At 43.9% G+C, this 144,179-nt stretch overlaps 1 protein-coding gene and 1 pseudogene across 7 annotated transcripts; both read left to right on the forward strand.

The window, feature by feature from the left end:
* Window positions 1-4,632: 4,632 nt before the first annotated feature.
* On the forward strand, window positions 4,633-109,826 carry LOC147890477 (protein MEI2-like 5). 7 transcript variants are annotated; one of them, XM_087390346.1, is made up of 14 exons: window positions 4,633-5,082; window positions 26,774-27,209; window positions 45,579-46,012; window positions 46,587-46,745; window positions 56,445-56,561; window positions 56,685-56,836; window positions 56,947-57,038; window positions 63,154-63,426; window positions 63,553-64,231; window positions 64,339-64,423; window positions 88,003-88,071; window positions 103,990-104,169; window positions 104,425-104,509; window positions 109,727-109,826. In XM_087390346.1, exons 2-14 carry the CDS (start codon window positions 26,831-26,833, stop codon window positions 109,756-109,758), a joined length of 2,736 nt encoding a protein of 911 aa, XP_087246472.1. In that variant the 5' UTR covers window positions 4,633-5,082; window positions 26,774-26,830; the 3' UTR covers window positions 109,759-109,826. The 7 variants fall into 7 exon arrangements, with proteins under 7 accessions (XP_087246472.1, XP_087246469.1, XP_087246470.1 ...); XM_087390343.1 differs by lacking the exon at window positions 109,727-109,826 and adding an exon at window positions 5,317-5,477 and having other exon boundaries at window positions 104,425-105,380; XM_087390344.1 differs by lacking the exon at window positions 109,727-109,826 and adding an exon at window positions 104,812-105,380 and having other exon boundaries at window positions 104,425-104,623.
* Window positions 8,827-10,087, forward strand: LOC147890478 (uncharacterized; annotated as a pseudogene).
* Window positions 109,827-144,179: the final 34,353 nt, after the last annotated feature.

Raw genomic sequence — 144,179 nt, forward strand, 5'->3', positions numbered from 1 at the left:
AAATCCAAACAGAGGAGGAGTACAAACACGCATATGAGCATGGAGTGCAAGCTCTCTTCAAGAAATTGGATTGATGGAGTATTGCATGGCAATGATGATTGCCATATAAATCTCTGATCCTCCTTGTTCTTGATCATATTGACCTCTCTATTTTTACAATCAAGCTTAGTTATATTTTCTAAATTGTTTCACACAACATTCTTAAGGCATGACCAAATTGAACGATGACATAGGTTAGGACGTCGAGGGAGGAGACGAGACCGAAGGTATAGGAAGCAAGGGAGGAGGCAAGATCGGAGATCGACATGATTTGGAAGAGGACGAGGATAAGGATGATGATCAATAGTTTTGCTTAGATTTAGCCATTTTGTACCTCTCATTCATTTTTGTACTATACCCTCTTTAGAAGGGAGCTTTTGTAATAATACATTATGTGTGAGACTTTTCAGGAAATTTTGCAGTTTTGTAGCTTGCATGACATGTATTCATTTTTGTATTACCTTTTAATAAAAGATATATAGTGGGGTAGAATGGGGTTGAAACAAGCCCCATTCCAGTCCACTTTTTTTTTGGGGGAAACACAATGTCAGGGCCTGCTAGCCATACTGATGTTGCCAAATACTATTTGATTTTGTTGGGACCCAATGCCAATATGATGCATAATTTGTAATGGACATATTGACAAACATACCTACATTTTTCCCAGCAGCAACCCCAAAAAAAATCCCAACGTAAATATGTGTCAAAAATCTTCCAATATCTTGCATTGTTTGAGATTTTCAATAAATAGTGCTCAATTAAAAAAGTTAAAAGAAAGTTTCTTTGTGTACTTGACATGGTTTTGACCTTATCAAACAACATTGCTCAAAAAATAAATGTAAAATCAATGTTGCTTTGAGCCCCACCACCTTTATGCATGTGAAGTTAATATTCTTTTGAATATAATTTTGGTAAACCCTTCCTCCATGCCTTCAAGGGCATTTGGTAATAAACTTTTCCTCCTTACCTTGAAGGCTTTTGACCCTAAAGTTTTCATTGGTAAGTTTTTTAGCATTGCCTCATTAGAGGAGTGCATTAATATCCACTGGGAAATTACTTAGTGCACTTTTCCACGAGTTTTTTTGTGTTTCCTTCTGTTAAGGATAATGTAGATTGCACTATTCTAGAGACGACTATAAGGGCATACTACATTTAATGTACATACTCATCGTTATGTACAAATAGAAATCTCTTGTACACTCCACTCCAATCATATCATGCTCTATTTTTCGCGTGTGAATGCAAGCCCTTACTTCCATTAAGGCAACAAGCCTCTCCTTGAGGCATCTTCATCCTTCTTAATAACCATCTTGTAGAGATCCTTTTTTATCATTCAGACCTTCACTTGTGTTCAATTGAGTATTGGACTTCATGGATGCTCTTCTGGGTTTTGTACCATTCATTCCACTTGACAAGACGAATCGAAAAGAGATATAAGAATATATTCTTAGCTTCATGCATTGGCAAATGATTCAAGCTCCTCCAAGCCTACTCTTTTCTTTTGAGATTAGGATCAATGAGCCACTATTTAGTTCAAGGAAGTGGGAGCTAGCCTGTCTATAGCATGGGATTCCATAAAGCCTTTGGCTCATCCATAAGATAGTGTAAATTAGTTGAGGGTTCATCTACAATAGAGCAAAGGCAAAACACAACATCGATACAATCTACTTTACACACTCTGACAACTATGGCAAAGACTCAACAACAAGCAGCAAATACCTTGCAAGAAAGCTAATAGATGCTTAGACATGGCAACAACTAAGCAACACATGTTGCATAACAACAACAAAGTGCAACAAGCACAACAAGCAAGCTAAAATGACCATCCAACAATGACTCTACACAAGTAGAGGTGACCAAGCAAAACACAAGTGACGTTAACAATTCTCTGAATGTGACTACAACTCAACAACAACACAGGACTCTAGCAAAGTGACTCAAGTGACACTTGAGCAATACACATAGACATGCCTACAGTGACACAAAGAGCATGATAGCAAACAACAACACACCAATGCAATGCAAGGAGCAACGACACACACGTAACAAAAGCAAGTCAATGTAGTAGAACAAGAAAGCAACAAAGGATACAACGAACAACAAAGTGAGCATTAAGCAAGCCAAGGCACACAACAAGGACATGAATAGGCGCATAATAAAAGTGAGTCAATGTAGTAGAACAATAAAGCAATAAAGGACACAACGCACAACAAAGTGAACATCAAGCAAGTCGAGGCACACAACAACGACATAACTAGATGCAAGACATCATCTATTAAATGACCTCCCTAAGCACGACAAGAAAGAGCTACAACAAGGAGCTACTCATGGCCATATACAATTAGTAATGTGACACAATAGATAGGTACAGGACATAAACAATATCTACAAGGATACAAAGCGCCAAGTACACACAGGCAGCAATGCAAACACATACTTTAACACCTACAATAGCTCAAAGCAAAAGAAAGAATAGCCAAGCAATAAAAAAATAGACAATAGGAGGAGGTGTGAACACGCCATAATGATAGCCACACAATGATGACCAACTGTGACCAAAACCGAGCTCCACCTTCCTCCTCTCTATCTTCTTGAGCACCATTGTTGACCCCCTTCATTGTCTTCATCCAGCCTTTCTTCCCCATAGCTTCCGTGAAACAACACAAAAGCCACTTTACTAGCTCAATAGACTCCCCTTACATCATGTTGTGATGTCAATAACCATGTAAGCAATGCCACATCAATTCCACTGGTGTCAGCCCATTTGGATCTATCATCGATGTTCACATTCATACATTTGACATATACCACCTCAATACTTTAGTGGTGGGCAATTCATCACATCGGTGATAAAGATCTTCCTTTGGATTTAAGACAATTCCACACATATTTGCACTTCACATGCCACTAACATAAAGTCACTTTTGTTGACTATTCTTAGGCATCGAATCTTATACGCATACATTAGCCTTATGCAGCTTTGCCTTGGCTATTCTAGACACATTGTTGTCATTCTCTTATTATGGGCTTGATCTTTGGCACACATTGTTCTATCACAACTTGGTTCATAAATTTCTAGTGTACTCTCGTATTGGTCACACATTTTTCTATTCACACATTTCCAATGTACTCTCATATCCACGCAGGTTGGATCATGGTTTACAAAACGATTTGCTTTGAGAGGGACTATTATAGATTAATTGATTGAGTAGAAGCCCCATAGCCATAGCTCATAGCATAAGCTCCACAATACAATGTCCTCATACGTACGCACTTATTCCATTTGTGGGCGTTTGTGCCTCCAAAAGTGAAATGACTAGAAAGGATGGGTTTATGACTACTATTTGAGGATTATTCAAGTGCATGATTACGAAGAAACCAATCAATAACGAGTTAACATTCGTTGTCTTCCATTACCGTTAGCGTTATGCCCTCTCATAGGAGTGTGACATCTATTGACTTTGGTACTAGTGTGGAGTAAGAGTGGAATCCACTAGAGGCTTGTGCATAGAAGGTCCTCGTGTAGTATATACATGCAATGGAACTGAAGGCATTATGGCTCACTAGAGGTAGAACACGCTCTCAAAACCCTACTTCATGGGTAAAAAGCATGGTGATGACGCTTCTTATATAATGCTTGAGATTAATTGTCAATTTACAAAGAAAGCAGCTTGTAAATATACATTGCTATGCTTACTTGGTCATGTGCACTTGTGTTTGTGAAAATGGTAGTAGCTTCTTCTTGGTGAGCCCTGGTTGCATAATAGTGCACAAAAACACAGCTCTAAGTCCTGGCTAGTAAGTAAGTGGGTGCTAGAGAAAAGGCACAAGCCTTCCCTTCCAACTTGCCTTGCTTGTTGCCGTCTGTCGAAACTATTGCTCTGAGGAGCTAGAGATCTTTCAATGAAGACCCCATTGAAAGACAAAAATGCTACAGTGGTGGTTAACACATCGATGTTGCAATACCACCCCTAGGTGAGTAGAGGGGGTTGCATGTGATGAAAATTTTGGGATTCGATCATGCTATCGCTTAGTTTGTGTGACAATGATTTTTCTTCCTTGGCCCCTACATACGCCCGCTTACACATTGATGATGGCCAACTAAGAGGAGCCAATGGCTCGTGACCTACGTTGTTGTTGGGGTTTAGAATACGGGTAGCGAGCTCAGGTGGGCGAACAGTTGAGCTGTCACCACTGCCCGACGTGAAGAAATACGAGGTGATGAGAAAAATTAGGCTGGCCGGCCATCCTCCAAAAAGGCTTGGATCCTAGTTGGCCCGATAAGAGAGATGGGCTCGGGCACTGACATAAGAGTTGTGTTCGGCCCAATAAGGCGAGCAAATGCAATGCCAACTTCCTCCTCGAACGATTACATGATTGGCCCATTCCAAGTCTTCCACCAATCACAAGGAGGGTGTGAACCACGACAAGCGGCGACCATCTCCGAGGTGGGGGGGAGAGTGTATTGGCATGGTTAAACAAAGGTCTCAATAAAAGCAAGTCAAAGTAGGGAGGCCTGAGGCAGGCAGGTCAAATCTAGCGACGTTGAGTGCCGGATATCTGGGCCTCCTCTTTCTGTCGTCTTCTTTAAAATCTAACATCTACCTTTACCTTCCCTCTTCATTGCACACATAATTCCAAACCAAATTTTGGGAGCGCAACTTCTACAAGAAGACCAGTTCGACCACCAAAAGCTTTGAGGATTAGCAGGAAGTGGAACACTCGGCGGATGGAGACTAGGTCGACGCATTCGCATCCTCTTTCCTTATCCCTTTTGTTCTCAGTTGTCACTCCTCTCAAACTCCCCTTGCCCGAGCACATACCTTTACAAGCTTTGCAACCACTGCCTCGCCAACAGAATTTTGGTCCGTTATGAATTTGGACCCCCTTCATTGATGGCTTTCGGAAACGTGCACGCTCGGAGTGGCATAGGTGAGACCTATGATGTCAAGGGGACTAAATTGCTTCCGAGCTCTTCCCCGTTTCCTAAGGATTAGTTATTCAAACTCGTCATGCGAAGATCACACCACTGTGCCCTCGGAGGTGTGCACCTGAAACCTACTATATTATGTTCAACTTAGTGCCTGGCACACTTTCATGTTCTTTGCGTTTCGATATCATTCACCTCTGTGTTTGGCTCAGTTTGTCTCTTACTTCGTCTTGCAAACCTCGAGTTGCTTCACTATCTGGCATGGCTCATTGGTACGTATCTGGTATGGCTCGTGCCACTAGAATTTGGAGCATGCTCCAACTTATTGATGCTTGCGTCTGTTGAAGTGACGGATAGGTCTAAGGTTGGTCGACATTGATCATCTCAGCCCGTTCGCATATCATTCATTCTTGCCCAATGGATATGGATCAATGAAGTCCTGCTTACGCCACCCTCCTGAAGTGCTTCCCTCTTATTTCGCAAAGCAATATGATTGCTGTTGTCCTCAGTGAGTATTTCTGACAAGTCTGTGGACAGTTCTTTTTTGTGTGACATTATTCTAGGGAGTGTCCAATTCGAGGAGAAACAATTCTCCTTTTTTTGAGACACAAGTTATAAGTGTGTTTTTTTCGGAGAGAACGTCCAAATGTATAATTTATTGAAAACATTCAAATGTCGTAGTTCTGATCAGAGATCTTGTCTCTGGCGTAAGGGAATGTCACGAATTTGTCGTCAACTTAGTCTAGTTGTGTGTGTTACATATGGGATATTACTTTATTTCAACAAAGCTTGTTGTGACTTATCAGTTTTGATATGTTCTGAACACCAAGACAGATTGATAAATGACATATTTTCAACATAGAAATACTGAAAAGGTGCTTTCAATCATATTCTCAGGTTTTGCCTGTTTCAGTTTTGCCCTGGGTGGCAGATAACTAGGCTAAGCTAAAAATCTTTTAGGGCCAAGCTAACTGTCATATTGCATTGTTGCCATACTAGATGAAATATAGTCACAATGTTTTGAAACATATGTCGTCAAAGCCTTTCACAAATCCCCTGAAGCTTCAAAACCTGGCCTTGTACTTGGGTGCAGCAACCTCATTTATGGTAGGTCACAACACCAAAAGACTAGCCAAAAACATGGCTTGCAGGTTTGAAGTTGAAACTCAAGTGTGCGTTTAAATCCATTTGGCCCACAGAGGCCAATTAACCTATTTGCAAGCATATTTTAATTTCTTGAACATATTTTGGGTTTTGAAATTTACATGACTTTGTTTTTCCAAGAGTATGTTAATCTTTGAACTTATGGTTTAAAGTTCTCTAGGGGCGCATATTGAGCTATTTATAAATTCACATTACTTTGCTCTCATGTTGAGGGGGGAAGATGGGGGAGGGCTACAGATTAATTGTCCAAAAGGAGGAGGCTCTGCTCAATAAAAGATTCGAACTTACTATGAACTGTTACAGATATGAGAGCCTTTGCCACATAGATATGGAGCATTATGTTATGCCTAAAGGAACAAACAGTTTATAATTATATCCACCGCTTGCCCCCTCCTTTATTAATATTGCTCTACCCACTTCGCCGTCACACTTCATATTTCACCTATCCCTTCAGTGTACTATGTCCCCCCTTCGTTCATGTCTCTTGTTAGGTTAATTGCCCGCTTCCTTCTCTACTCCCACTTCCCACTAATCAAACAGAGAAACAATTTTTTGTTGAGTAGGGGGACCCGGGGACACACTCGAGCTTCAATAATGGGACCAATCGTCCAAAGTAAACTTGGAAGGCCCACATTCCAATATAGCGCATGTGGGCTAAAATAGGATTGAGTGCATTGTGTATTCAATCCCAAAGTCATTTTATGACTTCAAATTGAGAAGTGTGATGAAAGCAACAAAAAGTAACCAAAATGTGTACCCACAAAATGATACTAACTGCCCATGTTAATTTGCAGATACTAAATATAAATTGCCTTGATATGAGAAACCAAATAATGAAGTCCAAAAATTTTTAGAAACGAGAGTTTACAGCTATGATACATCATCAATCTCAATCACTCATGCTAATAAAGAACCCAATACAAAGCATTAGAAAAACTCGAATTCTTTTTTGGGACCGAGGCCCATGTGTCAACACATACAAAAGGTTTCAAATGTGTGCACATGTAACATGCAATGGTTAATGATCGTGTAATCGCAGGGAGACCTTCTTTAAACCTTATTGCTTGTAGATACTAAATATAAATTGCCTTGATATGAGAAACCAAATAATGAAGTCCAAATTCCTTAGAAACTAGAGTTTATAGCTATGATACATCATCAACCTCAATCACTCATGCACAAAAAGAACCCAATACAAAGCATTAGAAAAACTCAAATTCTTTTTTGGGACCAAGGCCCATATGTCAATGCATACAAAAGGTTTCAAAAGTGTGCACATGTAACATGCAACGGTTAATGTTCGTGTAATCGTAGGGAGACCTTCTATAAACCTTATTGCGAGGCGTATGTGTATGCTCCACATAGAGGAAGAGAGAGATAGAGATTAGGGTTAGGTAAATGGAGTTGACAACTGATTGGGTCCCTCTACCCAGCGAGGGCCCCCTCCCCCAATGTAGGGGAGAATTTGCTTTAAACTTGGAGAACTTGAAAATACAAAAGACACTTCTCACGAGTGCACGGAGATGCAACTCTGGAGATGACACCTTGAACACGGAGAGCTGACCCATAGATGCGTGAGAAACAGATCAGCCACAACCAAGGTCCCAATGCTGCCCGCATTGACAATGTAGACCACTGTGCGAGGCTATCGAAGAGGCTTGTGCTGTCCACGGGCATGCAGTAGAACTGTGTGAGTGAGAGAGGTGAACGGATGTGAAATTAAGGATGGAAAGAGCTGAGGTATGGAGCTGAGAGGCTGAGAGATGAACTGAGTGAAAGCTGGGAGACGAGACCCACATGTCAGCCCATGTGCTACCCATGTGGCAGCCCCATGCCTACTCCTATCAATCTATGGTCCACCCCCCGATGCACTCCACATATGGGGGCCACAGGTGTCACGGGGACGTGAAGTTATGAGGTGCACACACTAGGCCTACTTGCTAGGGGCAAGGCAAGGTTTAGAGGGGTCTTAAAGTTAGGCCCAAGGAAACCAATGTTTCACTGGTTTGCAAGGGTTAGAGCATTAATGAGGGGGCCACGTGGCAGCCCCTCATGCACACCTACCCTCTTCCTCTCCTTCCAAGGCAAAAAGCGAGATTTTGGATGTTGGTTTTCTCTCTCTTCTTTTTCACGCATCCCAAGGTGAAGAGGGCATGCCATACGAAGTCCAAGGAAGGCTTGACTCCTTGCATTTTTGGCCTGCACGCATCTCGAGGCAGTCCGTACGGCTGTACAGACTGCAAGAACTGCATTTAAGGTGTCCGTACCAGCTGTACAGTGCTTTCAATGCTGATGTACGGATTGCTAGCCTGCTGTACGGACAGAACTTTTGATTGGCATGTGAGCCAAGGTGGCTGAATTGCATCAATTGCTGGCTGTACGGAAGAGGTACGCACCCCAAGGCTGATTATACGGAGCATTTATCGCTGCTGTACGGGGTGTTTCACGACTCCCAAGGCAGGTTGTACGGACATTAATCTGCTGGCAGAGGAGCTTGATCCCAATGCCCTTTTTCAGTTACAAATGCAAAGTGCAGTGGGAGCCCTATCACAGCTGCAACAGACTTTCATGGAGATTATGCAAGCTTCTCCTGGTAGTAATGCTCCCCCTGGAAGCAAAAGACAGCTGAGAAGAAGCAGACAACGCATAAGAAGACTCAGAGGCATGTATCTTTCAGTAGACAGCCACCAGCGATGCCCACAGTCACCCCTGTAGCGGGTAATGTCAATACTTTTCATTCAGTTAATCAAGGACAGCAAGTCCTCCCTCAGCCCATGACCCATCTAGGATATTTTGGCGGAGGATCAGTTTTTCAGTCAATGGTGGGACAGCCCACCGAAGGGCTTAGTATGCCTAGTACATACTTGGGTAGTTTCCAGCCAGGAATGCAGAATTTGCAGCAGCATATGGAGGGTGGAATGCCCCCTGCAAATGCCAATATGATGTATGCAAACATAGGGATGCAGCCCGGTATGCAGACAGGGATGTCAGGAATGATAAGCAACACTTGGAGTATGCCACAGATGCAGGGAGTGGGGCCTGGAATGCCAAACCCCACCATGGGTACAGTTGGCATGGCTCAGAATGCGGGAGCAATGATGCCCCCACCGTTTTTACAGGCCCCCGTTTATGACAATCTCACCCCTAAAGGCAAATTGAAAGATTATAAGGAGGGAGGGGCAGCTGTGAAGTTTGAAACCTTCAATGGGATGCAGGACAGATTGAAGGCTCTGACATTTGTGCAACAGTTTGATGCAGCCTATTCCGGTGGTCATTTCACAGAGTCTTCCAAGGTACGAAAGGCAGCCACCTTCTTGAAGGGTAACACACTGCAATAGTGGACCAATTTGCTTTTGCAGGGTAAAGCCCCTAACACTTGGATTGAGTTCAAGCAAGTTTTCTCATCTGCTTGGCTCACCACCACTTTTGAAGTGGATATAATGAGAGCATGGCATAAGCTGGATGCCGCAAACTATAAGAATCTTGAAGAGTATAACAAAAGTTCTGGGAGGCCTTATTGCCAGTCAGCTCGTATAGGACCGTATCATTGTCTGAGCAGGTGGAAAAGTATTGTTGTGGGCTGCCAAAGGAGCTTTGCGACTATTGCACCAAGACAAAGGTCTCCAACATATCTCAACGGATTGAGAATGCTACTACAGCCTATGCTCTCATGCAAGGGATGACTCCAGGATTCAAAGGTAAGCAGCAGGATGACTCTTTCACGAAAAAGAAATTTGCCAAGACAACCAAAGTCAAGTTTGATGTGGACCAGCAGCCTAATAGTAAGCCAGTACCAGAGAGAGATTGTCTCCTGAGGAACGGCAAGCCCTATTTGAAGCTGGAAAGTGTTTCCTTTGCAAAGAAGAGGGCCATCAGGCCAAAGATTGCCCCAATCGTAGACGGAAACAACCTATGGGAGCACAAGAAGCAAAAAGGGACAGCCATGCGCGCTAGGAGATTTGTTTTCCTTTGGTAAAAAGCAGTAATATTGGTATGAATAATTGTAACAGCCAGAAATTGGAGAGTCTCCTCTTTCTAGGTTGCTTTGTTATTTGCAGGATGTTTATTCCCTGCTAGCTTTGCATGGTAATTTGCAGGATGGTTCTTCCCTGCTAGTTTTGTTGATTTTTGTATCAGTCGGAAGATGGAGAGTCTCTTCTTCTAGGCTGAATTGTAAATTGCAGAATAAGTAGTCCTTGTTACTGTTGGATTGCTCTTCTTGCCCGGCATGGCTAGAGCAGCACATCCGTGTATCACATGCCCGTTTTGGATGCTCTTGTTGCCCGGCATGGCTCGAGCAGTAAATCCATTTAGTACATGCTGGTTGGCTTTTGATTTGAACCATGAGACAACGATCCAAGTCTACCATAGATCGGCTGAACCGATTCAGCTTGCGGTAGTCTGAAAGGATTTCGAGTACCGGGATCTATGTTCCTAGGATCCATTATTGTGATGTGTGTGTGGTTCAAGTTATTGGAGGCGAGTGAACTAGCAGATTTCACTCAGAGTGGTGTAGTCAACTCAGTTGTTGTGGATTCGGACCTAATGATAACCACTCTTAAGATCTATCTTAAAAAAATATTTTGCACCGTTCAATTGTTCTAAGATGTACGCAATTCATTGGAAACTTATTGCTGATTTTGATCTTATTGAGTGCCCTATAGCCAACACAGTGCTGACTTATCCTTTTTTTGTACAAACAATCACTGAGCCTATCCTAACCTCTCACAGGGCGGGCACACCCACAAGCAAGGCCCTTATTCTCTACCATGTGACATCAGGAGATGTTGACCTCCAATACTTGGCTCGAACCGTCTCAGCACAATCATTGGAAACCTGGTGGGGTTGCTCCCAGGCCACAGGTGCTAGTTATACTCCTCTCGCCTGGTACTGGTACAATAATCCAGCTGGTCCAACTGGTACAACAATCCAACTGATATTGCTGTTGGTGCAAGGTCTGCTTCCCTGCATGGGCACCTGTATCTTAGAGCTATACAGCCCCCTCTGAAGCCCCCTCTCAGGTCCAAATTGATACATTGTCCCCAGATTGATGAGCATCAGGAGCTCTAGTAACAATGGGCATCCAACTGCTCACAAGGATCAATCTACTGTGTTTGGATTCCCGCATTGGCAATCTTCTAACCCATCTGGATCTCCAGCAACTCATCAAACAATTGTTGCAACAGAACACAAGGAAACCCCCTGTGGATGTGCTAGGTCATGACGTCAAAATAAAATGCATGCTGGTAACATGCTACCACCTGAGTCAGTGGGAACAACTTTTCGTGGCTCGAGGTCTTGCTTGAAAACCTACCTCGATTAAAGACTCCTTTGCCACCACACCTATCTGGCAGGTACTGCTGCCCAAACAAACAAGCAATCTTCCATCTGGAACCAAAATGCATGTTGGCAACACATCTTGCCTCGTGGTACTAGAAGGCTTGAACAAACAACTCGGTGACTGCAGCTCACTAGTCCCCTCACTAATCTTTTGAGGACATTGCTGCCAATAATGACCTTTCTGGCCACAACGGTTACATGTACGTGAGGCCTTGAGGGCTTCGCTTTCCTCGGCTGTCGACTTCTTCCTTCCTTTTTGCTTAGCCTCAGGCTGACTGTCATAGGTACGATCTACAAATCTCTCCTCCTGGTCGAGCACCATCAGGACCAGTTCCTCCCAGGTCAACGTATTCATCCTTCCACTGGTTATCAGGATGAATAGAATGCAACGTACTGAGAGGATAGTTGGGACAGCAATGTTATGGCTGTGTCCTCGTATGATATCTGCTTCCTGCTTGAAGGATCTCTTGCTGAAGTTCTTGTAACTTGTTAATGTGCTCCTGCATCGATGAAGACTTCTTGGGATCCAACAATCTCATGTGGATTTCCAAGAGACCCTCTTCATTGGAAAGGCTCTATTGTACAAGGACGACAAATGCTCCTAGGTACTCTTGGCCTCCGTCATATGCTTCACGTGATTAATCACCTGAGGAGTACAGTTGAGAAATATGAAAGACCTTATCCTTCCATTGACACGGTCCCACAGCGGCGATAGTGTCTCGGCCTCCTGCTGCTATAGAATCCCTAGGTTCGATGCAAGGGGATCAGGCTTGTCAACTCCCACCAATATGAAGTTGGCACAATCATGGGACTGTAGTACGGACTCCATCATGACTCGCCAAACATTGTAATTGAGGCCATCCAATTGATGGTCGATCGGAAGGTCGGCAAAACTAGAATTTTTGCCTTGCTCTCCGCCATCTCAGCCAAAGTAGACGTGTCAGAGGGAGGAGAGAACCGAACGGAAAGAGAGTGGATGGGAAAGAAGGTAGAGGGGCGAGTGACAGAAAAAGGAGAAGAGGGGGCTGAAGAAGATGATGAAGATGTGAAGATCCACGCTTTTCGAAAATGCAAATGTGTGCAATGCATGCAGAATTTGAATGCCGATTGGCCCTCCAATGGGGAAGAGCGCCCTCGTGAGAGTACTTGTTTCTTTTTCGACCTACATGCAAGGTGGGAGAGAGATGACGGATGAATGCAATGTGGTAGAAAGAATGCTACGTGAGATTCACAATGAAAGGGTGATACCCTTTCATTAATGTCCCTTGAGATCACTCAAGTTCCATCTTCCCATTTACACCTACCCTTAGCCTATGACCCATGCACCTACCATTCAATGCACTCTAATGCACCCTTTCCCTTTCCTATTGCCCCTAGGACCTAGACACGTGTGTGCACATCTTTATTAATAATCATTGGCCAATGTTACATAGTTTTGGCGGTACTATTTACACCGCTTGATCTATCATAAATACAAACAGATAACCGCACCATCAAATTGGCGCCTAACAATAATAAAGTTCTAATGACTATTAATTAACTAAATAATCATTTCTCTTGTCATGACACTCCCTCCTGCTTGAATGAGCAGAAGTCCTCTTCTGGATTATTGCTTGTCTCTTCCTCTTATGTGCACTTTCTCTTGTTACTTCTGCCATTGCATCGCCTCTTTGTAATCTGCGAGTATCTGTGGAAAATCTGTAAAGAACTCTTCTTCCATCCATTGTGCATCACTAGCTGGCTGGTTTTTAAACTTCAGTAAATACATATATCTCTTCTTTCCACGAGTACTCTTCTCTTTATGGTATACGATCTGTTCCGGAGTAAGAACTTCAGTCCCATCTTCAAGTTCAGGTTCTTCTTGCTGCTGAGTATCCAAAAACGCAGAAGTATCGCCACGGTATCTCTTCAAATTGCTCACATGAAAGATGTTCTTCATACGCCAGTGGGCCGGTAACTTCAGCTCATACGCTCTGGATCCTTCTTCTGGATATAAAGCTGCTGAAATCTGAAATGGACCATAAAACTTCGGTGCTAGCTTGACATGTTTGGTACTTCCTCTCACTGACTTGATTCTTCTTTTATCAATCTTCAATAAAACCCAATCATCCTCCTTGTAATAAACTTCTTTTCTTTTTTTATTGGCTGCCTTGGATTGTTGAACCTGGGCCTTCTTAATATGTTCTTTTACCTGCTCAATAACCTGTGACATATCCTCAGCAAACTGGTCAGCAGCAAAAATTCGCTCCCCCAAGTGTGTTATTGGAGTGGGTAAACATTGCCCATAGATGATTTCAAATGGGGCTTTCTTGGTGGAAGTATGTACAGTGTTATTATAAGCAAACTCTAACATGGGTAAGAACTCTGGCCACCTTCTAGGTTGGTCATGGACATAAGCTCGAAGTAAAGTAATTATGGTTTGATTGGCATTCTCACTTTGTCCATCTCCTTGAGGATGGAAGGCTGTAGTAAATTTCAGTTTGGTTCCGAGATTCTCTAATAGAGCTGTCCAAAAGTTGCTAATGAAACGGCCATCATTATCGGATACAATGGATTTTGGTAACCCATGTAACCTGAAGATTTCCCTAATGAATAACCTTGCTGTTTCAGGAGCAGACAACTCTTTTTTACAGGGAATAAAATGAGCTTGTTTACTCAGCCTATCTATAACAGTGAAAATCTGCTCAAACTGACCAACCTTGGGGAAACCAGACACAAAATCCATTGTAATGTGTTCCCACCTTTCGGAAGGAATAGGCAAAGGCTGCAAAAGACCAGCAGTCTTACTTGTGTCAGATTTAATGCGCTGACATACGTCACATTGTTGAACAAAGGTCGAAACTTCTTTGCGAAGTTTAGGCCAATGGAAGTATCTCTCAATATTGTCAATGGTTCCTCTAATACCTCTATGTCCAGAATATGGACTCGCATGTAACTCACTCATGACTAGATACCGAAATGTTTTGGGTACACATATGGCACGTCCCAAAAATAAGTATCCATCCACGATGGAATAAGCTTCTAAATCCCCAACCTCATTACGTTGAATCTTCCCATAAATGTCAGCGAAGTCCTCATCTAAAGGATAAGCTTCAACCATTGCTCCTAATGATTTCTCCTTAATCACAGAAACGTGATTAACTTGGGGCCGTCTACTCAAAGCATCAGCTACTAAATTCTCCTTTCCCGGCTGATATTCGATATTTGGTTGCCCAAAGGATTGAATATATTCAGCCCATTTGATTTGTCTTGAAGAGACAATGGGTTGAGAGAACAAGTGCTTGATACTTTGATGGTCAGTCTTAATCTTGAAAGCAGAACCATATAAATAATGCTTCCATAACTTTAGAGCATGAATGACTGCCAATAACTCCTTCTCATACGTGATATATTTCAATTCAGCCCCTTGAAGTTTTCTACTCTCATAGGCAATGGGATGCCCTCCTTGCATCAACACTGCCCCAATCGAGGTACCACTTGCATCCGTACATACAACAAAGAACTCTTTGTCCATGTCCGGAAGTGTTAACACTGGTGCAGTCACTAATGTTCTCTTAAGCTCCTCAAAAGCTACCTGGTGAACCTCTCCCCACTCATACAAGGAATGCTTCTTCAATAAATCTGTTAGTGGGGAAGCAAGACGTGCAAAATTCTTAATGAATCTGCGATAATAACTACACATCCCTAGGAAGGATCTCAGCTCATGTATGTTTTTGGGTATTGGCCATTCAATTATGGCCTTGACCTTTTTAGAGTCAACCCGAATTCCCTCGGCAGACACAATGTGTCCCAAATACTCTATTTCTGTCTTGAAAAACTCACTCTTCTTGATATTTAGGAACAATCGATCCTTCCTTAGGAGCTCCATCACCTTAGCAAGGTGATCCTTATGCTCTTCCTCATTCTGGCTGAACACTAAAATGTCATCAAAAAAGACTATGACAAATTTTCCCAAGTAGGGTCGCAAAACCCTTCTCATCAGCCTACTAAAAGTGGCTGGAGCATTAGTTAGGCCAAAAGGCATGACCAAAAACTCATAATGTCCAGTGAGAGTGCGAAAAGCTGTCTTATGTTCATGCCCAGCTTTCATACGAAGTTGATGATAACCAGATTTCAAATCCAATTTGCTAAAAACTTTAGCACCTTTAAGCATATCCAATAAATCATCCACTCTTGGAATCGGATACCGGTTCTTAATCGTAAGTTTATTCAAAGCACGGTAATCTATACACATACGATATGATTCATCCTTCTTCTTAACCAATAATACAGGTGCTCCAAATGGAGAACTGCTTGGTCGAATCAGGCCTTTTTGCAACAGATCTTCAATTTGTTTTTCTACCTCCTCCATTTCTATCCTGTTCATCCTATATGGGGCTCTACATGGAGGGGAAGCTCCTGGCTCTAAGTCTATGGCATGATCATCTTCTCTCTCCATGGGCAATTCGAATGAGTCATCTCTTGAAAATCGATCCTCATAAGCTCTAAGGAACTCATTTCTCTTCCGATCTTCTTTTGAGATATGAAGATCTCGTGAATCCCGTATATACACAAGATTACAATCTACCCCTCTTTTTACCAATCTTTTGGCTTGGGTAGGAGTAATCAATGGAATTGTATACACGTCCCGATCCCCTACGATCCTTATGTTTTCATCCTTATGTACAAAGCAACAATGATGAGTATGAGGATGAATAGCAGGGTTAAAATCATACCGCCATGGTTTACCTAGTATCATGTCAACGTCTTGTAAAGGGGCTACTAGAAAATCCCTTCGATCTCTATATTTTTGTATACGAAAAGGAATATTTCGTACTATGGATGTGTCTTCTTCATTGTGTCCCCTAAAAGCTCCTGAAAGCGACATGTTTTTTATAGGTTCTGGTTTAAGATGGAGTAATTTTGCCAATCTATCACTTACTAAGTCATAATTACATCCATCATCTAGGAGAACCACTATTCTCTGTCCATTCACGAATCCATACACCTTAAAAAGATCATGAGGCCCAAAGGTATTGGCTGAATGGACAGCATTCACTATTGGCTCAATAGTCACAGTAGATTTCGAGGGTGACAAGGTAGAAGCCTCACCCTCCTGCTTGGATGCCTTGGCTTTCCCTTTTACTGAATTCGTCTTGGCAATCTTAGCCAAGAGAACGGGACACTTATGCCATACGTGCCCTGGCTTATGTTTCTTACAACCGAAACATTTTCCTTCCTTAATCAACTTCCTCTTCTCTTCGTCAGTCATAGAAGGAAATGGCACCCATCCAGGACGTGATTGGCTATTCACATTCCTTACAAGAGCTTTACCCTTCCCTTTATTATTCTTAAACCGGTTTGGTTTCCTAAAAGTGGGTATATTATTGGTCTTAGATGATGACCCATACTCCTTATTGAAGGGTTTACGAGGATTCAATTTTCTCTCGGCTATTTCAGCCAGCTTAGTGAGGTCCTTAAGCGTGGTCGGGTTAAACATTTCAACCTCGTACCTTACTTTTGGGCTTAAAGCTGCTAAATACTTCTTTCTCCTATCTTCCTCGCTCTTTTCGGGTAACTCTAGAGAGAGTTTCCAAAATCTGGCTGTAAAATCTGCATTACTCTCATTATCGAACTGCCTAAACCTCTCCCAACGAAAGGTTAGGTTCTCTTCATGCCTCGGTGGCATGAAAGTGGTTTTTAGTTGCTCCACAAATTTAGCCCATTCATGAATAGGCTCTTTTCCTGTTTGTGACAAGGACCACCACATTAGAGCATCCTTCTGCAGATGCAATGTGGCAAGAGCAAGCTTCTCTTCCTCGGTCTTGTCTTGATGGGCAAAGTATAGCTCAAAATGACGAATCCAATTGAGGATTTTGTCAGCCTCCCTTGCCCCATCATATTTGGGGAACTCAATTCTCTCTCGCGGTTGGAATTTGGACCTCTTAGAAGGGTTACTCAACTCTTCATCCCCGAAGTTTAAAGTCCTCTTAGTCCCTAATCTTGTCATAATGGACTGCTCAATCATATTGCTAAGCTGGAAAACCAGCTTATCAACAGGAGTCTCCTCTCTTCCTCTTGCACTTGGATTAGAATCCATGTGTATTGGGTTTTGAGTTAAAGGTGTGAACTCATCACCTTGTTCTTGGCTGGTCTCATTTCTTCTTTCATTACGAAAGGAGAACTCCCTATCAGTAGGTTCTTGAAGGAGAGACTGCTGTAAATCTATTTGTGGGTTATCATACTCAAGATGTGTATAACTCTCACCTAATCCATCCTCTTCAAGAGGGGGTGAAGGTGTTCTTTCTCTCTCTCCTTGGGGTAATGGAGGAAAAGGAATAAGTTCATTGTTATATGTCCCTTCCCCTTCCATTCTTTCCTTTTATTAATACAAGAGAGAAAATGTCTTGCTGTAATTTCAAAAAAGAAGGTTTATTTTACAGCAAACTTCAAGTGTTGTAGAGGTGGTGGTACTTATCCGACTCCCGCTTCGTTTGTGTTGAGAAAACACTTAAAATGACCTCCTTACCCTTCTCTTTGAAGCTTTTCTTCTTGTATTTCTGCTGTAAACTGGTACGCTCCGTTTGGGCTACTTGTTTTGAGCGGATTGGAGCTCTAGATACCGTTATAGGGGTTACTTGATGGGTGGATCACTCCCTTAAAATCTTATTCCGATCCGACTTCCGGTTGGGTAGAACGGGAATCCCTTTTTCTCACGGTTTAAGGGTACATTCACATTGGGGGGGGGGGGGGGGGCAAAACAGAACACCCCGTTCGCCGTTCGCCGTTGAAGGCCAAAATTTTCAGAAAACCCCCCTTGTCTCAGAACCTCGAGATCGGTCGATCGTGATCCTTTTCCGCCAACCTCTCTTGCGACTTCGGTCGTTCACAACTGTCGCCCTCTTCTCGTCCCGTTCGTGGATCGTCACCGCTCTGATACCAAATGTGAAGATCCACGCTTTTCGAAAATGCAAATGTGTGCAATGCATGCAGAATTTGAATGCTGATTGGCCCTCCAATGGGGAAGAGCGCCCTCGTGAGAGTACTTGTTTCTTTTTCGACCTACATGCAAGGTGGGAGAGAGATGACGGATGAATGCAATGTGGTAGAAAGAATGCTACGTGAGATTCACAATGAAAGGGTGATACCCTTTCATTAATGTCCCTTGAGATCACTCAAGTTCCATCTTCCCATTTACACCTACCCTTAGCCTATGACCCATGCACCTACCATTCAATGCACTCTAATGCACCCTTTCCCTTTCCTATTGCCCCTAGGACCTAGACACGTGTGTGCACATCTTTATTAATAATCATTGGCCAATGTTACATAGTTTTGGCGGTACTATTTACACCGCTTGATCTATCATAAATACAAACAGATAACCGCACCATCAAATTGGCGCCTAACAATAATAAAGTTCTAATGACTATTAATTAACTAAATAATCATTTCTCTTGTCATGACAGAAGAGGCTTGGCGCCTATGTACCTTCACACCTTTGCCGTCTTGACCCTCAAGAACTCCTTTTGAATCTAAAAACACCCTTCAACAACACGCCTTCATTGACACTCGTATGGTCCACACTCCTCCTCACAAAACACCTCCGAACAGACACTTCCGAACAGCAGCCCTAGAACTCCTCTCAGTTTGCTACTCAACACTCCCTCGACTCCTTGCGTCTCTAACCAACCGTGGCTTTGATACCATTCGAGAAGTGCATCGGATCTGAACAGAAATGGAGAGAGAGAGAGAGAAAACCTCACACACACAAAACTGAGACGGAGAAGAGAAAACACAAGAGGCTGCAAGGGATCTTAGGACAAAATCCCAAACCGGTGGGGAAACCTCTGCTATAAAAGGCAAGACCACTCCACAATGAAATGCTGAACAACAATGGGTGGGGTGTCTATATATAGCCTCACCACCCCTACAAGTCAGCTGCGTTAAAGGGGGATGACCGCTTGCTCTAGGGGCCAACAGGGGCTGCCTCGTGCCCTACACACCTTGACCAATAGGCCTAGGTGGCCGACCATCAGGTCAGCCCACCTCAGCCTAAGAAAGGCCTCTAGAAGTGCAGCTCTTCGGGTCTAGGGGAAGCTACACAGGCCCACAACACTGCCGAGCAACATGCACCTGAGCAGGGGCTCACATGTGGCAACCAGCTGGCCTAGATGGACCCCCAGGTGGGGCCTCTATAGTGGGCAGATCTGCCCTATTTTACTCTACCCTCTTTGGGGCGGGCACACCCACAATAAAGGCCCTCACTCAGCCTTCCCTAACCTCTCACTGGGCGGGCACACCCACAAGCAAGGTCCTCTCTCCCTACCTAACCCAAACATGTGACATCAGTAGATGTTGACCTCCAACAGTAGAAGCCGAGCTTTAAGGTCAAACACAAACGTATCCCATACAAAACTAGTGACATGTGTGGTGGGGTCAGTATGGCTACTGGCACAATGTTGCCACCATGTAACCGCCTCATCGGTCAAATGATGGGGCAGTGGGGCTGCTAGGTGGACTTTGTCTTGTTCGTCCTAAGTGCGTGCTACTGGAAAGTGAGCAACAAACGTGAAAAATTTGTAAAATAGCTGAGTGGTCACACTTCCATCATATTTCGTGAAGTTCGGCGTAGACCGGGTGAGTGGAGTAACCTTGGCTAATGTTGAAGCTAGTGTGGTTATGGGAATAGCTGCATTCATGCTAGCTTGCATAGTGGGCAACATCTGTTGGTGCTGGAGCAACATGGCTTCCCGGTCGAGTTTATGCTGCTTCTCGGTTTGGGCCATCGCGTCGCATCTAAGCGCCTCCTTGTGCTTGTGCTCCTCGCGCATCAATAAGAGCAGTTTTTTGAAATCCAAAATTCCCTCGCCTTCTTCTAGACTTTCTCCCTCTGTTTCTTTTTTTTCTTGGAGCTGCTTCTTTGTCTTCTCCAACTGTCTTCTTTTTTCTTCCAGCTACCATGAATTTTCTTCTAGCTAGGACAGGAGTAGTCGATTTTGTTCCACAAGCTTCTCCAACATTTCTTGAGTTTTTAGCGAAAGCGTACTCTTTTGACTGTCTTTGTCTTCTTTGAAGTCGAGCTCCCGCTTCTCTTCTCTTCTCTGTTGCTCCATGATGCTGGTATGTGTGGCCTTTCTAGATCTCAACACAACCATGCACTCACGGTAGTATAAGCTAGATTACAGACCGAAGCTCTGATACCAATGTAACATGCAACGGTTAATGATCGTGTAATCATAGTGAGACCTTCTTTAAACCTTATTGCAAGGCGTTTGCGTATGCACCACAAAGAGGAAGAGAGAGAGGGTTTAGGGTTAGAGAAATGGAGTCGTTAACCGATTGGGTCCTTGTACTCATTGAGGGTCCTTCCCCCAATGTAGGGGAGAATTTGCTTTAAACTTGGAGAACTTGAAAATACAAAAGACACTCCTCATGAGTGCACGGAGATGTGACTTTGAGGATGGCACCTTGAACAAGGGGAATTGACCCGCAAATGTAGCCACAACCAAGGCCCCAATGCCGCCCACATTGACAATGCAGACCACTGTGCGAGGCTATCGAAGAGGCTTGTGCTGTCCACAGGCATGCAGTAGAACTGCATGAGTGAGAGAGGTGTACGGAGGTGAAACTGAGGACGGAAAGAATATGGAGCTGAGAGGCTGAGAGATGAAGTGAGTGAAAGTTGAGAGATGAGAGCTGTGCAAAAGTGCAAAACTAAAAGAAAAAGCTGCTGAAACAGAACTCAAACCTCCCTACTTGTGCTGGCTCAAACCCCGGACTGTTGTGTTGTGAATCACCCTCTGCTTGGGCCTGATCTGTACGGCAGCTTTCAGCTACTGTATGGAGGATTGTTGGAGGAAAGGAGCTGCACAAGGGGCTGAAAGAGGCCCTGGAAGGCTGAGGATTGAATGAGGAATGAGGGGGCAAGGCCCCCTTTAAATAGGGGGCTGTAGGGCTGACCCAGCCAGCCCAAATAGGCCGACCAGCAGCTGGTTCGCTGGTTGTCTGGCTGGTAGGGCTCATTTCAGCAGCCCTATGGGCTGATTGGCTAGGCGCCCAGGCTGTCTATAAAATGTGCCTGCCCCAGCCCATTCCCTACACCTAGTGCTTGCCTTTGGGGCCCCTACCATGGGCTGCACCTTCCCTCATCCATAGGCCAGCGGCCAGCCTTTGGGGTTCCTAGCCTAGGCTTGGACGTAGACTTAACTAAATCCTAAGACGGAAACAATATTCCTACTATTGTCCAGTGGATACGAGTGAACACAGACTTGTCCTAAAGTTTGAGAGCTTGACCTACGTAGCTCATGCTTGACTGTCCCTGGACTAAGGCTCACAATGGGGTTATGGCATACGACAAAAGTCACATATTTTAGGGATCTATTAGCACTTGTTGATGTAGCCAGTGTGTCACCTTGCACCCAAGTGCAGGGGTGCATGTGACAGCACATTTTGAATGATGTAACAAACCACTTATTTTTGTAACTATGAGTTGAAAATAACAATTTAGTGGTAAAAGGATTTGGAGGGCATTATTCGAATTGAGTAGAGTTGGGATCATCAGAGATGGTGATCTAGAAACAACAATTACCCTATGGATTAGTACTTGTGTGTTTGCTGAAATGTCCATGGTCATGGTTTGTGTGTATTTCTTTGCAATGGGACTGTCCATGGTTTGTGTGTATTTCTTTGCGATGGGACTCAATTTAAAAAGCCTAAATGTATATGACTGACATTTCTTATTGTCTTTGCTTGAAAAACGTGACCCTAATACTCTATGATGCAACTGGCGTACCATGCTTTTCTAGTTTGGGCAATAGTTCCAGAAGTCAAGATGCATTTGTTTAGGTATCTTTCTATGTTGGAAGAACTTAATATGTATTTCAGAAACCTCTTTTGATTGTTTAACAATGAATTATTGAGATTCCATGGAGCAATGTACATGTACATAGTAGATGTGTACAGTGATATAGTGGTATTGCGTACTTTAGGTTCCTCACTCATCATAAAGCTCCAAAGAGAACAGTTTGTGCCATCTAATTTATCCTCTTGAGCGAGGACTGCTAGCACTTAGCCCTTGTATGGCCTTGTAGGTTAGTCTTAGGACTCAGTCAACCCTTAGGTTTACTTCATTGGTCAACCATATGGTTGACTTCGGGGCCATATAGGCCACCCCTTTGTACTTTCTCATTATCCATTTGCAAGTACTCACGTTTGCTTCAGCTTGTTGTTTGCTCTCTTGCATTCCTCTCCGTTTCCATTGCTTCTCGCACCCAATAGTGGTATCAGAGCACATTCATTGCTCTCGGCACCTACTCCCCTTGCTTTGCCTTGACCTTTGCTGCTCCTCAAGCTCACACCATTTGCCTTGTATGTACTCCATCGTGCAGTCATCCGTACAACTCAGCTTGGTAACGACGTAGTCATCCGTACATCATACGGCAGCTCGCCCGTACACCATACGACATTCGTCCGTACATCGTATGGTAGTCGACTGCGTGCAACGTCCGTACATCCTGCGTCACTTCCCTACGGCAATTGTACTTGTGCACAACTTGTCCATATGTTAGCCGTTCAACTGTTCGTTGTCCGTACATTGTCAAAGGCTTGCATTGCTGTCAACCACCTGGAAACTTGTGCCATCATCAGACTGAAGGTTATAGCCATTCGGGTTCTTGGACCAGCTTTCGTGCCACCCACTTCGGATGAGGTGGTTTCATCGTTTATAAATTTGGGGCTTTTTGCTTTCAGCCTCAAATTTGCATTGGAGCTGTATTTTTTCAGGTTCTCAGGCACTCCAATCACTCTATTTGAGTGATTATAGTTGACATTTGTTGTTTTAGCAGTCAAATTTGGGATTTTTTTGGCATTTGGCAGGCATATTGTGGTCTTTGGCAGGACATTGTAGGACATTTTGTCACATTTGCTTTATTCTAGCAAAATTTGGGGCTTTTGGTCATTTGCCCCAATTTTGACATTTTTTGTCTTACTAGAAATGGGGGCTTTTGTCAATTTTGTTGAAATTTGCAGTGACATTGGCTTGGTATAGCCAATTTTGGCCATTTGGCAGACATTGCATGGAGAACATTGACATTGACGTGGAATTGCAGCACATTAAGTCACATTTGCAAGTAGCAGCACAATTTGGATAAATGCACTAATATATGACCTCTAAAAAATTCACTTGCTATGAATTAAGTGGCCCCAACAAGCCAATGCTTGGCCAAATTCTTCACATTTTGGCTGAAATTTGACTTGTGCCTGCAAATAATAATCTCCTTGGCACGAGGGCCAACAAATGCAAACAATAAAGACTCAAAGCCCCAAACTTTGGAGGGAAACACTCCAAATCCAAGCCGAAATGAGGCAAAGCTGAGCAGGACAGTTGCAGCCTGTAAAACATCCAAAGAAATAGTAGTATCCTCTCCAAAATAGCTCCAGAGAGGTTGAAATTGCTCAAGACAGCAATAGATGCGACTTCCAGATAAGGGTTTGCTGTAGGAGCTTCAAAACAGGAGGCAGCCTGTTTGAAATTAAAAAACAGATCCGAAACCTTAAAAATCGGACTGGAACAATTCAAAGCCCTAGAAATGGGTCTGGAAACGCTTCAAAACAGGTCACCCTGGCCAGGAATAGCTGCAACAGCTCAAAATCAGCAAAAAGAACAGCTCCAAATGTTTGCAAGAGATGGTGGGTGCGCAGAAAAAGGACATACAGTTGCTGTACGGCAGCTACATAGGAATCATGAAAACCAGCTTGATAACAGCAACTTCGTAAGAGCCGATTTTCACAAAAATGGGGGTGGCCTGTAGTAGAGCAGCACTAAAAGCTCCCAATGCCAAAATTGGAGGCAGCTGACTGAAATTGAGTTTGCAGCAAGGTTTCTGGCGAAAAATTTGAGGTTTTTCACAACAGAATTGCTTCCTGATGGTGTGGAAGACATGGGAGAACGAGAGGCAATTTGGCTCTGATACCAATTTGTGACAAATGGATGCAGAGTGCACAAAAGTGACGGAGGAACAACTCGCTAAACTGCTGTATTCAGAATGAATGAACGAAGGAGAGTAAAAGGCATGGTACCATGGTGCAGCAAAATATGCGAAGAGAGAGAAAGACAACAGAATCGTGATTGGAGAGAGATTATACTGCACAAGAAAACCTCTGCATATATTGCTGAGAAAATCTCCACATACAAGATAAAATACAATGGGCCAATGTGCCCTTGCCCTTTATATAGGGGGAAGACTTTTGCTGACTTGACGCGATTGGCATTGGTGGGCTGGCCTGTTTAACCCGACCCTAAGGTCGGATGGTTGGTTGGCTGCAACTGGCCCCAACCCCCTCTGTATAGGCTGGCTACTTGTTTTTATAAAACCCTGAAACCCTAGGGTGAAAGCCAAACTAGGGTTGTAGGTCTTTTGGTGCAGGGATCAGATTCAGAGTGGTTCCTCGACCTAGACCCCCGGCTACTCTCCACCGGATCTTGGAGGCTTTGGCTCTACGGGGGAGTTCCCATTAGGTATTTGCAGTGGGACCCTGGAGAGTGGAAGTGGATTGACGCAGGGCATCGAGAGAAGAGCATCCCCTTCTTTTGTTACATGGTAAGTAATGCCAGGAGATTCCAGCTCAGTAGTAGAGGTTGGAGACCTTCCAGAGTTCCTCATTGGGAGACATTTAATATCACTGCGGATTTGCAGAGGTGCTTCTGGAAGAGACTCTGGAAATCCCACAGGAATAGAAAGATCACTCTCTTCTTTTGGCTTTCTATCCATGGTGGGATTGCAGTGAACCTTTGGAGATCCAGGTTTGGAGCCGACCCTATTTACCCTCGTTGCCTCTCTGCTTTGGAGACTATTCAGCATTGCTTATGGGATTGCAGACAGGCGAGGATGATTTGGATGGGGGTAGCTAGGATTTTCAGTCACTTTGCCCACTCCCCATTCTTTATGATATGGGGCTCAATGGCTTGGCTTTCTCTTATAGGGCCTCAGGTATTCTATGAGAGACTTGACTCCTCTCGGGCCATTTCAATTCGACGTCATTAGGTTGAGTCCTGTTCGTTGGATGTGATACCACACCTTCCTTTTGTATCTATACATGCCTCTGTGGATACCTCTTGGGAGATTCTAGCGAGCATAGCATCCTGGCATATCTAGAGAGCCAGATGCATAGAGGCATTGGAGGGAACTCAGGTTCATCCCTCGCACACATTGGCTAGTATCTGGACAGACACCGTACATACCTTGATGGCCGTATGGACGAGTATGCAGGGAGACTCCCGTGTAGCCTCAGCTAGGAGGGCTTCTTTCTTCAGGGAATGGAAGGATTCTCCTTTCTTCTCTGAGACTCCTATAGGGTTGAGGTGGCACTTTCAGCCTTAGCCTTGGTTGTTTTCCATCTCACTTTGAGGGGGTTTATTTATCCTCATGATTTCATGATGTATTCCGCTTAGAGCTTGCTCTCGCGGGTTTTTTCTCTTAATAGAAGTCTCTTTCTTGAAAAAAGAAAAAAAAAGCCAAACTAGGGGTTAGGACCATATTGAATAACTCAACTAACCATGGTCAAGGGGGCAAAACCTCAATGAGGGAAAAGGTGTGCCCCTAACCTTATTATAACTAACATTGACCATTGTCTTAATATTTCCAACGATTTGGCATCACATGCACATGTTATTCCCTTGCATGCTATGCCCATTGTAATGGACAGAAAATACTAGAGGTGTCTCAAATTTTGTCATATTCAGGATGACTTTAAACATGGTTTGAAATCTGCTCCAAGTTGAAGCTCATATATATTGAAGACAAGATTAGTAAGAGTGTTTATTATGATTGAGGAATCAAGTTTTATTTCAAATGTCATGTTTAATTCTCACAACCTAATGTGTTGCACAAGTTATAATTTGTTCAAGCTCTTTACACTTGGTAGGTAAGAATACGTCTCGAGACATGCATTTATGATTCTCAATTTTTATTTAAAACCATTTTTAAAGCTAGTCTATTGGAAGAACTTCAATGGTTTTGGGCGAATGTTTGAGCGCAATAAGCAAGAGTTTGCTTTGAGCTTTAAAGCTGCTTTCCTATTCGTTGTTAAATTATACTCTATAAAGCTATTGCTTTGAGCGTAAATATGCTCTTTGTTAGGGTTGGTTTTTAATTGGTCCTTCCAGGAAAAGAAATATGTTTTAGTACTTCATTCAAATGCTCCTACTAAGCTTGTGCTTATCTTCCACGTGTTGTGTATCTTCATTTTCAATGTCATCTGCTTTTTGCTTGTTTGTTTGTATTTACATTGATGCTTGTCAGTACCTTGTGGAACTTCCAGGTTGATGCAGCTACCTTTGTGAAATTACTTTAAAGCAGAGCCTTGGGGAGTCCTTCAATGAATGGGCAGATGGATTGGTATTTGAATATGCAGCAGAGGAGCAGTGAACATCTAAACAAGGGGGAGATCGATCCTAGGAATAAAGTACCAATGATTGTACCCAAGGCTGGTCAGGCACCGTGGTCTTTTGCTGGTCAGGAATGGAAGAGAGGACATTTCAGTAACATAATGGGTGAACAAGACAAGTGTCTTCTTGGCCTAGAAAACTATTCAAGTTTGTCCTGGGCTGCATCTCATGACACGGCAGGATTTAATAACATATCCCATGGACAATCTTCTTTTTTAGAGTCTGATTTGTTGAGTAGGGCAAATGCATATCATATCATTGGTGAGAATGGATTGTCAAGTTCCATTGATACGCTATTACAAAGCAAGTGTAAGCCCCGTCACTTTTCGTTTTTCTTGGCAATTAACTTTTCAAAAGGTTGCCGTTTTAATTTTTATTTTACAAATGTGTTTGGAAATTTACTTTGTGAACTGTTACCTTGGGAGAGAACAAAATGAGTGATTGCCTTGAGTAAGGAGTGCTAGGAGGGCGCACATTAGTTTAAGGTGCTAATCAGAGGTGAAGAAATAAGGATATTCATCCATTTATACAGGAGGTCTATAATTGCATTACTTGATCACCTTTACTTGTGTATCTTTACTTCCTCTCACACATAAATGAGATAGGGTGAAAGTCCATAATTGGGTTACTATCCAGCCTAGGTGGAGAGTGCCCATCAACTTGCATACATTCAAGGGATTTTCCCTTCGAATTTAGTTGCCCCTGCCCCTGTCCCTGCCCCTGCCCCAACCCCGTCATTGTCCCCCCGGGATGGGAAGATTTCAAGCCCTGCTGCAGATTGCTTTTGTTTTCTTTGCCACCTATTTGTTTCAATTTGTGTTGATGTACACATGCCCTGAGCAATTTTTAAAGTAAGGGGGTTTCATTACAAGGTGGGCAGAATGTAGTAGGGTGTGAAGGTTACCGTAATGTTGATTGCAGTGTAAACGTCCCATTGAAAATGCTTATCTTACTAGATTTATCTTTAATCTGAAGTACTATGCCTCTAAAGACCTCTACATTGCTCTCTTTGCCCCAGAGGTCACATGCCTCAAGACGCACACGTGCATGAGACGAACACTTGGTTAAGAGCACCGATAACAGGGGGATTACAGACTTCTTCTACAAAGGAGATGAGCCACTTAATGGGCAACATTGAGCATGCAACTCTGATTCCAACATGCACATATGCTAGATTAGTCTGAGGACAAGGGCAAGATCAACAAGTAAAGGTCCCATCAGAGGCATTCTCATCGCCGTAGTAGGCGTCCCGAGGTCATCAAAGCATGCCAATGTATACATATGTTTGTCCTCTCCTTTCCAAATCAGAAATGCTTGGCCGCATTCATCCATGAGGCAGTCAGACATTGAGAGCGCCTACTTCGATCACAAAGACAGGAGGAGCATACCCTGGTAGACTCGTCTCATTGCAAGATCACTGAGTTCTTTCAGCCGGATCATACAAGCTCCCACTCCACAGGCCCTAGACGTGATCGAGATCCAGATCTAGTAACACGATAGCTCATGCCGAGGGTTGACACTGTTATGGATAAATTTGACCAAGGTAAAAGGCACAAATATATGTGTGTACTTGTATGTGTGGCAATAGTATAATAAAATATGGTGTGCATAGGGTCTAGGGTTGAGGTAGCAGGGCATGACCATGTGCCACCCTTCCACGTAAGAGGACCCATAAGGTGTGTTGTACATAATCCATGGTAGTTATATTATAAAATGTTAAGGTGGCATGGTTCCTCCATGTGCCACCCCTCCACATAGGTAGTCCCATGCCTGCATTTAGTGAGACATGGACCAAGGACCATGGGAGAAGTAATATAAAATAGGTGGAGATGGATATTATATTGGATTATTCCCTCCATGTAGGATAGGCCCATGTGGGGGGGTGTAGATAGTCCAAGAATGCAAGTTAAATAATGGGGAAAGTAGGATGAGGTGGCAAGATTCCTTGTGCCAACCCTCCACTTATTCTCCTAAATGATTGAACATATTATAAAATTGGGAAGAGACCAGGGAAGTATCTTAGACTTGGGATATGGGGGTTGATATATGTGGAAAAATGAGGCTAAGGGTTGTCGCACACAATTGAGAGTGCGTAACCGCCTAGCCCACATGGGAGACTTTTCCACACACACCATGCATGTGGGAGGATGCATTTATTGGGAGAGACCCCCTCTCTTGGCTATAAAAGGAGGGGGCTATTTCTTGATGGGACACGCTCATTCTTGTAAAGCCACCTAGCTAGTACTTTGATTTTTCCCTCCCATCGTTCCTTTCCAATAAAGCATGACTCTCTTTCCTTGATGTCTCCATCTCTACATTCCACCTCCCATCATGTACATGCTCCTCTTCCCCCTCTTCCTTCCCCCTTGTGCCATAGTCTCCCTCTTCATTCCCACTCGTCTTAATTCACATTCCACCTCCCATCATGTACATGCTCCTCTTCCCCCTCTTCCTTCCCCCTTGTGCCATAGTCTCCCTCTTCATTCCCACTCGTCTTAATTCCTTTTTCCTACCTATGTTAACGCTTCTTCCCTCACATTCCCTTTTCCTCCATGGCCCTCGAGAGTCGCTATGCCTAGCGTCTAGCTTCATGCATTGATTTCTTTTATAGTTAATAGAATTGGTGTGGCTGTTGGGATTGAAATCTCCACGGCTAGTGGCGTAAAATTCGTTACTCCTACGGCTAGGTGTAGTTTTGTAGTACCTTTCGTATGCGGTTCTCTGCTTCTGCGCCTGCAATTTGCGTGTCTTCTGCTTGTAGTTCTCTGTCTCTGCGGCTGCAAAACTTCTCAGTTTTTGCGTCATCCGTTTGCAGTTCTTGCACATCTTTTGGGTTCTTGCGCCTTCAACCTGCGATTCCTGCACATCTTTTGGGTTCTTGCGCGTCTTCTGTGCGGCGCCATGCGTCTTCAAAATCGCTTCTATGCATCTTCTGTGTAGTGCCATGCAAAACTGCTCCTGCGCATCTGCAACAGACCTAGCGTCCCCCCCGTCTATCTTCTTCTTCTCTTCCTCCTTTTTCTCTTCTCTTCTCCTCTCTTTTTATTAAGGAGTGGGAATTGAACCCAAGACCTCCCCATTCACAAAAGGAAGACTTACCAACGGGTCAACAAATAGGAAGTGATGAAAGTGTAATGATATTGCTTATATGGTGAAATCTCATGAACTGTAACTCTCTAACCGTAGGGAGTTTCCTCGTGTTGTAAAAAGCAAAAGTACTTCATTTTATGTGCTCTATTCATATCTGATACTAGATCGTAAATTTTGAACTTTTTCAAGTTCACTCCGTGGACGCGCGCCACACGAGGAGGGTGGATATTTATGCTACTTCTTGACGAGTTCAAGGATTTGGTACTTGGTTCTCCGTCCATTACGGCTACCAATTGGCGAGATCTCTTTCGTGATCTTCATATCGATCTTCAACAACTGATTGTACAATGCATTGTTCAAGAAGACAACGGGTGGGATGATACACCGTGGATGATTCAAGGTGAAGAACTAGTGATACACTGGGAGGACTTTGATTTCAATTCCACTCATTGTGCGGTGATCGAGCTACTTGTTGCATCGGAGATAATTAAAAGGGTGACATTCTTCAAAGGGTGGGATGTTTCCCAAGCTTGGGGGGAGATTTGACGCATCTGCCAATTAATTCCTGTGGATAAGCTCGTCTTGAATGATTTCTTCTCGATCTCATTACAAAGGTTTCTAGGGCTCGGCTATGGTTAGTAATATTTCGACCAAGGAATCCCTTTGTAACTAATCAACCCTTTGTGCCTCATTTTGAGCTTCAAGTTGTAATTCTTTTTGGTCTAAAGATAAACTATGAACAAAGGATTGCAAGTTTATTTGGTGCTGAACGTCTTGCTTAAGTATTGAATTCTCCCCACCCTCTTCTTCTACCTGTCTTGGACTACCGAGAAACTTGGGATGTCCGAATTTTAGTCTTGGTGTTATGACATTCTGGCTCCTCCAATTTGACGGCGCATATAAATCTTCGACCAAGGCTGCTGATGTGGATGTGAAGCTCACTTTACCAGGAGGTGAGGTGTATTGTTATAGTAAGTTTGCATCAACAAGTACTTGCAACCAAGCTGAGTACTCGGCACTCATTTTTGGGCTACAAAAGGCACAAGAACATCGCATCAAGCAACTTAAGGTGCAAGGAGATTCTCAACTCGTGTGTGAACAAGTTAGTGGAAGGTGGAAGGTGTGGAGCGAAGGGTTGGTTCCACGACATCAACAAGCATTAGAACTTTGCCAACAATTTGAAGAGGTAAAAATTCAGCATATTCCTCGAGCTCAAAATCTAGTTGCTGATTTCTTGGCACGTGAAGCTTGTACTTCAATCACGCATGAAACAAGCGGAAGCACCACCCCAACAAAGCCGTAAGCCACGAATGAGGGTGATCATTTGTAAGGAACGCAAAGGTTGTGGTCATCATGAAACTAAGTGTTGGGCATACTTGATACGAGTTTACGGACTTCGGAAGATCATCAAAAAGGTCCTCAAGGACATTGCTCAAAAGAAGGATGCCAGACCGCACACCCCTTGAAGAAATAGCATGGCGATTACAAGAACTAGAAGAAGCTGAAGGTTATGTGTAAGCTCTCCAACTGTTGACATTTGTCATGGCATTCTTGTTTGCCTTGATGAACAACCTCATGTAGCGATGTGTCTCTAATCCTCGCTTGTAAAGATGGATGCGATATCATGAGGGTTGGTCCTTTTAAGATTGTCTATGAGCTATTCTATGCTGAAGATTCTTTCCGTGTAGTATTTCATAATACACCAGTCACATCCTACCGTGTGCTTTGTGGATGTATCTTCACCTGATTTTCAGTTCAAGCTACCTCTTTTCATTGTTTGTCTATAGATAAGCCTCATTTCGTCTCTCTTTTTTTCATTTTTCAAGCATGGTTGACATTTCCGTGTTCTGTGGACGGGTTGAAGAAAATTCAAATGAGTATCTTGTGGTCTTTAAGCGCCGTTGTGTTTCTCTCAACTTTTTTACTAAAGATAGATGGCTGTTGGTTCTTCCCACATTTCTAGAGGGTTTGGCTAAAGTGTGGTATGAGAAGCATGCTGAAGACGTTCGCTAAAGCTGGCTAAGGTTGACAACATCGATGATTGAGTATTTTGGCAAAGAAGAGGAGCCGGAGAATGTGTACATGTATGTGGCAAACTTGAAGCAGTCAGAAGGTGAGACGGTGCGTCGATATGTGGATCGAGCGGCCGTGCTCCTCGACCGTTTAGTTGCCACGCAGGAGGACAATACCGGATTTTGAGTTGGAATGACTCAGCATGTGTTGGGCTACCTTGTAGCAGGAGCAAGTGACGAATTCCGCCTCAAGCTTAAATGGGAGAATCCAAAAACTATGGTGCTAGCACATGAGATTGCTCAAAAGTTTGATAAAGTTTAGTCTGACCCCGCTTCAAAGAAGACGATTGTCTTTCCGCAATCTCCTCAATTCTTGCAACAACCTGAGGGGTCCAACTCACCCCTTATCATGGATGTATCCACCGCCTCCACCTGAAATGTATGGTCCTCCCTTAGGTACTTACCCTCAACAAGGTGTATATCCTCACCCTCCACTTGGAAGATTTTCCCAGCCTCGTCCACGAGCCCTCCTCCTTCCTACTAAAGAACCCAAAGTCAATGACCTAGCCAAGGCCCTGAATGATTTTCGGCTTGAGATGGTGGGCATCAGAAATCAAGCTAATCGCCCTCCAAGAGAACGTGCCAATATTGTGTGCTACGAGTGCCGCCAGAAGGGTCATTATTGCACGGAATGTCCCAATATTCCAAGGGTGAATCTTCTAAGTGAATTAGGCACCGACAATTCTGACGTAGAAATCCTTGACCTCGGGTCGTACCACCTCGGACCCCTCTCCAAACCGTAGACCGGGCCGCCCCAGGAAGAAGGTGTCTTTCTCAGAGCCCTCGGATGCTGAGATGGCAGACCCACCAACAGAGAAGACTAAAAGATCTCGCAGGAGTAAGTGGTCGCCCTCGGATTTTCCTATCGGCTGAGGACAAGAAGACTATTCGGTCGTTCATGACCTTGCTCATCGGTCTTTGAGCATCATGCTTTCTCAACTAATAGCATTAAGTCCTAAGGTGAGACGTGAGTTGCAGCAAGAGCTTTAACAAGGAAGAGCAAGAAAAAGGAAAAGGTACGAGAGGTTTCTTCTCTCTCTGAAGAAATTGGTCCGCACTCGTATACAAAAGATGTCATCATAGATAATTGCCGTGTCAAAAGTGTGTGTCGATGGGGGAGCTGCATGTAATATCATGGTGTCCCGTATCATGAAGAAATTGAATTTGAAATGCACAAGGCGTTCCTCCACTCAAATGAAGGTAGCAGATGGTCGACGACTTGCCACCTTGGGAGTCATTGAGGATTTGCCCATCACTGTCAATGGGTTGACCACCACCGTTAATTTCTATGTGGTGGACATCGAAGATATAGGTAGGAGTTATCCAGCCATACTCGGGAGACCATGGTTGAGAAAGAGTGATGTAGTCAGCTATTGGAAGACATGACACATGTATTTTGGTGCTTCTAAGGAGAAGATCCCGGTGCAACCAAGTGCCACGGAATCAGAAGAAGAAGAGGAGCAAGACAGTGATACTCTCTCATCCTTGGTGTCTGAATCAATGGAAGAATCAGACAGATGGGAGTTCTCAAAGGAGGAAGTTTACATGATGGGGGTGTCTCCGACCCCGCTACTTGCAGAAAAGGTAATAGCTAGTCCTCAACAGCTTGAATCTATGCTTTCCCCTGACCTTACTCCGAGTGAGAAAGATGAGTTTCTAGAAATGTTCAAAGATTTCCCTGACCTCTTCGCAACTAGCTACCACCACCTTCGCCATGTGATTGCCATAGAACACAAGATAGAGCTGAAGCCTGATGCTAAGCCAGTGGCTTGGAAGTATCGGAGATTAGAACCCCTACAGACCGACGCTTTGCGCTCAAAGTTGCAAAAGCTTGTAGAAGCTGGGTTTATTGTTCCGGTTCACAATACTGAATGGGTTTCACCAGTGGTAGTCACCCCAAAGAAAAACAACAAGTGGCAGGTCTGCATCGATTATAAGTAACTCAATGCGGCCATCATCCTCTGCCCTTTCAAGACCTCATTCTTGAGAAGGTAAGTGGTCATGAGATGTACACTTTTTGTGATGGTTACTCCGGGTTTTATCAAATCAAAATTGCTGAGGAGGATGTACTTAAAATCACATTTGCCACACCTTAGGGGACGTTTGCATTCAAAGTAATGCCATTTGGCCTCACCAATGCTCCTGCTACGTTTTAAAGATTTATGCAGATGGTGTTTGCTCCTTATTTGGAGGTTTTCTTGGAGGTGTTTTTAGATGATTTTTATATATTCTCGGCACGTCATGAAGGTTAGATTGGCCTTCCAAAGAGTCAATGATGCGAATGGCAGCCTCAACCGTGATAAATGCACCATTGGAGCCACTCAAGCAGGTTAATGGGGCATATTGTCTCATCCAAGGACGTCAAGCCTGACCTCGAGAAGGTAGAAGCTATCCTCAAGCTCTTCCCGCCTCAGGTACGCTCATTTGTCAATCTAGCAGGATACTATCGCCGCTTCATTGATCAATATGCTACTTTGACGCGACCCATGACTATGCTATTAAAAGATGGGGTTGATTTCTCTTGGGATGAGGATTGTGATCATGGGTTTGTACAAATCAAGAGTGCTCTGGCTTCAGAACCCATTATACGCAATCTTGATTGGTCAAAGACTTTCTATATCAATCCTAGGTTTAATGAGCATACTCTGGCAGGTATTCTTCTCCAGCAAGGGAGGATCAGTTCATGTATCCCGTTCGATTTGCTTCTCGACAATTGCTCGAAACTGAACGACGCTACTCTGAGGTTGACAAACATGCCTTGTCTTTGGTAATCTGCATTGAGAAGTTTAAGCATTATGTGGCTGGAAAGTCCTTCATTATAATCTGTAGCAATGGTCTTGCAAAGCAGGTTCTTCAATCACCAAATCCCATGGGCCGGTTGGCCAAATGGTTGGCAGTTCTGCAAGAATATGATTTTTCTTTCAAAATCGTAAAGGGGGGTTGTTCCAACTTGAAGAATGCTTTGATAGATTTAGAGGAGTGTCTCGATCCTTGTAGCGGGCGGCCATAGAAGTTGGGGATCCCTGGTATGGTGGTATCTATAGATTTCTGACCGTTTTCTTCTTTCCTTCAAAAAGTACTAGCTTTGAGAGAAAGAAGATCCGCAAAGATAGTAGGCGTTACACTCTCTTTGATGGGGTGTTGTACCGTCAAGGCATGGATGGGATACTAAGACGGGCCATTGATGCAGATGAAGCACCTAAGGTATTGAAGCATTATCATGATGGATTTTGTGGAGGCCATTATGCCGGTGACTATATAGCTAAGAAGATTTTCCTTTTGAGTTGGTGTACAGTACTGAGGCAGTTTTACCACTAGAGATAGAGATTCCGGTTTTAAGATTAGCACAAGAATAGAGGATGACAGAAGATGAACATGTAGAGGCCAGGTTGGTACAACTTGAGAAGCTAGATGAAACTCGACGCCTTGCACTCCATCAAATAGAGATCCAAAAGAACCGACAAAAGGACCGCATGGATGCTAAGATTCACAAGGGATGGGAAAGATACTTTGCTGAGGGGGATGTTGTGCTATGCTATGATAATAGATTGGACTACCAGATGGATAAAAAGTTTCTTCCACTGTGGACCGGTCCATACAAAGTCATCAAGGAACGTAGCAATGGGTCTGTACAAGTATAGGAGCTGCATGAGCCATATGGCAAGAAGGTGATCAACAAGCGTTATCTCAAGCCCTTCTTTGTTCGTGATGGTCCCAAGCATGAAAATGCTGTGCATTCCCTGCCTGGGGGGGGGAACTGTTATGGATAAATTTGACCAAGGTAAAAGGCATAAATATATGTGTGTACTTGTATGTGTGGCAATAGTATAATAAAATATGGTGTGCATAGGGCATGACCATGTGCCATCCTTCCACGTAAGAGGACCGATAAGGTATGTTGTACATAATCCATGGTAGTTATATTATAAAATGTTAAGGTGACATGGTTTCTCCATGTGTCACCCCTCCACCTAGGCGGCCCATGCCTGCATTTAGTGAGACATGGACCAAGGACCATGGGAGAAGTAATATAAAATAGGTGGAGATGGATATTATATTGGATTATTCCCTCCATGTAGGATAGGCCCATGTGGGGGGGTGTAGATAGTCCAAGAATGCAAGTTAAATAATGGGGAAAGTAGGATGAGGTGGCAAGATTCCTTGTGCCAACCCTCCACTTGTCCTCCTAAATGATTGAACGTATTATAAAATTGGGAAGAGAGCAGGGGAGTATCTTAGACTTGGGATATGGGGGTTAATATATGTGGAAAAATGAGGCCAAGGGTTGTCGCACACAATTGAGAGTGCGTAACCGCCTAGCCCACATGGGAGACTTTTCCACACACACCATGCATGTGGGAGGATGCATTTATTGGGAGAGATCCCCTCTCTTGGCTATAAAAGGAGGGGGCTATTTCTTGATGGGACATGCTCATTCTTGTAAAGTCACCTAGCTACTACTTTGATTTCCCCCCCCCATCCTTTCTTTCCAATAAAGCATGACTCTCTTTCCTTGATGTCTCCATCTCTACATTCCACCTTCCATCATGTACATGCTCCTCTTCCCCCTTGTGCCATAGTCCCCCTCTTCATTCCCACCCCTCTTAATCCCTTTTCCCCACCTATGTTAACGCTTCTTCCCTCATGTTCCCTTTTCCTCCATGGCCCTCGAGCGTCGCCATGCCTAGCATCTAGTCTCATGCATTGATTTCTTTTCTAGTTAATAACACACAAATCATGCTTGGGGACATTCCCTCCTTGTTCAGAGTAGGAGCGTGACCGACAATGTCATGGTCACAGTTGTCAGACGTAGAGCTGTGACCAGGAGACAGTGCAAGACTATGCCCACAGGCAGCTGACAACATTCTATCTCTAGTTTTTTGCTCTCGCTCCCCCACCCTTGATGAGGAGGGATAGAGTGGACCACAGTGGTGACTTTGGTGCATATCTCATTTTGTGTTCAGATGATAGACTATTTGATGATGTTTACGATGTTAGTGACGATGGAGATGACTATTAGTCTGGTATGACTATGTAGATTTATCTTTTGTTTTTCTGTATGGGTTGTGATACTCGTTAATTGCTCCACCCTTTTAGCTTGCTTTTATCAGGTTTTTCACAGCCTCATAGACCCATCATCTTCCGAAGAGTTAAATAAACTCTCTCTCTCTCTCTCTCTCTCTCTATGTGTGTGTGTGTTTTGGATGGCCTCACGGTGGAATTCTTCTTGCAATACTGGGATCATCTGTTCCCTATCCTTCTGTTCATGATTAACACGGCTTGGGACTCTCAGTGTCTGCCTACCCACACTGGAAAAAAGGCTGCTCATATTATTTCTTAAAAGACAATTGTGTGAAACTTTGCTGATTGGAGGCCGATCACTCCTTTATTGGTTGCAAAGATGCTGGTTGCTCGCATTAAGTGTTGGAATTATCGCCATAACATGCGCTTTCTCAGCCAATAGGGCCACATTGGTGGCCTCCAAACTGTCTATTTTTTATATCAGCACGAGGAAGATTTTGTTGAGGCATGTGAGTACCTCTGTAGTGCCTTTGTGAGCTGTCCCTGTAGAGAGGGCTGCCATGGCTGTCTCCAAAGCTAGTTTGCCCCATGTGTCTTCTACTCCTGCTCTTGTAGGCATGGTGCTTCGGCCAATTAATAGATAGTGCAGAGAGAGAGAGAGAGAGAGAGAGAGAGAGAGAGAGAGAGAGCCATATTAATGTCCACAGGAGGCCTCATGGGCCTATGGGACAAAATGCATGTCGAAATCACTTACAACATCTGGATAGCTAGAGAGTTGAGGAAGGCACATGGCATCTCAGCTCGAGGTTATTATAGCTAGCACAAATCTAAGTTCTGGTCCTATCATAAAGTGGCCTTTATTACATCAGTTTAAGGCTGAGGGTCTTTAGGTTTAGATTTGAAATCTCTAATTAATGCCAATCCTTCTTTGTAAACTGCCCACTTTCCAGCTTTGCGTTCATCCTTCACTTTAGGAAGTTTGGTATTCCTATGTTTGAGCTGAGTTGGAGTGAGCTCCTTAGATATCCATACCCGTGTACCTTTGAGCTTGTTTGTCTGATGGAGAATCTTTACTCTTCCTGCACTCTCATTGAAATAAACTTGTATCTTGTTTGATACAGCTACTGTCATTCGCATCCCATTCAACTTGTGCTATCTCGTTTTTTAGGCATGTGATTCTCTCCTCTTGATTGTATCCTTCATCATCATCAAAACAGCCAAGACAATCGTTTGCTAGCCCGCAATGCGCAGTATTTTCTTATTATGCACTCTGGCTTCCTCCTCTTTGACTTCTGCATGCAGATCGACTTTATTGACTTTGTTATTGGCCATGATAGCCAACTCCTTCTTGGCTGAGCTAACTTGGGTGGAGATCAACTTTGTGACCATGGAAACAAGTGGTGGCGCTAGTGGAGATGTATTACACTTGTGCATTACTTCTGCAATAATTTCTTCCCTATCTTTATTTTCCATGTCCTTCATCTTTCCTGTAAGAGCTGCAAATTGGAATCGGAGCTCTCTGACTTCCTGCTGTAAGAAATATATTTGTTCCTGTGGGTCTGAGCCAACCCTTCCTTTGTAGTGCAATATGAAGGGGCTAGGCGTCGCTGCGATATCAGAATAGGAGGGCTTGCTGATGGGAGTCGTGGAGAAGGTCTTTGTCTTCGGGAACTTCATGACGGTCTGTACAAGTTTGAGGGCCCCTTTGCTGAGCCTAACACCCCGAGCTGATCTAGGGGCTCAGCTCAGCCTGGGGCTAACGCGAGTTAGATCTACGAACTCCTCTCTTAAGCTCTCAACCTGAACGAAGAGCTCAACGATGGCCTCCCTTGTGATGCGGCTGCTATTGCTTCTCTATTAATTAATCTACACGCCGCCCCCCCTCCCCCTGCATTCGCCAATTAACCTATTCTATTTCGCCAATTAACCTATTAATCTACACCCCCTCTCGGCGATCCTACTTTCTCCCTCCCGTTGCTCCCTCCTTCCTCCTCCCACTGCTCCTCCTTCCTCCTTCCTCCTCCCCACTTCTCCTCCTTCCACCCGACTCCTTCCTCCTCCTCCCTCCTTCTCCCCAATCCTCCTCCTCCTTCTCTCCTTCCTCCTTTCTTCCCACTCCTCCGCTCCCTGCTTCCTCTTTCCCACTCCTCTCTTCCCCTTCCTCCCCTTCTTCCTCCTTGTATTGGGAGGGCTTCACAGCCCCCCCTGCTTGTACTCTACTGCCCCCCATTCCTCTTATAAGCTGTGGTTGGAACTTTCCAGATTTGGTGGCTTCTAAAAGAAGCCACCGACACCTCAATTAATTAATTGGCCCTCGAATGCCTTAGGTTAATTACCATCGCGGCCCCCCCAACACGCACAAATTAAATAATATCCCCTTCTACTGGGGGGGGGTGTTGACGATGCAACGCCTGAATGGGAGAGGCGGAACAAGGGGGGTGAAGTCTTACGACGATGGACTAAGGGGGTGGCTTATGATGGAAGGGGGTGGCTTACGACAGACGGACAGAGGGGCTTACGATGGCGGGCTTACGATAGACGGGCGGAGAGAGATTTATTAGCGTCTATAAAATGCCGAAAAGCCCTATGAGTTCTCAAGGGTAATAATTCAAACTCCCCCCCCCCCCCCTTCTCCCCCCCCCCTCTCTCTCTCTCTCTCTCTCTCTCTCTCTCAGAGTGGGTGGACGTTGTGCGTAGAGCCCCACAGGCCCAGCAGACCACAGTCTCTGAGACTATTGCCGAGAGTCAGCGGCGAGCTCAGAAGGCCCTCAACATCCGCATCCGCGGAGTTGAGCGATCAGATACGAGATCAGCCATGGATCAGGCAACAGATTTCATATCTGGGACACTCGGAGTTCAGGATCATGGCATAGTAGCTGCATATCGAGTGGGCCGGGATCCAGCACGGCACCAGCCACTTATCATCAGATTCAGAGATGCTGAGGCCCGTCTCGCAGTATTACGAAGGAGATCCAGATTGAGGGACCATCCACAGATTCACATGGATGAGGACCTTACAGCTCTTCAGTGGGAGGAGCATAGACGTCTCATTGCACAGAGGGATGTTGCCCGTCGTGAGGGCAAGTGGGCCGTGATCAGAGAGGGCAGACTTTTGATAGGAGCTATGCGATCTAGACTGGCTGGAGCCCACAGTTGACGACACGAGGCCTATGGGACACGTAGTCTGCCAGATAGCTTGAGTTTCGCAGTTTGGAACTGTAATGGTTCCCTCATAGCTCAGCCTGGCAACTTACGAGAGGCCTTTTTTGATCAGGACATCGTCTTCTTTACAGAGACCCATGAGAGCCCAGAGAGAGGCTTGCCGCAGGTGACAGGGTATGCCTGGGAGTCTGTCTTTCAACAGCAGTTTCAACAGCAGACTAGACGAACAGGAGGAGTCAGAGGATCTGGCGGTGTGGCAGTTCTTTATAGAGAGCATCTCAGATCGATACTCACAGTCATGAGGAGAGACCATCGGGCCAGATATCTTTGGGTACGGATCAGGAGACCCCCCCTGAGAGACTTGTTTATTGCAGTATGCTACTTTCCCCCGAGACAGTCTCGTTATGCCTCAGATGGACCAGGACAGTCACCTTTTGAGGATTTGTCAGCCGATGTATTGGAGTACTCACGCCGCGGAGAGGTCATCCTTTTAGGAGACTTCAACGCGAGGACATCAGACAGACAGGCAGAGATTTTGGACTTTGCTGAGGATCCAGTCTTAGTTCCAGCTGCCCCAGATGAGAGTTTTCCACGCTTATCTTCAGATAGAGGGGTAGAGGTGACAGATCAGGGACATCGCCTATTGGAGCTTCTCTCATCGCACGGCATGGTCATTTATAATGGACTTCGACAGTGGCTGCATTCATCCACAGCCACATGTTTTCCCTTCGCGGGTGGTGGTACGAGCGTCATTGATTACGTCTTGGGTCCCCCGACTTTAATCCCTTTTGTACATAACCTCACAGTCGACCCTTTTATGCCTTCAGCCGATCATGCACATCTGCACTTTATTCTTACCCAGATTCCTCATGCCCCCCCTTCTAGACATCATGAGCATCAGCCATACTATGAGGTTCATTTTGACCACCAGTTTGATGATATTTATAGCCAGCACTTGTGTGGTCTTCTCCGTCCGCACCTTCTCGATGCCCTACCCTCCACACAGGATCGGTGGGACCTTGTACATACCTCCATCATCTCGGAAGCCCACAAGTCCTTCCCCGTCACTTGCCACACATCCAGTCCTCCACCAGTCGGTCTTGTGCCTTGTAATGGATGGTATGATGAGGAGTGTAAAGAACTCCGCAGGAAGCTTCGCCTTGAGACACAGGATAAGTCTCCCCTCCTCATTGAGACCAAGAAGAGTTACAAGCGTTTGGTGCGACGCAAAAAGTGCCAATTTCTAGCCCGGAATGAGGAGGAGCTGAGAAGTTTACTTTTCAGCTGTGATTCCAAGGAATTCTGGAAGAAATTCCTTCGCTTGAAATCTCAAACTCCTCTTACAGACCCGCAGGTTTGGCTTGCCTATACTTCCACTTTATATGATATTCCAGACCAGCCACAGATCAACTTATCCCATGTGCCTAGACCCACCTCCTCTGCCTTATTCTCATCCAATAGTGTCCGAGCAGCAGCTCATCGTTTGAAGACTGGGAGAGCTAAGGACCATGATGGATTGCAAGCGGAGTATGTAATCCATGGGATTGATGCCTTAGCTACAGTCCTCTCCCGTCTTTTTAACGAGTCCATTTGTACAGGTCTTCCACCTAGTTGGCTAGAAAATACTATAGTACCCATACACAAGTCGGGGGATCCTTTGGAGGCGTCGAACTACAGGACCATTATGATTGGCCATGTCATGGCCAAGATTTATGCGACCATTCTAGAAGGACATCCGCTCCGCCCTACCTCCCCTACATTCTCACTCTCTCACCCCCCTTGCTACTCCTCTTCCCCCGCTCCTCCCCTCCCGCCTTCTCACCTCCTACCCTGCCCACTTCGCACCTCCTGCTACTCCCTGCCTCTCCCACCCAAGTGCCTCCCCCCTCCATTCCCCCTCCCCCCTCCTTCCTTCCCCTCTGTGTCCCCCCTCCCTCTTCTGCCTCTTCCTCCCCTCGCAGGTGCTCCCCCCCCACCCTCCTTCCACTCCTTCACTCCATCCTCCTCTTCTCCTCTCCTTCCTCTCTCCTTCCCCTTCTCCCTTCTACCTTCCCTCCTGCCTCTCTCCTCTGCCTCCACCTCCCCCTCAAATGCTCTTCTTCCTCTTCCTTTTTCTCCTCTTCCTCCCTGGAGCGGGAGCATTTGCGCTTGTTCAGGTAAAAGAAAATCTTGGTGGTGACCCTTGGCTTCTGGCCAGAGGGGCTCTATCAGACCCTCGACTATAGCCTTGTTTCCAGCAGGGGCTGAGCAACATGTGACGTCCATCACCTTCACAAAAGGCTCTTGATCCTCTGACCACCACTTATGTTAGACATGCATACAGTCATACCTCGATCAATGACACCGATCTCGAGGCTACTAGGTGTAACCACAAAGAACAACTCACCTGTTACCAAATCAGCTATATCTGACTACTCATACTCTTCCTTCTGAGGCAGCTCCTCCTCTTTCTGTTGATTTGCCTTCTTCTTCCTACAATCTGGCACAAGATGCCCAGGCTGATCACAATAATTGATTTTTCTTACGGTCATTATCAGAATAGTTGCCATCCCCTGAAGAATCCTTCTTATTCTGCTTACCGTTATTGGGTTTGCCTTTACCCTTCCCTACAGAAGTGATAAGTGTCTTCTCATCACCATCAGTATCCTGCAACTTCAACCTTGCTTCTTTCTAGAGCGCAGAGGAGGACATGTGAGAGGCCCCAACCTTTTGCCACTCATCAAGGCAGCCACTAGCCCATTGAAGCTGCATAGAAGCTAGCTGAGGAACAGCATGGCAATTTGATTGCTATCAACCTCTTGGCCAACCACTGCAAGTTGATCCCTGAAAATCGTCACCTTCACCAAATGGTAATTGATAGACTCTCTTCGTGCAGAGCACTCGACTCTAGATCATATCTTCACACTCAGGGCTTTGATTGAGGAGGCGAAGTCACGTAAGCAACGGCTCTATTGTTGCTTCGTGGACTTCAGAAAGGCATTTGACACTGTGCCGCGTTTCGGACTCTTCCAGCGACTTCGTGACTTGGGATTCAATGGGGAGATTCAATGGGCGATCATGGCCTTGTATGAGAGAGTCACAGGTAGAGTCAGGACACGGGCGGGGCTGTCGGCGGAAGTACGCAGTACGATAGGGGTGAAGCAGGGGTGTCCTTTGTCTCCGACACTCTTTGGTCTCTATATCGATGAGTTAGAGATGTACATACAGACGATGGGTGGTACAGGTTCTTTACTGGCAGGATCCACGATACCGATTCTCCTCTATGCAGATGACGTGGTTCTTATTTCTTCCTCCCAGCAGGGTTTACAGGCACATCTCCATGCACTCCACAGCTTTTGTCAGGACAGAGGGTTGTCTGTAAACCTTGGGAAGACCAAAGTCATGGTCTTCAACACGTCATACCAGGTTTATAGGAGAGGCGAGTTCTCTTTCACATTTGATGGGCAGGAGGTGGAGCTAGTCAGGGAGTATACATATTTGGGTGCCACATTTAGAGGTCCAGTCTTCACCATGACGCATGCAGCACGAGATAGGATCAGTAGAGGGTATGCCGCCTTGGCTCTTCTCAAGAGGCAGTGTGCACAGTCACATTTTCAGCATCCCGACACGAAGTCCTTACTTTTCGATACGCTGGTGAGACCTGCAGTCATGTATGCTAGCCCCTTTTGGGCAGGAGATCTCAGTGTTGCAGATTGGAGACGAGTAGAGAGGTTACAGATCATCATGTTCTCCAGATTGATCAGAGCGAAGCCCACGGTACCGCATCAGATTACGTTCGCAGAGTTCGGAGCTACACCCCTAGCGCTAGATGCAGCATTTCAGCCAGTTACATACTTGCATAGGATCAGGGCGCTCGGAGACTCAGCAGTAGGCAGAGCACGATTACCGTGGCTAGCACTGACATCCTCGCAGATGTTAGCGGAGAGAGGTCATACTTTTTGTTGGTACCACACACTCTCCACATGGCTCACCTCGCTGGGCTTGGATATGGATAGGCTGCCACCATTTCGATACAGCATAGATGCCCCTCGCCTCCCTCTCACTCGACATGAGCTCAGCCAGGTTATCAGGGCAGATTTGTTGCAGCTACACACGTTTCGCACTTGGGTTCATCCCACGGAGCTTCCTACGAAGATGGCCACATATCGTGACCATTTTCTCAGGATTTCAGAGGATGGCTTCATCATATCCCCAGGATATATCGGCGTTCATATGTCGCACTCACTCAGGATTGCCTTGGGCCAGCTCAGGGTATCTTCCCACAGATTAGACGTTGAGGCCGACAGGATGCGTCGTACAGCTACTGGACATAGACCCAGGCGAGAGACTAGGATATGCCCTTGTTGCACTATGGGGGAGGTGGAGACTGAGGAGCACTTTGTTTGCAAATGCCCTTTATATTATGAGATCCGTGGCAGATTTCACTGTTTATTTGGGCACGGATTTGGACCTCTCTCTCGGATTATGGAGTATGAGGATCAGTATTGCTTAGCGTTGTTCATCAGGGAGATCACCAGATACAGAGAGAGATTCTTCAGAGAGCACCGTCGCATCCCTGCCAGAGACCTGGTTATTCATGAGGAGCAGGACGAGGCGCAGGACCATGAGCACAGAGATAGCCCATCTTGCCAGAGAGCACCGATGGTTCCACCCCGAGGATGTACATATGACATGATCCGGCAGCACCGCAGGATGATCTTACACAGAGGCCGTACCCGTCGCTTTATTTCTAGACGACGGAGGATGATGGCAGATTTTCGGAGGAGATTGCTCCATGGAGACTTGGCACCGCCAGCAGCCCATTTGACACTTGCCCAGATCTTCACACTCATGGCAGGAGGCATGGTCGATGGCCATGACTTCCATCATTTCTTTGGATCACAGACCCCTTAGGGAAGACGATGTTCCTCATATTTCATATTTTACATTTTGTATCTAGGCATTTTTGGTACTCTATTTCATTTCATTTTGTATCTAGGATTTTTGTAGCCATTTTTGGCATCTTAGCGGTATTACGATGAGGCCACCTAGTTGGCGCATCGTTGATGATGTATTTTCCTTTCGGATGATTTTGTGTCCCATAGGCCATGTATGGCCTTCCGTGGACCTTTAATAAAATTTCTTTCTTTCTTTCTTTCTTTCTCTCTCTCTCTCTGCACTTTGTCTTTCTATCTAAACACAAGTAAAAATTGTGGGGTAGTCTACGAGTCTATTCACACAAGTTTTCATAGGGGAGTTTTCAAGAACTAGTCCCAAGTTTTCTGTATCTCCTTTTCTGTTTCTTGTTTAGGTTGAACTTGTGATTAACCTGTGAATTTTATGGTTTTTGCAGTAATGATTTCAAACACAGATCCAATTACTGCTGAGGTTTTCCCAAATATTGATCTAGACACAAATCACCGGTTTGATCAACTTACAGAGCGGGAATTTCAAGCTATTGGGAATATACTCCCAGATGATGAAGAACTTTTTTCAAGCGTTGTTGATGATCTAGATGGCAGCGTTAGTGCAAATATCATAGAAAATGAGGACTTTGATCTGTTTTGTAGTGGGGGTGGACTGGAGATGGACAATGATGCACAATGTTTGATGGGGGGTTCTAATGACAAGATAAGATTTGAGGCCTTTGCTGGAGGTTTGAGTGAACAGCATGGATCGGCTTCTATTGCAGGAGAGCATCCCTATGGAGAACACCCTTCTAGGACTCTTTTTGTAAGAAACATAAATAGCAATGTAGAAGATACAGAGCTACGAATCCTTTTTGAGGTACTGAATTTATTGTGTTTTTTGCAAACCCCATTTTCTTAATTTGCCTTAGATTTTGACTTTGTGTAGGAGTAAAAGAGATACCTGAAAGTATCAATTTTGGTTATGCCTATGTTTGTGAAATAGGTTGCTATGGGCACCATTTGCTAAGGCATTTGCAATTATGAATGGTAATAAGTTCTTTTTGTGTTCACCTCCAACAACTTAACCCCCCCTTCCCACAAAATCCTGCAGCCCCAGGCCCTATCCCTTGTGGACGTGTGTGTGTGTGTGCATGCGCGTCCGTGCTCTCTGTCTCTCTCTCTCTCTTTGTCTCTCTCGTTTATGTGTGTGTGTGTGTGTGTGTGTGTAGCCTTCGAGATGGAGCTTCCTCCATCCTTTCCTTCTGCTGTCCCGTTCTATGACCTCCCGCTGGCGCTTGAGCTTGTTGACGTCCCGTCTGCTATGTGTCCGCCTGTACACACACACACACGCACGCACGCACGCACGCACGCATGCTGCTGACATGCACACATTACAAGATTCTGTATCTCTAGTTCTATTGCTGATTTGGTTCATGTTCCTTTGTACACAGCAATTTGGTGCCATTCGTTCTCTTCATACTGCTTGCAAGCATCGAGGATTTGTAATGATATCTTATTACGATATAAGGGCTGCACGGAGTGCTATGCGAGCTCTTCAAAATAAACCGCTTAGGCGACGAAAACTAGACATACATTTTTCAATTCCCAAGGTGAGCATAGTTTACGCTGTATTGGAACCAAAGCGTTTGTTATTTGACTATATGCTCTTCTTTGCAAGCCAATGCTACTGCTTCCAACAATAAGGTGGCTCATGAAAGGAATGAGGTGTCACATCTTTCTTCTGCAATAATTCAGCATTTCTGATTATCTTGTTATTGTTGTTCTAGGTGATTTTTAATAACTCGCTCTGCCAGTATCTCATGGGCTGTACTATACTCTGTCTCATAGATGCTAATAAAATCCACCCCCACCCCCCCTTCTTCTTCTCCCTCACATACATTTATGATTAGGAATGGCATTAATCTCTTGTTTTGTCTACCCTCCTTGCCCGATATATGTATGTGTGTGCATGTGTGTCTGTATATGTACTCTAAAGCAAGCTCAATCTTTCTGCCACCACTTTGCATTACGATTCATAGACCAAACCTGGTTGGCTCGATCTGAAATCCAAGGTGGAGACATCAAAACCTTATATAACTTAGAAACTGTAATGTCAGCCAACAAAAAGGGACGACATCTTGAACCCAAGCAGTGAAGGACCCAATCCTTGAGGTGGGTCCATAAGCTAAAGTTGTGGCACCTGGAAGAAATATTGAAGAATCTAATAAAAATATTGCCATAGAGGTCAATAATGTAGTCCCAAACCTTATTGTCTAACTGCCGAAGGAAAAGATAGCATATTACGGTCTTCATGTAGCACATCTCCCACAGACTGAATCCCTCTAAGACCAATGAAAAATGAGCATCTAGGCTTTTGCAAGGACAATGGATGAGCAAACACCTTTGACCAATGCAAACTCTCAGTGCACAAAGGATTTGCAGCAAGAGGGTAACGACCATGCCATTTAAGATGAGAGAGTATTTCCTTCTAGTCCAAAAACATTTGGGAAACAAAGGGACTACCAGTGGCCAAAAACATTGCCAGAATATAGTAGAAAATCCCATTGTGAAGGAAGTGATGCATCATAGCAGCCTAAGGCTGATCACCTTGCAGAAATTTCAGCATCATTTTCCCCTTATGAGACAAATTGTGTATATGAATGTTGAGATATTTAAACCACCATTCATATTTGGTGAGCAAAGGTGCTGCATGGAGAGTAATCTAAGGCTTTTACGGCCATCCTTGGACTGCTAGAAAGTCTCCATAAGAGTGGACATGAAGCATGCTATATCTTTCTTGCCAAACACCATCAAAGGTAAATAGAACTGTATATATAATCAAAATTGATTGAGTGATGCGAAGTCGGACATGCAACGCCCGGAAGTGTCATGGCGGTCTGTCTCACGAGAGTGTCAAAGAGCCAGCTCTTCGTTGGTGGATACTGGAAATGCGCCCGGAAGCAATCTCTCTCTAAATGGGCTAGGGCTCCCTTCCCTCGTATGAGTCGCGCTTTGGCGGCATGGGTCATCGTGAAGCTTGGTCCCGTAAATACCGCCCCTAGGTACGTGCAAGACTGCACTATCTCCACTGGCTCCCCACGATAAGTGAAACTATGTTGACATCGATGTTGATGAAGCACTGCTTGGGATGTGTTGAAGATCATAACCTTGGTTTTCCCAAGGCTGACTGTCAAGCCCCTCTCTTTGCAGAACATCTCCAAGGCCTCCAAGTGTTTATGCAAACCCTCTGCTGAGGACAAAATGAGGACTATGTCATCTGCATAAAGTAGTATGTGTACCATCAAATCAGCCAATAGGGAGCCCTTTCCTCCTAGAAGATCAACAAAGGATGTGATCTCATCAATGTGTAGTCTGAAGAGAGTTGGTGAGAGGGGGCAGCCCTGCTTCACCCCTATGGTGCTCTCAACCCAATCTGATAGCCCCCCAGGAGTGCGGACTCGCCCTTTGACGGTGGACTTGTATAGACTCATCACTCCCCAGATCATGACCTCTGGGAGATCTAGCTCCTGTAGTCGCCTAATCAGGCGAGAGCGAGGGACAATATCAAAAGCCTTCCAAAAGTCCATGAAGCAAGTGTAGACCTTCTAGCGTCTCGACTTCGCCTCCTCGATGATGGCTCACACGGTAAAAATATTGTCCAGTGTGGAATGTTGTCTTCGGAAGCCTGCCTGCCCAAGAGCCCGCTGTCCATGGTCCTTTGTATAACTGCTGATCGCCCTCTCCAGTATCGATCCATAAATCTTAGCCAGAGTATGGCCACTCATGAGAGTTCGGTAGTTCCTAGTATCCATGGGGGTCCCCTGCCTTATGTATCGGTACAATGGTGGTAGTACTCCAAGTAGGTGGCAATCCATGACATACTGCATGGTTGAACAGTTGCGCTAGAACTGGAGCCAAGATGTCCTGTCCATGTGCAAAGTGCTCTATACGTAGCCCCACATGGTTTGGTGCTCTCCGGTTGTGCAGACGACGGAGGGCATTCCTCACCTTTTGGGTAGTGAACAAGTGAGTGGGTCTTGGCATAGAGGACATACCTGGTGGCATCTGACCTGGGATATCGTATAAGGAGCATGCATATCTGTGCGAAATCTCTGTGTCTGTGATGGGTAAGGGCCGTTTCCCCTCTAATAGGAGTCCCGAGCCGATAGTCGGGTCTAGCACATTCAAAGTCTTGCTGCCCTGTCGTTTTTCTTCTTCAAATGTTTCAGAGATGAGCTCCCTTTTCTTTGGTGTTGTGTCTTTCTTTAGCACATCTTTCCATGCAAGCATATCTGCCTTCCCCTTCGTGATTTGTTGTATGAACTCAGCATGTTTCCGTTGTACCGTTGTTTTCAAAGCTACCATTTCCTTTTTCAGCTGTTCATTCTCTGATTTCAGCACATTAATGATCTTGCATCATTCCTCTGGCACCCCTTTTGCATCTTTGAGCTGTTGCATTTGTTCTTTAATGGTGTTCAGCTCCTCGTTTAACGGTGGCTGAAACTCCCCTTCCTCCCAGTGTGCACTTGCCTTCAGTTTGTCATTCTCATCTTTAAGGGCAGCAACTTGGGCTTCTAATATCTCAATCCGAGAGGCCAAATGAATGGGTTTTTCACCTAGAGCACAATTCATGTCCTGCAACATTTTACCTTTTTCACATGTCCATTTGGTTTGCATCTCCTCTTGCCATTTCTTCATTTCATCTTGCATTTGGGCTCGGAGGTTTGAGAGCTCATCTCCTCTGGTCTCTCTGAGCTTCTTGCGTAGCATTCAATTTCAGTGTCTTGTATCTTGCATACTTCCTTGAGTAAGCCTTGACACTCGGGTCTTCTATTTTCTCCGCCTTCGTCCAAATGAGGCTATACTTTCAGTCCTTCGCACCTCTTGTTTTCTGATCCGGTGAGCTCTCTTTTGTCCCCATATTGGCAGCCTTTCTTTATCCTGTAATCTTCTTGTAATCTTTTTTTTTTTCCCTCTCAGATTGCGAGAGTTGAGGCGGGAGGCAGGTATGAAGGTATGAAGGATGAAGGTATGAAGGTATGCTTGCAAGTATGAAGGATGGGAGCAGCCTGTGACAGGCCCCAAAGCCCAAAATGCCAAGCGGGGGGCTGGAAATAGCCATCCTGACTTGTGTCAGCAGGCCACGCCTGCAATGGCGGCCCAAGGAGGGTGTCTGAGACAATGTGAAGGGCCTATGTGCCCTGGCTGGAGTACCGTGATCTGTGTTCCTACGTGGATCGTACGGGAGGGCTCGTGTGTTCTGGCGTGGTCCCTGATGTGAGCTGGCAGGAGCCCGTGCGCTATGGCGTGATTCTTGATAGGAGTCCTGATGTGAACCTTGATCGATCCCTGACGTGAGCCCTTGGTTAGCGTGAATCTGTGGCCTATAGGACGAGGGTTGTGATACCTTGGTGTGAGTCATGACATGAACCCGTGATCAACGATCAATCCCTTTCGTGAACCTTGGCGTGAGCATGTGGCCTATGGGGGGGGTCGTGATACCTTGGCGCGAGCCCTCCGTGACTTGTGGGCTTACGTGAACTCGTGGCTTGGCAACCACCCGTGGCTTATGGCGGGGTCACGATACCTTGGTGTGAAGCCCTGTGTTAGGTCCATGACCTGTGGGCTTGTCTTGAGGTACGTGAACGGAGCTGGAGTTGTGTGTGCAGAAGGGGATGCTGACGCGGACAGAAAGGATGATGATGGATAAGCTGAGGATGGTGACGGGATGACGATATGTAGGTTGTAGGTGGCGATGTGTGGGTTGAAGGTTGTGACAGCTTGGCTGAGGGTGGCGAGGGGGTGGCAAAGGGGGTGGCTGGGAGGGGAGGGGTTGGGAGGGGGCGAGGGTGGCTGAGAGAGAGAGAGAGAGAGAGAGAGAGAGAAAGAGAAAGAGAAAGAGAAATTGTATTATTGTCCACTAAAGACAAAAATGGGTCCATGGGACATCAAGAACTCTGCATACAAGATAGCACAAAATCAACGTGCCACAAAGAAGAGGCATCGTCGAATATCATCTAAGTGCTACGCAAAGAGAGAGAGAGAGTTTATTAAAGTCTTCAGAAGACCGATAGGTCTATGAGACTTTGAAAATCCAGGTACAAACGAGCTGTGAGGGTGGGGCTACTAAACGAGCATCCACACCAATGTAGAATGCAAAAAATGCAAAATGATAGTACTCAGTACAACATAGTCATGTCAGTGATCGACTACATATCAATCTCATCATCATCACCAACATCATCATCATCATCATCATCATCATCATCATCATCATCATCACCATCAGGACATTAGCGTGGATGAGGCAATGGAGGCATGAAATCGGCAATAGAGTCACGAGTGCTGTCAGTTGCTCACGGGTGTGGTCTTGTTACGTCTCCTGGTCATAGCTATGCGCCTAACAAGACCTACAATAACTTCCATCGACCGGGCTCCGACTTTAAATAGAGAGGGGATATCCCAAAGTGTAATCTGCGCGTCAACCCTCTGACTGAGCTGTTGAGTTATCGCCACTGTGACAAATGGTTCTACGATTGTATCAAAAGTAGGGATGAGATCAACAAAGGACTATTCAGTATTTGACTTTGACTATGAAATAGTTAATGTAAATGGTTCTACAAATGTATCAAAAGCAGGGATGAGATCAACAAAGGACTATTCGGTATTTGACTTTGGCTGTCACAGTGATAAGATCAAGGATGCAACATTCCATGAAAACAAAGTGACAAATAAATGAGCTCTGAGAGGGAGTTGCTGAGGAAGAAGTCTGCTCCTGTCTCCATGATCGAAGTAGCCTCTCGCGGCGCTTGACTATTTCATGAATGAAAGCTGCCAAGCATCTATAGTCTGGATAGGAGAGGAATCGGGACAAAACCTAGGGCTATCTCTGAAAAGGTAATAGAAATGCCCTCGGATCTCATAATAAACAGGACACCTGAAGATGAAGTGCTCCTCCGTCTCAACCTCCTGTATGTCACATAATGTGCATATGCGCCTCTCCTTGGGTAGGCCCTCTGCTCTGTCGCTCTCGATACGAAGTCTATGTGAAGAGGCTTGAAACTGCCCAATAGAGATCCTCAGTGAGTGGGGTAAGTGAATCTGCGTGTACCTTGGTGGGTCAATGAAACCCTTCTCTGTGATATGCAATCAGTGATCCCTGTAGAAGCTGAGCTTCATTGGAAGCTCGCCTGCCAGCCAGGTCCGGAATGTGTGTAGCTGTAAGAGATCCTCACGGACAACCTGGTTAACCTCGTGTGACAAGAGGGGAGAAAACGGAGCGTCCATACTGTACTGGAAGGGAGGGAGTCTATCCATGTGGAGCCCTAGTCGCTGAAACCATCTCTCTGTACGTGCATACCAACATCTTTGGTCACCTCTTGCTGAAAGTGCCATAGAGGAGGACATTGCTAGCCATGGTAGTCTGCTGCGCCCAGAGGTGTAATCCCCGTACTCCCTGACTCGATACAGATACGTGATGACTTGAAATGCCGCATCTAGTTGTAATGGGGATGACCCAAACTCAGCCTAAATGATTTGGTGAGAAACGGATGGCTTACTGCGAATCATCCGCGATAGCATGAGAACCTGTAGCCGCTCCACACGAGCCCACTCTATATTCGACAAATCTTGCGCCCAGCAAGGGCTGCCATACATCCCCTCTGGACGGACCAAGGAGTCAAAAAACCGCCTCTTGGTCCATGGATCCTGAAAGTGCGAGCGGAAGCACTGCCTCTCTAGTCTGGCCAATGAAGCGTATCCCCTACCCAGGCGAGCCTGCATCACGGGACTCATAGTTAAGATGGGTCCGGAGAAGACAACCCCAAGATACTTGGAGAGAGAGAGAGAGAGAGAGAGAGAGAGAGAGAGAGAGAGAGAGAGAGGGAGGGGGGGAGAAAGGGAGATGTATTAACGTCCGCGGGCCTATGCGACAAAGTGCGCAAAAAAAGTTAGACTCATACAAGCCTCAGTGGGTTGGAGCAAAGGGCACGCTAGGGCCCTTGCTGAGTACTAATCTATAATAACACACAATAGAGAAATCATACTCAAGCAAGTACAAGTTGAATCAAGTAAATCTTGGAGCTGGGACTCAGAAACCGAAGCTCGGCATAGTAATGGCTCTCTGGTGAGCTGTGAAAATATCTCGTATCTATGTCTATCGAGTTGTCTTGCGCTGTGGTGGGGGACTCGATCTCCTTGATCTCTAAAATCTCTAGGTGACCCCTCATCTCTATTGGTCCCACCCGAGGAAAGTTGGGATGGGTCGACCCTCAATAGAGTGTGCTTTGGGCACATTCTTTCTTGCGCGTTGTCTCTACGTCCCTCTCACGGTGGCACTGTGCCGGCTCTTCCTTCTGATCCAAGCTGCCCTCATATCAGCTAGCTCCTTCTCTACTCCATTGTGTCTTGGAGCTGACTCATATGTATAGAAGTTTGTGATGTGTCGCTGTGCCCGGTCAGCCTCTACTTATCTATTGCAGTAGTGTCTCCCTATGCCGGTGGATCTCCATCGAATAGAGCACAAAGGGCATCCAATTGGAATCCACAGGCCATGTCTTGCTACAGTAGTAGGAGGGTGCGCTGCTCCTTTACCTATAAAGGTGTGGGAGGTCTGCATCCATGAAGATCTCTGTGTGATCTCGTAGGGCTTATCGTTTGCGAAGTGTTGCAAGGTGAGCCTGAGTAACCCTGAAGCAGATGATGAGGGACGCTCTTGGTTGGGGTCTCTTCCTACCCGCCAAGCTCTCTCAATCCCATGCTCTGGGAGTCCAAGGGTGGAGACCACATGGGTAGTTGCATCCTTGATGGGAGTGGTGGATGTGCGGGTGATCCCTCGTACTTTGATGTTGAGAGCGTTGCTAGCTCTTTGTTGCCAGAAACAGTGGTCTTTGTAGGCTCCCATTTCACAAACGTCCATCCATCTGGAAGTCTTTGCAATAGCTGACTGTATGGTGGTTATTTGTGCCTCTCCTGCTGGCCCACTGCTTGGTGCTGTCATTATGGCCGTCCTCTCCCTTGCTGTCATTATGGCCGTCCTCTCCCTATGGAGCTGTGATATCTCTTCAACCTATGCTATGGATGAGGCGGTTCTGTTCCATCTCTTGTGCACGAAAGTGGTGGACCTTCATGACGAGCTGCTGCCACGAGCTGCTGCCAGACCTCGAGTGGTGGGAACACGTGTGCTTGGAATGATGGGTACAGGTATGGCATGCATGAGGGCTGAGTGATAGGGGGTGGCTGAGTGATGGGGGGAGTGGACATGGTGGCATGAGACTGAGAGTAGTGAAAGAAAGGGGAAAGGTAAATGGGGCAAGTCCGGTGGTAGAGGGGAAAGGTGGCTGACTGAGGGGTAGAGGTGACATGAAGGAGGCGTACTGTGGGGAAGTTGTGGAGTGGTATGGTGGTGGTCGGGTTGGAAGGGCATGCCAAAGCTGTCCCTAGCCCCAACATCAATGGTGGTGTTGCTATCCCCGATGTCCGTGGTGGTATTGCTCCCTCCAATGATGGTACAGTGTGTGCCAGTGATGCTGAGGTTGAGGGATGAAGCTGTCTTCTGTACACAATGCTCTCAATCTGTAGCCCATTGTGATTGCTCCACTTATTCATGTCCTCGATTTTGAGTTGCTTTGTTGCTTCTCTTCTTGCTTGGGCTTCTCTTCCTTCTTCTCAACCTTGTCACCTTTCGCCATGCTGTTTTTATCCTTTGCTGAATTTCCCCTTTTTTAGCTGAATCATGGAGGGGAGAAGGGCATATATTTGCTGAAATTCCCCTTGCAGAAATTATGGAAGGGAGAAGGGCACACAGCCAGCAGCACCATGCTGCTTGGAATGAGCAGCCAATATGAAGTCTCCATAGCCAGGTGACCCTGAATGCACACAAAGGTGCACCTCATCCACAGTCACACCCAACATGGCCACCGCCTCTTTCTCTTCTATTCTTTTCACTGTCTGAATCATATTCCATTGTAATGCATCAAAATGTCTCTTAGGATTTTGACACATACGTGGTGATGATAACACTGAATCCTTTACCACTAGTCACTTTGCCAACTGCTCTTCTGATTGAACGTCTGCCCTCACAGCATGACAAAGTGGTCTCTAAAACTGTGTGACCCGAAATGGACACAAAGTCAGACATTGAATATAGACATCTCCATGTCATCTTTTTCTATCCAAATGTAAATTCTCTACATTTCCATATATCAAAGGTTGTCAAATTGTGGCATACATGACCCTTAATCTTCCGTTCAGTTGGAGGTTTATTTACAGGACGCATGAATATAACGGCGGTTGATCCAATTGCCCACAATTTACTTTATTGTTTGTTTTTTTGCTCTAGCGTCTTATCCGATACTAGCCATGATAAAATAGCCTCCCTTCTATAATTGCATGGGTTGGAAATTGCACACAAGGGTAGGTTGTAGTGTCTACAATCATCCCATGGCTGCCTGCCAATTTATATGAATAGAAATGCTACAGAAATGTGTACCTGCAACTTGTTACTTGGCAAAGTGATCCCCATGTCCAATAGTCCCAAGAGACTTTGAGTCAAATGGAGTAGGTGCTTCACCTGCTTGTGCCAGCATGACTGCACAAAAGAACTACCATCAATTGCTGCATCATTTTTCCCTGCAGCCCATTTCGCAAAAGGTGACCATCCTGATGTATGGAATCTGATTATATGGGTATGTTGGCTGTGCACACTTTATACATGAATACACATGTTTCCAATGCAGAATGTGAGATTCATATGTGTATTTCACTTTTGCAACATAGAACTTGTGGAGATGGAAGAAAGGAAGGGGTTTTTTTTCAGCATGGACTATATTATTACTCACCAGACCCATCACCATCCCAGGGGCCATTTTGCTGCCCAATGATTTGTGCCCTTGATTTATTGGCTGAAGACTTTGCGAGTGAATTATTTGCAAGGAGTATCCCACATCCAATATCAGAGCCTACAAGGAGTATTGACCTGTGAATTAATTTCAATTACCAATACTTACCTTATGTTTTGTGAATACATAAAGGCAGGTTGTTCTTAGTTTCCTTGCTTTGTTCCATCACTGACTAAACTGCATCTGATTTTCAAAGGCTTCGCTGTAATATCAAAAGTTTCATGACTTTTTGTCTATATTGACTTGGTATCGTTCTAAAAGTAACCATAGTATATGTAAGTTGATGAAATTGTATTGCTTATTTATGATCAAAAGCAGGAATAAGCATGTATTTTGATGGGCTTGTTCCAGCTCTTTGCTCCTCCTTTGTGGTTTGACATGACAGTATTGGTGTCATTTGTTTTGCTTCAGGACAATCCCTCTGATAAAGATGTGAACCAGGGTACATTAGTTGTGTTTAATCTTGATGCATCTGTATCAAATGATGAACTTCGGCAAATATTTGGTGTCTATGGGGAAGTGAAAGAGGTATCTTCTGCATTTTTTTGGGATCAATGGCATAGTAACAGGACTTGTATATATATTCAGAGTCCAAATTGTGGTGCTTCCTTTTTGTCAACTTCTGAATGTTTTATCTTTCATCTGGAACAGATCCGTGAAACACCACACAAGCGACATCATAAATTCATAGAGTTCTATGATGTAAGGTCTGCTGAGGCAGCCCTCAGAGCATTGAACAGGTGTGACATTGCAGGCAAACAAATCAAGCTGGAACCTAGTCGACCTGGTGGTACTCACAAAAGGTGGGTTTTTAGTAAAAGAACCAATTTCATTAGTCTCGTTTTCAACATAAAATACTGCTAATCTACTTTAGGTGTCTAGCTTTCACCGTTTATGTATTTGTTTTGGGCAGTTTGATGCACCAACTCACGCAGGACCTCGAGCAAATAGAAAATTGTTCTGTCCAACAGCATACGATCACTCCTCCAATCAAGTCTCCTCTAGGTATGAACTTATTTGTTAGTGTATTCTACACATATACATGTGCCTGAATCAATAACTAGTCACATGCTTGAGAATGTCGCATCAGTCATGTCATATGGTGTGTGTAGACGGTTTTGTATGTTCCTAAAGATATGCAAAGTCGTGATGCTTTACTCTTAACACTTTTTGCATAAGTTCAACAATTGAGTTGTTGAAGGATTTGCTTTGGAGGGTCAATATGGCTTATGGCTAAATTGGCCTTTATCTTTGGAGAAGTTGAAAAAAGTCTTGAGTTTTGAGCTATAAAGCTGGAGCATTATTGGACTTGTGGATTCCATTCTCCATCCCCTCCCCTCCCCGCTTCTCCATTACCTCATGGTGCCCCGAGTGAGAGCCATAGAGCAGATAGGGGACAATAGAGACAGTTCAGACATGCTCGAGAGACATCAAGACTCGAGATGGGACCTTGGCATGGGCGATGCACAACTTTGATTGCTCATAGCAAACCTTGGCCAAAGGCCACACACCTTATGAGATTACTTTCATGAACTAGACTGCTTCACGTGTCTACAAGCGAGAGCCATGGAATATATTGGAGGATGACATCTGCAAATCTTAAACATGTTTCAGAGATGTCAAGGCTTTAGAGACTCTAGTCCAGCTTGCATAGAGTCTTGACAAAGTCCATCCCACCTGATATTTCTAATACGTAGATGAGCCGAGATCCCTTGACATTCTTCTTGTCAGGGTAATACCTGTGTGTGGCTTTGTAGTTTTTTTCTTTCTTTATGCTACATGTTGTAGAGGTGTGTTTGACACCTATAATTCATCTACATGGGGTGTATGACCATGGTGTATTTCAGATTTTGGTCTCATAGGCTTTTTTGGTCTCTCTCTCTCTCTATTTCATTTCATTTTGTATCTAGGATTTTTGTAGCCATTTTTGGCATCTTAGCGGTATTACGATGAGGCCACCTAGTTGGCGCATCGTTGATGATGTATTTTCCTTTCGGATGATTTTGTGTCCCATAGGCCATGTATGGCCTTCCGTGGACCTTTAATAAAATTTCTTTCTTTCTTCTTTCTCTCTCTCTCTCTCTCTTTCTCTCTCTCTCTCTCTTCTTTCTCTCTCTCTCTCTCTCTCTCTCCAGATCACGTGATTCCACAGGATGAGATAAAAAGTATCTTTCGGTTGGACCTACTCAAGCTCCACATATCGCAGACTTGGGGAGGGGACTAGGAGTTCCCCACCAAGATCCGTTTCCACCTTGATCATTTCCTCAGAGTATCGGTTGATGGAGTGATTATCAGACCACAATACTTGGAGGATAAACGAGTCTCACATACCCTGAGGATTGCCATCGGACAAATGCGGCTCTCATCCCATTAGCTGAGGATTGAGACAGGGAGAGCCACAGGTACACCAAGAGAGCAATGGATCTATAGATTACACGCTGGAGGAAGTGGAGACAGAGGACCATTTCCTTTGTACTCGCTGTGTGTACTATGAGATCCAAGGATGATATTATTGCTTATTGCAGGAGGGACACTGGCTTGGGCCTCTCTCTCTCCCGGCGGATCCATTTCTAGGACCAGGTCTACATCGGTCTCTGTTTGATGGAGATGTGACGACATAGAGAGCTTGATGCACCACATTAGAGAGTAGGAGGAGACAGTGGCCCATGCGGCTGAGCCAGACCGTGCCTAGCGACAGGTCATATACTTTTACACTTTTGAGTCCACCCCTGGACATAGGGGAGTCGAGGAGCGTAGGACTCAGCAAAGGGCCTTAGTGAGCCCTTTGCTTCAGCCCACAATGGCTTTTGTGATTGTACTTTGTCTCGTAGGCGCGCGAGGCATCCAAAAGATGTAAATACATCTCTCTCTCTCTCTCTCTCTCTCTCTCTCTCTCTCTCTCTCTCTCTCTCCACCTTCTAGCAACTTGCGCCACCTTCCAGCTACCCTTGCCAGCCTTCAGCCATCCCTGCCAACTCTGCTTCTGTCACGACAACTGCTGTACCAGCCCGCACCATTTCCAGCTGCTCCTGCGCCTCACACAAGCTCCTAGCTGCTGCGCCTCCAAATGGGCCTGCTTTAGGGTCCCTCCAACCTGCAACAGGGCAAAGAAAAAAAGGGCCCCTCTGGAAGCCCTATGGGCACCACTGATAGCACCAGGGCCTCCCAACAGCAGCGCCACCTGCACCACAGGCACTAGGGTTGTCAGGCCCTCCCGCGACTTGCGACAGGCCTCCTTTGTTGATCGCCTAGGAGGAGACGGCTCCCTATTGGCTGATTTGATGGTGCAAATACTAAGTAATATGCAGATGACATAGTCCTCATTTCGTCCTCAGCCGACGGCTTGCAGAAACGCCTGGAGTTCTTGGAGATGTTCTGTAGAGAGAGGGGCCTGACAGTCAACCTTGGAAAAACCAAGGTTATGATCTTCAACACATCCCAAGCAGTGCTTCATCAACATCAACGTCAACATAGTTTCACTCATTGTGGGGAGTCAGTGGAGATAGTGCAGTCTTACATGTACCTAGGGGCAGTATTCACGAGACCATGCTTCACAATGACCTCTGTCGCCAGCGCGACTCATACGAGGAAAGGGGGCCCTAGTCCTTTTAGAGAGATAGTGCTTCTAGGTGCATTTCCAGGATCCACCGACGAAGGGCTGGCTCTTTGACACTCTCGAGAGACCGACCACCATGTATGTAGCACCTTTTTGGAGGAGTGATCTTTCAGCTCTACTGACTGGAAGGGATTTGAGAGGCTACAGGTGATCATGGGATCTAGGATGATTCGGAGTAAGCCTTCAGTTCCCCATCAGATCATACAGGCAGAGTTCACCATGACACCGCTCCAGAGGGACATCCTCTTCCACACCGTGACTTTTGTCCACAGAGTTTGGGACCTACCTCAGTGGACATTACCGAGATTGGCACTGGAGTCATCCCGATGCCTGGCAAAGAGAGGCTTTGATACAGCATGGTATGCGTGAGTGTCCACATGGTTTGATAGCCACGGTATCCAGATGGATAGGCTCCCCCTCTTTCAGTACAACATGGATGCACCACCGAAGCCCCTTCCACATGATGAGATTAACCGTATCATACGGTTAGACCTTCTCCAGCTTCACACATCTTGGGCTTGGGGGGGGATCAGGAGTTCCCCACCAAGACCCAGTTCTATCATGACCACTTTCTGAGGATATCGGAGCATGGTCTCATCATCGAGCCTCAGTACCTGGAGGATAGGAGAGTGTCACACGCCTTGCGGATTGCTATTGGACAAATACGAGTCTCACCCCATCAGCTGTAGATTGAGGTTGGGAGAGCGGTCGGCATACCTAGAGAGCAGCGGGTCTATAGACTATGCACGATGGAGGAGGTCGAGACAGAGGAGCATTTTCTATGTGTTTGTCCAGCCTACTATGAGATCCGAGGGCAATACCACTGCCTCTTTCAATCTGAGCCAGTGCCAGATGAGATCGAGAGGGAGGAGCTCGAGGAGACGAGAGCATTATGGATTAGGAGTGAGACCCGTCATCACCACGATATGGCTGGACGAGAGACGCGGAGACCACACTCGACACGTGGGGTGGCCAGAGCACATGCGATTGAGGTTCGACCTATCTCAGCCTTCCTTAGAGGGGACCACCAGAGATGAGGCATTACTCTCGATGCAGCCCATCAGATACATAGATCCAAGAGAGCGCGCCCCTCGCCACCATGGCAGACAGCCCGACAGACAGATACGTGAGCTCTTTGCATCACATTAGAGGGCGATCAGGGAGCCGGGCTATATAGAGCCTCCACATGTACTTGGAGCTTTGGTTCTGAGTAGTTGATTGTCCTCTTTTTCCTACTATGTTTTGTACTAGTTCTACTAGTTTTTTCTTTTTTTTGGCATTCTTATCATTTAGCACTCAGCAAGGGCCTTAGTGTGCCCTTTGCTTCAGCCCACAGCGGCTTGTATGGGTTACATATATCTAGTATCTTGTCTCATGGACCCGTGAGGTCCGGTAATACAACTTTCTCTCTCTCTCTCTCTCTCTCTCATGCACAACATAATGATGCAAGAGATGGAGATTTGGGAATTGGAAAGTCTTTGTATTGAATGAGATTATTTTCTTTGTAAGAATGCAAAAAGGATGATAGGTGGATTAGTAGCTCTACAATGGTTGGGGATGGGCAAGGCATGAAGTAGTCTACAAGCAAAGCAAAATGAATCATCGGCCCTGTAGTGTCATAGACGCTAAATTTGTGTAGGCGAGAAGCTGGAACCATGGATAGGCTCAATTAAAGGAGGTTCATGGAGGAAAAATCTTGCACGTGGATACAAAGTAAACTAAAGTCATTCACATTGTGGGTCACCAAGTGGCCTTTAAATCTACTTGCTCTAGTGTCTTGTTTGTTTAATTACTCAACGTGGTTTGTGAGGTTGGTCATAATGGTAAATGGTAAGGCATTGGCCTTGCAAGGCGTTGTGGCAAATATGCTGAAAGGGGGCTATATAAAACATGAAGTTCTGCTATGCATAGCAGTCCAATCAATCAAGCAGGGATTTTCAAGGAAATGGCAAACTAGTAATAAATTTATTCTTATTCTCATCAGTTGTGACAGTAAAAATGCAAAGAAATACACGTAATTCAAAGTTTCTAATCTTGAATTGAAAATCAATGATTTCAGTCAAGGTGCTTCAAAAGTAAGAGAAGAGCCCTATTCATAACGCCAATAGTGGTAGCTCTGTCTAGTAGATGTCTCAAAGTAGTTAAGTTATTGTTTCAAAGCCATGTTACCAATGGATCTAGAATGCTAGCTTTTGTTGTATCTTATTTTTCCATTTTTCTTTAAAGAAGTAATAATTACTTAGCATGGTGGTCTTTTGTAAATATATGAATACTTATTGGGCCTATCATTTTGTGGCTTACTTGCGCTGCTTTTGATGATAGTGCAAATAGGGTGTAGTGTCCTCTATGATAATAGCATTATGGTTTCGAGATTTGTGATGAAATCTTACAATGTCTAGATTGCATGTGTTTTTTTTTAGTGTTAGCCTTCGTCATGGCTGAGTTTTCCCTTCACCTCTAGAGTGCCGACAGAAACTCAGTACGAAAACTTTGTATAAATGGATGCCCAGGTGTGTGTGGGTGTGTGGATTTGTATGTGTGAGAGCATATGTTTGTACTATGGTCTACACCCGCTGTTGACGTCAGTGGGGATGTCATAGTAGCTAGTCCCTGCTATGGGTGATGGAGTTTATGGTTTTCAACCTTATGAGTGACTATCATGAGATTGAAACTGCACTATGTTGTGTTTTTAGAGGATGAGTTTGGGAATGTTCCTGGACTCATCTAGGTATATGCATGTGTTTTGTTTATGTCGATATATGCTGTGTATGGGAAGACCCAGCATTTACATTTATGTGTACTATGTTCATGCATAATATTGTATGAAAACTTCTCTAAATTGACTAAGATGCTGATGTGGCAGAACCCGAAGATATCTTAATGTCTTCTTTATGTTGTAGCTCATGTTGCTCATAGGGGATTCACATGGAAAGGTAGCTGTGCGTTTGCCTAACCGGCTCCCTTCTTAAGTATTTTTCTGCTAGTGTTCTTTTAATGGGATTGCAAGGACATCATCTGACCCAAAAAGTCAGTGGAAAATTTGTGTGGCAATCATATTGCTATAATATCACTGTCTAGCTATGCTCTCTAGTGCTAGCCTTCTTCGTGGTCGAATTTCTCTAAACTTTCAGAGAAGCAATAGGAAGAAAGTGGCATGCTTGTTTTTATTGTGATGTATGAAGACCATAGGACACATATTTATGCATGTTGCCTGCACCTACTTTTGGACAGGCGTTGGCTAGAATAGGGAGTTGATAGAAGCCAGTGCTGTGCTCTAGGGTGGACAACATGTACTATTTGCTGTGCTTGATTTGAAGATTTGTGAGTGGATTCTCATGAAGTGAAGACTACATTTATGATATGTTGTTGGGAATAAATTGGGCCTTCACATGTCCTTTTAAAAGTGCTTGTAAAATGGAAGGGGTCAGATAATTCTTGTAATCTTATACTCTCATTGGACAAACGTACTAAGGGGGTTCTGCTATGGTTTTCTCCTGCATGCAGTGCGAGTGAGAGCTATGGGTAGTCACTTGGTTCACAATGGTCCAATTGCAGCTTGCCAGTCTTTGGGTCACACAGGCCTTGGAGTAAATCATTCACCTCAACGCCGTCCCCACACATTTTCAGAATTCAGCAATGGTATAGTGAAACATGTACAGTATAATCCATCCGCAGCAGCAGCATCAGTGCTGACAGAAAGGATGGTTTCCGATCATTGTCAGAGAACAGACAACAGTAGCGTTAATAATGTTTCATTTTGTAAACGTACCGACATCGGTATTCCCTTCACTTTTATTGAATTTGGATGTTTAGTTTCTCCATAACTTTCACCTTGATGGTTTCTTCAGAGCTACAGCAAAGGTCCATTGTCTGACCTTATTCTTCTTGTGTTTTGGTTGTCAGGTGGCAGGCCAGTTCTATCCTCACATATCAAATCATCAGGAAGTTTTACTGACCATGGGGTTCTATGCAGCAGCTGGAATTCCTTGTATGATAGCGAAAGTTCTCAAACCTTGTGGACCCTCTCACCAGGTGGGCCTGCTTATGGCTTCACTGGGTATCTGGATAGTTCTTATGCTGAGGTTGGCTCACATGCCCATCTTGTGACTGGTGCTCATTGTTCCCAACGTCATCATGTTGGGTCAGCTCCTACTGCAGGTTTTCCTCTTCTAGATAGGCATCATGGGCACCTTAGAGAGCCTTTAGATGCATCGTCTCTGATAATGGCATGCAACTCTGTTGGCACTTTAGGGCTACACAGAAAGAATGGGATCCAAACCCATGAATCTGGCAGTCAATGTCATATTACCTCAGGCACTGGTTCAAGCAATGGTTTGGTGGATTGTGGAGCTTATCTAAGTCCATTGTTAATGTCACAACAAGCAAGAGATAGCGTGTTCTCAAATGGTGTCCATGACATTTCTCCTTCTGCTTCTGAATGGGGTATTGAAATAGGCAAAGGTCGTAAAAGTAACAGTGCCATAAGCCAAAGCGATAAGAAGCACTATCAGCTGGACATCAATCAAATACTGCGGGGGGAAGACCTTCGAACCACTCTCATGATTAAGAACATACCAAATAAGTAATTTCTCATTGAGACTACTATGAGTAGATCTGGTTTACAGTCTCTGACTGCTAAAGCTATAAACCTCTGCCGCTGAACCTTTCAATTAAATTGTTTTTGTGCAGGTATACTTCAAAAATGCTGTTGGCTGCCATAGACGAGCATCACAGAGGCACATATGACTTTATCTACCTTCCCATTGACTTCAAGGTTGGTTATTGTAACTGTTTACTAGTCATGTTTAGAAGTTGTTAGACAACAAAACTAGGGGGTTGCATGAGAGGGATATCAACTTTCAGTTGCATAATGTCCTTGATTTTGGTAAGCTAGTTCTTCGTCTAGATAAGTTTTGTTTAAATATGTGCTTCATGTTCTGCTCTTTATTACTAAAAGGAGTTTTCTATTATCAAAGATACATACTTGCAGAGCATACCTATATTAAAAGCATAAGGGCTGCCTCTATTCAATCATATATATGTGTCCAGCAGTCTGTGCTTGCTGAGGGCTGCTCCAGATAGTGTGATGAAGGGTGGTGATGTCACTGGATAGCAGGGTCTTCCACAGTCAAAAGCACAAAAATTTAGGCTGCTAAAGAGCTAGCCTTCACATTTAAGTGATATTGTATTCTTGTATCTGTGATAACGTGTGGATGACTCTTATATTCATAGGAACTTGTGGATATAAGAGGAATATAGTCTTCCATATAGTTGATTTGGAAAAAACATGAAATTGGTTTCCAACAGGGGATGTGAGAACCAATTCAGCTCTCCCAACCTCAAGTGAAACAGATCAACCGGGGGATACTGAAAGATACAAGTTGATGGGAAGAATGGGCTATCCCATTTTTTTTTTCGGGGAATTGTGAGCTCCTGCTGAGCCGCCGCGGCCCCCCTGGCTGCCCCGCTGCCTTGCCCTGTCCGCCCCTGTTGCTCCCCCTCTGCACTCCCTCGCCCTCCCTGCCGCCCCTTCTGCTCCTGCCGCCCCTTTTGCTCCCGCTACCCCTTCTGCTCCCGCCTCTGTTGCCTCCCCCTCCGCCTACTGCGCCCTCGCCAACTCTGCCTCCCGTCACCTTGCCTCCCTTCACGTCCGCCTTCTTCGCTCCATCTCCTCCACCTCTGCCTCCCGCCACCTCCGCCTCTTCCGCCCCCGCGTCCCCCTCCTCTCCCCCGCCGGCTCTCCTCTCCCGCCTCCTCTCCGCCCTCTTGCCCTCTCCTTCCCTCATTCTCTCCCTCCTCGCCTTCTCGCCCTCCTTCCTCCTCCGCCCTCCCTGCCCTCCTCTTCCACTTCTATCCTTGCCCCCTTCACCCCGCCTCGTCTCCGCCTCCCCCTCTTATGCTTTTCTTCCTCACCCTCCCTTTTTCTTCTTCCTCCCTGCAGTGGGAGCACTTGTGCTTGTTAAGGCGAAAGAAAGAACCTTGGTGGCGACCCTTGGTTTGGCCAGAGGGGCTCTATGGTAGCACCCTCGAATCCCACAGCCATTAAGGTTCTTCTTTCCCCAGCAGACAAGCAACAGGTACAGCAGGTAGTTCAGTCCCTCCAGGACAAGGCACTTGTGGACAGAATTGTGGGCCTCATGCCTACAAGGAGACAGGTGCGAGAGTGGATCCAGGCAAGCTTGGCATTAGAGGGAGAGCACATCCAAGAGGTCACCACCTATGGACGAGGTGTTTTCCTCATCCAACTGAGCTCCCTCGACAATGCCTCGACACTTGTGAAGTAGAGCCCCATCCTCCTTGGCCCGCATGTTGTCTATCTCTTTCCTTGGTATCATCGGTTCACAGTGGAGGACATGGATACGACACACCATGTTCCACGTTTTTCGATCACATTCCGCTTCCCAGGGCTCCCCAAGGAGTATCGAGCCATCCTCCCTTCCATTGGTCAGGCATTTGGCATAGCGCTTGAGTCCCCGCCAGAGTCAGCTGCCTCAGTTCTAGCAGATGATGGAGTCCCCAGGATTAGGCTGGTGGTTGAGAGCCCAGAGTCCCTCCCAGAGTTGATCCTTCTCGAGACCCTGGAAGAGGCATACTTTGCCCGAGGGTGGAGATCTCTGGGTTACTAGGCGAGTGTCTTTGCTGCAGACAAATGGGTCACCTCACCAGAGATTGCCCCCATGGCCTCCCTCGTGTGCCTCCTCTCCCTCCTCTACAGAGTAGGCAGAGTCAGCAGGCCGGAGTTGAGTGCCCTCTGAGGCAAGAGCAGCATGAGTCTCAGACCCCATGGGTTATCCCCTCAGAAGGAGATTGGACACAGGTTAAAAAGAAAAAGAAACCAAGCAAGCAGGCCGATAAATGTCGCAGGCAAAGGGCCAATCGCAAAGAGAGGGATAGGGTTGACCGAGAGGCCTTGAACAGCAGGAGCCACCTCCTCCAGCGGCAGGGGCCACCGCCCATCTAGCCGATCCTCTAGCTTCGGAGGTTCAGCCTCCGCACCAACCCTTGCAGCAGCAGTGAATCCCAGGAGCTCCAGATGCGGCGATGGCAGAAGTCGCAGACGCTAGTCGGACGAGGGCCGCGGAGGAGCTGATACAGAGCCCCAGCGAGCCTGATTAGCAGGGGGGCCTGAGGTCGTCCTTATCCCTCCTCCTCCCTCTCCCCCTCCCCCCCCTCCCCCTCCCCCTCCCCCTCCTCCTCCTCTTCACTTCCCCTCCCCCTCCAGGGTTCCCCTCGTCCCCTCCCCTCCCCTCAGCCCCTCCTTCTATGGTCACTCTCATGGTCCTTCGGTCTCGGAAGGGGGGTTTGATCAGTGCAGTGGGATCTTAGACACACCTTGTTTGGAAATTTTTGTTTGCCTCCACAGGGTTGGAGAAGTGGTCCCCGGAGGTGTTTGATGCTATTTTAGGTGAGTAGATTACACTCATGATGGATGAGTGGAGGGAGCCACAGGGACTAGATCTTTGGTACGCCCATGGTGCGGAGGTGAACTTTCAGTTGAGCTTCTTCACGCCCGAGAAGCCGGTGTGTGGTTTGGCGACATGAGTTATCAGATTGCCGCTGGAGGCAAAGGTGGAGCAGGCAAACTTTTGGTCCCTCCAGAAGTGTGCGGAGCTATTCAAGATGAAAGCCTCCTTCATGATGAAGTGGGCACGGTGTCATGACAAGAGAAATGATTATTTACTTAATTAGAACCTTATTATTGTTAGGCGCCAATTTGATGGTGCGGTTATATGTTTGTATTTATGATCGATCAAGCGGTGTAAATAGTACCGCTTAACTATAATTTTGCTCCTGCGAATGCTCCCACCCCTCCCCGCTCCCGTCTACCTCCCTCCCTCGCGCTGCGCGTCCCCCTCCCCCCTTCCCCTCCGCCGCTTCTCCGCTCGCAGCCGCCGCACCTTCCCCCGTCCCCCTCTCCTCCTTCTTCGCCCGCCATCCGCCCCCCCCCCCCCCCTCCTTCTTCCTTCTCCGCCCCTCCACCCTTCCTCGCCTCCCCCCCCTCGCGTTGCGCTACCACCCCTTTCCCCACCCTGCCACCCCCCCCCTTTCCCCTCCCCCCTCTCCTCCTTGCTTCCCCGCCCCCCCTCGCGTCGTACTGCCACACCCTCGCCCTCCTCCCTCCCCTTCCCCGTCCTGCGCCGCGCTGCCACCCCCCCCTTCCTCCTTCTTTCCTCCCCTCCCTCGCCATTCTCTCCCCACTCTACCACCTCTCCTCCCCCCGCCGCTTCCTCGTACATCCCCATCCCTCCCTCTTTCCTCCCCCGCCTCCGCTCCATTCCTCCCTCCCTCGCCTCTGCCACTTCCTTTCCCCCACCTTTTGGAGCTTTCGCAGTTTGTCGGTGCGGTATGGCAGCCGTAAGTCCGGAACCAGTGGCCCAGACGGACCCCCCCCTCCTTCAGCCTACCGCATAACACTGACAGAGCATCAGGTCTCCTTGGTGAAGCAGGCCGCCACTGACTTTTCCCAGACGTCCGTTTATGGGAGAGTCATTGGCTACGCCCCTTCACGAGTAGACATCAGGGACTGGTTACGGTCCACTCTTTACCTTGAGGACAGCCACATTGAGGTCGCACTCATGGGACGTGGTATCTTCTGGCTCAAGCTCTCCTTAGACAGGCTGCGAGCGATATGGTCAGACGGTCCCCTACCTCTGTGGGTAGGAAGATCATCCTTATGGTTCCATGGTATAGGGGTTTCAGTGTAGCGGACTTCGATGCTCGCTTCCGCATTCCCCGCCATCCAGTTACCCTCATCTTCCCAGTTCTCGCAACAGAGCTTCGCCCGATCATCAAGGACTTGGGGGCGCACTTTGGCTGGCTCATGCAGGACACCTTCGTTGATGCGGCGGCAGCCCAAGGGGTGCCACATGTCAAAGTGGCAGTCCTAGATCCGCAGAGTATCCCCTCAGAGTTCGAGATTGAGACGGACACAGGTGTGGTGATGCAGCGCATTATGGTCATTAGTCGCCCAGGTCAGTGTCTGAGATGCCACGGCTTCGGGCACTAGGCGCGCTCTTGCCCTCACTTCACGAGGATAGAACCTCAGATGGCCCCCATCCAGGCAACTTAGGATCTCCCCCGCCAGGCATCGACACCCCCTCCCGAAGGGGAAGGCTGGACTGAGGTCAAAAGGAAACGGAAAGGAAACAAAACAGTAACAAAAAAGCCCCCCCTCTCCAGCAAGAGACCCCTGTGGTCACCAGTCAGCAGCAGCCCGGTAAGGGGAAGGAGAAAGGGAAGGAGAAGGTCAGCCAGCCTCCCCCTCATCCTTCACCCTCCCCCCCCCCCCCCCCCCTCCTCCCCCCTCCTCCTCGGTTCCTCTATCTCCCCCCCCTCCAGGACCCCCCCTGGCACCTTTGGTTTCAGCCCCCCTCTCTCCCTCGAGCATGTTCCCGCGGGAACCCCCCCATCCGCTTGCATCGCCTGCGGCCCCGAAGCCAGCACAGACCTCCTCCGCGCCTATCCCCCCTAGCCCAGTGGAGGGGAGAGGCCCTTCCCCGCAGACAGCCAGCACCACTCCAGCTCCTTCGACAGCCAGTACCCCTCTTTCTGGTTCTGACTCCTCATCTTTGTCCCCCCACCCAAGGGCAGCTCCTAGAGCTCTACCTTTGGAGTTTTACTGAGTAGGACCTTGGGATTACTTGGATGCAGCTGGTATTGGCTCCTTCCCTGCATGCCTAGACATCAGCATCTTCTTCCTCCGAAAGGGGACGGAGGGTAAGGTGTCCGTCCTTGCCCCTCATGATGGTCCTAGCTACTCCTTCACTATCACTAGTGACGGGAATGAGCAATGGACGAATGAAACTGTTTGGGAGACGTCCCAGCATGTGTGTGGTTTTGGCACCTTGATCCCAGGACGAGCGCTTTGGGTGGGCTTGAATATTGAGGGATCCTGCATAGGCATCCTCAATATCTATGCCCCGACCGACCTTAGATGGAGAGCCGCTTTTTGGAGCTCTTTGACAGACTTGTTGCCAGAGATGGATTCTTGGATTGTAGGAGGGGATTTCAATAACCTTGAGACTTTAGAAAATCAGCAGGGACGGGGCCCAGAGTTCGTCGGTATAGCTCAGGTGGAGCAGGTGGAATGGGACTCCTTGTTCGCTGTGGGAGGACGGGACAGTTGGAGGGAGCCTTCCTTCTACAGATGGACAGGGAGCCTGGACTTCTCTTGGGGTTACAGGAGGGAGGGAGGCAGACTTTTGGAGCAGTTGGACCGTTTCGATGTCAGTGATTGGGCGATAGGCAGAGGTGGAGAGTCAGGGGTGGTTCCAGGGACGACCCTCTCTGACCATGCCCCCGTCATCCTAGTCCTGGACTCAGCCTCTCATTCCTTACCTCCCAGCTTGTGCCGGATCCCAGACTCCATCTACTTGAGAGCAACGGTTCGCAGCAGGATAGTGGACCTATGGGAGCAGGATTGGGACCCCATGGGGGATATGGCAGCTCAGGTAGCTCAGGTTCTTGCCGAGTCTAGTCTCATATGTCAGCAGGAGGCGACTCTGGTCAGGCAGCAGTGGTGGGCGAAGGAGAGAGGTCTCAGACAAGACCTTGCCTCGATACAGCGGATGCAGCAGTCTTCTCCAGGCTCTGAGGAGCTCAGACGATAGGAGGTTAGAGCCCGAGCCATGTTGGAGGAGATCACCCAGCAACGCTCAGAGTTCTCGTTTCATGCTTCCAAGTCCTTTTGGGCTAGGAAAGGGGACAGGATGTGCAGAGAGTTCTTGAAGACTCATGGCCAGAGGTCAGCAAGGGAACAGCTCCGATCTCTTAGAGCGCAAGATGGTAGTGTCAGGACAGATCCAGACGAGGTCAGGGACTTGGCGACAGATTTCTACAGATCCCTGTTCCAGCAGGAGCCCCCAGAACCTCGTGCCCGCCGATGCTGGGAGGAGGTGTGGAGGTATACGCCGTCGCTCGTGCAGCCTAGCATGAGTGAAACCCTTCTCACCCCATTCACCGTGGCAGAGATGCAGGATGCTGTGAGCGATATTGAAGGGCAGAAATGCCCAGGTGAGGATGGGCTCTCTAGAGCTTTCTTCACCACCTTCTGGGAGCAGATCCACTAGCCCTTGCTCGCAGCCTTCCAGCGGACAGATGCCAGAGAGCCTTGCGACAGGCTTGATTTGCCTCATCCCCAAAGGGGGGACCCTCCTCCCGACTGCCTATAAAATCCTTGCCAAGATGATCAATAGCCGCATCCGACCCTTGCTACATGACTTGATCCATGACACCCAGACCGGTTTTGTCCAAGATCGCAGCATTTTGGACAACATCTTCACATTCTCAGAGGCGACGGAGTGGGCCCAGCATAGTGGCCAGCACCTTGCCATACTCCTTCTTGACTTTGAGAAGGCGTACGACAGGGTAGATTGGTCCTTCTTGGAGGGCTCACTTTCTCGGTTCGGTTTCCCGGACGAGTGGATCAGAGGTATTGCTAGCCTCTACAGATTGGCCTTCAGCCGGGTTATCATCAGTGGCAGGATGGGGGAGAGATTCATCCTCGAGCGCTCGGTACATCAGGGCTGCCCGCTTGCGCCCTACCTCTTCCTATTTTTTGCGGAGGCCATGACTCACTTCCTATGAGCCCGTACCACTGGTCTTCGAGGGATGCGCCTCCCTATTCGGGATGATGCAGAACTTTTGGATTCCGAGTATGCAGACGACACGGCCCTGTATGTGCGGGATGATATCGAGTCACTGGAGCGAGTGAGACTGTCTTTAGAGGTTTTTTGCCTAGCCGTTGGGGCGAAAATCAACTGGCATAAGTTTGTTGGTTTTCTTACGGATCCGAGAGCCAGTTCACAGTGGGGTATTTTCCTGGGGTTTCGTTGGATCCCCAGAGCACAGACGACACGTTACCTAGGATTCCAGGTAGGGCTGGATATCACGCCGGCTCAGCAGTTCCTACCGGTCCTAGTTTCCATACGAGGGAAGCTAGCCTTCTGGAGCACGGCTCGGCTATCTTTGGCAGGTAGGGCCCTTGTGGTCAATCAGGTCTTTCTAGCCACCGCTTGGTACGTGGCTTCTTGCTGGTGTTTCTCGAGATCGTGCGTAGCCCAGCTGAGGAGACTGGTGCGGAACTTTCTGTGGTCTGGCTCAGATAGTTCCGGCACCACCAGAGCCCGGGTCGCCTGGCAGACGGTCATTCTCCCCCAGACAGAGGGCGGTCTTGGCATCATAGATCCAGAACTGCAGAGTCAGGCGTTACTTGGCAAGTTAGTCATCCGTGGTCTGACCCCAGGAGGGCAGACGTGGAAGCTCTTGCTTCAGCATGGTCTCAGTGCGTGCATCCCCCCGAGAGGGGGCGATTGACAGCCGTCTATCCGGTGGATTTTCACTTCAGTCCGGCTGACTCAGCCCCGCTTCCCCTTCCTCCGCGGCCTCGTCTCGGTCTAGAGGAAGTTGCGGCACAACCTCTCTCAGGTTCCCCCCAGCTGTCGAGAGGAGGTAGACAGACAGCCCCTGATCTGGAGCAGCCAGGTGACAGATGATACAGGTCGCCAGCTTGGAGAGAGATCCCATATCCCATGGGCGCTCTGGGCGCATGGGCCTGCGCACTCGCTCTGGGTTTTGAGGGACATCTATAGCCAGTTGGGCCTAGGCGAGCTGGCAGCAGCAGTAGGTACGGCACGTGGGATCCAGGCTCAGCGAGCGGAGATTGATGCTGCCATTCCTACAGGTTGGAGGATTCCAGTGATCACCAGACAGCTCTTCCCAGGAGATGAGAGGTGGCTAGGGCAGATCACACCCCGCGGCATTCCTTTGGTGGTTGCAGGCCTTTTCTCGGACTCCTCGATCCACTTCTTCTCCGTCGCCGATGGTAGCCGTCTCCAGAGCAGAGAGGCCGTGATCGACCCCCAGCTTCCCTGGCAGCGCCTTCGCATCATAGGGTTGCAAGGGAAAGCGTGGCATATAGACCCCCTGATTGTTCAGGACAAGGAGTGGAGACTCTGGATTTGGGAGGGTCGCTCCTTGACAGAGGTGGAGTGGGACTCAGGGGAGTGGCGCTGGCCACCACTAGAGACCTCAGAAAACCCTACCCCCTTCTTCTCATACAGTGCGCGTACCGGTAGGCGTGCTCTTGGGGCTCTCCAGCACAAGCTACCCACCCAGGCACATAGTTGGTATGCCCAAGGGATATCTCTGGTTTTTCTTCGTACAATCTGGAAGACTCTTTGGGCAAGTTGGCGGCCGAGGAAGATCTCTTATTTTCTTTGGATGGTGGTCCACAAGGGGCTACCAGTTGGGAGATGGCTGAGGCAGATGGGGCAGGAGGGGCACTGCCAGATGTGTTTTCAGGAGTTGTCCCTGACTAGATCTATCTAGGTAATTGGGGCTCGTTGGAATTTGACAAGCAGGAACTTTCACGTAAGAGATTCAGTGAGCTTGCTACCATTGAGGTTGGCTGGGAGAAAAATATGTGCCTATGCCCGTGATTGTGAAGAGGAAGTTAGGCGTTAAATGTTTTCACGTAATATTGTGGTATGAGAGCTAAGGCATATGCGGATGAAAACTCCCTGGTCATATTTCTACTGCATGAAGAGATTAACTTGTCCTTGTTTGGGTTTTTCCAAGTAATTGAACCAGATGAATATTCCTGTTGTGGCTCAGCTACACCCTCGTTGGAGACCCAAAACACCTCGCCTCTCACTGCTAATTTGCACGTTGTGATTAAATATATGCCTTCTAAGTTTTGTTGGAGTATATGCTCGTTTATTTGCCTCGGTGTTTGAGTTAATTCAGATTGCAGATATTTCCCTAGTATAGGGAAAAGATATTCGGTTTGGTTCTCAACTATTTTCAGTTGATGGTTACGCCTGGTTAGACACCTTTGGGGTTAGGAGATTAAAAAGCCGTTTGTAAATACAGCTTTATGCAGTGTTTTATTTGTTTAAAAAAAAAAAAAAAACACCTATCAACCTAAATGGAAGTAGAAGAAGAAGCTTCTAGGGTGGATCCCGTAGAGTCGGGAGTTCGGCCGAACCCGCAGGTATCGCGCCCAGCAGGCTATACACTATCTGGCAGAATTGCAATATTAGAAGATGCCTTGCAACAGATTTTAGCGCAACAGTTACAAGCAAATGCAGGGCAATCTGAGCTCAGGAAAATGGTTCATAGTATGTTTGCTAGACCATCTCGAGAAGAGAAAGGTAAATCTCCAATGGAGCCTGAAACCAGTGTTCATACGGTCGAGCCTAGAAGGGCTAAGGTGCCTAATATTGCGAATTATAGGCCAGAAAAGTATTTTGGTCGGATGTCTGACCGTAGTTCCGATATCATAGAGACTTGGTTACACAAATGGGACGAAGCCTTCGCCATTTGTGAAATCAGGAATGATATGAAGAAAATCTGCGAGGCCACCCATATGTTTAATGAGGCAGCAGATAGGTGGTGGATAAAACAGTAGAAAGATGGTATGGCATCCACTACTTGGGAGGGGTTTAAAAAAGAATTTAGAAAACACTTCTTATCTCCTGACGAAGCATCCCAAGCTTGGGATCAGTATCGAAACCTTCGTCAGAGAAATTTATCAGTGGCAGAATACACTGATAAGTTCAGAGAAAGTGTAATGAAAGTTTATGAACCTCTACCTCAGTCAATCCAGGTAAAAGATTTTATCTTTGGACTGAACAATCGGATCAAGATGGAAGTTCGGGCTAAGTATGCGGACACGCTAGATGAAGCAATTGCCATAGCCCTAAACTATGAAAAAGCCAAAGGGAACAGACCAAGTGGGTTTGTGCAGGTTGGGACTCGGTATGAGTACGCGAAGAAAATTGGGTTTAAGAAGAAGTGGATTAGCAAAGGGAGTGCCTCACAGCCTAGTGGTCAAGCCAAGTAGGCGAAGCTAGTCGAGACTCCTAAACCAAGTACCACCATTGGAATGAAAAGAAAAGTAACACCAATGGCAGCCCGGGCTTGGTCGAAGTCTTCTTTGAACCCAGAGCAAAGAGAAAAAGCGAGGAGAGAAGGCTTGTGTTTTGGATGCCTTCAGCCTCATCAGTGGAAAGACTGTCCACGAAACAAGGATCGTTGGATGGCTGAGATGGTGATCTCAGAACGCGACGTGGAAATGGAGGGAAGTCCTAGAGCAGAACAGATGCAGATTCAGCTAGCGAGATCTTCTCAAAGATCAATACTTGTTTTGTTATGTGTGTCTGTTGCTAAGCTAGTAACTAGTGCACCTGATAATGTCCTATCAAAGCCCGCAGTAACGGGGTATACAACCTTTAACGATACAGAGTTAATTAAGATGAAAGGGCAAGTAGCCAATCATGATGTCATTGTGTTACTTGACTCAGCGTCAACACATAATGTAATTAACTCCAAGCTTGTAAAGAGGCTGAAATTAAAGACTAGCCTATCTGACTATGCATATACAGTCAGAATGGCAGACGGGAGTTCAACTGAAGTATGGGACCAAAGGGTTACTCAGTTGGAACTTCGAATTCAGGACTATGCTGAGAAGCTCGATTTTGAAATGACAAAGCTTGCTCATGCTGACAAAGCCCTGGATAACGCTTGGAATTCTAGGAAGAATCCAGCCATAGATTGGAAAAAGCACATTTATCAATTCAAGATGAATGATGTGCTGTATGTCTTATGAGGTGAAAAAGATGTACCTCAAGGACCGTTGGTTTTGGTAATGGAAGTTTGAAAAGCTCAAGAAGAGTTTTTGTTTCTTTGTACAGCATCGGTAGAGCCGATTGATGGTTCTTCGGCTAGCACTGATGTTACCCAAAATGGAGAGATGGTCAAGCTGGCTGATCAAATAGCAGAGGAGTTCTTTGATTGTTTAAGGGATGAGTTACCTTGTGGGTTATCTCCAGAGCGGAATGTTCAGAATAAGATTGCCTCCTTATAGATTAAGTTTTACTGAAGAAGCGGAGGTACGAAGACAACTGGAAGAATACCTCAGGCTGAGGCAGATTCAACCTAGTTTCTCACCTTTTGCTTCACTAGTGATATTAAAAAAAAAGAAAGATGATACTTTTCGCCTCTGTATAGATTACAGAGCATTCAATAATATCATTATTAAGCACAGGTATCTGATGGCTCGGATCGATGATTTGCTAGATGCGTTACATGAGGCCATAATTTTCAGTAAGATAGATCTTAAATGTGGCTACTATCAGATCCGTATTAGAGTCGAGGATGTGCATAAGACCGCTTTTAGAAGCAGGTTTGGACATTATGAGTTTTTGGCAATGCCATTTGGACTTACCAATGCTCCAGCTACATTCGTCATGTTGATGAACAATTTACTGCGTCCGTATATCAGGAAGTTTGTAGTACATTTTATTGACGATATTCTTGTGTTCAGTAAAAGTATTGCTGAACATTACGAATACTTAAGAATAGTGTTCAGTACTTTGAGGAAAGCCAGTCTTTATGTAAATAAAAAGAAAACTGTACTGTGTATGGTAAGACTTGAATATTTAGGACTCATTATTACTGTTGAGGGGGTAGAAATGGATCCAAAGAAAGTGGCTGCGATACTGACTTGGCCTATCCCTCAGAGTTTGACCGCTTTGCGATCATTCTTGGGATTTGTCCAATTTTATCGAAGGCATATCAAAGGATATTCCGAAATAGTATCGCCATTGACTGATCTGACCTCAGATAAAGTACCTTTTATATGGGGACAGAATCAACATGAGAGTTTTAATAGCATAAAACAAGCTGTGGTCTCAGGATCGGTGTTAAAAATAGTTGATCCCCAGAAACCGTTTTTTCTTGAAACCGATGCAAGTGGCATTGCGGTAGGAGCAGCTCTTCTCCAAGAGGGAAGGCTAGAGTTGTATGATGTTGTCCATGCTCTGAAAACATGGAGACATTATTTGTATGGGTCAGAGTTGTATTGATGTTGATCATGATACTCTGAAACATTTTTGTAAACAACCTGACTTGAGAGGCCGCCAAGCTAGGTGGGCAGAACTCATGCAGGAGTTTAACTTGATGATTCGGTACCAAAGAGGGAAGGATAATAAAGTTGTTGATGCGTTGTCATGCATTATGCATAATATGAGTTTCACGGTATTAGAAAGTGCTCTAATGACCGAGATAAGAGAAACTCAAAAGGTGGACGAGTTTGTCCAGAGCCTGTGGTGTAAGGCTCATGTATTCAAACCTGGGGAAAAGGATGACCTGGCATCTAGAAAAGGCTAAACTTATGCAAGATATACCATAAGAGATGGTATGCTGAAAAGAAATGGCAAGGTGGTAGTACCTAATCAAAATGATCTCTGGCAAAGAGTCATTCAACAATGCCATGATAGCCCATGTGCAGGACATCCAGGTTTCGAGAAGACATATGATCTTATGAAGCGAGATTTCTTTTGGCCAAAGATGAAAAAGCATATTCATGAATATGTGACATTGTTTTTCGTGTCAGGTAAGTAAGGCAGAGCGGGTGAAGCCACCCGGACTTTTACCACCTCTGGAAATACCACTAGGTAGGTGGGAGAGCATTTCCATGGACTTTATTGTAGATCTGCCTACGACACAAGGTGGTTATGATTCTATCCTTGTGATAGTTGATCGTCTTACCAAGATGACTCACTTCATTCAAACTAGAGTCTGTTAGAGCCCCGCAAGTGGCGGATTTGTTTATTAAACATATATTTCGTTTGCATGGATTACCTAAATCCATAGTGTCAGACAGGGATGTCAAATTTACCAGTCATTTTTGGACTGCAGTGTTTGAGACACTAAGGACTGAGTTGGGAATGAGTAGTGGGGATCATCCAGAAACGGATGGTCGGCCGGAAAGAATCAACCAAAGTTTAGAGGATATGCTTAGAGCATATGTATCATTGAGGCAACATACATTAGACAAGTGGTTGCCATTGTTAGAATTTTCCTACAATGATAGAAAACATTCCTCTACAGGGTTCAGTTCGTTTGAGCTGAACTATGGTTATAGACCAGCAAATGCAACTACAATTGGAGTACCTCAGAAAGTGCCTAGTGCTGCGAACTTTGTAGTTTAGATGTAACCAGATTTTACTATCCTAGTCTCTTATTCAGATCACGGGAGTAGCACCTTGATCTTCCACCCAGCCAAACTGCCAAAGCTTCCCAGCAAGAGAGAGAGAGCAATCTCTAAATCACGTAAATCATCCAATTCTCCACTTCTCTCACTAGCCTTGACAGACCCCAAATCCCTAGATAGATCTAGATGCCACATGTCATCCATATAGGGCCTTCCTAATGCAACATTTCACCCCTCTCTTGGGATGCATTTAATTCCTTGCCCCTAGGCACATTCTTTGCACTAGGCCCTTGGTCTCAGATCTATCTAGTCTCAGAAAGTGCCTAGTGCCGCGAACTTTGTAGTTCAGATGCGGGAGATGCTAGCACTTGCGAGAGCTAACATCCGCCAGGCTATGGATAGAGCCAAGGTGTATGCGGATGAAAATCGGTCTATAAGAGTATTTGAAGAAGGAGAAAAAGTTTTTCTCAGAATTCCTTCGCACTCGAAGTCGTTGACTTCAGGAGAGTGTGCTAAGTTATCACCTCGATACTGTGGGCCGTGGTTAATTCTAAAGAGAATAGGTAGTGTAGCCTATAAATTAGAATTGCCACAGGGGTGTAAGGTGCACCCGGTTTTTCATGTTTCACGTTTAAAGAAATTTTTACATACTGGTGACTCACTAATCGAAGGTGTGGTTTTGTTTTAGGAGATAGAGGATATTGCAAGGCGCAAACCAACAAGAATCCTGGACCGAGGAACAATGCAAATACGAAATCGGAAGATACCCACGGTGTTGGTTGCATGGCATGGTCAGCCTCTATCCGAAGCTACCTGGGAATCCGTATATCAGTTGCGGAGAGTGTTCCCAGACTTTATCATCGAGGACGCTGATGTCTGAAGAGGGAAGGAATGTTACGCTCTAGCCGAGGTAGCATGACCTCGGAAGAATCAGTCGACATTTCCCTTATAGGATCTATCTTTGTAATATATGTGTTTACGCTTTATGTAAATGATCGGGAGGGATTAATGTCAAGGTCCTAGGTGAGGGCTGATAGCACTACTCCAACTATAGTCGGATTGGCTGGTCTATAACCATAGTTCAGTTCAAACGGACTGAACCCAGTAGATGAATGTTTTCTATCATTGTAGGCAAACTCCAACAATGGCAACCACTTGTCCCATGTATGTTGCCTCAATGACACATATGCCCTCAGCATATCCTCTAAAGTCTGGTTGACTCTCTCCGTCTGACCATCCGTCTCAGGATGATCCCCACTACTCATTCCCAACTCAGTCCTTAGTGTCTCAAATACCGCTGTCCAAAAGTGACCGGTAAACCTGACATCTCTGTCTGACACTATGGATCTAGGCAATCCATGCAGACGAAATATATGTCTAATAAACAAATCCGCTACTTGCGGGGCACTAATAGACTCTCTAGTCGGAATGAAGTGAGCCATCTTGGTTAGACGATCAACCACCACAAGGATAGAATTATACCCTCCTTGTGTTGCAGGTAACCCTACAATAAAGTCCATGGAAATGCTCTCCCACTTACTTAGTGGTATTTCCAAGGGCTGTAAAAGTCCGGGTGGCTTCACCCGCTCGGCCTTACTTACTTGACACGAGAAACACCGTGTCACATATTCATGAATATGCTTTTTCATCTTTGGCCAAAAGAAATCTCGCTTCACGAGATCATATGTCTTCTCGACACCTGGATGTCCCGCACACGGGCTATCATGGCATTGTCGAATGACTCTCTGCCTGAGATCATTCTGACCAGGTACTACAACCTTGCCATTTCTAACTAGCATACCATCCCTTATGGTATATCTTGCATAAGTTTGGCCCTTTCTGGATGCCAGGTCATCCTTTTCATTTTCCTCGGGTTTTAACACATGAGCTTTAGGCCATAAGCTCTGGACAAACTCGTCCACCTTCTGAGTTTCTCTGATCTCGGTCATTAGAGCGCTCTCTAATACCGTGAAACTCAGATTGTGCATAATGCGAGACAACGCATCAGCAACCTTATTGTCTTTTCCTCTTCGGTACCGAATTGTTAAATTAAACTCCTGCATGAGCTCTGCCCACCTAGCTTGGCGGCCCCTCAAGTCAGGTTGTTTACAAAAATGTTTCAGAGTATCATGATCTACATCCACATAAAACTCTGAACCATACAGATAATGCCTCCATGTTTTCAAAGCATGGATAACTGCATACAACTCCAATTCATGAGTTGGCCAATTCCTTTGAGAGGGAGAAAGCTTCTTGCTTTCGAAGGCTACTGGCCTTCCCTCTTGAAGGAGGACTGCTCCTACCGCAATGCCACTTGCATCGGTTTCTAGGAACAACGGTTTCTGGGGATCAACTATTTTTAACACCGGTCCTGAGACCACAGCTTGTTTTATGGTGTTAAAACTTTCCTGTTGATTCTGTCCCCAAATAAAAGGTACTTTATCTGAGGTCAGATCAGTCAATGGTGATACTATTTCGGAATATCCTTTGATATGCCTTCTATAAAACTGGACAAATCCCAAGAATGATCGCAACGCGGTCAGACTCTGAGGGATTGGCCAAGTTAGTATCGCAGCCACTTTCTTCGGATCCATTTCTACCCCCTGTGGAGTAATTATGAACCCTAGATACTCAAGCCTAACCATACACAGTATAGTTTTCTTTTTATTCACATAAAGACTGGCTTTCCTCAAAGTACTGAACACTATCCTTAAGTGTTCACGATGCTCAGTAATACTTTAACTGAATATCAAGATATCGTCAATAAAATGTACTACGAACTTTCCGATATACGGACGTAGTAAATCGTTCATAAGCATGACGAAGGTCGCTGGAGCATTGGTAAGTCCGAAGGGCATTACCAAAAACTCGTAATGACCAAACCTGCTCCTAAAAGCGGTTTTATGCACATCCTCGGCTCTAATCCGGATCTGATGATAGCCGCACTTAAGATCTATCTTGCTGAAAATCACGGCTCCATGTAATGCATCTAGCAAATCATCAATCCGAGCCATCGGATACCTGTGCTTAACAGTGATATTATTCAATGCTCTGTAATCTATACAGAGGCGAAACGTATCATCCTTTTTCCTCTTTAATATCACTGGTGAAGCAAAAGGTGAGAAACTTGGTTGAATCTGCCCCAACTTGAGGTATTCTTCCAGTTGCCTACGCACCTCCGCTTCTTCAGTAAAACTCATTCTATAGGGAGGTCTATTTACAGGTTCTGCCCCCGGGATCAGTTCAATCTTATGCTGAACTTTCCGCTCTGGAGGTAACCCATAAGGTAGTTCATCCCTAAAGCATTCAGAGAACTCCTCTGTTATAAGATTAGCCAGCTTGGCCATCTCATCACTTTGCGTAACATCAGTGCTAGTCGAAGAATCATTCACCGACTCTACCGATGCGGTGCAAAGGTATAAAAACTCTACTTGAGCCTTTCTGATTTCCATTACGGAAACCAACGGTCCCTGAGGTATATCTTTTCCCCCTCGCAAGACATAAAGCACATCATTCATCTTGAATTGATATACGTGCTTTTTCCAATCAATGGCTGGATTCTTCCTAGAATGCCACGCCATTCCCAGGGCTATATCCGCATGAGCAAGCTTGGTTATTTCAAAATCAAGCTTCTCAGTATAGTCCTGAATCTGAAGCTCTAACTGGGTAACCCTTTGGTCCCATACTTCAGTTGAACTTCCATCAGCCATCCTGACTGTATACGCATAGTCAGATGGACTTGTCTTTAATTTCAGCCTCTTCACGAGCTTGGAGTTAATCACATTGTGAGTTGACGCTGAGTCAAACAACACAATGACATCATGACTGGCCACTTGCCCTTTCATTTTGATTAACTCCGTATCATTGAAGGCTGTATACCCCGTTGCTGCGGGCTTAGATAGGATGTTATCAGGTGCACTCGTCACTAACTTAGTAACAGACACACAGAACAAACAAGGTACTAACCTCTGAGAAGATCCCGCTAGCTGAATCTGCATCTCTTCCGCTCTGGGACTTCCCTGCATCTCCACGTTGCACTCTGAGATCACCATCTCAGCCATCCGACGATCTTTATTACGTGGACAATCTCTCCACTGATGAGGTTGAAGGCAACCAAAGCATAAGCCTTCTCTCCTCGCTTTTTCCCTTTGTTCCGGGTTCAAGGGAGACTTAGACCAAGCCCGGGCTGCCATTGGAGTTACTTTTCTCTTCACTCCAATGGTGGTACTTGGTTTAGGAGTTTCAGCCGGTCTCGCCTGCTTGGCTTGACCACTCGGCTGCGAACCACTCCCTCTACTAGTCCACTTCTTCTTAAACCCAGATTTCTTCGGATACCCATACTGGGTTCCGACCTGTGCAAACCCACTTGGCTTGCTGCCCTTGGCATCCTCGTAGTTCAAGGCTATAGCTATTGCATCATCTAGCGTGTTCGCGTACTTAGCCCGAACTTCCATTTTTATTCATCATTCAATCCAAATATGAAATCTTTCACTTGGATTGATTGAGGCAGGGGTTCGTCAACCTTCATTACACTCTCTCGAAACTTATCAGTGTATTCTGCCACTGATAAATTTCTCTGACGCAGGTTCCTATATTGATCCCAAGCTCGGGATGCCTCGTCAGGAGGTAAGAAGTGTTTCCTGAACTCTCTTTTAAACCCCTCCCAGGTAGTGGATGCTATACCGTCTTTTTGTTGTTTAATCCACCACCGATCCGCCGCCTCACTAAACATATGGGTGGCCTCGCGGATCTTTTTGATGTCATTTCTGATCTCACAAATGGCGAACGCCTCATCCCATTTGTGTAGCCAAGTCTCAATGACATCGGAGCTACGGTCGTTCATCCGACCAGAATACTTTTCCGGTCTGTAATTAGCAATATTTGGCACTTTAGCCTTCCTAGGCTCGACCGTATGGACACTAAACTCCGGTTCCATTGGAGCCTTTCCCTTCTCCTCTCGAGAAGGTCTGGCAGACATACTCTGTAGTACTCTCCTAAGTTCGGACTGCCCTGCATTGGCTTGTAACTGCTGTGCTAACAACTGTTGCAAGGCATCTTCCAGCAATGCAATCCTGCCAGATAACGTATGAACTACTGGGCGCGATCCCTGCTGGGTCGGCCGGACTCCTGATTCACCAGGGTCCCTCCTGGAAGCCCCTTCTTCTGCTTCCATTTAGTTCAATAGGTGTTTTGTTTTGGGGTTTTTTTTTTTTAAAAAAAAACACCCTTAGAACACTGTAATCACAAACTGACACTCTGAACACAATTCCCTATACTAGGGAATTCCTGCAATCTGACATGCACACTAATTACGTATTTGACACAGGCATATATATTCAATCCCGCCTTTCCCTATACTAGGGAAATTTCTGCAAATAACTCAAGTATACAGGCATAGTCTCAAGCACAATCTGTCCTTGTTACAGCATCATATTCTATGCATACTTGTCACTTTTCACGCAAACGGAGCATCAGCAAACCAAATCAGGGAAAAAAACATAGAATTGACAGAAGTGACAAAGAGCCTTCCTGGTCTATGAATTCTGATCGAAATTTGTCTGAAGGAACGAATCGAAGACTGGCACGGGTTGAGGTAGCCAGGTATCCCGAAGCCTGTGATACCAATCGTCAGCCACCACGCTCCTTTGCTCTTCAAAGATCACCACGCCTCCGTTAAACCCACGAAGGGTGTCGTAATATGTGTTTGCGCTCCACGCCTGCACTACGGATTTTGCGCTCCACGCCTGCACTACGCGACCAGACGCCGTCACATATCCTCGGGTGTCCGTCGTCACGGCACCCCTCTGGTTCGTAGGCCTGTCAATTAGTTACAGGAACCCCAAGTCCTTTCGCAGGCCCTTCAACCCATTACGGGACTCCACGTCATCTCGCCCGTCATTGGTTCCGTGCACGACCAGTCTGCGTTCCTCTCACAAATCTCACCGAAGACCTCCACGTTCCTGCGCCACCTACGAATAGCAAATGTAACCAACTACCGTCCGTCGACGCAGTACCAACTAGCTTCGTTGAATCGCTGCTATCAGCTCGTTCGTTCGTCGACCAGCCAGCTAATACGTTTTTTTCTTCCCTGACTAGCGTCGATTCGTCTCTCTCCTACCTTCCCAACCTTGGGCTCTGATACCAAAATGTAACCAGATTTTACTATTCTAGTCTCTTATTCAGATCACGGGAGTAGCACCTTGATCTTCCACCCAGCCAAACTGCCAAAGCTTCCCAGCAAGAGAGAGAGAGCAATCTCTAAATCACGTAAATCATCCAATTCTCCACTTCTCTCACTAGCCTTGACAGACCCCAAATCCCTAGATAGATCTAGATGCCACATGTCATCCATATAGGGCCTTCCTAATGCAACATTTCACCCCTCTCTTGGGATGCATTTAATTCCTTGCCCCTAGGCACATTCTTTGCACTAGGCCCTTGGTCTCAGATCTATCTAGTCTGGTGCTATCAGCCCTCACCTAGGACCTTGACATTAATCCCTCCCGATCATTTACATAAAGCGTAAACACATATATTACAAAGATAGATCCTATAAGGGAAATGTCGACTGATTCTTCCGAGGTCATGCTACCTCGGCTAGAGCGTAACATTAGATGCGGGAGATGCTAGCACTTGCGAGAGCTAACATCCGCCAAGCTATGGATAGAGCTAAGGCATATGCGGATGAAAATAGATCCGTTAGAGAATTTAAGGAAGGAGAAAAAGTTTTTCTCAGAGTTCCTTCGCACTCTAAGTCTTTGACTGTAGGAGAGTGTGCTAAGTTATGACCCCGATATTGTGGGTGGTGGTTAATTCTAAAAAGAATAGGCAAGGTAGCCTACAAATTAGAATTACCACAGGGTTGTAAGGTGCACCCAGTGTTTCACGTTTCTCGTTTAAAGAAATTTTTGCATACAGGTGACTCACTAATCGAGGGTGTTGTTTTGTTTCAGGAGAAAGAGGATAATGTAAGACGCAAACCAATAAGAATCTTGGACCGAGGAAGAATGCAAGTACGCAATCAGAAGATACCCATGGTGTTGGTTGTATGGCATGGTTTACCTCTATCAGAAGCTACCTGGGAATCCGTATACCAGTTACGGAGAGTGTTCCCAGACTTCATCATCGAGGACGCTGATGCCTGAAGAGGGAAGGAATGTTACGCTCAAGTTGAGGCAACATGAACTTGGAAGGATTGGTCGACATTTTCCTTTAAAGGATCAATGTTTGTATTATATTTGTTTGGGCTTTACGTAAATGATCAGAAAGGAATCAAAGTCAAGGTCCTTGGTGAGGGTGATATGGCACTAGACTAGGTGGATCTAAGGCTAAGGGGTCTAAATGCATTAAATGTGCCAAGGGGCAAATGATTTCAATGATATCCCAAGAGAGGGGTAAATGATGCATTTAGGAGGTACCCTAAAATGTAGACATGTGGCATACTAGATCTATCTAGGGAATTGGGGCTCGTTGGAATTTGACAAGCAGGAACTTTCACTTAAGAGATTCAGTGAGCTTGCTACCATCGAGGTTGGCTGGGAGAAAAATATGTGCCTATGCCCGTGATTGTGAAGAGAAAGTTAGGCGTTAAATGTTTTCACGTAATAGATGACTCATTGGAATAGCCTATGGAGAGGTCATGCCGAGGGGAAAAGGGTTTGGAGAAAGATCAAATTATCTACAGGGAGCAGAGGTTCTTGGATTGGGGCTGTGTAGCAAAGATGTTAGAGGAAAAGAAACCTTGCTCGAACTGAGGAGGAGAAATGGGCTTTTGATCAAATGGTGGGGGAGAGTTTGATTCCTCTCGAACGAGGCTGTTCTTGCAAAAGAGGTCCTAGGTCACGCCCTCTAAAAGAGGTCTTGCAGAAAGGGACACAGTGACACGAGGCTGTCTCATCAGAAACTTATAAGATTTGGAATATGATCAGGAGATTATCTGGGCAGTCATGGCCCTGTATGAGAGAGTTTGAGACATGATTTGAACGGCTACAGGATGGATGGAGGAGATTAGGACCACAATGGGAGTCAATATGGTTATCCATTGTCATGAATTTTGTTTGGCCTCTACATCGATGGGCTTGAGACTCTCATTGAGACACTAAAGTTACGACCTTCAAGACATCTAGGGTAGTCATGCATAGATGGCAGTTCACCTTCGCTGGGTTGCCAGTTGGTGATTGTTTGCCTCTTACACATACCTTGTAGTGCTTTTCTTTGGCCTAATCTTCACGATGAGACCAGCAATGCGGGCTCAATTGAGTAGGGGGTATGCTGTGCTTGCAAGGCTTGAGCGTGAGTGCTTTCACTGCCATTTTCAAGATTCCTTGACTAAGTCTCTTCTCTTTGATTCCTTGGTCCACCCAGCCAGCATGCATGGCAGCCCATGTTTGGGCTTTGATCTATCAGAGGTGGATTGCCTGGTTTTTTCTCCTTGTGTTTTGCTTTTTCAGTCACAATAGACACTTCGGGCTTTCAAAGACTTAGTAAACTCTCTCTCTCTCTCTCTCTCTCTCTCTCTCTCTCTCGGAGATTTGTCAAATCAATAAATATTACGGTAGGATTCCGAAAGAGGTCTAGGAATAGTAGCCCACCGATTGGGGAATACCAAACCCAAATTGGTGCCAGCTTTTCCCGTCAGATGTAGTTGCAGATCTCTCAGATGTTAGCGACTTTTATCATTCAGTTGCTCGTATCAGGAGAGCTGATTTCCTCAAGCGAGAGATAGGTATCCGCCAACATTTGCCTGCTCTTCATAGGGAAGAGCTGAAGAGGCCTACAAATGCTTGGGTTCAAGAGCGCCTTGCTGCATCAAGGGCTCACCAGTAGTCACTATCAGATCAGAGAGTAGAGTATGCCTTTCATGCTAGAGAGTCATTTTGGACTCAGATGGGAGGTAGGGTCAACAAGAAGTTCTTCTCTACGCTTGGCCCCAGACCTAGTAAGGAGAGCATTTCACTGCTTTTATCTCTACAATTCTCACTTATACGCACTAAAAAAAGGAATAGACTAGGCACTGTAGACTAGGCACTGGACAACTTAACAGGTAATTCATATTTGCATTGTATCTCTACAATTCTGATCATCTTTAGAGGTGGCATATTTTGTGTGCCTAAGATAGAAGACATTTGGTGTCACATTATTTGAATGTCGTGGTGTCCCTTATGCCGATTGGAGTAGGCAAGATGCAATTCTATTGCCATAAATAAAACCTTTTATGGAGGATTGTGTTGCTTTGTTTCCGCTTTGGCAGCTTTCGATGGAACACCTTAAGCAAAATTCATGTTCCCTTCAATTGAAAATCCCAAAAACATATTATAGATTTTGTGGTGGATTTAATGCATAGGAAGCGTGATGCTATTTGGGTCATAGTTGATAGACCAAGGAATTCACCATGATTCCTCCTACAAGATCCAACTTTAAAAGTTATGAGCTTGCACAAGTTTTTGAGTATAAATTATTCAAGCCTTATGGATTTTCAAGACACGTTGTAAAGAGAACTCCTAGTTTGCTACAATTTGGCATTCAATGTTATCAAAGCTTGAAACCACATTGAGTATGAAGTCAAGGGGTCATCCAGAGTGGAATGGATATAACGAATGATCTAAGGAGAATGTGGAAGATATGCTACTCGCAGATGTTTCAAAAAGATACTTAGGAGTGGGAAATAGGTCTCCCATTCACACGTATTAACAGTATTAAGAATTCAGCCGCAGGATTCAGCCCTTTGGTGGCATCAAAATGCTTAGGATAAAGCCACATATGATGCCCATCTTAATGAGCCACCTCAAAATCTAAAGGAAAGATGTGGTGTAACCAGGGATACCCAATGGTTCTAAAGAATGTGCAAACTGGAAGCACTATAAAGTATCACTTAGGTGTTGTGGTCCATATTAATCACTGATTAGAAGATAAATGATGCAGCTTACCGGTTACAATTTCCATAAAGAATCAAATCCCATTCTGTATTTAACTAAATCTGCTTAAATGAAAAAGCTTGATAATGGGCACAGCTTGGTACTTGACATGGAGCTTATTTCTTTATCTTCATTTGATTTCTACAAAATGAAGAATTTCTTGGAAGCCTAAGTGAAGGTAACTGGCTTGTATGCCAGCATTCATGTGTCATATTGAGTTTTGTGGAGGTAACACACCTCAGAACTCTTAAGGCACTGGGTGTTTCTAAGCTAGCTGCAAACTTTTGACTGATAAAAGCTAGGTTGATAAGAGAAAAGTATGCTGGAACTTTAGTTGATTACTCATTGTTTGCATTTTGCATGCTTCTTCAAAATATGACTAGAACTATAGTTGTAGGCATAATGTGCTCTGTCTAACTTTGACTTTTGTTTTTGTACCAGAATAAGTGCAATGTCGGATATGCCTTCATCAACATGACAGATCCAACTCGAATTGTGCCCTTTTACCAGGTTTCTATTGGTCCTCCTTGTTTTACACATTTTAAACTGTAAATAGTCGGGAAAATGTGGGTATGTAGAGCGAAAATCCGTGGGGGCCAAAGGTTGAAAACCTAATTGTTCTAGACAACGGTGTGCACATACACGTACTTTAAAAAAAATGAAAACTATATTGCCTTGTATTACAAAAAACGGGACTCTAAACTACAACATATCAGAAGATGTCAATATAAGACAAGCAAGTAGGATAATCAATATCCCGTGCCTGCAGATACTTAAAAACGATTTCTGTAAGAAGGCCCGAAGAAAGGAGTACTTGGCACGAGACGGGCCACCAAAGATCCTATGGTTTCGATCCTTCATAGAGTCTGTAGTGTCCAATACTGTAACCCAAGAGAAGAAGAGATCGGAGCCCTACCTGATAGGATTGACCTCTAACAAAGTGAAGCACTTGCCGAAGCAAGTAGTGGAAAAATGTGCTTGTAGACGTTGCTACAGAAACAACAAAAAATCACGAGAGTCTGGGCAATGCCAAAAGAGATGAGGTATGGTCTTCCATGGGAACAAACATTGTCGACAAAGGGCAGGCACGACATGATGACGTGGCAAGATCTGTCCAAAGGGGAGGACTCCAATCAAAACTCGCCATAGGAAAACCTATTGCTGAAGAAGTTTGCAAGCCCAAACATAATTTTACCTTTTCCTCCACCATCTCGGAGTACGAGTCAAAGACTAGATATGATTTGGCCGAAAGGAGAGGGAGCAAAACCTTATACAAGCTTGCAACTGTAACATCAGCCAGCAACAACGAACGACAAGCAGGATCAGCTGAAATAAGAGCCCAATCTTGGAGGTGGTTCATGATCTCAAGACGAGGCACTCGCGTAAAATCTTGCATCATTTGTGATAGGAAGTGCCAAATGTATCTATAATGCTGTCCCAAGCCAAATCTTCTTAGTGCCTTAGAGAAGATAACATCATACTTGCATCATCTAGCACATCACCCACAAGTGATAATCCCTTAGACCAAATAAAATGTGAGCGACTAGGCTCTTTGATTGCTAGAGGATTTGGAAACACTTTCGACCAATGGAGACTCTCCGCACGCGAGGAATTTCTCTTAATGCATCCCTGCCTTTCCATTTAAGATGAGAACGTATATGTTTTCAATTAGAGAGCAAATGAGTAACAAAAGGGCAACCCTTGACCTTGCCATCCATATGCCCGAGCAAGAAATCCCATTGAGTGGGTTGCCAGTGACCGAGGTATTTGTAGATAAATGCGAAATCAAGGCACACATCATGTACACCCAGTCACTTATCATATACACCCATTTGTCCCTTATGTGCGAAAGTATGCATGTGAATATTAATATTTTTAAAATCCCCCATGCATTTTCGGCGAGCACAGATGATTTGTTGAAAGTAGTTTGAGAGCTTTATGTCCATGGCGGGATTGCCAGAAAAGCTCCATATGACCCCTTGTCCAGGACAGTCAGGCACAAGCTACGTTAAGTCAGTCTCTCAGCCTTAGGTCAAGTTAGAAGATCAGTCCTTGTTCACTAGTGCCCATTGGAGAACCATAGGGTAGTTAGGTTTAGGGATAGGTTTAGGTCCAACCTAGGATAGGAGCCCTTTTGGGCCCCCTCAAGGCTGGAACAAGTGAAGACAATGGGGGCTGCCTTTATAGGCTACCCTGCACCCCTCCCTAGGGTTGGCATGATAAGAACTCTATCTCTTCTCAAAGAAACTCTATTGCTTCGTTAACACAGATCACGGGCGATGGCATTTTTTTTTCCTCCCAGCCTAACTCTCGTAGATCCCATGTATTCTCATTAATTCGTTCCTTTTGTTTTTCTCATGCTTATCCACGAGACCCTCATTTCCCTAGATAGTTCTCCTTGCCAAATGTCATCATTTTAGCCTCTCCACTTGGTGCACCATTTACCCCTCTCTTGGGGCACATTTAAAACCACTTGCCCCTTGGCATTATTGCACATTTAGGTGCACCTAGGCCTTAGCACTCAGAACTACCTAGTCAATGCCATTTCACCCTCACCTAGGACCTTGGCAGTTACTTCTCTTGACCGTTTCATTTACGTACATTAACTATTACAAAAGTTGGTCATCTAAGAGAAAATGCCCACCGATCTTTCCGAGGTCATGCTATCTCGACTAGAGCATAACATTCCTTCCCTCTTCAAGCATCAGCGTCCCCGATGATGAAATCTAGGAACACTCTCCATAACTGGTATACGGATTCCCAGGTAGCTTCCGATAGAGGCTGACCATGTCATGCAACCAACACCGTGGGTATCTTCCGATTTCGTATTTGCATTGTTCCTCGGTCCAGGATTCTTGTTGGTTTGCGCCTTGCAATATCGTCTATCTCCTGAAACAAAACCACACCTTCGATTAGTGAGTCACCTGTATGTAAAAATTTCTTTAAGCGCGAAACATGAAAAACCGGGTGCACCTTACACCCCTGTGGCAATTCTAATTTATAGGCTACACTGCCTATTCTCTTTAGAATTAACCACGGCCCACAGTATCGAGGTGATAACTTAGCACACTCTCCTGAAGTCAACGACTTCGAGTGCGAAGGAACTTTGAGAAAAACTTTTTCTCCTTCCTTAAATACCCTTATAGACCGGTTTTCATCCACATACACCTTGGCTCTATCCATAGCCTGGCGGATATTAGCTCTCGCAAGTGCTAGCATCTCCCGCATCTGAACTACAAGGTTCGCGGCACTAGGCACTTTCTGAGGTACTCCAACTGTAGTTGGATTGACTGGTCTATAACCATAGTTCAGCTCAAACGGACTGAACCCGGTAGATGAATGTTTTCTATCATTGTAGGCAAACTCCAACAATGGCAACCACTTGTCCCACGTATGTTGCCTCAATGACACATATGCCTTCAGCATATCCTCTAAAGTCTGGTTGACTCTCTCCGTCTGACCATCCGTCTCAGGATGATCTCGACTACTCATTCCCAACTCAGTCCTTAGTGTCTCAAATACCGCTATCCAAAAATGACCGGTAAATCTGACATCTCTGTCTGACACTATGGATCTAGGCAATCCATGCAGACGAAATATATGTCTAATGAACAAATCCGCTACTTGCGGGGCACTAACAGACTCTCTAGTCGGAATGAAGTGAGCCATCTTGGTTAGACGATCAACCACCACAAGGATAGAATCATACCCTCCTTGTGTCGTAGGCAGCCCTACAATAAAGTCCATGGAAATGCTCTCCCACTTACTTAGTGGTATCTCCAAGGGCTGTAAAAGTCCGGGTGGCTTCACCCGCTCGGCCTTGCTTACCTGACACGAGAAACACCGTGTCACATATTCATGAATATGCTTTTTCATCTTTGGCCAAAAGAAATCTCGCTTCACGAGATCATATGTCTTCTCGACTCCTAGGTGTCCTGCACACGGGCTCTCATGGCACTGTCGAATGACTCTCTGCCTGAGATCATTCTGACTAGGTACTACCACCTTGCCATTTCTAACTAGCATACCATCCCTTATGGTATATCTTGCATAAGTTTGGCCTTTTCTGGATGCCAGGTCATCCTTTCCATTTTCCCCGGGGTTTGACACATGAGCTTTAGGCCACAAGCTTTGGACAAACTCGTCTACTTTTTGAGTTTCTCTTATCTCGGTCATTAGAGCACTCTCTAATACCGTGAAACTCAGGTTGTGCATAATGCGAGACAACGCATCAGCAACCTTATTGTCTTTTCCTCTTCGGTACCGAATCGTTAAATTAAACTCCTGCATGAGCTCTGCCCACCTAGCTTGGCGGCCCCTCAAGTCAGGCTGTTTACAAAAATGTTTCAGAGTATCATGATCCACATCCACATAAAACTCTGAACCATACAAATAATGCCTCCATGTTTTCAAAGCATGGATAACAGCATACAACTCCAATTCATGAGTTGGCCAATTCCTTTGAGAGGGAGAAAACTTCTTGCTTTCAAAGGCTACTGGCCTTCCCTCTTGAAGGAGAACTGCTCCTACCGCAATGCCACTTGCATCGGTTTCTGGGAACAACGGTTTCTGGGAATCAACTATTTTTAACACCGGTCGTGAGACCACAGCTTGTTTTATGGTGTTAAAACTTTCTTGTTGATTCTGTCCCCAAATAAAAGGTACTTTATCCGAGGTCAGATCAGTCAATGGCGATACTATTCCGGAATATCCTTTGATATGCCTTCTATAAAACTGGACAAATCCTAAAAATGATCGCAACAACGCGGTTAGACTCTGAGGGATTGGCCAAGTTAGTATCACATCCACTTTCTTCGGATCGATTTCTACCCCCTGTGGAGTAATTATGAACCCTAAATATTCAAGCCTAACCATACACAGTATAGTTTACATAAAGACTGGCTTTCCTCAAAGTACTGAACACTACTCTTAAGTGTTCACGATGCTCAGTAATACTTTTATTGAATATCAGGATATCGTCAATAAAATGTACTACGAACTTTCCGATATACGGATGTAGTAAATCATTCATAAGCATGACGAAAGTCGCTGGAGCATTGGTAAGTCCGAAGGGCATTACCAAAAACTCATAATGACCAAACCTGCTCCTGAAAGCGGTTTTATGCACATCCTCGGCTCTAATCCGGATTTGATGGTAGCCACACTTAAGATCTATTTTGCTGAAAATCACGGCTCCATGTAATGCATCTAGCAAATCATCAATCCGAGCCATCGGATACCTGTGCTTAACAGTGATATTATTCAATGCTCTGTAATCTATACAGAGGCGAAACGTATCATCCTTTTTCTTCTTTAATATCACTGGCGAAGCAAAAGGTGAGAAACTTGGTTGAATCTACCCCAACTTGAGGTATTCTTCCAGTTGTCTACGCACCTCCGCCTCTTCGGTAAAACTCATTCTATAGGGAGGTCTATTTACAGGTTCTGCCCCCGGGATCAGCTCAATCTTATGTTGAACTTTCCGCTCTGGAGGTAACCCATAAGGTAGTTCATCCCTAAAACATTCAGAGAACTCCTCTGTTATAAGATTAGCCAGCTTGGCCATCTCACCACTTTGCGTAACATCAGTGCTAGCCGAAGAATCATCAACCGGCTCTACCGATGCTGTGCAAAGGAATAAAAACTCTACTTGAGCTTTTCTGATTTTCATCACGGAAACCAACGGTCCCTGAGGTATATCTTTTTCACCTCGCAAGACATAAAGCACATCATTCATCTTGAATTGATATACGTGCTTTTTCCAATCAATGGCTGGATTCTTCTTAGAATGCCATTCCATACCCAGGGCTATATCTGCATGAGCAAGCTTGGTCATTTCAAAATCAAGCTTCTCAGCATAGTCCTGAATATGAAGTTCCAACTGGGTAACCCTTTGGTCCCATACTTCAGTTGAACTTCCATCTACCATTCTGACTGTATAGGCATAGTCAGATGGACTTGTCTTTAATTTCAGCCTCTTCACGAGCTTGGAGTTAATCACATTGTGAGTAGACGATTGTGAGTAGACGCCGAGTCAAACAACACAATGACATCATGATTGGCCACTTGCCCTTTCATTTTAATTAACTCCGTGTCATTAAAGGCTGTATACCCCGTTGCTGCGGGCTTAGATAGGATGTTATCAGGTGCACTCGTCACTAGCTTAGCAACAGACACACATAACAAACAAGGTACTAACCTCTGAGAAGGTCCCGCCAATTGCATCTGCATATGTTCCGCATTGGGACTCTCCTGCATTTCCACGTCGCATTCAGATATTATCATATTAGCCGTGCGACGGTCTTTATTCAGTGGATAATCCTTCCACTGATGTCGCTGAAGGCAGTCGAAGCACAATCCTTCTTTTCTAGCTTTCTCTTTTTGTTCAAGGGTCAACGAGGACTTTGACCAAGCCCGGGCTGCCATTGGAGTTATTTTCCTTTTCACCCCAACGGTGGTACTTGTTTTTACTGGTCCCTCAACCAGCTTCACCTGCTTGGTTTGGCCACTTGGCTGCGAGACACTTGTCTTTGAAATCCATTTCCTCTGAACTCTCCCTTTTTTCGGGTACTCATATTGAGTCCCTGCCTGCACAAATCCACCAAATCTGCCCCTGGCATCCTCATAGTTCAGGGCTACTGCAATAGATTCATCTAATGTAGTCACATATTTAGCCCGAACTTCCATTTTGATTTTGTCGTTCAGTCCATAGATATAGTCTTTTAACTGAACCGACATAGGGAGAGGGTCTGTTATTTTCATAACACATTCCCTGAATTTGTCGGTGTACTCTGCCACCGACAGACTCCTCTGACGAAGATTTCTATAAGCATCCCAAGCTTGGGACTCTTCATCAGGTGGGAGAAAGTGTTTCTTAAATTCAGCTTTAAACCCTTCCCAGGTGGTAGGAGCAACTTGATCCTTCTGTTGCTGTATCCACCATCTATCTGCTGCCTCAATAAATAGGTGTGTGGCCTCACGGATTTTCTTTAGATCAGATCTAATTTCACAAATGGCGAAGGCTTCTTCCCACTTGTGTAACCAAACCTCGATCACATCAGAGCTGCGCTCGGTCATCCGACCAGCGTACTTCTCCGGTCTATAATTAGCGATATTAGGCACTTTGACCCTTGCGCGCTCTAATGAATGTATACTGGGCTCTGGCTCTGCTGGAGCTTTACCCTTATCAATTCTAGACGGTCTAGCTGACAAGGCTTGTACCATCTCCCTAATCTCATTCTGACCAGCATTCACTTGAAGCTGCTGGTTCATAATCTGCTGTAAAGCATCTTCTAATATTGAAATCCTACCGATCAAAGTAGGTGCTACATGATGTGACATCTGTTGTGTAGACTGTACTCTAGACACACTAGGATTCACCCTAGAATTCTGCCCTTCTGCCTCCATAGTTTCAGAATGGAAAATGGTTTTTTTTTTTTTCAGTCTTTTCTAGAACCCAAATAAAAAATATATATACACTTCTTTTCTATTCTGCTTTCCTGTTTTTTTTTTTTCGGTGCAGAAATAGCAGGACCATATATAAAAACTGTATCGACAGAAGGTGCTCCTTGATTTCTTGTTACACCATCAATCAACTAGGACCTCCGTAAGCTATAGATGACAGCGTTCTGATGGAGGGAAGCCTAAGAGCTCATCAACCATGATCACAGGCCTTCGTTATGTTCCACCTCCTAGTATCTGCACGCAGTCGTCCGTCAAGATCCCACGAAGTAAATGATGCGCTGACTAGAGGAGGTCCCGTAACTCGTTGACGGATCACGCTCTTGCAGCAAAAGTGCCTCGATCCTACGCCTTCGCAGACGAACGTCCGAACACGTCAAAGGCCCGTATAAGACCTCCGTCCAGACAGTCTAAGTCACATCTGCTGTAACGCCCGTCCACAACAGCCGCATATATTTTCTCCGCCTGTTACCAGCCGCTACCTTACGTGACCCCCTAACTCCAGCCACGAAACAGAAACCTCGTGCGTCGTAGCTAACGTCCAAATTCGTCGAAGGCCAATTATCGATCGTCAATTTGGCGCTGAGGTCATTCGACGATCCCACTTCCATCTCCTTCATAGCCTCGGCTCTGATACCAACTGATAAGAACTCTATCTCTTCTCAAAGAAACTCTATTGCTTCGTTAACACAGATCACGGGCGATGGCATTTTTTTTTCCTCCCAGCCTAACTCTCGTAGATCCCATGTATTCTCATTAATTCGTTCCTTTTGTTTTTCTCATGCTTATCCACGAGACCCTCATTTCCCTAGATAGTTCTCCTTGCCAAATGTCATTATTTTAGCCTCTCCACTTGGTGCACCATTTACCCCTCTCTTGGGGCACATTTAAAACCACTTGCCCCTTGGCATTATTGCACATTTAGGTGCACCTAGGCCTTAGCACTCAGAACTACCTAGTCAATGCCATTTCACCCTCACCTAGGACCTTGGCAGTTACTTCTCTTGACCGTTTCATTTACGCACATTAACTATTACAAAAGTTGGTCATCTAAGAGAAAATGCCCACCGATCTTTCCGAGGTCATGCTATCTCGACTAGAGCATAACATGGCATTTATGGGGACTAGGGCTGCCTTTATGGGGCCTAGGGCTGGCATTTATGGGGCCTAGGGCTGCCATTTATGGGGCCAGCCAACCAGCCAACCAGCCAACCAGCCATTTATGGGGCCAGCCAACCAGCCCCAAAAGCCCTATAAATAGGGGGCCTCCAAGCCCTCTTTCCTCATTCACTTCTCCCAGCACTTCAGCCTCCTACAGCTTCTCCTCAGCCCCCTGTGAACAGTCTGACACTCATGCCCAGTGGCCCTCTGACCAGCCTCATCCTTTGGCATCAGTTCAGCCCTTTGGGAAGGTGTTCACGCAGCGCATCAGATGGGGAGTCAGGACAGCGAAAAGAGTAAGGTTTGGGGTCTGTTTCAGCAGCTCTTTTCAGTTATCTCTTACAGTTTTACACAGCTCATTCTCAGCTCCTTATTTCAGTCATCTCTCAGCTCTCTTATAGGATCTATCACTCCTAGCTTTCACTCTCTCACTCACACAGTAACCCTGCATTCCGGTGGACAGCACAAGCCTCTCCCTTGCCTTGCAAAAGCGTTCTACATCGTTAGTGTGGACATCATCAAAGTCTCGGTATCGGTCGGCGTTGCCCCTCAGTTCTTTGGGTCTACTATACGTGTGCACAGTGAGCTCTTCAGAAGTGCGTTCCGTGCTCTCTCGAAGAGTGTTCTTTGTATTTCTGAGTTCTCCAAGTATAAAGCAAATTCTCCCTTGATTGGGGGAGGGGGACCTCAGTGGTGATAAGGACCCAATCGGTTGTGGACTCAACTCTCTCTACTCTCATCTCCCTTCTCTCTCTATGGTAAACAACGCTAATTCCTTGCTAAAGGTTTAAAGGTCTTGCTGTGAATCACACGATCAGATTACCGTTGCATGTTACATTGGTATCAGAGCTTCGGTCTGTATCCAGCTTGACTACCGCGAGTGTATGGTTGTGTTGAGATCCGGAAAGGACACACAATCAAGCGCCATGGAAGGATCATGAAAAGATTTCAACATCGAAGACTTTAAAGAGGAGAAAGACTACCGACAAGATACGCTTCCGCCAAGTGCTCAAGAAGTGATGGCAAATCTTCTAGAGCAGAATCGGGTCCTCTTGCAGCAACTCGAAGAACATTCATCCCAGCTGGAAGAAAGTAGAATATAGCTGGACCAGACAAAACAACGTCTGGAGGAAAAAGAAGCAAAAAAGCTGCTGGAACAAAGAGGAATCACAAATTTTGAAAAATTGCTCTTGTTGATGCGTGAGGAACGCAAAAATGAGGAGGCACTGCGATGCGCAAAGCTCGCCCAGGCAGAGAGGCAACAAAAGCTAGATCGAGAGACAATGCTTCTTCAACACAAACAGATGTTAGCCGCTATGCAGGCAAGTATGAGCGCAGTAGCCATCACCGCCACAGCTTCGCCATCGACAAAGGTAACACCACTCACTCGGTCCACTCCAAATTTTGTTAAGTATGATGGTAAGTGTGACCATTCAGCAATTTTGTAATTTATTCAACAGTTTGTAGCTCATTTTCCGTTAGCGCGGATTCAAGATGAGCAAGATAAAGTCCACCTTGCAACCCCTCATCTTACAGGTGAGGCGGTGACTTGGTAGTAGCATTTGGGCTAGTAAGCATACTGACCCAAAAACGTTTAAGGCGAATTTCATTTGGGCAACGTTTGTGGCCGACCTCAAAGCCCGTTTTCTCCCACCCCAATATATGCTTAACCTCGAGGATGAGTTTGCTCATCTCTTCTAGAATGGTTTGCCTGTGTTGACATACAATAACAAGGTCATCACGCTGGCGCAATAATTGGGCGTGACGGAGAGCGCCAAGATGAAGTAATTCATTTGAGGATTGGACACGAACATATTTTTTACTATTCGGAACTTCGACCCGTCGAATTACGAGCGGGCGCTGACTCTCGCTCAGAATCAGCAGATGATGCTGAACGGGGGAAAGCTCAAGCAGGTCCAGATTGATTCGAAAGCCCTGCAGCAGTCAAACAACACAACGAGTAAGGATCACAAGAAGGACACCGGTTCCAAAAGAAAGACAGCCAGGCTTCTGGTCAAAAGGAGTCCAAGCCAAAGATGACTCTGGATGAGAAGGCTAAAGCGGGTATTACGGGAGGCTATCTACAGCCTGATGAGCAGAAGCGGTACCACCAAGAACACCATTGCTTTCATTGCCACGGCATGGCAAGAAGGATTGTTCAAAGTGGCTTGCCGAAAAGGCTGCGAAAGCACCTACTTCGTCTGTCGCCAATGTATTGGCTCTTCCAACCATAGTTACGCTGAAACGCCGAAACGGCGCAATTTAGGCTTGAAACGGCATTTCCCTCGTGCCAGACCCCCCGAAACGCGAAACGCAGCCCGAAACGCCAAAACGGCATCTGAAACGTCGTTTCAGACCCGAAACGCGTCATTTCTGGTGCCGTTTCGGGCGTGACCTAAAAACAGGGACAAAACATAAAAAAAACGCCGCGTGCCTCGTCACGTTTTTTTGCTCACCTGCCCGCTGCTCTCCCCCACGATTTCTTGGCCCGCCTGGTTCTCTCCCAAGTCCCAGCCCTACGAGTGGCTGCTCTTTTGGACACCCGGCTTTGGTGAGCACATTTCCTTTCTCTATGCTTCTCTTGCCATAAACATCTTGCTGTTTTTTGGCTGCAACCATTGATTCTTGGCTTTTCCCTTTGAAATTTGATCTATTGCAGCTTGTACAAGTGCTCTTTTTGCTCATGGATATGGCTTCACAAAGCGCTGTCCCTCAGCAAGAGAAGGAGTTCACCCAATCGGATTATTGGTGGAGCCAAGTTGATTTGGTAGGCAAGTATGACTCCAAGAAAGGAGGAGCTCGCAGTTTAGATGCAGATGGTGTGGATTGGAGCGAGGAGGGAACCCTGATAGGGTCAAATGTCATCTTCTTGGCATTAAGGATGGGGGGATTGGGCTATGCTCCGTAATCTCACCACAAGAGAAAGAAAGGTTGCAAAGAGAGGTTGAAGTATTGCCCACTACAAAAAGGGCAAAGACAATGGCTTCCACTGGTGTAGGAGCTTCTTCAAGTGCTCATGCAACATGTGTTCAGTAGGCCACTGCATTTCGGAGTCCTCTTCCCTGTGCTACTACGGCTTTTTCTTCTGCGAGTGCACATGGAGCTCCTGCTGATTTTCCTGCTACATCTCGGTCTACTTCACATAGGCAGGGTAATCTTTACACATCATGGCATCTGCAAAGGAAGGCACAAGTAGATGCAGCTGTGGCCCGATTTTTTTACTCCAATGGGATTAGCTTCAATGTTGCTAGATCACCCTACTTCAAAGAGATGGTGTTAGAAATCAAAACATTTGGATCCACATATACCCCTCCCACATTTGATGCTTTGAGGGGCAAGCTTCTAGAGGATGAGGTGGTGGCAGTTAAGCAAGCTATTGAACGTGTGAAAGAGAAATGGGTAAAGTATGGGGTAAGTTTGGTTACAGATGGATGGAGTGATGTGCGAAGTCACTCACTAGAGGGTATCCTTGCATATTGTAGGGGATCTGCACTCTACATACACTCCATAGAGTGTGGAGTGCAACAAAAAACAGCACCTATATTGATGCAAATGTGGGTAGATGCAGTGGAATATGTGGGGCCGTCTAATGTTTTGCAACTTGTTTCAGATGGGGAAAATACCAATAAGGCAGCAGGTGCATTATTGGAGCAAAAGTATCCTCATATCCAGTGGAGCGCTTGTGTAGCACATTGCTTGAATAATTTATTGAAAGACATTGGCAAATTGGATTGGGTCAAGAATGTTATTGACAATGGAAAAGAGGTGGTTAACTTCATCACACGGCATAATTTTTCTCTTGCTTTGTACCGTAAATTTGCCAACAAGGAGCTTTTGAAGTATGCAGAGACAAGCTTTGCATACAACTTTTTGATGCTTCGCAGGCTCCTTGAAATGAGACCTTCACTGAAACAAGTTGTGGCAAACCCAGAGTTGGATGCATTGCCCACTTCTAGGCAGGCTCTTGGAATTTATTGTTATGACTTGTGCATAGGCAGTGATGAATTTTGGGCTGATGCATCTCACATTGTTGATCTATGTGTGCCTACTGTGAAGCTGCTTAACCGAGTTGATGGAGATATGCCTTTTCTTGGTAAGGTGTATGAGGGGATGGATCGGATGATTGAGAATATCAGACAAATAGAAAAGGATCCCCAAAGGTTGAGAGAATTGGAAGAGTTGGCTGTGAGCAGATGGAATCAATATTACTCTCCCATGCATGCAGCTGCCTTTGTGTTGGACCCGGAGTTTCAACACAAGGCAAGTGCACAACAGAGTGATGCAGAGGTTGTTCGTGGTTGGAACCTCACTCTTCAGAAGATGGTGCCAACTCCTGATGGACGGCGGAGGACAAAAGACCAGCTTGCCAATTATCGCAATAAGGAAGGCATGTATGGATGGCCAGATGCACAGCATGATAGGTAATATTAACTCATTTTAATTTTCAGATTTTAGGAACTTGTAATTTGTTATTTAATACAAAATTAGAAATCTGAAATTTATGAGTTTTGGAATTTCAGATTTCGAGTTGGGGCTGTTACATGGTGGGAGGACTATGGAGCTGATTCCCCCGAGTTGCAAAAGCTTGCCATCCGCATTCTAAGCCAAGCTTGTACCTCCTCTTCTTGTGAGCGTTTGTGGAGTAGCTTTGTCCATATCCACACAAAGAAGAGAAATCGTCTGCGAACGCAACGGGCCAATGATCTTGTCTTTGTTAATGCAAACTTGCGTTTGCTTAACAAGATGAGACACGAGTATACGCATGACAAATATATTGGATTTCATAGCGCAGATGATGCCCACTCACCTCTGATGATGATGATTTGTTAGTAGAGGAGAATGATGATGAGGAGGAGGAGGAGGCAGAGGTTGAGTCTCAGGATGAAGATGAGCTTATTATTTGATCATATCATCCTCGATGTAGCCTTTTTTGGGTTTCAGCTTTCTTTTTGTTACTATGACATTGTTAGAATTATTGCTATAATTTAGCAGTGACCAATGTAATGTAATAAGTAAGCTAGGGGCACTTTTTCCTCACTTAGAGGTTTTTCCCCCCAACAGCAGTTAGTTCACTAACTATGGTTAGTGAAGTGATAAGGTTTTGTCTCACGATTGTGGAAGGTTTACCTGAGCCCGTCGTGATACGCGGTGATCGGAGCATACTAGGGATTCCGTTAATCTCTCATATTCAAGCAGGTCGCGCCGCCCCGGCAACGGTGCCATGTGTGCACTTGTTGATGTCCAGTGCCAAATCGCTGCAGTTCAAGCTGCTCCTTCGATGGGGCAAGCAACGGTGGATCTACTCCAAGAGTTCCAAGACATCATGCTCTGACCGGAAGACCATGGCATTGATCTACTTCCGGACTTGACACCTCCAAGTCAGTTCCCTTATCGACTTTCAAAGTCTATGGAGAGGGGGTTGTTAGAGCAGCAATGGTCTCAATTATTGCGCGCAGGGTTTATTAGACCTTCTTTTTCACCTTTTGCTGCACCCATTCTATTTGTGGCAAAGAAGGATAAGTCCGCACGACTATGTGTCGACTACAGAGTACTCAACAAGCTTACGGTAAGCAACAAGTTTCCTATGCCCCGCATCGAGTACATCTTGGAAAGACTCAATGGTGCAAGATTTTTCTCAAAGATTGACCTCAAGAGTGGCTACCATCAAGTCCGGATTTTTGAAGCTGACATCCCAAAGACAACTTTCCGAACAGAGCGAGCTTATTATGAGTTCGTCGTCATGCCCTTTGGTCTGAAGAATGCGCCACCAAGATTCAACAAGATGATGTCACGGGTATTTGCAGAGTATATTGGAAGTCCCTGTTCATCTTTCTCGATGATATCCTTATCTTTTCCTTGCTACAGCCGAGTAGCATATTAAGGATGTGCGATGTGCCCTACAATTATAACGTGATAACCAACTATATCTCAACGCAAAGAAAATTGCTGGAAATTCAGTATTTGGGCTACATCATTAGTGCTCAAGGGATTCGATTGGACCCTGAGAAGATCTAAGCTATCACAAGTTGGGCTGTCCTTACGACGGCCCAGGAGATCTGATCCTTTGTGGGTTTGTGTCAAGCATACAGTTCGCACATGGAGGGTTTCTCAACATACGCAGCCCCTCTTACAGATTTACTCAAGGGAGTAAAGACACGCAGATAAAAAGTTCAAGTCATAGGCAAAGCTTTGCAGGCCTTTCACGACTTGCAACGGTTGGCCACGACAGCACCAGTTATGGAGATCGCCTCTTGGGATGATCCATTTGTGGTAATCACAGGCACTAGCAATGTCGCCATAGGGGTAGTTTTACAGCAAGAGGATAGGCCCGTGGCATACTACAACAGAAAGCTTAACGATGCCGAAAAGAACTATTCAGTGTATGATAGAGAGCTCCTCGGTGTCATCCAGGCATTAAATCATTGGAAGCCTTTCCTATACGGATGGACTTTCACGGTGAAGACAGATCACCAAGCTCTTAAGTGGCTTCAAACAATGCCTAGTACGCAATGGAGCGATCGGTAGCAACGGTGGAGCCAGATATTCCAGCAGTTTGGGGGAATGATCGAGTACGTTCCTGGCAAAAACAACCCCGTTGCAGACGCTCTCAGTTAGAAAGGTTCCATCCAGACCATTGAGCAGGCCACTGTGCTCGAAATCAAAGGAAAGGATCTTGATAGCATGAAGGCACAATAAGCGGAGTCAGCAGAGTTTGGCATGCAGTTCCAGTTAGCCACGACGCTTGCTCCAGGCCATTACTCATTAGAGGACGGTTGGCTTTTCTATAAGAAAGGATTATGTGTACTCAAAGACAAACGGCAGTTGCTTCTTCATGATGCCCATGACGCCCTTACCGGTGGTCGCAGAGGTATCAACGGGACTTTGGAGAAATAGGCTGGGTAGGCACATAGGCATTGCTCCTCTGTCTCAGTCACTCCTAGTGTGCAAAGCATACATATCCGCTGCTCCCTGGGTATGCCTGCTGCTCTCCCCGTCTTGACCCTCACTTGATGAGATGAAACACGCATCTGGCCAATGGCAATCCTCACTGCATGCGAGACTCCTCTGTCCTCGAGTTATTGAAACCAACAGAATGTAAAACATGGGTCGATGAGATGAACAACTCACTTTATCTGGTGATATGGAGGGAAAATTGGCGTGGAGCAAAGGTTGAAAACTTAATTGTTCCAGACAATGGTGTGTCCATATATACATATACATGAGAGAGAGAGAGAGAGAGAGAGAGAGAGAGAGAGAGAGTCAGTCTATTATAGTCTGCAGGACACTGAAAGGTCTATGAGACTAGGAAAAACCGGATACATTAGAAAAACTAAAGAGTGGGGCCATTAAAACCGGCATTCACTCCGAAAGCCCTACTTGCATCAGTTACAGACAGAGAGTCTTTAGGTTTCGATTTGAACTCCCAGATGAGAGCTGAAATCTACAGAAGGTAAAACTTGGGTCTATGAGATGGAACAATTCACTGCATCTGAGAACTGTCAGGAGTGCATGAAGCATCTTTTGAGAATAAAATAAACAAAAGACAACATTTATGATTGACACTGCTTTGTTGAGACATATTGGAGTCGGCTTAATTTCAATGAGGTTGGTTGACAAAGTGAGCAGGTTTCAAAATTTCCTGAGCGATGCTAACATCCATAGTCCAGTTCTATATGTTCTCTTTTCTTTTTTAGTATATCCATTCTAGTTGCTGCTCCTTCCTTTGGTGTTTTAGTCTGCTTCATTTGGAGCATCCTAAAATGATTACAAGTTGTGGTTTTAAGTTACAATATTGTATACACTCAGGCCTTTCATGGAGTAAAATGGGAAAAGTTCAACAGTGAGAAGGTTGCCTCATTGGCTTATGCTCGCATTCAAGGCAAGACAGCTCTAATTGCACATTTCCAAAATTCAAGCTTGATGAATGAGGATAAAAGATGCCGCCCTATCCTTTTTCACTCGAATGGACCCAATGTTGGGGACCAGGTAATTTGAGTTTGTCTTGGGCTTTGTTTATAACACAAGGCGTCTTAAGCAAGTCAGCCTTTCAATTTGGAAGTTTACACTGGTTGCAGAGTGTCTTCAGCTCACGGCCTTTCACCCCATCGTCTCCTTCCTATGCTCAGCGAGAGGAAGCGCGGGGGACTGGGTTTCCTGTTGGGATAATAATATGTGAACAATTTTCCTCGTGTGTTTAAATTGGCCCTTTAAGAGCTCACTTATTGTCATTGCTTCATGAAGGAGCCTTTTCCTGTTGGACCCAATGCACGTACACGAATGAGCAAGGGTCGTGCTATTACTGGAAGTCATCAGGGGAGTCCAAAAGGTGGGAGCACTGACCGTAAAGATGAGTCACCTTATGGAGATGAGGCATTCCTTCAATTTATTCAAAGCTATGATGGAAAAGTTGTGTGATCCATAGTCGAGGTTTATTTAAAAGGTGCATAAAAATGTGCTTCCGTTCTGTTGGCTAGTCAGGATTGGGATTATGCTTGCATATAAAATTAACTTTTCAGATGGATAGAGTTTGCCTGTGGCAGCCTGTATGCTTATCCACTTGCTTCACAGTTCTGGAGTAGAGCTGGCTGGCTAACATGATGCTCATTTGCAAGGAAATTGTTATTGCAGGCTCCTGGCTGTGCTCATTCTAACATCAAAGGCACTAGATGTAAAATTAACACATGAGTGTACTCGTATAATGTGTGGCGCTCGAGATGAAAGCAGAGTGTATTCTTATTCACCAACTTGCACAGATCGTGGCAGGTTTCATGCCGTGAACTTAGATAGTAGTTGTATCATTTTAAACTGAAAGTAGCAGTGCTTCTATGTAAGTGGTCTTCCTTCTGGGATATTGCTCATCTGAGATATTTTGAGTGGAATGTGCACACCATATGCCAATTAATTCTTTCGGAGGCCATCTTCTTGTAAGAGATCAAAGCTCATCTTTGGTTGAGTATCCTGGGGCTGCTGTTGGTTTCAGGGACTGATTCATCTAATTTATATATAATTTCTTCACGTGAGAGCTCTTTTCATGGTTCTCGTTCGAGTTTATAACACTCATTTACAAGGCTCATAGAAAGAGACCTGATCTTCTCAATTATCTGCGTTGATTTTTTACAACTAGGATGATTTAATCTCTCATCTCAAAAGGACTATTAAAGCCAGCATGACATTTTTGCTGCTACAAAGCTGTAGCATAAGCTCTGCGTACCACTGAAAAGCCTGTTCAATAGCTAGTTAGAATGCTAAACATGTCTCTCAGTTTTCTTTTAATAAGGTTTTTTGCTTAGAATTGCTCATTTGGGAGAGCCTAATGAAATACTCGTCTTCATAGCCAACTCTAGGTTGAGTGAGCTTTTGGGTTTTCTCATTTGCTTGCTCCTTTAGTGCCAGCCTTTGTCATGGCTGAGTCTGCGGTTTTCCTCCGAAGTTCTAGTGAAGACTCACTACTGCGTGTGGAGATGTGTGTAATTGCGAGAGCGTATGTGTATACTATGGTCTACACCTATCGTTGTTCACTGATGACATTGCTGGAGATGTCATAGTAGCTAAGTCCGATGCGTGATGAAGTCCATGGTTTTCAGCTTTAAAGATGATATCATGAGGTTGAGACTACACTTCCGTTTTGTTTTTGGATTTGGTGCATTTTGCTATATACATCTCTCTCTCCTGTAGCTACACACCTTTAGGACCTGGTTGGATTCGAGGGAGCTTCCAGTGAAGCTGAGTTTCTACAGAGATTACTGTCTTCGTATTTCGGAGGAGGGATTCATCACACCACCAGGGTACATTGAGCTTCATATGCCTCCCTCGCTACGAATCTCCATCGGACAGTTTCGGGTATCATCACACCGCCTATGCATAGAGAGCGGCAGAGCAGAGGGGATCCCTAGGGAGCATCGTATATGCATATTGTGCGATTGTCAGGAGGTTGAGTCGGAGGAGCATTTTATTTTCAGGTGCCCAGTGTACTACGAGATCTGAGATCGCTACCACTGTCTCTTCAGAGACGGCTCCAGTCTCCTTTCCAGATTCCTCGCCTACCCAGATCAGAGATGCCTCACGGCCTTCATTCACGAGGGGGTCCGACACAGAGAGTACTTACTCAGGCGACGGGGCTTGGCCACACCATCAAATATCTCTTAGAGCAAGATCACACAGTTCTTCCCATCGAGTGACATTGATCGTCCAGTGTCTAGCCGCAGACGTGACAGAGACCCTGACCCGATGCTCGCAACACGACACACGAGACATCGAGGGGACACAGATCACTCTGAGGGACCTCCCGTCATTGTTTAGACCCGGAATACGTCCCACGGGAGTCACGGTGGCTCTGGTCTTGCATCGAGCCTCCTCCAAGAGACAGAGACGCACGGGATTCCTTGACAGACGTGAGCGCCTCATCACCGGCTATGTACCAGCCAGGGCGACATGACAACGAAGGATTACGTTCCGCTCCAGTCTTTTTTCTTTTCATTGTCATACCTAGATGTATTTGATTATGTATGATCAGACTTAGGATTCAGCACGGGTGATGATGCTCATTTTAGTAGCCCCACCCTTACTTTGATTTGTATCAGGTTTTCTTTCAGTCTCATAGACCTATTGGTCTTCCGAAGACTAATAAAATTTCTTTTCTTTCTTTCTTTCTCACTTAGAGAGAGGAAGCACCATGGCACTTGCTACTAGAGTTCATCAATGATCCTTGTTGCCCCATCTCTCTCTCTCTCTCACTCAGGAAACACATTGCTACTAGAATTAATCAAATTAAACTCCATATATATCAGCCTTATTGCCCCATTAGATAGTACAGGGGAGTTTGCCATGACATAACTCGAAATCGATGCCATTTTTTAGATAATGACATATCTTCATCGGATTTGGGCCTTACCCAATGGGAGACTATTGAGGTTGGAACTAGTCATCCACATGACTAGCAAACAGAGGGGTTAGTTAGTATGCAACTATAATATCCAAATGGTTTGCTAGCCAGGATACTTAGATGGATCAACTCCCATCTTTTCAGTACAATTTGGATGCCACATCCCCTCAAAGTCCACGAGATGAGATCAATCGTATCATATGGTTGGATCTACTATAGCTCTATACATCATAGACTTGGAGGGGGAAACTAGGAGCCCCCCACCAAGCTCCACGATCACTTTCTAAGAGTATCCGAGGATGGAGTGATTATTAGATCCCAGAACTTGGATGATAGACGAGTCTCACATGCATTGAGGATTGCCATTGGATAGTTGTGGGTCTTGTCCCATCAATAGAGGATTGAGTTATGAAGAGCCATATGCACACCTAGAAAGCCATGGATCTGAAGGCTATGTAACTGGAGGAGGAGCACTTTCTATGCACACGTCTAGTCTACTACAAGATTTGTAGATATATCACTGCCTTTTTTAGGAGGGACATAGATTTAGGTCACCTTCCCGACTGATCCATTCTCACAATCAGGTTTGCATCGGTCTCTACTTGATCTAGATGCGACGACAGGGACTCTATTGAGACAGATAACATTGTAGGAGGTGACGGTGACATGGGAGATAATTTGACCAGGCGTAACGGCATGTCACAAACTTCTACGCATTTGAGTCGGTACAGGTCATAGTGGATTGGAGGAGGAGAAGCTAGCTTATATGAGAGTAAAGGGGATTAGTGGGAAGAGAAGACGAGAAGATTGGAGCCAAAGCCACAAAGACCATGCATAGAGCACGTGTGATGAAGGTCCAGTCTGTCTTGACTCTAAGAGGGGACCGTCAGAGTTGAGGTATTACTCTTGAGATGGCCCATTGGATACAGAGATTACAAAGGTCACACCTCCCACCATAGCGGGCGACGACTCAGCAAAGGCAAGGACATGTTATTTTCATATACCATTGGAGAGTTGTCGCGATAGCAGGATTTTTGAATTTTTTGGTTTTGGTTTTTGAGTCTTAGTATGGCACTCAGCAAGGGTCCTAGCAAGCCCTTGTATCAATCCATGTTGGAATATATGAGAGACTATTTTTAGGGTACTTTGTCATTGGCCTGTGAGGCTTTGAAAAGATGTTAATATATATTTCTTTCTTTCTTCCTCTCTTTCTGTGGTTATACTCGGATCTACTTCTCGTAGGCCTTCAAGATTGTGATTGGGCAATTTCGATTGTTCTCTTGAGACATGGGACGGATCTATAGTAACAATGATATGTGGAAGGTTCAATCAAAAGAGCACTTTACATTCGAATGCCTTGTGTACTATGAGATAGGTGAATGGCACCACAATCTGTTTAGGAGCAAATTTGGGCCCACTCATATTTCTTGGCCCATCCCATCAGCGGCACGTTGAGAGACCTTTTTACTTGAGGCTCAGTGATGTAGAGATTGACTTCAAGTGATATAGGACGACCAAGAGGACCCGTTCGACTTCCAACCAAAGGACAATATTATAGACTTCTTCTACCTAAGAGATATCAGACTAGAGGCTGGTACAATATTAGACTAGAGAGCACGACATGAGAAACTCTCCTTGGTGTTGACTAATACACGAGGATCGTAAATGTCTCCTCCTCACTCTTCAACTTGGAAAGACAGATCACTAGAGTGATGGTGGCTCTTGTCAGACAATGAGCTACCCCTTGGAGACCAAAAAGGAGAGAGAGGGGCCCAAACAGATTTCCCATGTTGAGCACTAGCAACATTTTATCACTGACTTCCTTTGTCAACGATGCCAGCCTCACTAGATCCATTGCTCGTTGAGATCATATCCTCTATCCTCAGCCGATTTGTAGATTTGGTCCCTAGATACCATATAGAGTTTTTGACTCTTATGGACAGGCGACCAACTAGTCCACTGAGGGTCCCTCCCCCCCTTCCCCTCTTGTTTCTCATGTGGGCAAATATGCTAGGCTATGTGTACCCTTCCGTTGAGACATTGTAGTGTATTTCTCTATTTGGTATTCTTGACTTAGACATCAGTCTTGGGTATGGATGCCCACTTTAGTGGCTCCACTCCTTAACTTTTGTTGTATTTGGTTCTTCAGTCTGATAGACCCTTCAAAATTTCAAAGACTTTCTCTTTGAGAGAGGTTTATTAATGTTTACCGAAGGCAAAAAAGCCTTTGAGACCAAGAATGAACCTAAGAGTACACTCCCCAATGAGCTACTACTTAAAAAAACTCCATGAGAGTGGATTCTATCATGTCATGTTGTGTGTAATGTATCTATAAATTATATTTCTGATATATCTTGCTTTGGACATTATTAATTTTAGTCGAGTGAGACTATGACAAAGTACTCCATAGGAGCGCACCGGACGCAGCGGGGGTCCTAGTGGATACTTTGTGTGGTTAGTTGGGGACGCCTGACTAGCTTGTGTTTTGCCATGCTAGATGATCGGTATTGTGGGTGATTCCATGATAATACTGATGTCTCTAGTGTTATTGGTGTTATGCTTGATTATTGTGCTTTGAGAGCGGTTATGTTGGGATCGGTTGATTTGGTGATTCGTTCAATCAATTGTTAATAACTAATGTAATTGGCGGCTTGAGTATAGGTGATGGAACTCATAGCGAGAATTGGAGTTAGTGCAAGGCTACCGATCGAGGTGTCGCATAGCGCATTATATATGGCCATGGGCCAATTTTGTATTTGCTTTATTATTACGGGTTTGAGCAATATATTTTATAGTGGACATAATTCATTTTTGGGCTCTAAGAAAGCTATGTAAAGCAAATCCCTCATTTTTGGATGAGAGGGATAATTTTGGCTCCTTGGTGCTTTTATAAAATATCATAAATACTCTAGATGAGGAAGCATGAGCCACTCATCTAGGGGGGGAGATTGTACCCAGTCTGTTGTGTTCTCGTGGTGTGCTTGAGCTCTTTTTCTCCAATTGATTAAGTGGTGAATTTGTGTGTTGAAAAAATTACTTTCTGGTTTCAGTGGTATCAGAGCTTTGGTGATGCTCTTGTGAAGTAAGAAGGCTATCTCGTGGTTCGTGTGAGAAGAAAAAGATACTTGGAAGGAGAAGTTCTTGTGATGGACAAAGAAGAGAAAGCTTACGGAAAGAGAGAGAAAAAATATGAATAAAATTTCGAGAGGACTCTAGGAGTCTAAGGGGGCCATCGCCATGATGCCCATGCAGCAAATGATCACGTCTCTTGAAAGATACTCCCATTGCGCGTGCCTTAGTCTCTTGTGGACTGCAACAAGGCCATGACTTATTTTCTTCTCTTCCTCGAGCATTGTAAAATCCGTCGCCTCTAGCCCTCCATGATCCGCGCTAGCCTACATCGTTTTCTTGATTTTATATTAAAAGAGAAGGAGCATTGAGTTCACTACCAGCCTTTGCTCCTCTGGTCTCTGTCATCGCGGACAACAACACGCTGGTCCCGCAGTCTCCATAGCGTCGCCTCTGCAAAGAATTACCAAAAAAAAAAAAAAATCTGCCATCGAGTACCAGCAGTCGTTGCAGTCTGCTACACACAAAGGCACTTGGAGATCCTATCGCGCCGCCTCTGTAGATTTGTAGAGTTCACAGACTCCACACGGCCTACCTTAGCATACAATCTGCAGCAGTCGTCGTGCCGTCGTCTCACGTGCGTAGTCAAAGGACCAGATTCTGGAGGACTTTGCTAGCTTGGGGTCTTGGGATAGACTCAACACTAGAGTGAGCAGTCCTACGTCTTTTCACATATTGCGACATACTACACGCCATCGCCCTTGGGGAGACCTCTCAACGAAAGCGTTCTAAAGGCCAACTCAAGAAGACTCTTTTCCATTTGGTGACCTATAACTCAAGTGCTAAGCCACCTCGCCGACTAGCAAGGGCGTATAAAAGAGAAAGGAGGCTCCTATAAGCGATCGGAGCTTCACAAGACGAAGACCATTGCAAAATTTGAGAAGCTCGAATCAAGAAGGTGGTTTGAAACCATGAATCACCGAGCAATTAATTGGAGATCAGTCGAGTGCAAAGGCGACTTCAAGCGACAACATCGGTCACATATCTCCCACTCTAGTTTTTTTTTTTCCCACCTTCGATCAAAGAGCGAGATAAGTGATTTCTTTTGCTTTATATTTCATACACTTAGTATTTTCCGCTATCCATTTCTTACCATACACTCGAAACACACTTTTCCATCCGTTTAAATCTCATACACTTAGTATCCTAATTTTTCTCTGCTCTGCTTTATTTTGTATTTATCGCATTATCATGGCACATCAGCCACAACCACCCACGCTCCAAGAGTAGTTAGACGCACTTCATGCACAGTTGGCCGATGAGCGTGAGCATAGGGAGAGATTGGAAAAGAAAATCAATGGTAAGAAAAGGAAGAGACATTCATCTGACGATGAGACATCCAATGATGATTCTGACGATGATACTATTATCAAGACAGTCAAAGCCACACCGAGAGCACAAAATTTAAGGAAGGAGAGTAAGATAAGTAGAAAAGCTTTCTCATTTCAAAATTTTGATGGAAAGAAAGAAGCATGCACTATCTTGTCTTGGATCAGTCAGCTAGATGATTATTTTTTAGGGGAGAAATTCTTTGAAAAAGACAAGATTAAATGTGCTGCAAATCATTTAGTAGAGAGTGCTGCACTTTGGTGGAACATCACTAAGCACAGTAAAAGGCGACCAAAATCTTGGAATTCTTTTCAAAAGCTCATCAAGAGAGATTTTCTTCCCTCACACTTCAAAGCAAAAGCTAGACAACAGTGGGATACTTTCAGGCAGTTTAATAAGGAAACGATCTCCACATATACTGATAGATTTTGGCAAACGTTGATCCAATTACAATCCTTAGAGAAAGTAAATGAGCGAGATCAACGCAGAAAGTATGTGGCAAGTCTAAAGTCTAAGCTGAGAGCCGAGATTAACATGTTTCATCCTCGCTCACTGAGCTCTGTAATTTTTCTTGCAATGAATTGTGAAAGGAAGAATGGAATCCCAAAAGAAGGAAAAGATTCAGAACGGCATGTACCCTTCCATAAGAAAAAGAGATTTGATAAAAATCCCTTCTTTAAATCTAAAAATGGTTTTGTATCACAGAAGACAGATTCTTCTTTGAAGCCGAACGGTGGGAATTTTCCAAAGAAGGAAATAAGGTGTTTCAAATGCAACAAGCTGGGACACATAGCCACTGAGTGTCTTAAAAGAAAGAAGACCACGATGGCGAAAGTACACATGATTGACGACAAAGCAGCCAAGCAAGAGGGAGGTAAGTATAATTGTCATGCTCTTCTAAAAATGAAAGGTTTCATTAATGGCAAAGAGGTGGTTATTTTGTATGACGATGGTAGTACACATGATTTTATTTCGGAAAGAACCTTAGCAAAGCTAAACCTAGAGTCTTTTCCATCTAACTATAAGGTTAAAGCTGCTTTTACTAAAACAAAGTACAATTGTACTGCAATTGTACTAGAGAAGTCAAGAATCTTGAAATCTCAATCAAACCCTACAAGGATACACGAGACTTTTTAGTGGCACCCTTACAGGGAGTGGACATCATCTTAGGAATGCCATGGAGGCATCAATACAATCCTAAGATAGATTGCGATTCACATCAGATGTGGATTGAGAAGGACAGACAAGAATAATGTCTGAAAAGCTCAATGAAACATGAGATCAGTTCTTTACTCAACCACACACAAGCTAAAAGAGCAATTAGAAAACGTGAAAAGACATATCTGATTTTGGTGAATACGGTAACGGCTAGGTAACGGCTACTCAGCCAAATACTAAGCCTACACACCAAAGGTTTCTTTCTCAATTTTCTGATTGTTTCTTAGAGGATTTACCACCTGGATTACCATGTTCTCGACCTGAAGATCATAGGATAGAAATCTTACCGGGCAATACTCCACCTTGCAAAGCTCCTTATAGAGTCAATCAACTAGAACAAAAGGAAATTCAAAAGCAAGTGGAGGAACTGATAGAGAGAGGATTAATAAGACCCAGCAGTTTTCCTTATGGAGCACTTGTCTTATTAGTCAAAAAGAAAAATGGAACCTACTAAATGTGTATAGACTATCGTGCACTGAACAAAATCACAGTGAAGAACAAATATCCAATCCCTAGGATTGTTGATCTTTTGGACAAATTGAAAGGGACTAAGGTCTTCAGTAAGATAGATCTCAAATCTGGCTATCATCAAGTTCGTATGGTAGAAGAGGATATATACAAGACTGCCTTTAGAACTCAGATGGGACATTATGAGTTTCTAGTAATGCTCGAGCTACTTTTAGTAGAATGATGAACCGAATCTTTCTTAAACACCAAGATTGTGTGGTAGTATTTTTTTATGATATTCTGGTGTTTAGCAAAGATGTTGAGGAGCATAAGGAGCATCTGAAGCTAGTCTTTTCACTCTTGTACATAAATCCTGAAAAAAGCAGTTTCTTTCAAGATCGGATAGAGTATTTGGATCACATTGTATCTGTCGATGGGATTCGAGTAGATCCAAAGAAGATTGAGTGCATAATCACATGGTCTAAATCCCGAGATATACATGAATTGAGATCATTCTTGGGATTGTGTAGCTTTTATAGAAAGTTTGTCAAGAATTTCGCATACATTGCACATCGATTGACATATCTTCTTAGAAAATCTAAGCATTTCTTATGGACCGAGCGTCAAGATAAATCTTTTACAGCTTTGAAAGAAGCTCTCACACAAGCTCCTGTGTTGCAACTACCCAATTTCTCTAGACCATTCTTTGTAGTTGTAACCGATGCTAGTGGATATGGAATTAGAGTCGTACTTATGCAAGATGGACATCCAATAGCATATGAGAGCCGAAAATTAAAACCAGTGGAATGCAATTATAGTACATATGATAAGGAATTAACCGCTGTTGTGCATGCCTTGTGAATGTGGAAACATAATTTGATGGGATCTGAGTTTCTTATCAAAATCGATTAGCAAAGTATCAAGCATTTGTTGACTCAGCCACTAATATTCGATAGGCACATTAAATAGGCATCATTTATACAGAGTTTTCAGCCCATGATTCAGTATCAACCTGGAAAGGAAAATGTAGTTGCTGATGCTCTTAGCAGAAAGCCAAGTATAAATCACATTACTGCTGTAGAGACCCAGCCTTTCGAAGGTATGAAGAATTCTTATCAAGGGGATCCAGACTTTTTCGATATATGGAACAAATTAGAGAATAACAATTGGAATCCTATGTTGGACTATTCATGCAATGATGGATACCTCTTTTATCAAAAGAAATTATGCATCACTCGACCCTTTAGACAAATTGTAATGGAGGAAATGCACCAACCACCATATATGGGACATAGGGGAGTGACTGCCACTTTACAAGTGATAGCAAGAGGATTTCATTGGCCTACTATAAGAAAAGATATGGCTAAATTTGTAGCCGAATGCATCACTTGTCAAAAGATCAAGAGTTACAAAGGCAAGACCCCAGGATTGCTTATGCCTTTGCCTATTCCTATGCACCCTTGGGAACAAATATCTATGGATTTCATAACAGGATTTCCTACTACATCGAATCAAAATGATATGATTTGGACGATAACAGATCGCTTTAGTAAGCAAGCTTATTTCATCCCATGCAAGAAGACTTTAACAGCTCAGCAAGTTGCACATTTATTGATCAAGCATATCTTTGTTCATCATGGCTTGCCAAAGACTATAGTGTCTGATCGAGATGCGAAGTTTTGCAGTAATTTTGAAAAGCTGTTTTGGTTGTTTGGCAGCCATGACTATTGTCACTTTTTCTAGTGGCGCCGTTATTGGGCTCTCTAGTCATTGTATCATGCTCAGACTATTTGTCTATGAGCACTCTTCAGTGGATGTCCTTCCCTACTTTTGATCCTTCTCTTTGCAATCTGTGCTTAAGGGTGGCATGAGGTGGCTTGATGTTGAGATGCTGTAAGGACAATACCTCGAATGGGCAGATGCTTGTTGGGCCTATTTATCATGCTTGTCATGTAAGAATAACTTTTTGAACACGTAAAGAGAATTACAGAGATAGATAGATGGAGGCCACAACAAAAGGCACGGATAAGTTCTAGAATTCGAAGACCAAGGTTGTAGATATAACAAGGCACTTGTTGGAATTGATTGTCCAAAACTATGTCCTCAAGTACATGGTGAAATGGTAAACACTGATTTGGGTAAGAAGGAACATTGGTGATATTATGACCCACTTCCAAGGATCATGCATTGCCAACACATCATTCACATCCATTAATGTTAAGGTAGTGTGATGGAGTCATGGAGATCAATTTGGGCTCATTGTAGGAGTAGAGGAATACAATCAAATGAGAAAATCCTCAGGGAGAATGCGTATGCATTAGCTTTCGGGAGGAGCTACAATCCTTCTTGGAGCTATGCACGAGTTAAAGTGGGGCGATGCGTAGAGGCTACCTTCTTCTTAGTCAACGCAAGTCTGTTAAATTACACAGTGCAGCGCAACAAAAACTGAACCAAGAATAGAGAGTACACAGCATACTAGAGATGAACAAAATTTTCCTTTAATACTGATGTAGTACAGATGATGGCTCTGTCCACCCGTGCACTCCCACAGTGGATCTTAGATGGCGATCTAGATAGATACTAGGTGAAGAGCTACTAGTTGGAAGATTTGATCTGGTGCAATGGACTAGGGAGGTTGCCTCTTTATAGCTATGAGTGTGGTAGTCGGATCAACATAGTCAGTGAAGCCGACCAATCAACCTATTCGGTGGAACCGACTAGTTGTCCATGGAATATTCAGAGAATATTCCCTATACCATCGCCTCAGGGGCTCCCACACAATCACCTTTTTACCCTTAACGCTCTCATTGATAGACCTCATCTGACATGCAAGTCAGGATCCATCCAGTGTCCTGGGCTCACACATGGCTTCTCCTCATATGGGGGCCATACAACTTGAGCACCTTGGACCACTGGTGGTTACCAGGAGGGTGGGGCATTGAGCATATCTAACACCCCCCCCAATGTCCACCCGCAGGTGAACTACATTCTCGGCCCAATGCCGAGTCTCTGGAGATGACCCTGAAGCTGATCCTTCCTGAGTGCCTTGGTGAAGATATCTGCTCCATTTTGCTCTGTTGGACAGTAGACCAATTCCACTATCCCGTCCTCGATCAAATCATGCACATGGTGATACTGAATCTCTATATGTTTTGTGCGTGCATGAAACACTAGATTTTTAGCAATGGCCATGCAACTTTGATTGTCACACCTCAGCACAATTGCCTCATCCTCTTACACTCCCATGTGCCATAAGATCCTCCTCAGCCACATTGCTTCACAAGTAGTAAAACATGCTGCCTTCTTGTACTCAGCCTCGGTAGAAGACAATGACACTGTTGGTTGTTTCTTACTGATCCAAGAGAAGATACCTGAACCTAAAGAGAAACAATATCTAGAAATCGATTTCTTGGAATCAACATCTCCAGCCCAATCTGAGTCACAATGACCAGCCAAGGAAGTGCTCATACCATAAGTGATGCCATAATCAAGAGTGCCCTTCAAATACCTGAGCACCCGCATCCCTGCATTCCAATGATTCTCCCAAGGCTTATTGGAGAACCTGCTCAAAACGCCAACAACAAAACTGATGTGCGGTCTAGTGTAGCACAGATAGATGAGACTACCGACCAACTTCCTGTACCTCTCGATGTCTGTTGGTGGTGAGGCATCCTCCATAGATAGCCTCGCATTTACCTCCATAGGTGTAGCTATCTCCTTGCACTCGGACATACCAAATGCCTTCAAGATCTCCCTTGCATATTTCTGCTGAGAGATGAAGATCTTACCTAGCTCTTGCCAGACTTCAATCCCCGAATAGTAGTGCATCAAGCCTAAGTCTATCATCTCAAACTCAGTGCTCAACGCCTTTCTAGTTTGCTGGATCATGTCTTCATAGTCACCTGTAATAAGGAGATCATCCACATATAGAACAATAATAGCAGATTTTCCACCTTTCCTATACACATACAAGTTAGCATCTGAGGCACATCTTTTGAAGTTTAATTTATGAAAGAATTTGTCTATCCATTGGTATCACATGCTCTTGGGGCCTGTTTCAGCCCATACAGAGCCTTCTTCAGCTTACATACCTTGTTCTCAGAATGGGGGGCCTCAAACCCAGGTGGCTGACCCACATACACCTCCTTCTTGAGGTCACCATTCAAGAATGCTGATTTAACATCCATTTGATAAACTGGCCACTTTTTATGAGCAGCTATCGATAGTACTATGCGAATAGTGGTCATTCTGGCAGTTGGAGCGAAAGATTCTCGAAAATCAAACCCTTCAACCTACGAAAATCCTTGTGCAACCAATCTGGCTTTGTACTTTTCCAAATTCCCATTGGCCTTGTACTTTACCTTACCCACTTGGTGCTAATAACCTTTCTGTTAGGTGGTCGATCTACCAACTCCGAAGTTTCATTCTTCATGATGCTATCATATTCTACTTGCATAGCATTTTTTCAATCTCGGTCTACAAGTGCTTCCTCCAAACTCGCAGGCTCCTTTATTTCTACAATAATCTCAGCCATCAAGGCCATATTGACTATGTGAGCAGAAGCCCTCCTTTGCTCCTTGATTCTCTGAGACCACCTTGGTCCATTTGCATGCTGCTGAACAGACATAGGCATCTAGTTATCATGGTCATAGAGCTACCTTACCCATCGTGACAATGGCTTTTTCGGTGGTGTAACAACAGGTTGGTGACTTATACCTTCATCATCTGATATTTCCTCCTCCTTTATAGCTTCTAGGATAGGTCCATAGGGAATTACCTCTTCGCTTGATGAGATAAAGTGGAAGAGCTCTTCTCTGCCTCCACTGCATGTGGCTGCTCCCTGAACACCACATCGCGGCTCGCTATGATCTTCTTTGCCTCTCGGTCATACAACTTATAGGCTTTCTTCTCATCACAATAGCCTAAGAAGATGCATTTGGTGCTTTTTGGTTGTAGCTTGTTTCTCTCTTTGTTTGGTACATGCACATAGCATTCACACCCAAACATTCTAATGTGGGAGATAGATGGCTTCTTACTACTGTAAGCCTCATGTGGTGTTTTACCTTTGAGTGCCTTTATCTGTGATTAAGGATGTAAACCGTAGTATTGATAGCCTCAGCCCAAAAGTGGTTTGGCAGTCCAACACCTTTCAACATATACCTCCCCATCTCCACGGTGGTCTGCATTCGGCATTCAACAATCGAATTTTTTTAAGGCGTATGTGGTGTGGTCGTTTGTCGATTGATCCTTTTGCTCTTGCAAAAATCTCCAAACTCTGTAGAAACAAACTCACCACCACCATCCGATCTGATTTTCTTCACTTTTCTCCCTGTTTCATTTTCAACAAGATGTAGCCATTCTTTCAATTTACCAAAATCTTGAGCCTTTTCGCGAAGAAAGTACACCCACATCTTCTTACTATAGTCGTCGACAATCAATAAAAAATAGGAAGATCCCCCCAAGGCTTGTGTAGGCATCTGATTCGGGTTATGAACACCTCCACTATCTCTCCTTCATTAAACTTCTCAGCTGTTGCGAGCTGATTCTCTAGGTTTTGGATCCTTGTCTAATTCCACGTCTCATACTGACTCTTCAATATGTTCCAGGCCACAGTTGCCTTAGATGTATGTTGAATCAAGGTCAAAACACTATCAGTAGTACTTGTAACAAGGGCACGTAGAGCATCTACGTTCCTGCATTTCTAAGCCCATAGAAGGTCGGCATTAGGAGGTATCGTACCCCTCGGATTTGCTGGGTCGGGGGTTCCTTGTGGTTTTGGGTCAGTCCTCATTACTGTCTCCAGAAGCTCATATGAATCCAAAATAGCAGTAATTTTAAACTTCCACAGAGTGTCGTTCATACCATCTAGCTTGCCTTTAGTGAAGGCTGGTGGGTGAATCCTCAACACCTGGATTGTTGGTGCAGCAACAGCTACTAAACTCGAGCTACTTCCTATTGCCATCACTCTGTATGCTGTTGAAGCCCTCGCCTCTCTTCTATTCTTTGATCCTTAGAGCTGCCTGGGCTCTGATACCATGTTAAATTACACGGCACAATGGAACAAAAATCGAACAAAGAATAGAGAGTACACAGCAAATTGGAGATGAACAAAATTTTCCTTCAATACTAGTGTAGTACAGATGATGGCTCCGTCCACCCATGCGCTCCCACAATTGAGCTTAGATGGTGATCTACATAGATTCTAGGTGAAGAGCTACCAGCTGGAAGATCTCTGCTGGAAGATCTGATCTAGTGCAATGGACTGGGGAGGTCGCCTCTTTATAGCTATGAGGGTAGTAGTCGGACCGACTTAGTCGGTGGAGCCGACCTAGTCGGTGAAGCCGACCAGTCAACCTAGTCAGTGGATCCGACTAGTCGTCCATGGAATATTCAAGGAATATTTCCTATACCATTGCCTCGAGGGCTCTCGCCCCTGAACCCCCACCAGGGGCGCCGTTGGCCTCCCTGGGACCCCAAGCTGGCCCCCAGGCCCTAGCAAGAATAAGGGGCTCCCACACAATCACCTTTCTACCATCAACGGTCTCATTGTGATAGACCTCATCTGACATGCAAGTCAGGATCCATCCAGTGTCCCAAGCTCACACATGGCTTCTCCTCATATGGGGGCCTTACAACTTGAGCACCTTGGACCACTGGTGGTTACCAAGAGGGTGGGGCATTAAGTATATTTAGCTAACAAAGTCTTCCCCTGAGTCCCCTCTCGAAAACTCACAGTTGCAGCCCTCTTTGTTTGCTGCGTTGCTACGTAGGTTCTTCTTGGTTAGCGCAAGTCCTCATCTCAGTCCCCTCTCAAAATCTCACAGTTGGAATAGACCTCTGTACTTTGCTGCAACATTAGAGAGTACTCTATCACATGCGCATTCCTACATCTGCCTTACTTTAAATTTCAGTTCATATTTCTATGATCCTTTTCACATAAAATACTTTCATTGAACAATGAAGGACTAATGACTTACTGCATTTTAATAACATTCTTCTTTGAAACGGCTCAGTTTTTCCTTTGTAAACACTATCATTTAATTTTTGCTGTTTGTTTTTTCTAGTTTGTTTAGGTGACATTTAAATGAAAAAATCTCTTTACCTTTAATTCTTTTATGCACAACTAAAATTTAAACAATTATTTGTAGGAGGTACTGCAATTTCTGCATGTTCTTACATGCAAAATACATCTCCACCTAGTCCCAAACAAAGTGCATTTGTACTTGCTTCGCCAAGCAAGCCTCCCAAAGAGAATTTGCTGAAAATTTCTCCTATCAAGAAACCAACTCGTTGCACCTTGAAAAATTGTTTCAAGGAGGTTGTGGAGGAGGCTTACGTGGAAGGTGTGCTCTCGTCATACATTGTTTTTTCACAAGTCAGTTTTCAGGTTGATTTGTTTCATGTGAAATTTGTGTTGTTGTTTTGTATTCAGCGAAGAAGATCATATAGGAATATCTGGAGTATGTAAACTTTAAATCCACAATCACTACACAAATTCAATGAGCAAGTAAACCAACCGATGCACATCGTTCAATTGCAAAAAAATCCTCACATAAGGGAGATGTTGTGGACATAATTAATATTGACTCAGACTAGGTCAATTATTGATTGAAACTTATTGTGTTATTAACGATGCTTTTTAAACTTGGGAGTGTATTCCAAGCCTAAGTAAAGCTTAAATTTCTAGTTTGGAAGATCATTTTCCTTATTTGAATATGAAGTATTATCATTGCAATTTACCTTTAACTTTGTAATTAAAAAAAAACATGTACTTTCTTATTATGTCATTGAATTTTATATCATAACTTTTTCATAGAATCAATTCTATGTTCTTGTTTTCAATAACACAAAAATTTTAACTACATTTACAATTACATTTTTTAAGTAGAAGTACTTTGACATAGATTTTCCAAAAAAATGTGATTATTAAAAATTGTGGAATCTTGGTGAACTTGAAATTTGTATGTGCAGCAAGCAAACAACATGCACCGATTGAGGCCAATGATGAAGTAAACTCTTACAATGGCCCAAATGATGGGAAAAGTTTCCAACCATATCCCCATAATTATCCCCCCATTGCTAAAGCAATTATTCCTTCCAAAGAACATTTCGTAGGTGGTAGGAATTCATTCAATATTGTTAAGCATTACACAACTATCTGATTGTACTCCTCATAGATTTGTTTTTAAGGGAAAATTGCTTTATAAGTACGGTACATACAAAGTTGCAAATCCCAAGTACCCAACCTTTTTGAAAGGTGACTTCTTAGATAAGTTTTTTTCTCGCACAGTGACACTACTTGTTCCCTCAGCATATATTCACCAATTTGTGAATTTCTTGCAAATTGGTGAGTTTTATAGAATTGAGGGTGCTACTGTGGTTCCAAGAGGTATAACCGAGGGTGGAACTTCAAAGTTTTCTCTTCTAGTTGATGCAACAACATGCATCATTCGAGGAGAACCTTTTGAAGGAAATCTTTGCTTGCTGCCTGACCATCCAATTTGCAAATATGTTCCTTGGTCAGCAGAGATGATAAACTTTGGGAGATTAAATGTTCCCAATGTCATGGGGACAATTGCAATGGTTATTATAATCAAAGTGCCAAGCAATGAAGGTATGGCGGATCAGATCATTATAGCAGATGGACCATGTGAGCTGAAGATAGAGCTGCGGCAAATTGGAGTTCTTAAATCATACTTATTGATTTGGTTTTGTTTTCCAAGTTGAATCATTTTTAAAATTTGTTCTTAAATCTTGCAGCTCTCTTTCATCACCGAAAAAAAACACTCTCACTCAACTAGTCCAACAATTCAACGAAGAAGGTGTTGTTATGTACATCTTGAAGAATGTATCATTCTTCAAGGCCAAAAATACTATTTGTGTTTTTGACTTCACTATTCTTGGAGAGGTGCCCGACGGTCCAACAAAAGAAGAGTTGAAACAAGCTTTTAAGGCACAAGTCTCTCGCCTAGGCTATGGAATAAAGGTAATTATTATGACACCAAATTTTTTATTGTTGATTTAAGGCTTGGCATTTTGCATTTTACACAAGTCAATGATGATTGAAGGTACTTGGCATTTTGCATTTTACACAAGTCAATGATGACTGGCTAGAGCACATCTGTGAGACCTATGGTGGGTTTTGAGTTAGCCACGATCCATTGCGTTCATTTTATTACACTTGCAAAGGTCCTCAACCTATTGCACAAGTCCCTTCCTTAATTGGAGACATTGTGCAGCATGGCAGAGAAGATGTTCCTATTCATGTCAGAGGGCCTTATGTAGACATTGTACTTTCTTTTGAAGCTCCATTCCTCCAACTATATGAAGAGGATCTTATGGCAGCACATGGTAGACTCAAAACTTGCAAACCTAGTGGGAGCTTCACTATTGATAGCTTTGGGTTTGTGATTGCATTTGAGCCAAATATGTAATCTCCTTCCTGGATTTGAATGCACTTATTTTTGCTCATATTCGTACAAAAATAGTGGCTTTGTGCCCCACTTTGATTTATTGTAAGCCACTCATTCTATAAGTGGAAAGAAACATCTAACTACATTGAATATTGTTGAACTTTTAAGTAGTAGACATTTATCACTAAACGAACATTTCATTGCTGAAAGACCAAACAATAGAAATATACTTTTTTGCCTTCAAGAATTCTTCCCAACCATGTCTTATCAACAGCTTCTTGAAACCACATTTATGAATATTACAAGCACAAACAAAATTCAAAACAGTCCTTGGCACTTGTTAGCATCAGCTACTATAAAAACACAACTGCTATAAAAGATGTTCATAACCTAGCTAAAACATTCTCTGCTTCTCATGCATTGATTATGGACATTCTTCAACGTTTGTATTCAATGTTTGGATCTTCTTTTGTATTGCTTTGCTACGATGGCTGCAAGATGTCTTCAAAAACCTCAATAGGTGAAAGTAAGGGAAAAATTATCAATACTTTGTTCTTGGAGGAATCAACTAACTATCCAACCATAACACCATTGCTCCATTTAAAAAGAAAGCGCACATACCAAGTATGGTCTATCGTAGATGAAGCTCCAACCTCAAAGAAATAGATTCTCTTTTCTTTAATTGTGCTTTGGAACTTTCATATACAAAAACGAAGGTTTTAAATAAAATATACAAAATATGAAGAACTACTATTCCAACAAATGACAACTTTCAGAGGTTGTCTGAACATATAACAATGCCAACTTTTGCAAATAAAGTTTGCCCTAAAAAAAGGAAAAAAAGTAGATCATCATTCCAACAAATATACCCCAAAAATCTATTGGATACTCCAAGCTTTCCTTGTATTTGTTGTGGGTCATTGAAGTTCATCTCAAAGCTTAGAAAATTACAAGAGAACATGGCAATATTTGTGCATAAAAATGGTATAACATTATAACCTCAAAGACAAACACAAGTTACTTGTGTTCTATTTGCTATAAAGATGTTAAGGTTAACAAAGTACCAACAATATGCTCAAAAAATATGAGAATGGCATCAAAGACAAATTACACAAACCAACTAAATGACATTGAAGCACGCTTGATATCCTTTAGAATTCCTTTCGCACAAATTCGAGAATTGACATACGAAGGCCAGTATGGACTCCATGAAAGCATAGTTAACGTTCTTGTGGACATCAACAAAGCACAATGAGTGCTTCCTTGCTTCTTGGGAGAAGACAACATTGTGGCAGTAGCTTTGAAATGCAAACTATCCTACAAACATAGTTACATGAGTGGAGTCATGCATCCAACATTTATAATGATGGCTCTAGCTGAATCAATGAAGTTGCCTTTGTACTTGCAAAATGGCGTTACAATAAATCCACTTTAGGAAGCACACATCAAAATGTTGCAAAGAGAAGAAGACCCAGAAACCAACCTCGAAGATCATAATGAACCCAACAATGACGATTGCTTGAACATAGACACTTTGGTGCGTGGTATATATAGTAGTCAATAAGTAGTGGAGTTTGAAGAAAAAACAATTGCAATTGCTCCGTCCGAAGGTTTTTCCCCATTAAGTATATTTAAAGACAAACATTGTGAAGAACTTGCATTTCCCAAGTTGTTCTTTGGAGAGTAACGACAATACAACATTCCAAACACTGTTTCATATTAAACAATTGCACGTTGGGAGTTAACAAATGTTGATCGTCGGTTTGCTCTTTCAATTGATAATCTTTTCTTTAAGACAATGAAAATCTTGGCACATCAAGTATTGTCATCTTTGTTGTAGGTAAGAATGTGCAAGGCTCAAACAAGAGGACAAACAATACTAGTTAAGCATGTAATTGAAGATACAAATGTGGAAAAGCTCCAACATAGGTTACCGTAACTTCACAAACTTGAGAGCGTCATCCGATTACAAGTACCACCTCAAAAAAAACCTCTTCGCAATGTTGCAACAATTAGGACCTCCAACTTTCTTTGTCACATTTTCTATATCTGAAAGACTTTGGGAGCCATTGCTCCATTTCCTTCATAATATTAATTCATAAACATTAACAGCAACACACCCTAACTACAAAAAATATTTGAGGTAATTAAATCGATCGGACCCTGTTACGACAGCACAATACTACATTCATAGATTTCAAGCACTAAAAACCTTATTGAGAAGAGACCCTTTTATTTTGGGCAATGTGCTTGACTTTTTCTTCGTAACCAAATTTCAAAATAGAGGAAGTCAACATGATCACAGTGTACTGTGGGTCGAACAAGCACCAACATATGGTGTATCCTCAAATGAAGACATAGAAACTTTTGTAGACAAGTACATTTCTGTTGATATTTCAATGTTTCCATTGCAACAAAAAGACATACAAACCCATAAGCATCGTAAAACTTGTTTTAAGGAAAAAACAACGTGCAGATTTGGATTTCCATGACCACCTATGGCATCCACAAAAGTGTTCTTACCCATACAAGAAGGTTGCAAAAACAACAATCTTAGGAAAAACTACAAAAGAATAAAGAATTTCCTAAACGAAGACAACACTTTGTCAATGGACTATGAGACATTCTTACATTCCCTTAAAATGACTAAAGAAGAATACATCTTGGCTCTTAGATCGTCCATTGGACAACTAACAATATTTCTTAAAAGACAACCAAAAGATGCATACACAAATAATTTCAACACTACAGTGTCGAATCTCTTGGGAGCAAACATAGATATACAATTCATATTGAATCCGCATGGAGCAGCTTCATATTGTACATCATACATGACTAAAGTGGACAAAGAAACTACAGAAGCCATTAGAGTCGCAATGAATGAGAGCATTCGTAATAACATACCTGCAAACGACCGTATTCAAAAAATAGGTAATGCAATCTTGAATACCCAACATATAAGTTCTCAACAAGCAGTGTACCTAGCTCTGTCTCTACCACTATCAACATCCACAAGACAATTTCAATACATCAACACAAATCCTCCTAAGAAAATAACATTACTTTTGAAAAGACGCAACCAGCTTGAGCAACTATATCCAGAAAGTATGAACATCTTCTTCGATGACATTATCACAAAGTAATTGGAACGCCACCGACACCTACAAGACATTTGCTCAGCAACATTTGCTAGTGAATACACATTCAATGCAACATGCTCAAAGCATAGGAAAAAACCACGTATCATTCGATTCAACAACTACAGTGAGAACTACTATAGGGAATTGTGTACATTGTTCTTGCCCTATCACAATGAAGAACCACAACTTGATGTCAATGCAAGTACATGGCATGACATGTATTTGTGTAACAAACACATCATTGACCAAACAAACTAAAATACAACAAAGTTATTCCAAAAAGTCCTTTCAAATCAACAACAAAATCCAAAACAACTACATCTTCGTCTAATCAAACAATATCCAACAATAAAGAAACATATGACATTGGCCTAGACATAAACATTTCCACAAAAGCAAAGACATTTGGCTATGATTTATTGCTTACATACAAAGTACAACCCAACAATGAATACTACCATACATTTCACAACTTAAATGAAGAACAATGACACAATGCTAAAAAAAAGGCTTCAACCTTCAAAACAATTCCACCTTTTCATAACTGGAAATGCAGGGATAGGAAAAACACACACCCTATTGGCAATAGTACAAGGACTACTAAGACACTACTCACACAAAGACAACAGTGATCAAACGCATCCTAGGATATTATTACTAGCTTACATGAGAAAAGCAGCGTACAACGTAGGTGGAACAATGATCCATTCCACTCTACATTCAACCCTTATGGCAGCACACTACACAAGTCTATCTGTAGAAAAATTGCAAGAGCTATCGCAATTATACAAAGACCTAGAACTAGTTGTTTTTTATGAAGTATCCCTTATTGGCCACAACACATTTATTGCTGCTGTGTTGACATGAGGTTACGGGAAATAAAACATAATCACATGCAACCATTTGGAGGGGTGGATATCCTCTTGTGTGGAGATCTATGCCAAGTTGGCCCAACCAAAGACTCTTGGCTATTCATGGAATAGTCATAAAAAACAACCACAACATCATCTTTTTGGAAGGACAATGTAATGATGTATGTGCTGAACATTCCAATGTGACAAAAAAACAATGACTTTATACAACTCCTTAACAAAATAAGAATAGGCAACCAAACAATAGAAGACATCTCCAAACTTAACCAACAATATTGTCGTAAACCGTTCCAAAAACAAAAAATCCCACACCTCTTCTACACTAATGCAGCCAAAGACATCCACAACAAAGAAATTTTTTATTTGCTAGAAGGTAATGAACATATTCTTCATGCAATAGACAAAAGGCACAAAACATGCAACAAAACAATAATACCACCGAACAATGCAAAAAACACTGCAGGTTTATACAAAACTCTACACCTAAAGCCAAGCATGATTGTGAAAATATGTTCAGGCAACTTAGACATTCCAAATGGTTTGGTGAATGGCGCAAATGACATATTCAAAGATTCATACCTTTCAAACGAGAAAAATGAAATTTGGATCTTGTTTAACGACAACAATACCAAAAAACAAACATGAAATAAACACAAAAACTTGTACAATTCATATATCCCCACCTTTTGGACACTTATTCACCAAATCGCAAGGGAATTTCAGATTGAAAAAAAATACTTGAACACAATTACAAGGTGATAATTTCCCATACAGCCCGCTGCTGCAACATGAACAATTCATCGATCACAAGGACTATCCATGGATTCACGAGCATTTGACCCAACATCAATCAAATCTCATGGCCTAGCATACACATCATTATCACGAGTCAAAAACCCAGATAACTTGTATATTGTCAATCCAATACAACAAAAATATATCCAAGTGGACCAACATGTTCTCAAAGAAATCGAACGTTTGAGATCAAAGTGACAATGGATACTTCATCAAAAAAACTTGTCTACCATTAATAACATACATCCAACACTATAATCCCTCAATACAAGAGCCCTTAATGCACATTGTGAGGACATACTACATGACAAAAGTTTGCTAAGCACAACAATATTATGCCTTCAAGAATTGCATACAAAATTATCCAACAAACTCCACCTACCACACTTTACATGCCTTCAAAAAATCAAAGAAAGTGGGATTTCCACATGCTACAAGGACTCCTTGAGATTAGTACACGAGGAATATATATATAACAACAAATGCAAATGCTTGCTAACAATATTCTCCACCATAAATTCCTATGAATATGTAATTATTAATGTATATAAATCACCCACAACCCCTAATTCAATCCTCCAATCATCATTACAAAAAATGATAGACAATATTAAAAAAACAACACACACTACCATCATAGGTGATTTCAATATAAATTACAACATCTCCAATAACAACACAAATCCAACATTTACATTTCTTGAACAACAAAACTTTAAACAAATTATTCAACAACCAACTACAATACATGGATCAACCATTGACCACATATGGACAAACTCTTGTACAAAAAACAAATTAATAAGAACAAACTGCATTTACTGTTCTGACCACTCTCTCCTTTACACAACCATTGTTGTTCCTCCAAGGCATGCCTTTTGAATGTAATTCATCCTACTTGCCAAGCACCAACTGAGCATTTTCTATGCACTCGCCCTACATATACAACAAGTAAGTACAAGTACTCATGAGCACTACCAGATGCAAACGATTGTCAAGATGAATGGACGATGCAAACTGCTTGCAAATGCAGAGAGATTTGCTGTGTGTGTGTGTGTGTGTGTGTGTGTGTGTGTGTGTGTGAGAGAGAGAGAGAGAGAGAGAGAACCAAAATAGAAGAGGGCCACTTGGCAACAAAGTGTGTGGGACACTTTTTAACAATAGTGTAACTAGAGCGCTTCCTAGAAGGTAGTGTAACAAATTGCATTTTCTATACCAATGTGAAGCTGGTTGACAAATATTATAGACTTCTACACTCAAGCAATGGTCCCTCGCAGCTTTTCACCTTTACAACATATGAGGGAATGGTCACAGGGGGAGTACTTTCCCATGAGGAAAAGTCCCCAGTAAAGCATTGTCCAAGAACTTTCCACTTGATTGAAGTTCATTACCCTTGATGGGCTAAATACACCTTAAGAAAAGTTTACTTAAGGAAGAGCAAAAAAACTTACTAGCTATGCTCACTAATTAAGAAGATAAAAGAGCTTACTAGCATCACTTGTGAGATACAGTCTCGCCTATCTCAAACCTTTGTGTTTGCGTTTAGGATAATTGTCATGCACAAACCATGTTTTTGACATTCCACCCTTCCACCCACTTGGACTAACTAAGTATACAACTTAACTAAATCAATGTAACTTAATCACAATAAAGTAACCACCTATAAAATTCGACCAAGAAGCAATGGTAGCTGCTACGTGGATAGGTCTTTCTATGAAGTCCAACCAGTGGACTTTCCATCCATCAAATGCATCAGAATGCCATTGTTGCTGATTGGTAAAATTTGGATACATCACATGTGAAAGTTCACGTACTTTCAGAGTGATTGTTGGCTCCTAGATCGCTTTGACGTATAGGAAGGAGTAGTCATTGAAAGAAAGGCTTCGAGCTATCACCTGTTGCCTGTTCTTCAAAACCTACATCCTAGCTTTGTGCTGTAGGAAGTGTGGATTTATGCCCCTCTACTAGTACTGGAAATTGGAATAATTGCTAATGCTAAGCCAATTGCCAATGCTAGCCATAAGAATAGTGCCTCTGCAAGTTTCACCTCCATTTATGATATTCTACCCCGTGCACCCACTCACAAAAGAACATATGTTGACACAATAGTGGACCACCTACCTATCAAAATACTAAGTGCTAAAAGAGATGACAGAAGTCACAAAAAAGCGTATGAAGGATAGAGATGATTATGAAAGTGAAAGTAGCGAGTAGCCGAACACCACCGATAGCGAGCGTGGAAGAAGAAGAAAGAGACATCAAAGAAAGAAGAAGTGTCATTGAAGACTTCACTATAGTGACACCATGACAGTATGCCTTTGCATGAGTCCAGTGACAAAGACGTGGGAAAGGCCATCCTGAAAGCACTCAAGCTATGTGATGAAAAGAAGTCAGGTAACATTAACTGTTAAACTTTTACTTTTCCAAAATATGATGATAAAAGAAATGGGCAAGCTCTATTTGCTTGGATTAGTTCCTTCAATCAATACTTTTTGAGGGAACGATACCAAGAGATTGAGAAGGTGAAACTTTATGCGAGTTAGATGAAAAGCAACGTGCAATTATGGTGGAGTGTGCTTGCAAAAAGCACGTATATTCCAAAGACATGGGAAGCATTCAAAGACAAAATTAAGATGTGCTTCTGACCTACACAATTTGAAGAGATTAATTACAGGCAATAGCAAAGAATGAAGCATGTATATGCCGAGAAATATCTTTCCTCACTACTTTAATTGCAAACCATTGAAGAAGTGCCATGGAAGGAGCAATACCATATCTTTGTTGAGGGTTTATGCCACATGCTTCGACCATCCACAGCTTCCGATGCTACGGATTTAGCATTAGAGTTAGAAAGGAAACACGGAAGAAGTTTTGCTACTCACATCCCTCGAGCAAAGAAACATACTCCATTCTTCAAGAAGAAGGGTGCAAGTGGTAAGTCTAATTGGAAACCTATTAAGTCACATGTAAATCGAAGAGCTAATGTACTTGGTCGCATGTTACGATTGCAACAAGAAGGGGTACTACTCTTATGAATGCCCGAAAAACCCACTTGCTACACGCAAGCCAGGTGCTCAAGAAAAGGATGCCACCAACAACAATAGAGGCAATGAACTAGTGGCCGCACCAATGGCAATGGTCACTTCAACAACTCACACGAATCAGCTACATTGATGATATTGCTGAAGGATCCCAAGAAGAATCTTTTAAGCAAGAGGCTGGAGACAAGGACAATGAGATCGACCATGATGACTACTTACCCTTCAGGCAAGTGTTCTTCAAGTAAAAGTGCATCTCTTTTCCATACCTTTTTGTTACGTATGATTGCACTATTGCACGAAAGATAACATAATGTCTTGTTTGATGATGGAAGCACCCATGACTTTGTTTCGCATTATTTAGTAAAAAACTAGGGCTTGCATCCATCCAAACAAAATATACAGTCAAATCATCTTTTCAAGGATCGCATTATGATTATTTGCAAAAAGTTAACGATCTTGAGGTAACTTTAGGGCCATTAGTCGAGAGTTGTGATTTCCTGGTCGCTCCTTTGAGCGAGCAAGATCTCATTGTAGGGATGCCCTAGCACATCAATCACAATGCCTAACGATCTTGAGCGTACCATTACCATGACTTATGCACTGAGATCATGATTATAGAATGTGACAAGAACCTTCCCTCCTGGCCTTTACTGTCACATGCCCAAGCTAAAAGAGGTTTGTGGACCATCACTAAGGATACCCCTGGGGCATGCCAAAAATTAGACAGACGTTTTGGGTGAGGGACAGAGGCCATTAGAATAGACTCCGTGAGTGGCAGAGTGTGTATGTGGACATTTGTTATGGGCTAGGGCAGAGCAGGTTGATAAAGGGGAATGCTCCAACCATGGACTCACAGGTATCATTATGTCTTTTCCCCCGTCTCTTGTTTTCATTTATTTCCTTTAAAGCTATTTATTTTCTGTAATATTACATTTCTTTTTAGTTTTCTAACCTATCTCTCAACCTTTTGGCCTCACGAGTTTACAAATCCCTCACCCCCCAATCTTAACTAATCTTTTAACTAACTAACCCTTTAGCTAATCTAACCCTTATTTACTAATGTTCTACTCTCCCATCTCTAACATTTCATGTTCATCAATTTACCCTCTTTGGTCCTCACCCTTTCTAACCTTTCTAGCTTTTTCTAATTACTATCTCTATGTTTCTAATATTTAATTTAATCTTCTACTATCCCCACCTTCCATAATCTTAAGGATTTTAATTGGAAACTTTACTTGCTTCTTTTTCTGTTAATTTCATTTGGATAACTTAATTTTATGGTTTTCTTCTACCCATTATCTTCTTATAGAAGAACCTCTTCCCATGACTTTCCATACACTTTCGTATCTAAATATCTAACCTTTTATAACTTATTCTCTTCCATTATAGCTTTTTCCCTTTATAAGATTCCAAGTTAGATCCCTTTATTTTACACTCTTCCCTTCAGCACATGTTCACTCCAATCAAATTGTCACTCATAGATTCACGTCAAGCTTTTAAGTTTGGAGTTAACTTTTTATTTTTATTGTGACACGGATAACAAGGGAGGTAGTTTATGATACATGTCTTCCCAACTAAGGTTTCAGTTGGTTCTCACCATTCTCACCATGTCTTTCTTATTGTATGGTGGCAGGCATGCAAACATCCCTCTTCCATTAAAATGTTGCTCGCTACAACTTATGAAGCTCACTTTTGAAACTTTGTATTTTGCAAAAGAATATGTTTTTGCAAATTTTACACCTTGATGGTAATTTTTGTAACACTAGTGGGCTATCAACCACTTTTGCAGCTTTTGTACTTATTGGAGTACATCCTTTATGTTTCGTTCAAGCTATTGTTTAGCTCCTCATTATTTTCATTTCACTATGGAAAGGGGTTTTGTAAAATCTTCACACACACACACACACACACTTACTATCCCTTCCTCCATTGGTTTGGCCACTTACTCATTAGATCTCTCATCGACAACCCCCCTTAATTTCCCTAATTTCCTTTCCATCCAATTCCCTTATTCTCCCCTTAATTTGTCTCTAATTTTCTCCGTATTTTTTCTCAATCTCCCTTGCTTTTCCTAATCTCTCTTTCTCTCTCTCTCTCTCTCTCTCTCTCTCTCTCGTCTCTTCATTTCTCTCCCAAACCTCATTTCTCTCTCTCTCTCTCTCTCTCTTGTTTCTTCATTTCTCACCTTTTTTCTAGTAATTCAAACGTCCTACTGTAACTTTTCTATTGTTTACTATAATAATTTCCCCCCCCTAACGTTCCCCTATTCTTTATTTAATTCGTTTCTTTAGCTAGGTGTTCCTTTCTTTTATTTAAATTTTCTTCTTGGTTAATTTTGTCCATTTTTTCCTATTTATTTCCTGCACATTTTCTCTTATCCTATTGTTCCGTCTCTTTTCTACCTGTGTAAGTAACCCCCTATTTTTTACTAATTAACCTTTCCTTAAAAGTACCCTTCCCTACGTAGTTTAGTAACTAATTATCCTTTTTTAATTAGTACCCTCCCCGCATTTAGGGCATTAATGGCCTTTTTCTTCACGTTTCCCCAACCCTTAGACTCCCTAGCTCCCTAGCTCCCTATATCCTCCCGACTCCGGCTACTACCCACCCTCCTACCTACTTAAGTACCTATTCTTATCAAGACCCTCTCATCACATCACTCCCTACCCCCGCTCTCCCTACCTCTACGCTGTCTACAATGCACAGACCTACTATGTTTTACCCACACGCTCTCCCTCCATTCTTGAGTGGCTTCCTTGCTCCGTGTGCCTTGTACCGCCTTGTGTGAGCTCTACCATGTGTACACCTCTCTGGCTCCATCATTCTCGCCACTGTGGACTCACAGGTGCTTTATTTATACACCCCTCTATATACCTTTATTTAAACAACCCCCAACCCCCCCTCTCCTTTTTTAATCTAACCTTCCCTCCTTTCCTTTTATTTTTCCCTCTCTCTAAACCTTATGTAACCCTTTCTCCTCTTTAAATCTTCCCCCCTTCCTCCCCCCCCCCCTCCCCCTATTTTTTCTTTTTCCCTCCCCCTTCTCTATATACATTACTTTCATTTTCCCTAAAATTTTTTCCCCCTTCCCTCATAATTAGATTTATTAATTCCTTACGTTTTTTCTTTACTTTTCTTTAAATTTATGTTCCTTTAATCTTTTTCATTAATTTAATTTTTTCCTTAATCTAAGGTCCTTTAACTTTCATTTATTTCTTCACACTTCTCAATACCCCCACCTCCTCTTATCTTGAGGTTTGGCATCCACATCCAAATCTCCTTAACTTTTAGTTGCATTATTTCTTTTAATCATTTCCCATGTTTTCTTTCTATTCACTTGTTTTAATTTTCTCTCCCCATAACCTCTAAACTCACTCCTCTACTAAAACAGTGTTGTTTTTTTCATTATGCTTGATAAGTGTACAGCCAAGTATTAATTTTTATTGTGACTTCGATAACAAGGGAGGGGTGTTTATGACACCTGTCTTCCCAACTTAAGTTAAAACTAGTTCTTACTATTTTGCTTGTTGGATGGTGGCAGGTAGGTAGACTCCCCTCTTCAATAAAAGTGATGCTTGCCAAGACTTATACAAGCTCAACTTCCATACGATTTCCACAAAGTCATTTCTACAAAAGTGCCCACTGCTAGTTTCCTTTATAAACAGGGATTTAGCGACTTGTACAAAATTTTTTGTTAATGCAATTAGCCCTATTTCATTGTCTAGCTTCGCTCTTTTGTCTTTTCACTATGCAAAGGGGTGTTGTAAAATCTTCCACACACACACACACACACACACACATGTGTATGCTTTTTTGGAAATATTAAATCCTAGACTTACCATCAAAGCTAGACCATGACTTTAATCTTTCCTTGTTCAAACATATGCTAGTCCGTGAGATACTGCTATTAAAAGCACTAGATAATCTGTGATATGCTAACAGGTTATACCGATACATCAGGTTTTAATTCGGGCTCGTAATACATTAATAATGACCTTGTCATAATGCATATGACTTTGTAAAATGACCAAAAGTCTTTAATTTGGGCTCGTAATACATTAATAATGACCTTGTGATAATGCATATGACTTTGTAAAATGACCAAAAAGTCCAAAAGACTTATATAACGCTTGGGAATGCTCTTAAAAATAAAGGGTGCTAAAGGATATAAAGACTTTGCACATAATTTTTCAAAGAACTTTGAATGGAAGTTCACGAGTGTATACGAAACAACGATCAGGAATGAACCGACTGGGTTGGCCTGAATACACAGATGTCTATATAAGCCTCCAATACATGCCACTACTACGAAAGCAAAATGCAGAGTCCATGACCAGGGATGAGACGCAGCGCATACATGCTTTCTATCGTTGGTCTCAACCGGTAGTCTTCTTCTTCTACTTCATCTCCTATTCCCGTAGACGCAGCTAGTATGCAGTATCCCATCACAGGCAAGCATACAAATCACTGCAGACTGTCAGCTTGAGGAACATCACAAATCACGCATAAGGCAAGCTAATTGGAGCTGGGTGACACCGTGACATACTGAGGTGACAGTTATAAGCCAGAAGCTATCATCTACATAGCTCTTCTAAAGTACCATGTAAGCGTTGCTCTTTTGCTGATTGAGGAAGCGTATGCTCTCACAATATTTGTGCTGCCATTTGCTTCGCTCCAATGCTAGTAATGCACATGAACGAGCCTACAAAAGGCATGAAAGACTAGCATCAACTGTCGATCAGCCTCCAAGCTACGAGATCCTTGCAAAATACTACTGTCAAGGTTCGCTATCAAGTGCTCTTCCGTGGGTAATGCTTGCTACATGCGGGTATGAGATCTACTGTATCATATTCATCGTTTCTTCTTTTTTCAACTTTTAACTTCTACGCGATATCCACAAGCGTTGAGAGTTGTTGCCAATGCACGTGACTAACAAGTTCGTAGTCAAGAAGCATCTAAATGTTTCCAAATGGCTATTTAAAGAGTAATATGTAGATATATTGAAGAGTAGTTGGAGCATTCTAACAATGCCCACTCTTCACGAAAGCCATCACGAGCACGGGAGTTGCCATCTGACGCAAAGACTTCGGGAGCTTGGCTATGCACACACGAAGTCTGAAGGAAGTTACGCCAACGAATCAAGAACACCCACATAACGTGTTGATTGAGGTTAGTCGCTCCCATGGTTCCCCTATCATAGTTCAGCATGCGAGTATCTCCTTTCGACACCTTATTTACCTCTATGTCTTCTGAGATGGCTCATACACTCACGTAACTTACTAGGTATATGCTATCTTACCATCCTACTAAACAATTGGATAAGGAGCATCTTGCATATGGGAAATTTGTCCTAGCTTGGTTTTTTTATACCGGTTGATTTGTGTGTATAGAATGACATAGGCAAGTCTTTGTCTTATTGCCTTTAAGAAAACTAATACCTTAGCAAAAGGAAGCAGTCAAGGATAAACAACAAAAGGAAGCGGTCAAGGATAAACAACTATGACTTCCACATAGGAATATGATCCTATATTATGATGACCATAACTCTCTTTTTATGTACTGGCAAGATAGCCATTTTTTCTTGGGAAAAATTACCATTTGAAATATGACGAGGTCTCTCATGACCCCCTACTTGGAAAATTTGTGATATGACATTCCAGAAAGAAGGAATTACATACATCATCCACATGGAGCATCTAGATGCGTGTGACTCAAATGTTGAGGTGCCACACGATGCACCACCATCAAAGGTTGATATATTTTACTATGTAAATGGCTTATGATGTTGTGACATTGATAACAAGTGGAGCTACGCTATGAAGCCTACAGTCCCATAAGTAAGGATCCTAGTTCTAACTTGTCTTTGGTGTGGATGGATGCAGGTGAGTGGAGCTCCTTCAATATCATTCGGTATTTATAATTGAGCAAGATTTCATGATTTTTTCATTATCTTTCTTTGTAGAGATTATCTTATCATAAATTGTCTTGATTGATAAGTTTAAGATGGATAATGTTTGTCTTGAAATTGCATGCACACACACACACACACACACACACACACACACACACACACACACACATGCATGCATATGCTAGATATGTTATCATATAGACAGGATCATGAACTTATTGTTCACATTGGGTTTCTCTTTTTGTGATTATGGTGCATATATGGAGGATGGGATAATACTTTGAGAATGTATATCCCTATTGCATATGGGATTTTTTTGGCTTGTTTTTTGAACCCAAAACATGGAATTTCTTTTTGTAAAGGCCGTGCTTCAAGGGGATTCTCACATAGTGATGTGAGTTAATTTAAAAAATACCATCTTCGGGAAAAGTAAGCATTCAAATGCATAACTATACAAGGTTATCTCAAGGCCTAAAAGCATACTATGAAGTGTTTGCTAGGGTTGACTCCACGAAGAAGTCACATTTATGGCTTATGTAATGTTTCAAATGCCATGACCAATCAAACATCAGCAAAAAGGAAACATTAATAAACCTTATGAAGCGTTTGTTAGGGTCGACTCCACATACAATCACATTTATGGCTTATGTAATGTTTCAAATGCCACGACCAATCAAATATCAGCAAAAATAAAATGTCGCATTTATGGCTTATGTAATGTTTCAAATGCCATGACCAATCAAATATCAGCAAAAATGAAATGTCAATAAACCTTTTACATGATGAATCATTTCAAGCCCTACACCAACTACGTGGAAATTGATCGAGTTGGTTAAATGACTCCTTAACTATAAATGTGAACCATGGCGACTACTATGGCATCACATCCAGTCAGTAAGCTTGGAAGGAGGAGGAGATCACCTCACATAAACATGAGCTTATAGTAAGAAGCCGTCAGTTGCAGATAACTCATACATGTTTTGGCCTAATGTTATCATCCCAATAGCTTCATATGATATGATCATTGCCAACAAGTAGTCATAAATAGTACGTGTTATTGAGTCTTCACTTCTAATTGGTTGTTTGTTGACATAGGTGACTGTCTCTACTGATAGAATAGCCACGTGAAATGGCTCCAAAATAAGATGTTGCAATGGTGCCCTCAAGTCTAGCCACTCAACTACATGCGCTAGACAATAAAGCTAATCCAATCGGTCTTCCTCAAAAGTTGGATATCTTCACAGGCCTTATTCAGTTGGCTTTCAATTGATTATACGAGAATTGGCTTGAGAATTCAAACCTGGTAAATGCATATGAGCTATAATTGCTTGCAAACAGTACGTGATGGTAATTGTTTTTCTTCTTAAACTAAATAATGGCTTGGTGTGAAAGTTGTTGACTCCCTTAATGTGTATAATATCCTATATGTGGTAGTCAATATAAGAATGCAATAAATGCTTCAATAGACGTTAGTAATGCCTATTTACCTTCATGCAAGTGCTTGACCACAGGCTACCATTAACATATGACCATAAACAAGCTTTACATTGACAATGCAGGTGCAATCCGACCTTATTAATTAAAATTTGATAATAGTGGCAAGGTAATGACCAAGTCTATTCAAACAATGGCCCATTTACAAGCCACCAATACACTCAATAATACACGAGCATGATACTTATCTTGATGGGATAACTTGTGGTTGTCAAATTCGACTATATGTCTATGATATTATTCAAAATAATGAGCTATGACCATATAATGATGGCTATGGCTACTACAGCTCTACTTATGGACGATTGTAACATTTACAAGTAGCCAATACACTTTATATATTTCATTCACAAGTGTGTGTAACATAGGATTGACTTATGGCCATATATATATGGCATATGATAATTTTTATGATCTTCAACATTTTAGTTAAGGAAGTGGTCCTAAAAGGGAAGCAAGTTTGCCTCATGAAGAAAATTTTCTCCAGTGATAAGGTATGATTTATGTGATAAGTCTACATGCCATGCACAACGTGACTTGATGGATGAAGGTGTTGGCCGTTGTAATAGATATGTTCTTTTTACGACTCTTTGATAACAAAATTCGACAATTTCCCTATACATGGGTAATGTTTTCTAATGTTAAATTCTTTTAAAAAAGAGAGTACATACTAGCCCCACATACATGGAGCATATGGAAGCCTGTGAATCAAGTGCGGAGGTGCCACATGATGCACTGCTAGCTAAGGTCTTTGGAATGAGTGAATATTTGTAGCATATGATATTGCGACATCGATAACAAGTGGAGCTATGCTATGAAGCCTGTAATCCCACATTGAAAGGATTTTGTTCCAACATGTCTTTCTTGTAAACGGGTACAGATGAGTGAAGCTCCTTAGATATCATATGCATTTTACAAAAGCTTGTCAAAGAGTTGTCAAATTTGATATGGCTTAGCAATGCAAAATTGCACCATCGCGTTATATACAAATCATACTTTGTCTTGTCTATTATGTGATTCATTTTCAATTTTGCATATTTTTGTGGAAGTTAAAAGTGGGTGTGTTGAATTATGCTTGCGAAACACACACTTCCGATAGGATGGACAAGGGAGATCTTTATTACCTCATCTATTCCCATCCATGACATAGCCCATCTTTTTCTTCTTATGTCCACTATTGGACTACGACTCGCATGGTGATTTACTGAAAAATTGAAAGTAATTATTCTCGCTAGCATGTCCCATGGGTGTCCAAGTGCTTTTTGGCTTAACTACAAATAATGTAGTGTACAAACGTCATTCCTTGATTGTCACTTGATTGTTCCTGATTGTCGCCTAGTATCATTGTCCCTGATTATCACCTAGTATCATCGGGATATATTTGCAAAAAGTACTTCTCCTCGTGCAACTCTATGCATGGTTGCCAGTCAGGGCACCAGACAAAAAATTGGCCACATGTGGGTTCTATAACTAACTCGTGACAAGGCAGTAGCCACATGTGGGTTATATAGAGAAATCATGACAAAGCAATGTCCATCTATACTTGATAATGGACATGTAATTTATATACCTAAATTATAAAATAATGGTGATTGTGATTTTTGCATTTATGGCCCCTCCCCCATAGTAGATATTATTTGTCTTTGACATAGATACTATCATTAAGATTAATTCATGGCTTATTTCTAACATGTACGTGTAATTTAATGGTATTACATACAGACATGTTGAAGGGATTCCAATGGGGCTTTCTTGTTCACCAATTGTTAATCCAGTGACAATAAGGGCCAGAAGTGCAATCTAGAGCAATGACGATGAGATCATTATGTGTGTAAAGTAGTGGCAAAGCTCCTCTTCTAATATCTTGAGCCTGAAAGAAAGTATGATTGGATCTTTTCTAGAGAGGATTTTGGCTATCCTCATCCTTTAAGATTCATCATATCTTGAGCCTGAATATCTTGAGCCTGAAAGATGGTATGATGAATATCTTGATCCTGAAAGATGGTATGATGAATCTTAAAGGATGAGGATAGCCAAAATCCTCTCTAGAATCATACTTTCTTTTAAGCTCAAGATATTGCAAGCATAGCTTTGCCACTACTCTACACACACGATGATCTCATCATTGTTGCTCGAGACTATACTTCTAGCCCTTGTTGTCGTAGGGTTAACACCAATTTGGTGCAATCTATACATCCTTTCTTTGAGTATAATTTTTGCATCAGATTAGCAAGACAAAAGACATGGGATGTGCTAAAATGGTTTCACATACCTTTAGGTACATTGATGATATTTGCAACATACCTAATCCAACACTGTTCTTCTCCAGGGGAGAGTTATCCATCTACCCTCTCAATTTTGTAGACGTCGTACCTGAAACTGAAACTTCTACTTTCTACAGATTGGAAAGTGGGTGCATTTGTGGTATGAGTGCAAAGTTTCTTAGCACAAACATTGTGGTTACTTCAGTAAGAGATGGTATCTTTGTTATGAACAAGTATGATAAAAGGGGTTTCCTCCCTTTTAATGATGCTAGGTTCATCAAGGTCAACAGCAATAGACCTTGAAAGCTTTGTTACATGAGCATCTGCTCACAAGTAATCCCAATATACCTATAATAATACAAAGCAGGTAACCTACTATATTCATAGCCTATTCAAGTATTTTATGGGAAATGGTTGCAGCTGTCTACGAGTAAGAAAAGTTGTTCTTAAGGAAATATCCCAGATATCAGGGTCAATTTACCTGATCCAATAAAATTCTTTTAGTCATTCACTATGGTGGGCACCAACACTCCCTCCCTACGAGGGAGCATGGTGACCCTCGTAGGGTGTGGGCTCGTGTTTTGTGCGAGAGGATGGTTGGGCACACGAACACGCACGTGTGCACGCGCACGCACACACACACTAAATATGTTATCATACCGACAAGATCACGAACTTATTGTTCGCATGGGGTTCCACTTCTTGTGATTATGGTGCATGTATGGAGGATGGGATAATACTTTGAGACAATATATCCCTACTGCATATGGGAATTTTTTGGCTTCTTTTCAACCCAAAACATGGAAATTCTTTTTGTAAGGCCGTGTTTAAAGGGCATAGTGATGTGAGTTAATAAAAAAAAGACTAGCTTCGGGATGCAAATGCATAACTATACAAGGTCACCTAACATTCAAAAAATAAATAAATTCCTATGAGGCATGGTAATGCCTAAAAGCATACTATGAAGCATTTGCTAGGGTTGACTCCGCGAAGGAATCACATTTATGGCTTATGTAATATTTCAAATTCCATGATTAATCAAATAAGAGCCAAAACAAAACATCTATAAATGTTTTAGATGACTAATCATTCCAAGTCCCCCCGTCGACTAGCTCATTAGCAAGTCACAATACCTCCTTACTCGCACTGACAATGTGACGGGATATGGAATCATAATGTGACAGTACCTCCTTGCCTGACAATGTGACAGTACTTCCTTTGACTGACAATGTGACAGTACCTCCTTTGCCTGACAATGTGATAGGATATGGAATCACAACGTCCATTATGTTTGAAAGTGCCTTCATTGTGGCATACGTGCCTACCACATACACACATAAAGCACATTTGGGTGATCAATGGAAGACACAGTGATCAATGGAGCACACTTGGGTGAACCAATGGGACACTCTCATGGGGCAAGTATGAATGCTTCGAAAACATAAGTAGGAGTGCCTTGCATTACCATCCAAATGGGTTGAGGGAGGCATGGCCTTGATCATTTCCTCCAACCCTTGCTACTACCTACATACAAACTAGCCACAAATGAGTCCAGGGATGTACTAGAAAGAAAGCATAGAAGATGTATCTTATGTCCCTATAATCAAAAGACCTCACTTTATTGGACAAATGACCGAAAGCAACATGGAGTTTACCCTGGATATAAAGGAAGTTGAGAGTTACAAACCAAAATTGTTGAAGGAGTCAAAATTAGCCAATATTTTGTCGTTTAGATCTAAAGAGCTCTACTAGCTTATCATTAGAGTAAGGATGCCTACTTCAATACACTACAGCATACATGTATTTCCAGAAAGGTGTTTATGAGACTTATTGCATGGATAAGAATACAAATAGCCATTTTTGGGGCCATGCTTCCACACAACCTACAAAATGGAATGACCTCATTACATTCATTGATGCCCACTCCAAGAAATCTTGGATCTACTTCCTGAAATGGAAGTCTGACATACAAAACATTTTTAAAGATTCAAAGCCTTGGTTGAAAAGAAAAATCGAAAGCACATGAAGGCCCTCTATGTGACAATTGTGGGGAATATAAGGCCACAACATTCAATGCCTTTTGCATGCATTATGGGATAAAAATAGGATCATTGCAGAATCAAACATATGTAGCTCGACAAGAAGAAGGTATTGGGCCGAAGCATGGGACTCAACTTTGTTACTTGATGTACAAGAACCCTGCAACTCTTCTATAAAAAACGACTCCACTAGAACTAAGCCCTCTATTAATCTCTTTAGATTATATGTCCCTCTTGCTTATGCTCATGTTCCACATACACCAAGAAACTTGACATCAAGGAAGAATCAAAGGCATGCTCTATGATAGTTTTTAAGTGTTGAAAAGGGTTTTAAAAGTGCTTTATGTAGTGCATTCTTCTCTGTATTGAAGCAATTGCCATCATTTGGTAAAGAACATACATGCTAACAATCACAAAACTAAGTACAACATTAAGGGCAAGGGCCGAGTAGAGCATTTCTCTTATCTTTTCCAGATTTACTGACCTCCAACCCCGATGATTCCAATCCCTTCTCATAGCACATTCATGATGCCCTTATAGCCCTATCCCATCTTAAGCATGGGCCGACCACAAACTAACGGCATTCATTCCATTTACTGATAATTTTGGCACACTTCCTTATTAGTAGGAGCTTTTTGTCTAATATTGTGTTTTGATCTGCTTCAATTCTTAAAGAAAAAATAATGGCATTGCTTAATGTACACCTAAAATGTAAAGACAACCCAATAGCAAGCCTACATCCAATATCAAGATTCCATAGGCCATCACCAACAAGTAACAGATTCATGTCAACCCATACACAATTCTTTCCCATGCCACCATGAACGTGTGTGCGATAATGCAACAAGAGATGTACACACATGCAATGTGAGACAAAACCACAACACATTAAGGCATGACAATAAATCCAAGAATGCAATAGAGAAGGGAAAGAAAGAGTGGCAAGGCCGTGGACTAAAATGTACATGACATATGCTTTCAATGAAGCTATAAATAGAGTTCCTTATGAGAGAGTGCCCAACAATATGGACCAACATACAAAGACGAGAAGGGTCCCTAAACAGCTCTAAATAAAGAGGAATACCTCATATTGGCCATGTAGTCAACTAGGTTGCCGGGTAACCTATTTGTAAGAATTGAAACTAAAGGCATGGAGAAATGTGAAGATCGACTTCTTCAATCTCGAATTCTTCTAAGAGTGATCTTAAAATCTTCAATCTCTCTATTCTTCAAACAATGAGCTAAAATGTTCACATTCAAAGCTGTTTTATAATACTCTTTCATATCACCATAATTGAAAGGTAAACTCCCCATGATATATGGCCTCTATGACTACCTTCTTTAAACCTTTGAAACGTACATGAGGTCAGAGTTCAAGGATACAAAAGGTGAAAATATGGAAGTGTTGGCGAAGAGAGGCACGTGAAGCAAGTGTGTAGAGTGACACCTAATATATGGAATAATTGACTACTCTACCTACTACATCTTCAAAGATACGCAAGCCTAATCCTAGAACATTGAGAGTATGTGTGCCAAGCAACATGCACATAAGAAGGGCATACATGGGCAAAGGAGAAGGGGGGCATAGGCCCTTGCAGATAAGAGGCAAACGAAGTGAGATGAGGACCAGCAAGCAAACAATTAGGAAGGAAGAAATAGCATGATCCATGAGAATGGGGGGCATCAATAACTGAATAACTATTTGCCAAAGGTAGCTAGAGATTAGGGCGGGTGATCTTAGTTAGGAAGGAAGGCATCCTTCAAGAATCCATGGGTGGGCGGGTGGTCTAAACCACCACCCTTAGGACGTCCTTCTAGACCATCTTTGAAGACTAGCTAGAAGTTAGAATGCAACCTGAGATGACTATTTGCATTGCCTCCTGCGTTGGACAACGAGTGTCAACTTCAGCTATGAATACCTTGATCGTGGTCCCCTGATTATGGAACAAGCATGACCTCCTCCTGAGACCCTGAAGTACTACATATTTCTCAAACGAGCTGGCCATGGATTTCTTGACATTG

Source organism: Dipteris shenzhenensis, chromosome 19, assembly GCF_047967505.1.
Source record: "Dipteris shenzhenensis isolate YYH24624 ecotype China chromosome 19, Dip_SZ_1.0, whole genome shotgun sequence".
Lineage (NCBI taxonomy): Eukaryota > Viridiplantae > Streptophyta > Polypodiopsida > Gleicheniales > Dipteridaceae > Dipteris > Dipteris shenzhenensis.

Coding starts and splice junctions, on each gene's coding strand:
- LOC147890477 (XM_087390343.1), top strand. CDS start 26,831: ATGAATGGGCAGATGGATTGGTATTTGAATATGCAGCAGAGGAGCAGT. Junction 63,427..63,552: donor TTGTAAACGTACCGACATCG/GTATTCCCTTCA, acceptor TTTGGTTGTCAG/GTGGCAGGCCAGTTCTATCC. Junction 64,424..88,002: donor ACCTTCCCATTGACTTCAAG/GTTGGTTATTGT, acceptor TTTTTGTACCAG/AATAAGTGCAATGTCGGATA.